This window comes from Bombina bombina, chromosome 3, assembly GCF_027579735.1.
Source record: "Bombina bombina isolate aBomBom1 chromosome 3, aBomBom1.pri, whole genome shotgun sequence".
NCBI lineage: Eukaryota > Metazoa > Chordata > Amphibia > Anura > Bombinatoridae > Bombina > Bombina bombina.
In genome coordinates this window covers 697136763-697280941 of record NC_069501.1, presented here as the reverse complement: position 1 = coordinate 697280941, position 144179 = coordinate 697136763, and the positions used below count along the sequence as shown (strand labels likewise).

Sequence of the window (144179 nt, the reverse complement as noted above, 5' to 3'; positions counted from 1 at the left end):
TGTAATTTAGTGTTTGTTTGTTTTTGTAATTTAGTTTAGTGTATTTAATTATATTTTAGTTTAGATAATTGTAGTTTATTTAATTTATTGATAGTGTAGGTGTATTTGTAACTTATCGTAGGGTTTATTTTACAGGTAAATTGGTAATTATTTTAACTAGGTAGCTATTAAATAGTTATTAACTATTTAATAGCTATTGTACCTAGTTAAAATAAATACCAAGTTACCTGTAAAATAAATATAAACCCTAAAATAGCTACAATGTAATTATAGGTGGCGGCGGTGTAGGTTATAGTACTGGGGGACTTTAATTTGCCAGATATAGACTGGAAGATTCCTTCTGCTAGATCGGCTAGAAGCAGGTATATTCTTGAATCTCTGCTAGGGGAATCACTTGAACAATTAGTCAAGGAACCAACTCGTAAGGAAGCTATATTAGATCTAATACTTACAAACAGTGATACAGTTTCAGATGTGTCTGTAGGTGAGAACTTAGGATCCAGTGATCATCAATCTGTTTGGTTTAATATTCATGTTCAGGAACTGTCCACCCAGACTAAAACAAAAGTTTTAGACTTTAGGACAGCAGATTTTTCATTAATGGGAGAATACCTAAAAAACTATTTAAAGGGGAAAACTCTTATTACAGGGGTTCAAGAACAGTGGGAATTTGTGAAAGGTGCCATTTTAGATGCAACTGCACACTGTATTAGACATGTCTGTAAAAGTAAAAGAAAGCGGAAACCAATTTGGTTTTCCAAAGAAGTAGCACATGCTGTAAAGACAAAAAAGATAGCTTATAAAAATTACAGACACACACAAGCAGAAGATGATATGAAAATATGGAGACTCCAACAAAAAAAGACTAAGCAGTTAATTAGGAAGGTTAAAGCTCATGCAGAAGAGAAGATAGCACAGTCAGTAAAACATGGGGACAAAACATTCTTTAGATATATCAGTGAAAGAAGAAAAAATTAGGTAGGAATAGTAAAATTGAAATCAGTTGATGGTAGAATAATAGAAGGAGATAAGCAGATTGCAGACTGTCTCAATGATTACTTCTGTTCTGTTTTCACTAAAGATTGTGAAGATACAATGTCTACATTAAGGGATGCTACGAAAAATAGAAACAAGCTTAACAGTAATCTTTTTACAGAGGATGAGGTTTTGTTAGCATTATCAAAAATAAATGTTACAATGGCAGTGGGTCCTGATAATATTCATCCAAGGGTTTTAAAAGAACTTCGATCAGTGCTAACTGTCCCATTAACTGATCTGTTTAATCAGTCACTATTAACAGGAGCTGTCCCAGATGATTGGAGAATAGCAAATGTAATACCTCTTCATAAAAAGGGCAGTAGAGAAGAATCTGGCAACTACAAGCCAGTTAGTTTAACTTCAGTAGTAGGGAAATTAATGGAAAGCCTCTTAAAAGAAAGAATTATGACTTACATAAAGACAAACAATTTAGAGGACCAAAATCAGCATGGTTTTACTTCAGGGAGATCATGTCAGACTAATCTAATTGACTTCTTTGATTATGTAACAAAAGTATTAGACAAGGGAGGAGCAGTTGATGTAGCATATCTAGATTTCAGCAAAGCATTTGACACCGTCCCACACAATAAACTTATTCACAAACTATATCTCCTTGGTCTAGATTCAAAAATTGTGAACTGGGCGGAATGCTGGCTTAAGGACAGAAAACAAAGTGTCTTAGTAAATGGAGTTCATTCAGCAGAGGGGGCTGTTACTAGTGTTGTTCCTCAGGGGTCAGTTCTGGGGCCTGTTTTGTTTAACATATTTATCTGCGATATCAGCAAAGGGCTACAGGGGAAAGTATGTCTCTTTGCAGATGATACAAAAATTTGTAACAGAGTGGATGTTCCAGGGGGGATAGACAAAATGAGAAGTGATATACAACAATTGGAGGATTGGACAAACGACTGGGATCTAAAGTTTAACACAGCAAAGTGTAAAATAATGCATTTAGGGAAGAAAAATCCAAATGTTAATTACAGACTCAATGACACTTTACTGACTGTTACAGACGAGGAACAGGACTTGGGAATTATTATTTCAGATGATTTAAAACTTAGTAAACAATGTAGTAATGCAGCGAGTAAGGCTAGCAGAATGCTTGGATGTATTGGTAGAGGTATTTGCAGCAGAAATAGTAAGGTTCTTATGCCACTTTATAGATCATTAGTTAGGCCTCATCTTGAGTATTGTGTGCAGTTCTGGAGGCCATATCTTCAGAAGGATATTAACAAACTTGAATCTGTGCAAAGGAGGGCTACCAAAATGGTACATGGTCTAAAAAATAAAACTTACCAGGATAGGCTCAATGACCTAAATATGTATAGCTTAGAGGAGAGAAGGGAAAGAGGTGATATGATAGCAACTTTCAAGTACATTAAATGGTTTAGTAAAACTGAGGCTGTGGGTATTTTACATAAAATGGAAAATTCAAGAACAAGGGGTCATGAGCTCAAGCTAAAGGGTAGTAGATTCAGGAGTAATTTGAGGAAGCACTTCTTTACAGAAAGAGTGATTGATTTATGGAATAAACTTCCTCAAGAGGTAGTAGCAACAAACACTGTGGGGGACTTTAAAAATGCATGGGACAAGCATAAGGCTATCATACGAACTAGATAAGTTTATACTGTTAGGTAAGGTCTGGCAGACTTGATGGGCCTATGGCTCTTATCTGCCGTCAATATCTATGTTTCTATGTAGAGGGATTAGATTATGGGTTAATCATTTTAATATAGGTGGCGGCGGTGTAGGGGGATTAGATTAGGGGGTAATGTAGTTAAAATAGGTGGCGGCGGTGTACGGGGATCATATTAGGGGGTAATATAGTTAATATAGGTGGCGGCGGGGTAGGGGGCTCACATTAGGGGGTAATAATTTTAATATAGATGGCGGCGGTGTAGGGGGATTACATTAGGGGTTAATAATTTTAATGTAGGTGACGGCAGTGTAGGGGGATCACATTAGGGGGTTAGACATTTAATGTAGGTGGCGGCGGGGTCTGGGAACGGCGGTTAAGGGGTTAAACACTTTATTAGGGATGCGGCGGGGGATCGCGGTTGATAGACATTGCGCATGCGTTAGGTGTTAGGTTTTATTTTGCAGACAGTTTAGGGAGTTACGGGGCTTCAATACTCAGCGTAAGGCTTACTACGCCTGCAATTTGTGGCGAGGTGAAAATGGAGTAAGATTTTCACAACGTAAGTCCGTACGCTGTATATTGGATACCAAACTGCGCTGGTTTGGTATACCTGTTTATGGGCCAAAAAACTACGGCCGAAGGCAGAAATATACGAGCGTAACTTCTATGTTACGCCGTATATGTGATACCAAACCAGTGAAAAATTTGGCGTCAACGGCTTTTGCGGGCGACGATTTTTATCAGATCGGGCCCCCGGTGTCTATTTTTACCGGCCTTATACATTACTGTAGAGCTAGCTTCCTGCACGATTCCTGCTCAATTATTGTGAACCCTGCTGCAAAAGAGAGAGCTGCTGGGCACTATACAGGAAAAGGAAATTTCCAAATGATGAAATAGGTAATACATTGAACATTACAACATATACTTTTTTTTCACAACAACACTGTTTGAGTTGTCTTTTAAAGGAAATATTTCAGATTCTGACTCATAAATAATTCCACAGGAGTGAGCACAATGTTATCTATATGGCACACATGAACTAGCACCTTCTAGCTATGAAAATCTGTCAAATTGCACTGAGATAAGAGATGCCCTTCAAGGGCTTAGAAATTAGCATATGAGCCTACCTATGTTTATCTTTCAACAAAGAATACAAAGAGAACAAAGCAAATTTGGTGATAAAAGTAAATTGGAAAGTTGTTTAAAATCGCATGCCATGGTATTCTGTAGGAGAGGCTGGTGGGAGGAGCACAGGTGCAAGGACGTGCACACACCTGTACTCAGTTTCCCTGTAAGAGCTGATAGCAGAACTCAGCGTGCTTCAAACCCTTGTCCTGGGTGGCTCTTTTAAGCAAGTGGAAAAGAAAAACTTATCCTACTCCCAGCACTCTGACAGTGCCTTACCAGCGCACTGGGCTGCAAATAGCAGCAATTTACTGGACTGATTGTTCATGGTAATATCGCTTAAAAATTCAAACCCCTTAAAATTGAGAACTTAGATAAATACCCAGGGCATATGAACTTTTATCTTCATTTAAAATCACCTAAAGTCTTGGAGCAAGAAAGGAAACTTTCGTATATAAAAGGCTAGCGACAGATACTAAGACTCTCCCTCCCACCGGTGCTGCGTGAGGGGGGGTCTAGTAGCGCTACAACTTCTAATCCTAGCCCGGCAACCTCCGTGTTAAGAGGGAAGAATTTCTGAGGATTGGGCTTACCTCCACCAGAGGATCATTATCTCCGCCTGCCTGGGTTAGCTCTGAGCTTGGTCGACAGCGGAGGATCTGGCCGCTTGCCCTTGTTGTGGATGGATCACTGACCGGCCGGAGATAGGGCAGCTCCATCTGCGAGGAAGGCAGGTTCCGTATGCGGAGCCGGTGACGTCGAGGATTGTCAGGAGGTAGGCGCGACCTGCGCTGTGCGTGTTTGGCGTTCTGCCGAAGTTGGAGGAGGCTCGACCCTGGTCTGTCCGCCGGATTGCTGAGACAGGTGGAGGCTCGGCTCTGGCTCCGCTCCCCCCCACCGGTGCTGCGTGGGGGAGCAGAGGTGTTGGCAGGTTGATTGCCTTTTTGACGGTGTCAGCCGTACAGTCCTTTTAAAAAACTCCAGGTGAAGAGACAGGTATTTCTTCTTTTTTACTTTAAAGAACACTCGTTGACTGTCTTTACTAGGAGGGCCCTGGGTCAATGATCACCTCTTACTAGTAGATGAACTTTTCCTTGTATCATCTAAACTTAAAAGAACTTGGACGATACAATAATCAGTGATAGTTTATATCACTGCAACAATTTCGTACCTTACAAAGTGCTATGGGTTATGTTAACTTTGGCTGTGTGATATATTTTTAAATGAAGGGGGTTTTGTTTTTCCTTCCCCACAAAATTTAACAGATACCAAGCAATTAGTACTAATAGGTCTAATAAGTTAAAGCCCTTATAATCTGACTAACCCCACTAATAGATTATTTTTCAGATCCAAATGTGCAGGGGCTATTTTTGAGGGTAACACTGTTACTTAACAAAAGGAACAAGTAAGCAACCCTTACTAACGATTCTACTTTAATCCCATGTTTAAAATTTCTCTAGAGTTTTAATACCCTGACAAATGCTAGCTACAAAGACAAAGTGGCCAAAGTTAAGCCTGTGTGGGGGAATATTAGAAGAGAATTATCTCTATAAACTAAAGGTATAGATAAGGCCATTTATTCAAAGGCTTGTGAAACTCAATTATAGATACAAATTGTTTAGAACCTATCTTAGTGGCTGGCATACAAGGTCAGCAGTAATATCTTTTTCAAAATAAGACAAAAATGGTTAAGCTCTAGGAAGTAGGGGTAAATCATGCTGATTAATTTTTTGTTATCCTGAGAGCTTGTTTTTTCCCTCCTTGAACTACATTTTTAAAATAGCAGTTTATGGCTTGAAAGTTTAAACAAATTAGTTACAAAACTAATTGGGGTTGTATTACTTATCTCCCTTGGAAAAACACTGAAGTGAATGGAGAATTATTTTTCTTTTTTTCTTTGAGGGACCTATTTCTAATCCTGGTATATTGTGCTCTACAATGTAAACACTATGTTACAGTGTGAATATATAGTGTCACGTAAGATTGTCATACAATGTTATTATGAGTGTTTATTGGTAAAATCAGGTGCAATTTATCAGACTACACAAAAGATTGAGTAAATGATATTAGTCAGGTATTGTGAGAGTAAGTCAGACTGCAGAGAGTTTCCCCAACACGTGGCTTACAAGTAGCTAATATAGAAGGGGGAAAAAGAAAAGGGAAGGAAATTATCCCTATTATATGATCAACATAAAGTGAACAGGGAGTTTAAAAAACTATTTACTATCTTAAAATCTAAAAAATAGAAATAAGAATCTCTAACCAAGCAACGTCTGTTTTCTGAAGATATATTGGTACGCATACTGTAATTGTTTGAAAAATACATAAATAACTGACAGGGAAAAAAAGGGAAAAGGAAATAAAAATTAAGGGTAGATTATTCATCTTAAGAGAATATTATTCTTTCAAATTGTCAAATTTCTCTGATTGTAGAAAAATTGCTTATCTCTATGACTGAGGTGTTCTGTAGTCACAGTTTTTTTCTTTTCTTCTGCACAGCTTGAGTAAGCTTCACATTATTTTACACTCTTTTCACTTTTGAGGGGTTTTTTTTTTTCTTTTTCTTTTTTTTTTTTTCTTCTCTCTCTTTCTCTCCCTCTTCCACTCTGTCTCTTTGTTCACATCACCTGAAGCTCTTAAACACTTAAATTCACCTTTTTTGTCCCACGGACCTTTCACACAGGAAAATATTCCTCATACTACACTCTCACAATTCTAGCACCAATCTATGGATACATTTCTCACAGCTCACATCAGAACTACTCCCTCAGTCATGGCAGGTAGGCAAAGAGAGAAGAGAAATAAGAATACACCAGAAACCCCAACAGAAACACAAGCTAGCAGTCCTCCAAATACATGTGAAAAAATAGATATTCAAATGCTAGTTACAAAAATTTCAGAAGCCCTTTCTCCCAAGTTTGAGCAATTAAGAGATGAGATCAAACGGGACATCAATACCCTAACTACAGAGATACACCAATTTTCTGATAGGATTACTGAGGCAGAACAAAGAATTTCTGACTTAGAGGACACCACTACAAACCACAATTCCAAATTTAATGATATATATATACTAAACTTGCAAAAACACAACTAAAACTAGAAGATCTAGAAAATCGAGCGAGAAGGAATAACATTAGAATTATAGGAGTCCCTGAAGAAAAACAGCACGAGGACTTAAATAAGTTAATTGCAGTAGAAATACCACATTTATTGCAATTGCCCCAAACATACCCCCGAATTATAATAGAAAGAGCTCACAGAGTAGGCTGGTATAACCCGGAAAGAGGGAAAGATCGGCCTAGGCCTATCATAGCTAAGATACTAAACTACCAAGATAAACTCTCCTTACTTCAATACTACAGAAAAAATCAACCCATCTTTCTGGGAAACGTTAAAATAATGCTCTTCCAAGATTTTTCTGCGGAAACTTCAGCCAAAAGAAGAGAGTTAACACCAATATGTACCCGTCTAATAAACCAAGGCTATCAAGCCACTGTAACATACCCAGCTAAACTTAAAATAACATTAGAGGACAAGGTCTATTTTTTTGAAACAGCCAAAGAGGCTGAAAGATTCATGACACAGCTCACACTCCCAACACAAAACAAGAGGTGAAAATGACCAACGAAACAAAAAATAACTCAATTGAGGGTTTCGTTTTTTGTTTTCATATTTCTCTTTTTTTTCTTCTTTGTTTACTCAAGTTTAACAATGTACACTCAGTCCATAAAATGGGAGGATGCATCGATCAGAGGAAATCTGATTATAGATGCACAAATTAGGGAACAAGGTTTCCGGGATTATCCACTAGTAATTGGGACCGAACTGGGAGGGGGGGGTCGGTTGGGGGGGGGGTGAGTATGAGAGGAGAGTTTTACCCCCTTTTTTTTTTTTTTTTTTTTTTTTTTTTTTCCTCTCTACTTTTTACTTTCCAGAAAATAATGTCTGACAATCCTTGTATAATGGCCTCCTGGAATATTGGAGGGCTAACATCCCCCATAAAAAGAAATACGATCATAACTCAGCTTAAAAAAATGCATGTGGATGTGGCCTTCCTCCAAGAAACCCACATTAAAATAGAAGAAGTATACAAACTGAAAAGGTCTTGGGTTCGCGAAGTTATAGCCTCCCCAGCGCTAGGAAGGAAAAGAGGGGTAGCAATCCTATTAGGGAAAAAAATAAATGCAACATCCACAGTTCTCGAAGTAGATCCAGAGGGAAGGTTCTTAATAGTAAAGATTAAAATTCTCAACACTACATATACACTATGTAATTTATACGCACCCAATATTATTGATCATGATTTTTGGGAAAATCTGCAAAATAAGATATTGGCAAAAGCAGAAGGAATGTTAATAATAGGAGGAGATTTTAACATGCCCCCGTACTATGCTCTAGATAGATTCAGACATAACACTACAATATTGAAAACCAAAAGAGATAACTTAGAAACTAAAATCTTCAATAAATTATTTAACAATTTAAGAGTCAAAGATATATGGAGGTCTCAAAACTCGGATGGTAAAAACTTTACTTGTTTATCAAAAGCCCACAAGTCCCTTTCGAGAATAGACTTATTCCTAATAGACGAAAAATTATTGAATTTTAAAATCGAAGCTAAAATTCTCCCGATTATAGTCTCGGATCATGCCCCTATAACTATTGAAATTAGTTCACATGATTTTAAAACCAAAAATAACCAATTTCATTTTCCCCAATATCTGGCTACTGACCCAGAATTCAAAACAATGTTAAATTTAAAATTTGAAGAATATGTCTATTTAAATAGAGAATGTATTAATCGCCCAATGATATTCTGGGAGGCTGCAAAAGCAGTTATGAGAGGAGAGATATTGGCATATAATATCAGGAGAACCAAAGATTATAAAAAAAAGGAAGAAAATATTATTAAAAAGTTGTCAAATGCTTATAACAGCTATATAGTAAATAAAACGACTGAAACCTGGAATAATTACATACAAGTCAAGAAAGAAAGAGATTCTTTTCTCTTGCATAAAACAACTCAACGTGAACTGAGACTCCAAGCGAAGCTGTATAAATACGGGAATAAGGCAGGCAAGTTACTCTCTAGATTAGTCAAGCAAGATAAAGGGAATACTATAATTGAGCATATTCAGAAGGATGATAAACTCTTCTCAGACTCAGAAGAGATTTTAAAAATAATGTTAGAATATTATCAAAGTCTGTACTCTTTAAATGCATCCAATAGCAGAAATAGCGAGGAGTTCTGGGAAAAGATTTCTTGTCCAACTATTTCAGAAGAAATGAGTGAAATGATGAATCTCCCTATTACAGAGATAGAGGTCGTGAAAGGTATAGAGGAACTGCCCATTAATAAAGCGGCAGGACCAGATGCCCTGCCTAGTGAATTTTATAAGTTGTTATCACCCTCCATAGCCTCACATTTAACAAAACTGTATAATGATATGTACAGGGAGGGTACTCCACCATCAAATACCTTCTCAGCCTCCTTTACTACCCTTATCTTAAAACCTGGGAAAGACCCAACGCAAAAAGAGTCGTATAGACCTATCGCTCTTCTCAATTCAGATTACAAACTGTTGACATCTATCTTGGCACGCAGGCTACAAACCCCCCTTGCACAGATAATACATAAAGATCAGGCAGGTTTCATGATAAACAGAAACTCCTCGGCTAAAATCTGTGAGCTATTCCTTACAATCGAGCCAAGTCCAAGAAATAGAACATAATATTAGCGATAAGGCTATTATCACAATTGATGCCGAGAAGGCGTTCGACTCGGTCCACCATGATCACCTTCTCCATACACTCTTCCAATTTGGTTTTAGAGGTCATTTCTCTAAATTTATTGAAAATCTTTATAAAACAGCTTATACCAGGCTCCTAGTTAATACCAGACAATCATCTACTATTCATCTAGCTAAAGGTACAAGACAAGGATGTCCTCTTTCACCCTTGCTTTTCAATATTGCAATTGAACCTCTCGCGATTCTAGTTAGACAAGATATAGAAGGAATTAAAATAAGGAAAAAGGAACTCAAAATTTCGCTTTATGCTGATGATATTCTAATATACATGAGAAATACTCAGTTAAATATCCCTAAACTCTTGTCTATTATATCACAGTTTAGCTCATTTTCGGGTTACAAGATAAACACTAACAAATCGGAACTTTACTGGGTAAGACCTCCAGATCAGCCCCTAGATAACATGCCCTTTAAAATTGCAGAAGAAGCATTTAAGTATCTGGGTATTATAATCTCCTCAAACCCAGAACAATGGTATTCTTTCAACATACCCCCAATTCTAAAAGTAATTAGAGAAACAATGAAGTACTGGCAAAACTTACCTATTTCACTTTCAGGCCGAATTGCTCTGTATAAAATGATATTATTTCCAAAAATCTTATATATCTGTCAAAATATACCAATTCTATTAAAGGAGAAAGATATCAAGATCTTAAATACGGCACTTAGAAAATTCCTATGGCAGGACAGGAAACCCCGAATATCTCTTGAAAAGCTTTTCTTGCCCAGAAAATATGGAGGCTGTGCTCTATCTGATCTACGGTTATATAATCTTGCATTTTTAGCTCGTATAGTAATAGATTGGATCTGCCTTAAAGATTATGCAACAAACAATGATCTAGAAAAGAACGTTAGCTTCCCCTATCTTCCAGTAGCCCTAATCCATGTAAGAAGAGGTGAAATTCCAAAGGAAATTAAGAAACTTCAGTCTATCTTTGTCCCAATTAAAGCTTGGTTAAAGATCTGTAATATATTAAATATAAATGAGAAAATTTCTACCTATCTACCCTTAAAAGGAAGTCCACACTTTGAACTAGGGTTACAAATATCACCCCTTATAAGATGGGAAGCAAACGGTCTTGAAAGAGTAGTGCAATTAATCGATATGTCAAGGAAATGTATTAAATCATTTTCTGATCTCAGAAGTGAATTTGACATTCCACAAAAAGAGTTTTTTTTGTTTACCTCCAGGCAAGACACTATACTTGGAAGTTAATAAATGAAGCAGGTTGGAACTGGTCCCTGGGTCCATTAGAAAAATGGATAGTATTAGCTAATGGGGGCCAAATGTCAATCTCTCTATGCTACCAAATGCTAAAGTTAAGTAAAGGCGTGAATAATATTAATAACATTGAACAAAAATGGGCCCCATTTATTGAACCAACTTCTGTAGAAACAGGATATATTCAAAGTTCTATCTTAAAGGTAAATCAAACAACATTCTCCTCTACTTGGAGGGAATCACACATGAAACTTTTGCATATGACTTATGTAACTCCTGAAAAGGGACATAGATGGGGCAATACACAATTTAACAAATGCCCAAAATGCTCAATGGGGGCGGCTAATCTAAAACACATGTTATGGATCTGCCCAAAAATAAGAGAGGTATGGAAGAAAGTGGAATATTGGTTAAATAGAAAGCTTGGTATACCTTATGCGATTCTCTCTTTTATAAATGTAATCTTTCTTAAAACAGATGAAAGACTCCCCCCAGATAAGGAAAAGATAGTAAATGTCACTATATTAGCAACAAGATACCTAATCTTTAAAAAATGGAAAGAAACATCAACTCCTAGCATCCCAGAGATAAAAAATTGTATAAAAAAGCAATGTATACTTGAACAATTAGGAATAACAGTGAAGATAATCGAAGGTTCAAGAGACCTACACATGTAGTAATCTTAGATAAAATATTAGGTTAGACCAAGTTAGATGGAATTAGTGGAATCAGTCAATATACAAGAATAAATTGGGACTGATTCTGTCAAGTTACTTGTATTGTTTTTCTCTTTCTATCTTGTTCGTGCAGATTATAAGTAATGTTATGTTTATTTTTCCTTTGATACATAGCCCTGCGAGGCGTAACAAGAACCTACATGTAGTAGGACCCAAACAGATATTGTATTGGAGATTGAATAAAAATAAAAGATTTTAAAAAAAAAATCGCATGCCATATCGGAATCATAAAAGTTTAATTTTGACTTGACTTTCCCTTTAAAATTTCACCAGCTGCCACTGATTTTCCAATCAACCATTTTCTATCTATTTTAAATTAGGGATTTTTTACCACTTTAGGTTATGAGGGGCCCACTTAATTATAAGCGTTTTAGTCTGTCCCTAAGACTTTCAAAGCCTTGGAACCTGGGGCGCGATCCGATATACGGCGTAGGTTTCGGCGCAAGCGTGGAAACCTGCGCCGCCCGTAGTTTCAGCTCGCAACTCGAGCTATCCCATATACGGCGCTGTCAGATGCTAAATTGCCGTAAATCGGACAAACTAGCGATGTCCAGAAATCTGACTTACGGCACTTTAGAAACTGCCGCCGCCTACAAAACTTTACTAAAGTATTAAATCTCCTGTACTGTCTAACACGCCTCCCAAAAATAACCCGACACGTATACCCCTCTATCTGCAATCCCCCCTCTCACTCCTAATAATAAATATATTAACCCCTAAACTGCTGCTCCCGGACCCCGCCGCCAGCTACATATGTTTTACCCCCTAATGTGACCCCCCCTACACCGCCACCAGCTACATTCAAATTATTACCCCCTAATGTGAGCCCCCTACCCCGCTGCCACCTATTTAAACTATATTAACCCCTAATGTGAGCCCCCTACTTAAACTATATTAACCCCTAATCTGACCCCCTTACACTGCCGCCCCCTATATTAAAAAGATTAACCCCCAATCTAATCCCCCTACCCCGCCGCCACCTATATTAAATGTATTAACCCCTAAAATACTAAAATTTCCCTACCCTAAACTAAATTACAAATAGCCCTGAAAAGGGCCTTTTGCAGGGCATTGTCCCAAAGTAACCAGCTCTATTACCAGCCCTTAAAAGGGCCTTTTGCGGGGCATTGCCCCAAAGTAACCAGCTCTATTACCAGCCCTTAAAAGGGCCTTTTGCGGGGCATTGCCCCAAAGTAACCAGCTCTATTACCAGCCCTTAAAAGGGCCTTTCGCGGGGCATTGTCCTAAAGTAATCAGCTCTTTTACCTGTAATCTAATACCCCTACACCGCCACCACCTATATTAAATGTATTAACCCCTAATCAAATCACTCTACACCGCCGCCACCTATATTAAATGTATTAACCCCTAATCAAATCACTCTACACCGCCGCAACCTATATTAAATATATTAACCCCTAATCTGACCCCCCCTACACCGCTGCCACCTATATTAACTATATTAACCCTAATTATATTAGGGTTAATATAGTTAATATGGTTATTATATTATATATATTAACTATATTAACCCTATCTAACTCTAACACCCCTAACTTAATTATTGTTAAAATAAATCTAAATAATATTAATAATATTAACTAAATAATTCCTATTTAAAACTAAATACTTACCTATAAAATAAACCCTAAGATAGCTACAATATAATTCATAATTACATTGTAGCTATTTTAGGGTTTAGATCAGGCCCCCGGTGTCTATTTTTACCGGCCTTATACATTACTGTAGAGCTAGCTTCCTGCACGATTCATGCTCAATTATTGTGAACCCTGCTGCAAAAGAGAGAGCTGCTGGGCACTATACAGGAAAAGGAAATTTCCAAATGATGAAATAGGTAATACATTGAACATTACAACATATACTTTTAAAGGAAATATTTCAGATATTGCAGGGCTTGAGAAATTTGTATTAAATTAAGCAGCCAGAAACACGTTATTTTAGGGGACATATAAAGAATAATTATAAAAATGATGCTAAATTTAAAAGAATAGAAAGTTAAAAAATAAAATGTGCATGGTGGATTTCAATTTGAAATATAAGTTTTATACTTTCATCAGCAAAAAAGGTTCTAGTAAAAGTTATTACTACTTTTCTGCAGCATACGCACATATGCTGTAATGGCAGGAGTACCAGTATTCAAACACCATGCCTGCTAAGAGAGCAGTGGTGTGTATTGCTTCTGCAGACATAATTTGTGTCATACAAGTCACTGCTGACTTTCTGAGATGGTGTGGCGTTTCAATACTGGTGCACGGGCAGGCACAAGATATGTGCGTATGCCACTTAAAAACAGTAATAACTTTTACTAGAAGCATTTTTGCTGTTTGAAGTATCTCGCAAAAATGATTCTATTTTAAATTGCAATGCACACATGCGCCTTTTTCTTTTTTGACCTTTCTATCCCTTTAAGTATAGCTATGTCAAGCATTGCAATAGAGTTCATGTTCATTATGACCTTAATTTTAGCCTGTGTCTTACTGTGTAAAGGTTTATTAGTAGTTTTTTTTTTTAAACCAATGGCAATAGATTAACTATTTATTCAAGTAAAAGAATGATTAAAGTGACATGAAAGTCAAAATTAAACTTTCATGATTCAGACAGAACATGTAATTTAAGAGACCTTTCTATTAACTGCCATTATCAAATTTACTTTGTCCTTTTTTTCCTTTGTTGAGAAGCATACCTAGGTAGACTCAGGAGCAGCAATGCCCTACTGGGAGCTAGCTAGTGACTATATGTATATATGCTTTTTGTAATTAACTTAGCAGATGTGCTCAGCTATCTCCCAGTAGTGCAATGCTGCTCTGGAGCTCACATTTAACTATAGGGCCGATTCCAATCTCTCCAATTTTTTTTCCTGATGTTGGAAAAACGGGGACACATTTTATTTATCTATTTATTTGAACTAAGTGATAATAATCTTTCCTACAAACACAGCCGAGTTGATAACTAACACAGCTATATTCAATCTCCATTTTTCTATTATTATTATCAGGTATTTGTAGAGCACCAACAGATTCCGCAGCGCTGAAACTTTCTACAACACGGGGCTGCCGATAAAGGATGCCGGTCACTGAAATCCAAAATTGATAAATGAAGTCCATGTGTGTTTTGCCATTGGATAGAGTTTTGTTAAATTGAATGTTATTTGTATATGGGCATGATGGGTATACTGAGCATGTTTGATCAATAATTTTTTTTATCTTTTAATATTTTAAAACTATTGTTTAAAGTTTATTGATTGAGAAAACAGCAGTTTTTGGTTTGGTAAGGTTTTCATCTGAAAAAAGAAGAAAGTGGTCATAAATTATCTAATCTTCTCATACTGTAAATGGTGAAACTGAAAATATCAGCAAAAGTTCCAAACCTCACTGTACAGAACAAGGTTTGCCTTTGCTGAATTTATATTACCATAAGATGATGGTGACACAAGGTTCTAGATACTGTAAATCCCAGTTTTTCAAAACATTATTTTTGAAACTTCTGTTTACTGTAAAAACATGTTAAAAAGATCTTGGTTGCCAATAAACAAGACAGAACGGAAAACTGCTAAATCCCAATCAGAAACATGTGAGTGTTGATAGAAATCCTATTTAAAGGGATACTAAACTCAAATTTTTTATTTTATGATTCAGATAGAGCATACAATTTTAAGCAACTTTCTAATTTACTCCTATTATCAATTTTTCTTCGTTCTCTTGCTATCTTTATTTGAAAAAGAAGGCATATACGCTAAGGAGCAAGCAAATTTTGGTTAAGAACCCTGGAAAGCACTTGTTTAATGGTGGATGCATTTAGCAATCAATCGGCAAGAACAACCCAGGTTGTGTACCAAAAATGGGCCGGCTTCTAAACTTACATTCTTGCTTTTCAAATAAAGATAGCAAGAGAATAAAAAAATGATAATAGGAGTAAATTATAAAGATGCTTAAAATTGCATTCTTTATCTGAATCATGAAAGAAAAAAATTGGGTTCAGTGTCCCTTTAAGGAGTTGAAATTAGTGTAACTTATATTAACAAAAATGTGAGTATGAAATAATAACAAACATTTTAAGAGCGCCATTGAAAAAAGCCATTTCTAGATGACGGTTTTGTGATTTCTGTTTTCTCACATTTCCTGCAGATCTTGTTAGGGTTACAGGGTACACAGGGTATACAGCAGGTTTAATAAATGAACACCATATATTGATTTATACATCTATAATAGTGAATGTGGCCAATACAGAGTGTTTTACAATATAATGGAATTAGAGTCTTTTACAATATAATGGAATTATTTCAAATCATCTTGGAATACTGGCAGACATATTGAAAAGGGCAGTTTTGCACATTAACACCATTTGTGCGTTGAATATGATGTGTCCATTTTGTTGCCGAAATAGAATGAAAGCCCATGGTTAGGGGTTTTATGATCACGAAAGCTGTTGCATCATCTGGTGATTTTAACTGCTATCTGCTATTGGCTCGGATGTTGTTATTGGACTGTGATAGATTGGAACTGGAAAAATACTCATCAGGAGCCAAACAAATATTTGATAAATAGGTTAGGGAGATTGGAATAGACACCCATGTATTTAATCTTTTTGAAAGCAACATTGCAATAATAAAATTCCCTAACATATAAGAGATTTATTCATTTTTTGCATTTTTATGTCCTTTTAATATCGGTTACAATCTGGTAAATGCAATAAAGTGATTTTATTGTAGAAAAATATTCAAGAATTTTTTTAAAACCACAATTGACCTTATAAAACATATCCAAAGCCTTAAGAAACAGGATGTACAGGTTTTGTAACTGTTATTAAATTACCCAATTCTTTAATGTTGACATAACCAAACAGCACTTGCACTTGAATGATTAAAGGGACAATAAAGGTGAAATTTGTAATACATTACATAGTAACATAGTAACATAGTAGATAAGGTTGAAAAAAGACTGAAGTCCATCGAGTTCAACCTATACAAATCTAAAATACTTTCAAAAAGCTCCAGTTAAGCTTAAATAACCCCATTAAAATGTGACCCATTTAATACTAGCAATCATATCCATGAATTTTGTTTATATACAGAAATTTATCCAGACTATTTTTAAATGTATCTATGGTATTGGCATTCACTACCTCCTTTGGTAATGAGTTCCACAATTTTATTGCTCTTACAGTGAAAAAACGTTTCCGTTGCAGGAGATTAAATCTCCTTTCCTCCAACCTTAAATTATGACCTCTTGTCAGAAACAATTTTCTTGGAATAAACAGAGCTTCTGCCATCTCTGTATATGGGCCTTGAATATATTTATATAAAGTAATCATGTCACCTCTCAAGCGCCTTTTTTCTAAAGAAAACAGACCCAGTTTGGCTAGCCTCTCCTCATAGGTTAATTTCTCCAATCCCCTTATTAGCTTTGCGGCCCTTCTCTGAACTTTTTCTAGTTCTGCAATATCTTTTTTAGCAATCGGTCCCCAGAACTGCACTCCAAACTCAAGGTGAGGTCTTACCAGGGCTTTATATAATGACAGAATTATGCTTTCCTCCCTTGAATCAATGCCTCTTTTAATACATGCTAGTATCTTTTTAGCCTTTGAAGCCGATGCCCTGCATTGTGCACGCATCTTTAGCTTGTTATCTATTACTACTCTATTAATTATAATTTATATAATGTGCCTTTACGTATGTACCGTATGCTAAAATTATATTCACAGTTGACTTTTTGTACAATTTCTTTTACATTTTAAAGTATAAAAAGTATAACAAGTATAATATGTATATAAAAAACACAAGCAGGCACTCTCAAATATTTAAAACTCCAATAATTTATTGACCATCAGCAGTGAAATAACAGCAATGTTTTGGGGCTCCCTCCCCTTCCTCAGGCTTAAAGGGACACTCAAATCAAAATTAAACTTTCCTGATTCATAGAGAGCATACAATGTGAAACAACTTTCCAATTTACTTCCATAAACAAAATGTGCACGCTCTTTTTATATTTACACTTTTTGAGTCACCAGCTCCTACTGAGCATGTGTAACAATTCACAGAATAAAATGTATATGCATTTGTGATTGGCTGATGGCTGTCACACGATACAATGCTAGTGGAAATAGACAGAACTTTTACATTTTTCAGAAACACCACACCCCCTATGATCTCATTAAGGTGACATCACCCTATATACACTAATACAAAAACCTATAATACCTCATGTAATTTAAACATACCTAACATTTGGAAAGAAAACAGAATGTAAAACAAAAAATATACAATATTTTTTGCCCAAAAATTATTTACAGAAATTAAGACAAATTATATTTGCAGTTTAGGCCCTTTGGTTGCAAGGTTTTCAACCTATGTATCCAAATGGCCTCCTTTTTCAATAACATTTTATCTATAAGCTTACACCCCCCATAGATGCAAAATCGAATACCATAAATTTAAGTTGGTTAACCTGGTGACCCTTTTCATAGAGATAAACTGGCACTGGTAAATGCAATTGTTTGTTATTATGCATAGTCGATTTATGGTGATCAATGTACTCTTTCACTCTTTGGGAAGTCTCCCCAATATGTAAAAGCAACATAGGCATTTGAGAGCATAGACTACATAAGAAGACAAACACGTAAAGTATCCCTTGATAAAAAATGTCTTGCCTATATAAGGGTGACAAATCACATCTCCTTTTGATAATGATACCACAATGTGAACAATTCAGACATGGAAATGTGCCATAACTCTGTGGCTTAAAGGGACAGTACTCTGTAAAATAGTTTTTCCATTAATGTATTCTCAATGACTTGTTATACCAGCTGCAGAGTATAAAATGTATAAGAAATTGTATTTTCAGGTTAATGTGTGTATATGAATTAGGTGGTTTTGTGCTTTGAAATCACAGCCTATTACAGTGGGTTGAGCTTGTAGATAATATCAGATCTCATTATCTTATCACTTTGTGTACATACACTTGCTTCCTTATCTTATATTTGTCTGTAAACCTAAGCTCAATACTTAGAGAGAACAATGGAAAATTAACATTTTATTACTTAACTATCCTGTGTACCATTGAGAGTGTAATTGCTGGCTGTGTTTACATAGGGCTAGACTCCAGTATAGAAACTTTCAGTATAGGTGGGGATACCACAGGCTAAATCAGCTATTTAAAATGCTGAAATAGGGGTAAAGGAGCTACTTGTAAACAATTTAATACACTTCAGCAGGTAAAATGGATCATTGGGAAAAATTTAAAGGGGGGTAAATTTTGGGGTAAACCAATGGTTTTACCATTACAAAAAAGCTGCATATGGAGGAATCTGAAATTCCTCTATATCGGCCATCAAACCTCTCAACATAAACCAATTTCTGTCATTACCCCTATGGTATTAGTCTGCGCTTCTGATTAAATACTGATACTGTTTGTTTTTCGCATTTGTCTTCACTATGACATATATCTATATATACATATCTTTTTATGCAATACAAGTTTTTGGTCTGAAACAGAATACACAAATGAGATGCCACAACAGATAAGCAATGAAACTTGGGCCTGTGCTTCTGGCGAGTCTTCAGACTCGCCAGAAACAGCAGTTATGAAGCAGCGGTCTTAAGACCGCTGCTCCATAACCCTGTCCGCCTGCTCTGATGAGGCGGACAGGAATCGCCACAATTCAACCCGATCGAGTACGATCAGGTTGATTGACACCTCCCTGCTGGCGGCCCATTGGCCGCGAGTCTGCAGGGGGTGGCGTTGCACCAGCAGCTCTTGTGAGCTGCTGGTGCAATGCTGAATACGGAGAGCGTATTTCTCTCGGCATTCAGCGATGTCTGTTGGACCTGATCCACACTGTCGGATCAGGTCCGACAGACATTTGATAAATAGGCCTCATTAGCCCAAATTGATTCCTCCAAATAAGGCAAATGGTAGGTGGAATGTGGCTACTGAAAAATAATTGCAGTAAACAGGATGTTATTTTGTTTTAAAAATGTTAAGATTTGGCTGATATGTTATTCGTTAGCAACACAACAGAAATGTCTTGTTGCATGTCTTCCTTTTAAACACTCAATACATTTTATAAGCATAGTATTGAAGTTATTTCCCACCTATCTCTAGTCATGGTTGCCACCATTTTAAAATCTATCTTTCATTGCATTCCAATGTAAATGGGGTTACACATGTGCAGCAACTCTCCTATGAATACCTGCAGTGAATGTTCCAAAATGGCAGCACCCATAATTAGAGTAATGTGCATGAAATGTATTTAGTGTTTAATGCCCCTTTATAGATTCCCAGCCTATGTTCAGAAAACAAATACACGTTGAAGCACTATTTTAGATGGGCCAATTGATGGAAAAAAACAAAAATGTGTGCAATGTACCATAAAGTAAAATGTAAGTGTACTTCCATTATTTATTTAAACATATGTAATTACCACTGTTCCATTTTATGTTTTTTTATTTTATTATTTTGTATATAATCTTTATTGAGGTTCATAGTCAAAACTACAAGACTTACCCCCCCCCCCAAATAAACATTATTCAAAATGCAAATTATAGAACAGTTTTCCACATATACTTCAGAATAATATACAATTACTTGGAAGAGAACCTATTTTATATAGAATAAATTTAGCATTTGAAAATATAGATATGCATAAGACATAGGTTAGGTAAACCTTCTATTCATTATAGAGGCCTGCACTGCTATGGGACAATGATTAAAAAAAGGCCTAATGAACATAAGATCCAACTTTTGGATCCCATTGTTATATAATATTTTCATTAGCTTAAAGGGACAGTATACACTCATTTTCATATAACTGCATGTAAAAGACACTACTATAAAGAATAAGATGCACAGATACTGATATAAAAATCCAGTATAAAACTGTTTAAAAACTTACTTAGAAGCTGTCAGTTTGGCTCTGTTGAAAAGGTAGCTGGAAAGCCCACTGCGTGACTGCAAGTGGCAAATAAGACACTCCCCCCCCCCCTTCTTTTGCATATGAAAAGACCCTTTACACAAACAGGAGCAAGCTGGAGAAGGTAGCTGACGGTATTCACATAAAACTTTGGGGCTTGGTTAGGACTCTGAAAATCAGAGCAATGTTATTTAAAAATAAGCAAAACTATACATTTATTTTAAAAAAAAACTTCATGGGCTATATAAATAGATCATCTACAAAACATTTATGCAAAGAAAAAATGAGTGTATAATGTCCCTTTAATGCTATTGTATTATGAAACTCCATTTCTAGAATGTGCCCGTCATGTAGCTTTGAGTTCTGCCAGCAAGGAAACCCATGTGACATGAAATGCAGAAACAAAACGTAGGTTTTGCTGTTCTTTGTTTTCTGATAATCTGTTTTTTTTGTTGCCTAGTTAGTGATGTCTTATGGTGTGAGCAGCAATAACCAATCACATATTTTTCTCTTATCAAGGAATATTTCTCTGTATATAAGCCTTCTCACCTATCAAGAGCTCACTTCTCTTGACTTTTGTCTGTCTATAAGAGGAATCCTGCTAGCAGATAACAGATAAGCATGTAATCAAGTTTCCTGTTGTCTGAAATGTTTTGGTCTACTTTGCATTATTTCTCCACCTTGTATTTTGGCCTAAATTTCAATGACACCATGTTATAAGCACATTAATACAGACCACTTCACTAGGACATTGCAATGTTGAATTACACTTCTCTCACTAACAACATTACTAGGGAAACAACAGATTTTATAGAGATTGGGATTCCCCTTTGCTTTATAAATCCCCAAAGACAATAGATCATACACATTAAAAGAGACACATGAAATCCCAGACATCTGTTCAGCCCTGGGACTGAAGAAACTAAAAAAATAGACCCTGATTTCTTCACAAGGCCTTTACTCTTTAAAGCAGAGTTTATACAGTTTTATTACTAAAATCCCCAGTTTAAGGGTTATTCTCTTATGTTCTATTTTACTCTCAGGTGAATAGTTTTGCTTATTTTTAAATAACTTTGCTCTGATTTTCAGACTCCTAACCAAGCCCCAAAGTTTTAGGAGAATACCGACATATACCTACTCCAGCTTGCTTTTAGGGATGGGCGAATGTTTCTAAAAATTCTAAATTTAAAATGAATTTTGATACATGTGACACTTGAATTTGGATGTAACATTCAAATTCAAAATAGTATTTCTAGTCTAATACTGTGTTTTTTTAAATGTAATATTCAAATTTAAATGTGGCATTCACATTCGAATGTAACATTCGAATTCAAAATAGTATTTCTAGTCCACAACTGTGTTTAATAAATGTAATATTCAAATTCGAATGCTACATTTGAATTTGAATGTAACATTTGAATTCGAAATAGTATTTCTAGTCATCAAAAAAGTCATCAAAAAAGAGAGCAAACAAGGTCCAGGAGTGATGATTAAAAAATGGTAAAAATTGCTCTTTCAAAAATGACAGTACCCTTTTAGAAAAATGGTTCTCCATTCTGGATAATTGTTCCTTCCAACTTATTGACCTTCTGATTAGTCACAGACAACAACTGGTAGATGACACTGCCAAAGAAATTGAAAAAGTTCAATTAGAGCTTGATAAATTAAAGGGACACTCTGAGGACCCCAGACTCAATAGTCTAACAATAAAATCATCAGATGACTATCAGAGGGAACTAATTGAAAGGAAAAATTTGAAACTAGCTAGGGACGAGGAGGACTACAATAAGGGGATTGTATATACATACTATAAGAAAAAACGATATGAATACAACTGAGATTAAAGATTTCAATTGGAAGGTAGTACAAAACAGGAAGAATAGGAATAAAAATAAATCAAATAGTGGCGAGAATTGGCCTCCTAACACTGAAGGAAATTTTTACCCCAATAGTCATTCTTCTAATAGACGAAATCCCAATTTAGTTAGAACACACAACAACTATGGGTACAATGGCGGTCCTGACTATAGAAACACTAGTTGGAGGACACAGGAACATTCTTTCAACAACACAAACCACAATAGACAGGAACCACAACAAAATTGGAAACCAAGAACCAATCAATATGGGGGGAACAGAATGCCACATAATCTGAACCATAACAATGGGGCTAACTATACTTCACAACCTAGACAACATGAAAATTACCAATCCAATAGACAATCTGAGAGGACCAATTATGGGCATAATGATAGAAACTATGGGCACAATGATAGAAACCATTGGGAACATAGTGTTGAGCATGCAAGTACCCCTCTTAATTACTATGAGACCCCAATACAGAACAGATTTCATGCATTGTCAAATACTAATGATAATTATCCTAATAGATCAATTGAACAACAAAATACACGACAAGAAAGAGCTTCTACCTCTGTTGGGAATCATTTTTTAGGGGAAAGACCATTGGCCCCACTGTGGGACAAAACGAAAACAGTAGTGAACCACAAGAAAAGATCATTCCCAAACAAGGGAGGAGAGGGAGAGGGCACACCCTAAAAAAAAACCAAAGCTACAGAGACTAAAGGAAGGTATCTTCAATCTTTCATCTTACACACTTTCAGATGATGAGATCAGAATTTTAGGTAGAGGCCTTTCATTTTGCCCTCCCAACCAGCCAAACATATTCAACTTGTTTGTAGACATTAACTCTTTTACTAGAAAACTCTCCTTACAGAGATATTTTGCAGCTAAACAATTAAGAAAACACAAACTAGATGGCACACCAATACTAACAGACGAAATGGACCCTAGGAACCTGACACAAATTATCTATACAGAACCTACTAATCTAACAAATTATTTATTTGAACAGATTGTGCATACTAATCTAGCACTACCCTCCACATTTAACCCCCCCAGAGAGGAGGGATCATATATTGATCTCTTCCAGCAGTTAGTGCTGGACGATTTGAAAAAACTAGCTCTTACACAAAATAAGAAAAAGACCAAGAATAACACACAATATAGGAGAATTTGGCCAAATGAACAAAGAACCCTTAATAAACTAATGGCCAATAAAAATCTGATAATATGCCAAGCAGATAAGGGTGGGGGGATAGTCCTACAGGACTATCCTGACTATATTTTGGAAGCTAGGCGCATAGTATGTGATATTGAGTACTACAAAAAATTAGATAGTGATCCCACAACACCATATAGTAGAATTCTCAAAAATTTTATATTGGATGGCTTCAACAAAGGAGTCTTAAACAAAAAAGAAAAACAATATCTCTTGCCAGATCACCCCAATACTCCATTTTACTACCACTTACCTAAAATCCATAAGAACCAGACCACACCTCCAGGTAGACCCATAATTTTGGGGATAAATAGTCTCACAGATAGACTGTCAGAGTACATTGACCTCTTATTGCAACAATATGTCATCCAACTACCATCCTATATCAGAGATACCACAGATTTATTAAACAAACTTCAGAATGTTAAAAAAGGAGAACATTCCCTCTGGTTAAGCTGTGACGTGGGGGCACTCTACTCCAACATTGACCATACATTGGGGATTGATGCGATAAGGGGTTATCTTGACAACGATATCTATCTCCCCTCAGTGCAACAAGAATTTATCATTTCCTGTATAGGATACATATTGTCACACAATTACTTTCAATTTCTGGACGACTATTATCTGCAAATTAAGGGGACGGCCATGGGTACCAGGTGTGCCCCCAGTTTTGCTAATCTCTTCATGGGTGTTTTTGAAGATAGATACATCTACAACTCTAACTGGGAGGCAAACCTGGTATTCTATGGCCGTTACATTGATGATCTAATCTTCATCTGGGATGGTACAATGGATGAGGCTACATCATTTAATGGTCATCTAAACTCTAACAATATGGCCCTATCTTTCAAACATAATTTACAGGTTGAACAGATTGAGTTTTTGGATGTTTGTCTTGGATGGGGTGATGTGGGGGATGTTGTGTCTTCCACCTATTTTAAAGAGGTGGATAGTAATAATTTTCTCCACTTCTCCAGCAACAATCTCAATAGCTGGAAGACCAACATCCCCTACAGTCAATTCAGGTGGATTAGAAGGAACTGTAGCACATTAACTCTTTATGACCAACAATCAGAAGTCTTGATCACTAGATTTAGAGAAAAAGGCTATCCCCCTGAACTAATTAAAGACAGCTTTATTAAAGCAAGAGAGGAAGATAGAAGTACTATTTTGGCTCCCCGTCCAGAAGGTCTCAATAGGCCAGAAAAGCATTTAGCTAAAGACCCACTTTTTATAACCCAGTACAATTCCGAACATACCTTTATCAGAAAAACTCTAAAGAGACATTGGCCAATATTACTTAAAGATCCCATTCTTAAGAATAGTATTAGTAATAATCCACGGATAGTATTTCGTAGAGCTCCAACTCTTAAGCAAAAGTTGGCCCCTAGCAAAATAGTATTATCAAAGAGGAATGGCATACACAATTCTAAATCTTCAGTAAATGGAAGAGGGAGATTGGGAGTTTTTAGTTGCAATAAACCAAGATGCCATATGTGCAGATACATCACACACGGGCATTCATCTGTGAAGTGTCATACCACAGGGGAAGTCTTTCCTATCAAAAATAGAATAGACTGTAGTATGAAATTTGTTATCTACGCCCTAACATGCAGGTGTGGCCTACAGTACTTAGGGCGCACCTGCAGAAAGGTACGTATAAGGTGGAGTGAACACTTAAGCACAGTATTTCACGACACAGCACGGTTCAACATCAAAGTCACCATCATACTTTCTGCATTACTCCACTTGAACATATTCCCAACAAAGTTGGTTTCAACAGATACACTCGTTTACGCCAGAGGGAAACTTATTGGATTTTTAAATTCCAGTCCTTGTTTCCCTCTGGCCTAAACGAAGTACTGGATCTTGTGGCTTTCTAATATTTAATCCTTTTTTTCATCACACATTTTCCCATATATATACATTTAATATCACATATTGTCCCTGGGATCTCATATTCCTTGTATGGAGCACTACTTGATATAATTATATGTTAAGGTATTTATGATTGGCTATTATAGTTAGTTTGTTCTCTTAATATTATTGTTTATCCCAAATGTTGTCACGTTAGGGTTTCTTTTAGATAGTTAGTTTGTTCTCTGAATATACACTTTTTATCTTAATATCTTGTCACGTTAGGGTTACTTCTAAATTGGAAACTACAGCCCAAGGGTTTAGGTTGTTCATTTATTTTTAGTTATTATATCAACACAGGCCATGTCATGTTAGGATTACCAGGTCACACTTTAATATATTTGTCAATTATTCTTTATTGTTTTAGAAACTTTCATATATGACATACCTCCTTATTATAGTCAGATGACTAATATCACTCACATTAGTGGTCACATTCGGTACAATTTTTCGAAACCACACATCACATTATACATAATTTTAATACACTTCAACACACATTTTCTTTTACATTTTACACCTACAATGGGTGTTTTTGTCCCTATACGCCTTATGATGTGTAGGAATTTAGAAATATTTCTATATACTGTATATCTTTGGGGAATCACTTATATATTCGTTGTATATTGATATCATTACAATCTATTATATAGTCCATTTTACATTGATATCATTACAATTTACTACACAGTCCATTTTATACACATTTTTTCATTATGATCTATTATGGGGAGGTCCTCTGACTTTTCATTCAGTATTTTATTATGAATACGTAGGTATGGTGAGTTAGTGCTTTAGATACAGCGCCCTTTTTTTCATTTCATTTTGGGTATCTTTCACAATATGGTCTTGTTCTGTTGCGGTGAATTTTAGATCTCATATAATTGTTTATATATTAGGCATCAGTATTTCTGTGACGGTAATGTATTATTGTCGTATGTATGGTAGTTGGTCTTTTGTAGGGATCTTTTGTAGGGATCACACATTTGAACTTTAATTGGGGTTAGTTTGTGTATGCATGCCCGTAGGTGTTCATTCATTGGCTGGTCCGACACACGCCCCGGGATAAACACGCCCACGATCCATACATCATCACACAATCATCATGCTGGTTTGACACACACTTGACACATACACCTGTCATCAAATACGCCTCCGTTTTACATTGAAACACTACGAGTTTAATGCAATGCATATGCCTTAGCAATAAATCTCATATAGAGACATCTTAGTATAAATGGCTTGTAGGCGTATTTGTCCACATATTCTCCTTTGAACATTTAGGATAGATCGGACACAATCGGGGAATTGTCTATTTAGAGGCATATATTTGATTGTTTCAAAATAGGGGGCCCAGATATATCCCTTTGAGAAAATGGGTTTAAGAAATCGGCTCATTTAGTGTTATTGTTAGTATAATCAACATCGGGTTTGTTCGTATTTATTGCAAAAACACCCCCCCGTATTACAAGACCACTATTGGTCAAGGGAGATTCACTTGTGGTATGACGCTAACCAATGGGTGGATACATAAGTTCATGACTACATATGAGAATCAATAGGAACTGAATGTTAGTAAAAAATACGGAAACAAATGGCTCTTCATACTGACAGTTTTTCTCTGACACATCCGTTCTACAATACAAATTTTGTGTAGAATCAGTAAAAGTGAGTAAATATGCACATCACGATTACGTTTATGAATGAGGAATGCTAATGTGCCTCTATTACCAACATTATGGGTCAGTATAAACCCCTTATTAGACACATAGATAAAATTGCTAAAATGTAGGAATACATAATCATTATTAAGTGTAGAAATTTGTAATTTTTTAAGATTTGTTGTTCTTTGTAAGAGACTCTAATTAGGGATACTGAGGGTATTAGACAGGTGTTAGGTATCAATTAGAAAACACACCCCTTTGTAAGGAGGTGAATGTTTGTCAGTTTGTTATTTTAGGCAGAGGTAGGAATGAGAATGATTTTATATTTTTTGCCTGATGAAACGGTTTGAAACCGAGAAACACGTTGCAATATTGGGGGAATATTGTTAACCCCACCATCCACCTACTACAACAACTGTTGTGTTGTGTAGTTTTATTTTTGTTTTTAATAAATATTTGTATTTTATTATAAATAAGTTTTGAGTGGATTTCTCTACCTACCAACTGCCTTTGCTGACCTTCAAGAAACTCTCCTGATTCCTGGTGCAGTTTTATTTGGACTGCTGCTCCAACAGCATCAAGAGAGATTACATCTGGGGTGAACTGCTACATCTGCCTAAAATTTGCAGCTTGTTCCTACCAGCACATAAGTGTGCTCCTTGAGTATGTGAGTACCCATCTGTATCACTGAAGAAATATTGCTGGTTATACTTTTAATGGTCTGCACATGTAGTGCTTCCTTTCTGTGTCTTTTACTTTATTTCCAGCACCACAGCACTGGTTGAAGGGTGAGCTGTTACACCTTTATAATTCTGCAGCTCGTCCCTACTAGCACATAGGTGTGCTTCTGGAGTATGTGAGTACTCATTTGGCTCTACTACTCTTTGTTTTACATCTTTTCAACTGATGATACCACACATGAGGCGCCCCTCTGTTCTTTTGTATTTTTTGTAGTTGTACCCGGACCAATCGGCGGCGAGGAGGAGGCAGCCATCACAGGAACATTTTTCAATATTTTAAGAAAACAACTTTTTTTCAGATTTTTCTATTTTTCCTTTTTTACATAGAAAAGGGAATTTAGTTATTAAGATTTAATTTATATGTTGTTTGAATTATTTTTTATCATGCACATATAGATTGTCATGATTGCATTGTCATACCTTTAGCGCCCCCTTCTGTTGGATATTTGGTGAATCCTTTATTTGGTATTAAAAGTCACGATATACACAAAGCACACATTGGTAGGCTGTGGCTGTGAGGTCTGCTGACGCGTTTCGGTAGTTATACCGTAGTCATAGCTAATGATCTCACAGTCACACGCTATTTACATAGCTCTGCCAGAGCTGCGATTGGGTAAAACATATGTTAAAACAAAGTTTTGGCCACGCCTACTAGGTTAGATTTTATGGTAGCTTCCCCAGTATGGGGATTCCTTAACATATAGCCTTTTTTTAGCGTGTCTAACAATAGTATATACACATATATATTGGGTCCCCCTCCTCAAATTCATGATTGGAGTTCATTTCATACTAATTCATTTTCTATAAGTGATCATTCCAATCTCACTAACCCATTGCTTTTTTTTCATACAGAACACATAATAGCGATAGTAATAACAGTAGCAATAACAATGGTCTATGTAAACCCGCTATGTTTATAAGTCAAATAGTTTAATAGCATAGCCTTTTTCTAAAAATGTATATTATATTATTTATTGCACATACAAAACATGTGTGCGGTATCGGGACTAAACCATCCCTCCCTTGCACTCTATCCCTTGTTGTGTATCAATACCTAATATGGGCAGCATAAATCAAAGTATTTGTGGGGGGGGGGGGAGAAGAGTTTGGGGATTCGCTCCCAGAGATTGATCAGATCAGATTCTGAGTCTGTGCAAGAAATTATATGCATGCAAACACAAATTCAGATGAACCTTAGAGAGGTCATTCCCAGAAGTTGATCATATCAAATTCTGAGTTTAGACCCTTTGGAATCCTTGTTTTCATCTTAAAGATCTAAAAGACCTCCTGTCTTGCAAGTGTCCTATCTCTATCCCCTCCTCTACTTCCAAATTGGACCTGTTCCACTATTGTCCATCTAAGTGTGTCTGGTCTTTTTTGATGAAAGTCCCTGAAATTTCTGACTAGTGGTGTGGACAGGGTGCCCGATTTAATGTTACCAATATGCTTCCTTAGCCTTGTTCTAGTGTCCATTGTAGTCATGCATACATATTGAAATTTGCAATCTATACATGTTAACAGGTATAAATACATATGACATTGTACAGTTGTAGCACTTGTTATGAGAAAACCTCTCTCCTGTCATTTCACACCTAAATCCGTCTCCTAATGACACATATTCACATGCTTTGCATGTGTGAGTGTGGCACCTATATACACCTTTCATACGGCTAGATTTAGAGTTTTGTCGGTAAGGACCCGCGTAGCTAACGCTGGCTTTTTTCTGGCCGCACCATAAAAATAACTCTGGTATTGAGAGTCCACATAAAGGCTGCGTTAGGCTCCAAAAAAGGAGCGTAGAGCATATTTAACGCAGCTTCAACTCTCGATACCAGAGTTGCTTACGGACGCGGCCAGCCTCAAAAACGTGCTCGTGCACGATTCCCCCATAGGAAACAATGGGGCTGTTTGAGCTGAAAAAAAACCTAACACCTGCAAAAATGCCGCGTTCAGCTCCTAACGCAGCCCCATTGTTTGCACCTAACACCCTAACATGTACCCCGAGTCTAAACACCCCTAGCCTTACACTTATTAACCCCTAATCTGCCGCCCCCGCTATCGCTGACCCCTGCATATTATTTTTAACCCCTAATCTGCCGCTCCGTAAACCGCCGCTACTTACATTATCCTTATGTACCCCTAATCTGCTGCCCCTAACACCGCCGACCCCTATATTATATTTATTAACCCCTAATCTGCCCCCCACAACGTCGCCTCCACCTGCCTACACTTATTAACCCCTAATCTGCCCAGCGGACCGCACCGCTATCATAATAAATTTATTAACCCCTAATCCGCCTCACTAACCCTATAATAAATAGTATTAACCCCTAATCTGCCCTCCCTAACATCGCCGACACCTAACTTCAATTATTAACCCCTAATCTGCCGACCGGAGCTCACCGCTATTCTAATAAATGTATTAACCCCTAAAGCTAAGTCTAACCCTAACACTAACACCCCCGATCAGCCAATAGAATGCGAGCTCAATCTGATTGGCTGATTGGATCAGCCAATCGGATTGATCTTGATTCTGATTGGCTGATTCCATCAGCCAATTAGAATATTCCTACCTTAATTCCGATTGGCTGATAGAATCCTATCAGCCAATCGGAATTCGAGGGACGCCATCTTGGATGACGTCCCTTAAAGGAACCGTCATTCTTCAGTTGGACGTCGCCGGATGAAGATGGGTCCGCGGTGGAAGTTTTCAGGATGGAGCCGGTCCTCATCGGATGAAGATAGAAGATACCGCTTGGAAGATGATGGTTGCCGGTCCGGATCTACTCTTCTTCCCGGATAGGATGAAGACTTTGGAGCCTCTTCTGGACCTCTTCAGCCACCGGATGATGGATCGCCAGCCCCCGCTTGGGTTGGATGAAGATTTTGGAGCCAGGGCCGATCGGTGATACCCGGTGAGGTGAAGACAAGGTAGGATGATCTTCAGGGGCTTAGTGTTAGGTTTATTTAAGGGGGGTTTGGGTTAGATTAGGGGTATGTGGGTGGTGGGTTGTAATGTTGGGGGGGGGGGGTATTGTATGGGTTTTTTTACAGGCAAAAGAGCTGAACTTCTTGGGGCATGCCCCGCAAAGGGCCCTGTTCAGGGCTGGTAAGGTAAAAGAGCTTTGAACTTTAGTAATTTAGAATAGGGTAGGGCATTTTTTATTTTGGGGGTCTTTGTTATTTTATTAGGGGGCTTAGAGTAGGTGTAATTAGTTTAAAATTGTTGTAATATTTTTCTTATGTTTGTAAATATTTTTTTATTTTTTGTAACTTAGTTCTTTTTTATTTTTTGTTCTTTAGTTAGTTTATTTCATTGTAGTTATTTGTAGGTATTTTATTTAATTAATGTATTGATAGTGTAGTGTTAGGTTTAATTGTAGGTAATTGTAGGTATTTTATTTAATTAATTTAATGATAGTATAGTGTTAGGTTTAATTGTAACTTAGGTTAGGATTTATTTTACAGGTAATTTTGTAATTATTTTAACTATTTTAGCTATTAAATAGTTCTTAACTATTTAATAGCTATTGTACCTGGTTAAAATAAATACAAAGTTACCTGTAAAATAAATATTAATCCTAAAATAGCTATAATATAATTATAATTTATATTGTAGCTATATTAGGATTTATTTTACAGGTAAGTATTTAGCTTTAAATAGGAATAATTTATTTAATAAGAGTTAATTAATTTTGTTAGATTTAAATTATATTTAAGTTAGGGGGGTGTTAGTGTTAGGGTTAGACTTAGCTTTAGGGGTTAATACATTTATTAGAATAGCGGTGAGCTCCGGTCGGCAGATTAGGGGTTAATAATTGAAGTTAGGTGTCGGCGATGTTAGGGAGGGCAGATTAGGGGTTAATACTATTTATTATAGGGTTAGTGAGGCGGATTAGGGGTTAATAACTTTATTATAGTAGCGGTGCGGTCCGCTCGGCAGATTAGGGGTTAATAAGTGTAGGCAGGTGGAGGCGACGTTGAGGGGGGCAGATTAGGGGTTAATAAATATAATATAGGGGTCGGCGGTGTTAGGGGCAGCAGATTAGGGGTACATAAGGATAACTTAAGTAGCGGCGCTTTGCGGTCGGCAGATTAGGGGTTAATTATTGTAGGTAGCTGGCTGCGACGTTGTGGGGGGCAGGTTAGGGGTTAATAAATATAATATAGGGGTCGGCGGTGTTAGGGGCAGCAGATTAGGGGTACATAAGGATAACGTAGGTGGCGGTCGGCAGATTAGGGGTTAAAAAAATTTAATAGAGTGGCGGCGATGTGGGGGGACCTCGGTTTAGGGGTACATAGGTAGTTTATGGGTGTTAGTGTACTTTAGAGCACAGTAGTTAAGAGCTTTATGAACCGGCGTTAGCCCAGAAAGCTCTTAACTACTGACTTTTTTCTGTGGCTGGAGTTTTGTCGTTAGAATTCTAACGCTCACTTCAGACACGACTCTAAATACCGGAGTTAGAAAAATCCCATTGAAAAGATAGGATACGCAATTGACGTAAGGGGATCTGCGGTATGGAAAAGTCGCGGCTGAAAAGTGAGCGTTAGACCCTTTTTTGACTGACTCCAAATACCGGAGGTAGCCTAAAACCAGCGTTAGGAGCCTCTAACGCTGGTTTTCACGGCTACCGCCAAACTCCAAATCTAGGCCATAGTTAGCCAAGAACTGGTTACGGGTGCTTTTGACTTTAGGGCAGTGGGTGAGACCATATTCCCTATTGTAGCGCCCCTTCTGTAGGAGAATTTGCATCCTTTTTCCACTAGATCTGACAGATCTTCATCGGCAGCTAGCATCTTGAAATGTTTGTTAACTATCCTACAGACCTCATCAAACTGAGCACTATTCTTCAAGCTGTTCCGATCAGCCAATAGAATGCGAGCTCAATCTGATTGGCTGATTGGATCAGCCAATCGGATTGATCTTGATTCTGATTGGCTGATTCCATCAGCCAATCAGAATATTCCTACCTTAATTCCGATTGGCTGATAGAATCCTATCAGCCAATCGGAATTCGAGGGACGCCATCTTGGATGACGTCCCTTAAAGGAACCGTCATTCTTCAGTTGGACGTCGCCGGATGAAGATGGGTCCGCGGTGGAGGTCTTCAGGATGGAGCCGGTCCTCATCGGATGAAGATAGAAGATGCCGCTTGGAAGATGATGGTTGCCGGTCCGGATCTACTCTTCTTCCCGGATAGGATGAAGACTTTGGAGCCTCTTCTGGACCTCTTCAGCCACCGGATGATGGATCGCCAGTCCCCGCTTGGGTTGGATGAAGATTTTGGAGCCAGGACCGATCGGTGATACCCGGTGAGGTGAAGACAAGGTAGGATGATCTTCAGGGGCTTAGTGTTAGGTTTATTTAAGGGGGGTTTGGGTTAGATTAGGGGTATGTGGGTGGTGGGTTGTAATGTTGGGGGGGGGGTATTGTATGGTTTTTTTTACAGGCAAAAGAGCTGAACTTCTTGGGGCATGCCCCGCAAAGGGCCCTGTTCAGGGCTGGTAAGGTAAAAGAGCTTTGAACTTTAGTAATTTAGAATAGGGTAGGGCATTTTTTATTTTGGGGGTCTTTGTTATTTTATTAGGGGGCTTAGAGTAGGTGTAATTAGTTTAAAATTGTTGTAATATTTTTCTTATGTTTGTAAATATTTTTTTATTTTTTGTAACTTAGTTCTTTTTTATTTTTTGTACTTTAGTTAGTTTATTTCATTGTAGTTATTTGTAGGTATTGTATTTAATTAATGTATTGATAGTGTAGTGTTAGGTTTAATTGTAGGTAATTGTAGGTATTTTATTTAATTAATTTAATGATAGTATAGTGTTAGGTTTAATTGTAACTTAGGTTAGGATTTATTTTACAGGTAATTTTGTAATTATTTTAACTATTTTAGCTATTAAATAGTTCTTAACTATTTAATAGCTATTGTACCTGGTTAAAATAAATACAAAGTTACCTGTAAAATAAATATTAATCCTAAAATAGCTATAATATAATTATAATTTATATTGTAGCTATATTAGGATTTATTTTACAGGTAAGTATTTAGCTTTAAATAGGAATAATTTATTTAATAAGAGTTAATTAATTTCGTTAGATTTAAATTATATTTAAGTTAGGGGGGTGTTAGTGTTAGGGTTAGACTTAGCTTTAGGGGTTAATACATTTATTAGAATAGCGGTGAGCTCCGGTCGGCAGATTAGGGGTTAATAATTGAAGTTAGGTGTCGGCGATGTTAGGGAGGGCAGATTAGGGGTTAATACTATTTATTATAGGGTTAGTGAGGCGGATTAGGGGTTAATAACTTTATTATAGTAGCGGTGCAGTCCGCTCGGCAGATTAGGGGTTAATAAGTGTAGGCAGGTGGAGGCGACGTTGAGGGGGGCAGATTAGGGGTTAATAAATATAATATAGGGGTCGGCGGTGTTAGGGGCAGCAGATTAGGGGTACATAAGGATAACTTAAGTAGCGGCGCTTTGCGGTCGGCAGATTAGGGGTTAATTATTGTAGGTAGCTGGCTGCGACGTTGTGGGGGGCAGGTTAGGGGTTAATAAATATAATATAGGGGTCGGCGGTGTTAGGGGCAGCAGATTAGGGGTACATAAGGATAACGTAGGTGGCGGTCGGCAGATTAGGGGTTAAAATTTTTTAATAGAGTGGCGGCGATGTGGGGGGACCTCGGTTTAGGGGTACATAGGTAGTTTATGGGTGTTAGTGTACTTTAGAGCACAGTAGTTAAGAGCTTTATGAACCGGCGTTAGCCCAGAAAGCTCTTAACTACTGACTTTTTTCTGCGGCTGGAGTTTTGTCGTTAGACTTCTAACGCTCACTTCAGACACGACTCTAAATACCGGAGTTAGAAAAATCCCATTGAAAAGATAGGATACGCAATTGACGTAAGGGGATCTGCGGTATGGAAAAGTCGCGGCTGAAAAGTGAGCGTTAGACCCTTTTTTGACTGACTCCAAATACCGGAGGTAGCCTAAAACCGGCGTTAGGAGCCTCTAACGCTGGTTTTCACGGCTACCGCCAAACTCCAAATCTAGGCCATAGTTAGCCAAGAACTGGTTACGGGTGCTGTTGACTTTAGGGCAGTGGCTGAGACCATATTCCCTATTGTAGCGCCCCTTCTGTAGGAGAATTTGCACCCTTTTTCCACTAGATCTGACAGATCTTCATCGGCAGCTAGCATCTTGAAATGTTTGTTAACTATCCTACAGACCTCATCAAACTGAGCACTATAAGTTGTCTGGAAAAAGGTTAGTTTCGGAGCTTGGGACTGTTTTTTTCTCCTTTGTTTGTTTCCCCTTTTCAGCAAAATCATTCCTGTCTAGGAGTTCCTTACACCCTGAACCATGGGTGTTGGATATTCTCTATCCTTTAATCTGTTCAATAGCATAGAATTTGAATATAAACACATTCGACCATCCCTAGTAAAGAGTCTTTTCATATGCAGAGGAAGGGGGAGTGTCTTCTATTTCCCAATTACAGTGGGTGTTTTCCAGTAATCTTTTAAACAGAGCTAAACTGGAAGTAATTTTTTTAACGGTTTTATACTGGATTTGTGCATATTATTTTTTATATTAGTGTCTATTACATACAGTTATATGAACATTGGTGTATACTGTCCTTTTAAATGCAATAAAATAAATAAAGTACATAAAAATAACTTGTGATATTAGTTTGTTGGGGGTAAACTCAAAATTAGCTGGGGCATGCAAACCTCTCCATGTTATTATCTTATTACTCCAAATGTGCTTATCTTCGTTATGAACTATAAAGAGAAAGCTATGGACTTTAGGTTTAACAACTCTCTAACAATACTAGAAATAGCGTGAAAATAATACTCATCGAGAATAATCTAATTTTTCTACAGGAGACACACTTTGTAAAACACATTATACCCCAATATTGGTCTAAACAATTTTCTATTCATTATCATGATATTACTAACACACACAAAAAGAGAAGTTTCTATACTCTTTGATTCTTCATTAAATGTTGCAACAGAAGAAGTAATAGCAGATACAGAGGGAAGATATCTTATTATAAGCGGAGACATCTATGGTACTAAGATGCATTTCTGTAATATATACGCTTCAAATGGAAAACAGGAACACTTTTTTCACCACCTATCACATGTACTCACAAAGTTAACACATATAAGGTTTTTTTTAGCAGGGGAGTTTAATGTTGAAACTACATAATTTCCTATCACAAGGTTATCTGGCCCAGTCCCAAATTAGACATTACAAGAAAGCCAAAGACTATTAGATATTTTCAGGGGACATAACATCTTAGACACTTGGAAAGTGTTACATGGGGACTCAAATGACCATCATTTTATTCAGCAGCTCATAAAAACTATTCTAAACTGGATTATACTTTTTAAAGCCAAATTCTTTCGACTGGACTGGTCTGGCCACTCTATTATATTAATAAGAGTGAGAGGACTCTCTCCGCAAAAAAAAAAAACAATCAAAAACTAGACTTATGACCCAACGATGTTTAAAGATGTTTAGGTGTTAATATTTTTATTATTGTGGTAGCGATGTCCGGAGCGGCAGATTAGGGGTTAATAATTTTATTTTAGTGTTTGCGATGCGGGAGGGCCTCAGTTTAGGGGTTAATAGGTAGTTTATGGGTTTTAGTGTACTTTGTAACACTTTAGTTATGAGTTTTATGGTACAGCTTTGTAACGTAAAACTCATAACTACTGACTTTCAGGTGGCGGTACAGATGTTGTAGTTATAGGCTGTACCGCTAACTTTTTGGCTGGACAGGCAAACTCTTGATACCGGCGCTGTGGAAAAAGGACTTTTTGAAAGGTGAGGTAGTTACGTTGCGCTACAGCCAAAAAGGTGTGCGGTACACCTATACCTACAACACCTGTAATACCAGCGGTAGTGAAAAAGAGCCATAACAATGCTTTTTCACCATAACGCACAACTCGTAATCTAGCTGAGAGTTTCTTGATTCCTCAGATAAGGATCACCTTTTTAGGTTTCCAGATAGATTCAGTGTTCATGACTCTTTCTCTGACAGACTAGAAACGAATGAAGTTAGTTTAAGCTTGTCTAAACCTTCAGTCTCTATCATTCCCTTCAGTGGCTATGTACATGGAGGTTTTAGGTCTCATGACTGCAGAATCGGACGTGATCCCCTTTGCTTGTTTTCATATGAGGACTCTACAGCTTTGCATGTTGCACCAATAGTGCAGGGATTATACTCAGATATCACAACTGATATACGTAAACACCCAACACTCAACTTTCTCTGACTTGGAGGTTAGACCATCACCTTATTGTTCAAGGGGCTTTATTTGTTGGTCCTACCTGGACTGTGATCACAACAGATGCAAGTCTTACAGGTTGGGGAGCTGTCTGGGGGTCTCTGACATCACAAGGCGTTTGGAAACCTCAAGAGGCAAGGTTACCAATCAATATTTTAGAACTCTGTGCTATTTTCAGAGCTCTTCATGTGTGGCCTCTATTGAAGAGAGAACTTTAAATTAGTTTTCAAACAGACAATGTCACAACAGTGGCAAATGTCAATCATCAAGGAGGGACTCGCAGTCCTTCAGCAATGAAGGAAATATTGTGGATACTTTCTAGGGCGGAATACAACTCTTGTAAACAATTGGGATTAGATTCCCTGAAAAGAAATGCTTATGTAGCACTCTTTGCCGGACTGATCGTAGAGGCAAAGAAAATATTTAAAATTTAACTTTTATTGAACATTTAAAAGATGGGTGAACACAAACAAGTTAAAAAATCTCTATCATGAGTGACTGTGATGTGTGAGTAACAGTGAGATCTGTTCGATGCTTGTCTGGCCTTTATTGCATGAATGTAATATCAGGACTCACTGATCATCAGTAAAAGATCTCCACTTTATGGGGTGACAAGTGAAAAGTGGGCTATGCGAATTGTTTCTATCTCATAATCCTCTAAAATGTTTGGAATTATATCATACATTCCATTATTCCATGTATGTATGGAGTGAAATCATCAATAATTAATTGATCCTCTTGTAATACATAAAATAATTATTAATTCACATGAACAGACCCTAGGGTCCTACCTCAGAACCTCCCGTTTGGGTTAACATACAAGTAGGGCATAGAATGACCTAACTATATAGATGGAAACAAAAGTTGTATTTGCACATAGTTAAACTAACATTACACCAATATAACGCATACCTAGGAACTGGTAAATTGGCATGAATGTGAATACTCAAAGAAAATTAGAATGGTTAATGGTATTTAAAGCACACACAAGCTAATTTGTAATGTCAGACAAGTGAACGGGGGAGTGCAATTATATACAACACAGTTAGTAGACGCAAGTTTTTAATAAGATAAGCTCAGCCAGATATCAGCTGCTCACACTGAGCGATATTTTGCTATATAGAATTTATAATTTGCTAACTTTTATACAAGATGGTAGAGCGTTACAACAGCGTAACCTAAGAATAAGAGAACTACACTAACAGTCAGTGCTAACACTGTTTATTATCTATAGCAGTCAGTGACAATTGTAACGTTAAACAGCTGACAAATTTGTTTAAATGTATCAACAGCTCAGATAGAGCGCCATCCCGCAGTACAAGGATTTACAACCTGCCAATTCATATACAATATGTTAATGAGTAAAGTGTAATAACAGTGCAACTTAATAACAAATGAAATATACGCAAAACTAGCTGCAGTACTGTCAAGTATCTATTACAGTTAGTAATAACTGCAACGACAAACAGTTGACCAACACATCTAAGTGCAATAATTAATTTATTCACACACTATTAACCTTATCCATCTTAAGAAGACACAGAATCTGAACATACCCTAGGTCTGTTCATGTGAATTAATAATTATTTTATGTATTACAAGAGGATCAATTAATTATTGATGATTTCACTCCATACATACATGGAATAATGGAATGTATGATATAATTCCAAACATTTTAGAGGATTATGGGATAGAAACAATTCGCATAGCCTACTTTTCACTTGTCACCCCATAAAGTGGAGATATTTTACTGATAATCAGTGAGTCCTGATATTACATTCATGCAATAAAGGCCAGACAAGTATCAAACAGGTCTCACTGTTACTCCCACATCCCAGTCACTCATGATAGAGATTTTTTAACTTGTTTGTGTTCACCCATCTTTTAAGTGTTCAATAAAAGTTAAATTTTAAATATTTTCTTTGCCTCTACGATCAGTCTGGACAAAGAGTGCTACATAAGCATTTCTTTTCAGGGAATCTAATACCAATTGTTTACATTGTTTTGAACAAAATGCTAGCACCACTCCTCACGAGGAAATATTAAACTGATACTGATATATAAAGTATCTTGTGAATAATATATATCAGAGGAGTCTGCCTTTATAGGGCCCTTGCCATTGCGTGTGGAGTATATATGGAATCCAACTCTTGTCTAATCTCTGTGATTCTTATCCCAGGTGTAGACAATTGGGAAGCGGATTATCTCAGCCGTCAGACTTGACATCCAGGGGAGTGGTCTCTCCATCTAGATGTGTTTTTTTATCTTGTACAGATGTGGGGTCTTCCAGAAATAGATCTGATGGCCTCTCATCTAAACTGGAAGCTTCCCAGATACCTTTTCAGGTCCAGGAATCCTCATGCGGAGATGGTGGATACCTTAGCAGTTCCTTGGTTTTACCAACCTGCTTATATTTTTCCGCCTCTGGTTCTTCTTCCAAAGGTGATCTCCAAGATCATAGTGGAACAATCTCATGTGTTTCTAATAGCACCAGCATGGCCTCACAGATTTTGGTATGCAGATCTTGTCCGGATGTCCAGTTGCCAGCCTTGGCCACTTCCTTTAAGGCCAGACCTTCTGTCTCAAGGGACAGGATCTCAAATCTCTACATTTGAAGGCATGGAAATTGAACACTTTTTCTTGGCATTCTTTCAGAATTCCTAGGATTTTACAATTTCTTCAGGATGGTTTGTATAGGGGTTTGACTGCAAATACTTTGAAAGGACAAATTTCTGCTCTCTGTCTTATTTCATAGAAAGATTGCTAAACTTCCTGATGTTCACTGTTTTGTTCAGGCTTTGATTCATATCAAACTTGTTATTAAATCTATTTCTACTCCTTGGAGTCTCAATTTGGTTTTGAAGATTTTGCAGGCTTCTCCTTTTGAGCCTATGCATTCTCTAGATATTAAATTACTTTCTTGGAAACTATTATTTATCTTGGCTATCTCTTCTGCTAGAAGAGTTTCTGAATTGTCTGCTCTCTCTTGTGAGTCTCCTTATCTGATTTTCCATTAAGATAAAGCTGTTTTGCGTTCTTCATTTAAATTTTTGCCGTAAGTTGTGAATTCTAACAACATCAATAGGAAAATTATTGTTCCTTCCTTGTGTCCTAATCCTAAGAATACTCTTGAAAGGTCTTTACATTCTTTGGATGTGGTAAGAGCTTTGAAATATTATGTTGAGGCTACTAAAGATTTTAGAAAGACTTCTAGTCTATTTGTTATTTTTTCTGGCTCCAGAAAAGGTCAGAAAGCCACTGCCATTTCTTTGAAACTTTTGATTCACAAAGCTTATTTGGAGGCAGGGCAGTCTCTGCCTCAGAGAATTACAGCTCATTCTACTAGATCTTGGGCTTTTAAGAATAAAGCTTCAGTCGACCAAATTTGCAAAGCAGCAACTTGGTCTTCTTTGCATACCTTTACTTAATTTTACCATTTTTATGTGTTTGCTTCTTCAGAAGCAGCCTTTGGTAGAAAGGTTCTTCAGGCATATGTCTCAGTTTGATTCTAGTGCCTTTGATTTGAGTTTTTTTTTTAAATTTTAAAGAAAACGTAATTATAATTTTTTTGGATTTAATTTCTCAGCGGTTTTAGCTGTTGTTATTTTATCCCTCCCTCTCTAGTGACTCGTGGATTTCCACATCTTGGGTATTATATCCCATACGTCACTGTCTCATGGACGCTTGCCACTTACATGAAAGAAAACATAATTTATGTAAGAACTTATCTAATAAATTAATTTCTTTCATACTGGCAAGAGTCCATGAGACCCACCCTATTTTTTGTGGTTATGATTTTTTGTATATAGCACTTTCACCTAGATTACGAGTCTTGCGTTAGTCTTAAAGGGCCATTATACACTCATTTTTTCTTTGCATAAATGTTTTGTAAAATTGTAGATGATCTATTTATAAAGCCCATAAAGTTGTTTTTTTCTTTTAAATGTATAATTTTGCTTATTTTTGAAGAACATTGCTCTGATTTTCAGACTCCTAACCAAGCCCCAAAGTTTTATTTGAATACCTTCTCCAGCTTGCTCCTGTTGTGTAAAGGGTCTTTTCATATGCAAAAGAAGGGGGAGGGGGGAGTGTCTTATTTCCCACTTGCAGTGGGCTTTCCAACTACCTTTTCAACAGAGCTAAACTGAAAGCTTCTAAGTACATTTTTAAACCATTTTATACTGGATTTTTATATCAGTATCTGTGCATCTTACTCTTTATAGTAGTGTCTATTACATGCAGTTATATGAAAATGAGTGTATACTGTCCCTTTAAAAAGCAGCGTTGAGAGGTCCCAACGCTGCTTTTTAACGCCCGCTGGTATTACGAGTCTTGAAATAAGAGGCTCACCGCTCACTTTTTTGGCCAGACTCGAAAATACCGCAAATCCACTTACGTCAATTGCGTATTCTATTTTTTCAATGGGATTTTCCTAACGCCGGTATTACAAGTCTTCCAAAAAGTGAGCGGTAGACCCTCTCCTGTCAAGCCTGGTACCACATTTAAAAGTCAGTAGTTAAGAGTTTTATGGGCTTACGCCGTAGTATAAATCTCTTAACTAAAGTACACTAACACCCATAAACTACCTATTAACCCCTAAACCAAGCCCCCCCCCCCACATCGCAAACACTAAAATAAAATTTTTAACCCCTAATCTGCCGAACCGGACAGCGCCGCCACTATAATAAATATATTAACCCCTAAACCGCCGCACTCCCGCATCGCAAACACTAGTTAAATTTTATTAACCCCTAATCTGCCGTCCCTAACATTGCCGACACCTACCTACATTTATTAACCCCTAATCTGCCGCCCCCAACATCGCCGCAACTATATTAAATGTATTAACCCCTAAATCTAAGTCTAACCCTAACACTCCCCCTAACTTAAATATAATTTAAATAAATCTAAATAAAATTACTACAATTAACTAAATTATTCCTATTTAAAACTAAATACTTACCTATAAAATAAACCCTAAGATAGCTACAATATAACTAATAGTTACATTGTAGCTATCTCAGTGTTTATTTTTATTTTACAGGTAACTTTGTATTTATTTTAACTAGGTACAATAGTTATTAAATAGTTATTAACTATTTAATAGCTACCTAGTTAAAATAAAGACAAATTTACCTGTAAAATAAAACCTAACCTAAGTTACAATTACACCTAACACTACACTGTAATTAAATTAATTCCCTAGATTAACTACAATTAAATACAATTATCTAAAGTATGAAAAAAAACACTAAATTACAGAAAATAATAAAATAATTATAAAAATTAAGTTTTTTTAAACTAATTACACCTAATCTAATCCCCCTAATAAAATAAAAAAGCCCCCCAAAATAATAAAAAGCCCTACCCTATACTAAATTACAAATAGCACTTAAAAGGGCCTTTTGCGGGGCATTGCCCCAAAGTAATCAGCTCTTTTACCTGTAAAAAAAGTACAATTCCCCACCCCAACATTAAAACCCACCACCCACACACCCAACCCTACTCTAAAACCCACCCAATCCCCCCTTAATAAAACCTAACACTAACCCCTTGAAGATCACCCTACCTTGAGAAGTCTTCACCCAACCGGGTCGAAGTCCTCAACGAAGCCAGGCGAAGTGGTCCTCCAGACGGGCAGCAGTCTTCATCCAAGCCGGGCAAAAGTCTTCATCCAGACGGCATCTTCTATCTTCATCCATCCGGCACAGAGCGGGTCCATCTTCAAGACATCCAACACGGAGCATCCTCTTCAAACAACGTCCAACTGAAGGATGAAGGTTCCTTTAAATGACGTCATCCAAGATGGCGTCCCTTCAATTCCGATTGTTGATAGAATCGGAAGTTCAATCCTATTGGTTGATCCAATAAGCCAATAGGATTGAGCTGGCATTCTATTGGCTGATTGGATCAGCCAATAGAATGCAAGCTCAATCCTATTGGCTGATTGCATCAGCCAATAGGATTTTTTTCTACCTTAATTCCGATTGGCTGATAGAATTCTATCAGCCAATCGGAATTGAAGGGACGCCATCTTGGATGACATCATTTAAAGGAACCTTCATTCTTCAGTTGGATGTCGTTTGAAGAGGATGCTCCGCGTCGGATGTCTTGAAGATGGAGCTGCTCCGCGCCGGATGGATGAAGATAGAAGATGCCGCCTGGATGAAGACTTCTGCCCGTCTGGAGGACCTCTTCTTCCCGGCTTGGATGAAGACTTCTGCCCGTCTGGAGGACCACTTCGCCCGGCTTCGTTGAGGACTTCGGCCTGGTTGGGTGAAGACTTCTCAAGGTAGGGTGATCTTCAAGGGGTTAGTGTTAGGTTTTATTAAGGGGGGATTGGGTGGGTTTTAGAGTAGGGTTGGGTGTGTGGGTGGTGGGTTTTAATGTTGGGGGGGTATTGTACTTTTTTTTACAGGTAAAAGAGCTGATTACTTTGGGGCAATGCCTCGCAAAAGGTGTAGTTAATTTAGGGAATTAATTTAATTATAGCGTAGTGTTAGGTGTAATTGTAACTTAGGTTAGGTTTTATTTTACAGGTAAATTTGTCTTTATTTTAACTAGGTAGCTATTAAATAGTTAATAACTATTTAATAACTATTCTACCTAGTTAAAATAAATACAAAGTTGCGTGTAAAATAAAAATAAACCCTAAGCTAGCTACAATGTAACTATTAGTTATATTGTAGCTAGCTTAGGGTTTATTTTATAGGTACGTATTTAGTTTTAAATAGGAATAATTTAGTTAATGATAGTAATTTTATTTATACTTATTTAAAGTATATTTAAGTTAGGGAGGTTAGGGTTAGAATTAGTTTTAGGGGTTAATAACTTTAATATAGTGGCGGCGACGTTGGGGGTGACAGATTAGGGGTTAATAAATGTAGTTAGGTTGCGGCGACATTGGGGGCGGCAGATTAGGGGTTAATAAATATAATGTAGGTGTCTGCGATGTTGGGGGCAGCAGATTAGGGGTTCATAAGTATAATGTTGGTGGCGGCGGTGTCCGGAGCAGCAGATTAGGGGTTAATAAATATAATGCAGGTGTCGGCGATGTCGGGGGCGGCAAATTAGGGGTTAATAAGTATAAGATTAGGGGTGTTTAGACTCGGGGTTCATGTTAGGGTGTTAGGTATAGACATAACTTTTATTTCCCCATAGGAATCAATGGGGCTGCGTTAGGAGCTTTACGCTGCTTTTTTGCAGGTGTTAGGTTTTTTTTCAGCCGGCTCAGCCCCATTGATTCCTATGGGGAAATCGTGCACGAGCACGTTTAGCCAGCTCACCGCTAACGTAAGCAGCGCTGGTATTGAGGTGAGATGTGGAGCTAAATTTTGCTCTCCGCTCACTTTTCTGCGGCTAACGCCGGGTTTCTAAAAACTGCAATACCAGCGCTGTCTGTAGGTGAGCAGTGCGGGAAAACTGCTCGTTAGTACAGCACAGCCTTACCAACAAAACTTGTAATCTAGCCGTTTATTTTTTTCAGTTCCTCTTTTTGTATGCTTTTTACTCCTTTTACACCTCACTTCTTAGCTACACGTTAAACTAAGGTATGAGTGAGGTGGGAGGTGTATTTATAGACATTGTGAGGTTTGGGAAACTTTGCCCCTCCTGGTAGGAATGTATATCCCATACGTCACTAGCTCATGGACTCTTGCCACTAGGAAATAAATTAATTTATCAGGTAAGTTCTTACATAAATTATGTTATTTTGGGGGCGTGTCCGGGCAGCGGCCATGATCGGTCGCAATACTAGCAGCTGAGCATTGGAATAATACAATCCGCTGTGTATTAAGAGGATTACCTGACGATCAGCACTTATATTACCTTGCCTAGATTTCAGTAAAACCACTGCATCGTTTGATACCTCTATTTCTGTATTGCCTGCAGTCTAGTCTAGACTGTTGAGGTTTTTAGCGGCCCAAATAGGGAAGGCCTCAACGCCCCCCCCCCCCCCGTTTACGCGGGTAAGGAGTGAGCGATTCTCACTCAAGCAATTCCTAAGAGCTAAAACATTCTCATCTAAGCATGGAGACGCAGATGTTGGATGATACCTTGCTGTGCATGCTGGAGGAACACTTTCAGAACCTCCACCTGTTAATCAATAGGGGCTTCGGTAGATCCACTAACCTGAACATGGTAACACACACTGATCTGCCTCAAGGGGAAGTGCAACTACCTTTAACAAAAAAGATCGCCCTTACTCTGGAGCTAGAAAGAGAGTATTTTCCTAAATGTCGCACCGGGACTTTACAGGATACAACAGGGGAGGCTACAATCCTCCCGGACCACACAGTTACCCAGCCATTACTAACCATAAAAGGCGTTGACCCTACCACTAACACAGTGACGCGCAGTGAGGTCAGAGGCTAGTGAGGCACTGGCTATGATAAGTCAATGGGGTTGTGTACTGAACATGTGCTTGAGTGACAGCTGTACGCACCAATCATTTTCTCTGTATTATCTGTATGCACCTAGAACAATGACAGGTACATGCAAAAAGTACAGGTTTTGAACACAAAGCATGTTGTAAAGAGTATTTTAATAAAGTGGACATATGATGACATAAAAAAGGTACAGTAAACTAATGACAGCTAGAGATAAAGTGTTACCCCTCAGCCAAAGGAATAAAGCCAATGTTTCACACACACACACACACACACACACATAAATACAGTAGCACACACAAACACACACATACACACACAAACACACAAAACATAAATACACACATAAGCACAAAAACAAATACACAAGCACAAACACACACACATAAATACACAAGCACAAACACACACACACATAAATACACATACAAACACATACACAAACGCACAAATACACATAAACAAGCACAAACACACACATACATACACAAACACACATACACAAGCACTAACACACATACACAAGCACAGCCACACATACACAAGCACAAACACACATACACAAGTACAAACACACATACATACACAAGTACAAACACACATACATACACAAGTACAAACACACATACATACACAAGCACAAACACATACACTCTGGTAACTGCAGTTTATGTCAGTCAGTGTGTAGTTGTGTACCATAAATATTAGAAACCCACCCACAGCAAGTAAGGAAATATGTTTAAAAATGCTTTTAAAACTCTCCTCAGTAAGACAGCTGCTAGTTTTACATTCCCTGCTGGAGTTAGGAGGGTTAATTAGCAGAAGTGGTTCCCTGCTCACAGTTCTGTTAGAGAGAGGCACAGATCAACAACAGGCTGCTCTGATTTATTTGCCATGCTGAGGTGACCGTGTACCATACTAAACAGAGGAGGGAATCCTGACATGCATATTACAGCCCTATGAGAAAGACACAATAAATCAGACTGTAAGCCCCATGATGAAGGCAAATGTCAGTCTTGTTACCTTAATAATCCTGCAGGGTAGCCCCCAGTCATAAAACTCTTTATCAGTAAAAAGAGAAGGTGGTTGCTAGTTTTACCATCCCTGCTGGAATGCAGGATTCATTGGCAGAAGTAGTTCCAGGGAATCCAGGCTAAAAGTTCAACCTGTAAGAGAGGTGCTGCACAGATCACACATTGCTTACACAGGCTGCTCTGCTCAGATAGATTTATTTGCCATGCCGAGGTGACTATCTGAGCAGAGCAGCCTGTGTAAGCAATGTGTGATCTGTGCAGCACCTCTCTTACAGGTTGAACTTTTAGCAGTGCACGTCCCTGTGCTGCAGAGTATTGCAGTGCGATCCCTTAGGTATTGGGGTTTATATAATTAAATTGGGTGGATTAGTGCGCGCTAAAGGAAGGTATTGCTAAACACTACTCTAAAGATACAATCTCTGTATGTATCAAATACAAGTTAATAACCAAATAGCGAAGCCAAAGCTTCAAGATAGAGAAAGTGCGCTAACAAGCTGAAAGTATACACACCATATAAGGAATTTAAGTAAAAATTTAATAAACATATAGAATAAGATACACAAATATATACACTAAAAATTGGGACGTCTCCCTGTAATGTAAATACAACTGGGAAAAAATCCTAATGAAGAAACAGGTTAAAACCTATAAATGATGGATAATACCGATATTCATTTGCATACGGCCACCTGCACTGTGTTGATGCATATGAACTTGGTGCTTGTCTTTTAAGTTTTATTTTATGATATCACTGTTATGCCATATCTATTAATTATCATTTTTATGCTATATCTTTTTTATGTCATAGATTATCAATTAGTATCTGCATTATCCATCATTTATAGGTTTTAACCTGTTTCTTCATTAGGATTTTTTCCCAGTTGTATTTACATTACAGGGAGACGTCCCTATTTTTAGTGTATATATTTGTGTATCTTATTCTATATGTTTATTAAATTTTTACTTCAATTCCTTATATGGTGTGTATACTTTCAGCTTGTTAGCGCACTTTCTCTATCTTGAAGCTTTGGCTTCGCTATTTGGTTTATATAATTAGAAAGGGCTGGATAGAGGAAACTGGTTGTGAATAGGTGTATTACAGTGATGCTGGAGCATAAAGATAATTTTGGTGGGATGCTGGGACCAGGTTGCTGTTAAGGATAACTCTGTGTGTGTGTGTGTGTGGGGGGGTTGCGCAGTTAGACTTTATTTGCATGTGGGAGGCTGAGGAGACAGATCCCTGTTTTTAAGGTTTTGCAGACCCCTTAACCCATTAAAGGACCAGTCAACACAGTAGATTTGCATGATCGACAAATGCAAGATAACAAGACAATGCAATAGCACTTAGTATGAACTTCAAATGAGTAATAGATTTTTTATCTGACAATTTTAAAAGTTATGTTTTTTTCCACTACCCCTGTACCATGTGACAGCCATCAGCCAATCACAAATGCATACACGTACCATGTGACAGCCATCAGCCATTCACAAATGCATACACACTTATTCTTGCACATGCTCAGTAGGAGCTGGTGACTCAAAAAGTTTAAATATAAAAAGACTGTGCACATTTTGTTAATGGAAGTAAATTGGAAAGTTGTTTAAAATGGCATGCTCTATTTGAATAATGAAAGTTTCATTTTGATTGAGTGTCCCTTTAAGTACCAGAGAAGCATTGCATAGAAAAGGTCTGATGTCCTCTTTGGCTGCTAAGGGGTTAAATGTCACATGAGATTGTTGATTCTTGTCAGAAAATTTGTTGCCAGTTCTGTAAAAACATCTCTGCCAGACTGGCAGAGATGTTTTCACAGAACTGGCAACAAATTACTAAGTATATTCTCTATCTCTAGGCAGATATTTAGATATGCAGAGCCTAACTGCTGATGCATAAATAATACATTACTTTCGTATCTGCTGTATATTTTGTGTAACATTAGAAGTTGTTTGCATATATTTTGTAATGCTGTGCTTTTATTTATTCTTCTGATTTTTTTTACTGTATTTGTGTCCCATTGACAGCATGCATATCCCTCCTTCAGTTCTTACACAGCATTGAGGGGCAGCCAGCCATTATGCTGGGGGGCTAATCAATAAATTGAGAAAAACTGTTGTTTATGAAAAATATGCTGTTCCTACACCAGTGAGGTAATCTTGAAGGAAATGGGCAATGTCATCTGTTCCTTTTTTTTATATTCATTTTGTATGCAGCAGTATGCCCCATTGCCCCCTTGGGAAGCCACCCGGCCTAGGATTGCTTTGCTGAGGTAAAGTTAGAACTCAAACTGTTAGATGCCTCTGTAAGATTGTGCTGAGTGTGCTCTTGTAATTTTATTAATAAGTACCATAACCATTACTCTCTAGTAGCGGGAAGTATCGGCCCTGTGACTGTGTGTACCTTACCTTAGCACCGGCTCCGCTACTCCGTCGTCCTCCGCTCCTAGTCCTGAGTCGGACTCCTCAGTCTCCTCCAGGCAGTGGGCAGGCACTGGCAGCACCTCCTCCGGCATCCACACAGTCCAGCTAGCTAGGGCAGCACGGTCCGGTCGGGCACACAATTGCACACAGAGACTCTCTCAGCAGCAGCTCCCTCCACTACTGAGTCTACTCTTCCTGCCAGTGACAGCGCGCGCAACGTCAAAATGGTCACATGGCCCACACCTGTCAATCAGCAGCCCAGCAGGCACGCCTCCCCGCAGTGCTGCTGAAGCTGTGATTGGCTGAGGTGACCTAGCTCATCATGGAGGTGGTTTTGAGAACCGCCTCCATTGGAGCTTGTATCAGGCCCAGGCAAGTCACCATTGGGTGGCGCAGCTCCAGATCCATGTTGCGCAATTAATGGAGGGCAGCGGACCGGCTCACTGCCTCCTAATTGCGCAACAATGGAATATGGATGCTGAATATTTGCACGGCGCATGCGCAAAGCGCTGTAACATAATGACTAATCCCATGGGGTGGGGGGGTACCCTTGGGGCGAGGGTGGGCGTGGCCAACAAAAGAATTAAGTAACAAACACTTTTTTTTTTAAATAAATAAGAATAAAAATCTTTTTTCCCCTCATTGGACAGGGGAGGCACTGCCTCCCCTGCCTCCTATTACTGCACGTCACTGCACTAACAACATGCAGATTCAAGATCGGATTACTCCGGAGGCGACAAGGGTCTTAACGACACCCGCCTCGACATACAAGGGAGACAGCTATCTTCCGACAACGCCGTCTAATAGATCTGCACAGCCGAGGCCTCTGAGCAGTGACACAGCGAACCCAGCAGGCAGCAGCAAGGGCTATCTGGTGGTGAAGGACTTAGTTAAGACTAGGGGGGTCGTTGACGATGGAGGATATTTCATATCTAATGCCACAACCGGGTCTCTGAAATACACGGCCAATCTAGTGTACTTCCCTACTCTGAATGAAGAGACGACCTGCTGCTTTAACCTAAAAGTACATGACCTACTAGGAGACGCTAAACGTACCAGACCTTTAAATAGTTTTTTTGCTCTGGCGCTCCCTTTGTTTACAGTTTACATCAGTTTTGCCTTCGGATCATGCTGTTGGGGCTCCATGTGATTTCTCCGGTCCGATATCGAGCTGGCAGGAGTGTACAGGTCTGGTTTTGGACTTATGGGGATTTTCTTACCTGACTGAGAGAATTGGAATCGGATGAGTTCTCCAGGGAATGGAGAGACCGGTAGCGTGTACGATGCCCACATTGCTCACTAAATGCTACCTGTTTTAAAACTCTTTGGCTCCCTGAGGGCAATGAGCCAATTCTTTAATATGCTTGAATGAAGGCATTTGAGCCTGCAGCATAAATAAACTCTTGAAAATACAGCTCCTTGATTCATTAAAAACAGCCCATAACAACCAGATGAAAAGTGACATTGTGTAAAATGTATGCAATAAAGGTTTTAAAGGTATCTGGGGCCCCGTAGGTACTATTTGCTTAGCATCTGCAATCTCTAAAATCTAAGTTCTGTGTAACCACATAGTAGGAGCCCTACTGATCTAATTCTCCTAGCACTGGATGGGGTTTTGTTTAGTGTGGCCATTTAATACTGTCTTCCCTTTGTCACGCTCCTTCTTATTATGCCGACTGATATACATGAAATTTAGTTACTCACGCCTAGTGGCTGCATAATTATATTTACTCCCTGTTACTTCTCATTTGCGATTATCCTTACAGGCATTCACAGGGACTTAATCGTCTGATCCCAGGTTGTATTTGGAATGGGGTGATTTTGTTTGTGATATTACTATTTGTGCTTCTATCTAAGTCCTGATAAGCCGTTAAGCGTGAGTGACAAGTAGCTGACAACATTATTTTAACTTGTAAGACATCCCCTGCACTAAAGTCCCATTCTACACTGCACCAGTAATATAAAGGGTTATTTATGTTACCCCAGTATCATCAAAGTTTATTAGCCCATACACTCCTACTTCAAATTATTTGCAGTGCTTCAATCACAATATGCCACAACCTCACATAAATTGTTACAGACTGCATTTTGGAGACAGTCTATATATGTTAAACCCCCCATACCTTATTACAGTGTTATATATTACATGTGTTATCATTTTGTCAAAAAAATAAAACAGAGGTTGTTCTTTGAGACTCAAAAGTAGTCTCATAGTGTGCATGATAACTCTCTGTAGCTCCTTATATTATTGAGAGGTCCAAAAGCGGCTTCATGTGCCATTTAGAGAGTTCTTGGTGCAATGGGCAAACTGTAAGTCATTTGTTTTGTATTCACAACTTGTCTGGAAACTATTTCACTGTACAATTTTTACCGACATGTTTGCATTGTATGTTTTGTTTAATACCTCAATAAAAAAAAAACATTATGTTATTTTTGTGCTACACTTGTTCTCTAGCTATATGTGCTGATTGTCATTTATAAGGGAGATTGCACCTTGCATCTGACCTGCACTCTTGTGAGTTTAGGCACTACATTTATATGACAGCAAGCAATAAGAATCCTACACCTTTCTGTAATTTTTGATAAGGAGGGCTATGACTAAAAAACTGGAAAAAATAACTTAAAGTGGTTTATTATAACTGAATAGTATATGCATTTTGCCTATTTCAAAGTGTGTCATGCTAATATCATTAGAAAGTTCCCAGTGAAGATTGTCATATACGTAATGTTATGCATTATAAAAATTAGAATTACATCAGTTGTATTTTTCTAATGTGTATTCAACAGACAAAAAGGTATACAAGCTATTTTTTATACTTTATTTTTATAAATCAAATTTAAACAATTTTAACAACATTAACATTAACAATTCCACATATATGCACCCAAAGTATCTTCATGGAATTTTGTTGTTTAACTCTAAAAGTGAATAATTAGGATTACAAAATATAAATAAGTCAATAAGTTGTCATGTTTGTAAAGACTAAATAGAAAAGATAAAACTTCAACAACTAAAAATCATGTGAAACATAGTTTTTCTTTAGATCCCTTTTGGCATTGCTGATCTTTATGGTAAGTTTGGTCCTTATCTTTTTTCGGTCAATGGTTGCCCTGTTGTTTGTCCTGTATAATGATTTTGGAGACTCTGAAAAAAGAAATAGATATATACACATTAAAAGAAAAATACTAACAACTGAAAATGAAAGGTAAGAGCAGAAAATACTGTATTCATAAATGCTGCTTTCTGTGATCTAAAAAATTAGCTTGAATAAAATAAATTAAATTAAATATTATGCCTTTGCTAAAATACAATTTATATGCAATCTCAACAGTTTTGGAGAATTAACACATTACTTTAAATATACTGCTATTTAAAGGGACAGAAAACTACAACATTTTCTTTCATGATTTGGAAAGAACATAAAATTTTAAATAACTTTCCAATTTACTTCTATTATCAAATGTTCTTCATTATCTTATCCTTTGCTGAAGGAACAGCGCTGCACTACTGGCAGCTAGCTGAACACAACTAGTTAGCCAATCACAAGAGACAAATGTGTGCAGGCACCAATCAGCAGCTAACTACCACTAGTGTAGGATATGTGCGTATTCTTTTTCAACAAGAGATAATAAGAGAAAAAAGAACAATTGAAAATAGAATTGAATTTAAAAGTGTCTAAAATTACATGCTCTATCCGAATCCTGCAAAGTTTATTTTTCACTTTCCTATCCCTTTAAGCAGAAAAACCTAGCTAAATGCATGTTTTAAAAGACCAAGAGTATGTTATAAAATGTCCTGCTGTACATACCTCAGGGATTAGTTAAAAGTGGTTCAACTTCCTGCAACAGGACTGCCTCTCATGTGTATCATAAGGAGAGGAAATATACAAACTCAGCTGTTATTTATTGTTGTAAGCTTAACAGGAGTGAAATGGGTTTATTGCAGATGTAACATTATACGTAGACATAAAAGTTTTTAAAACTGTCTTGTTTTTAATAAGGGAGTTAATGCCTCCCAATAATTTGATATCCAGATAAAAATATTAAGTGTATCTGATATCAGAGAGGTAAACTCATATGACATAAACCAACAAAGAGATATGATATAATCCAACAAACAGGATGGGCAATAAACTGACTTCCTGTTTCTCTGGCATTCACTAAATAGTAAATCAGCTCATGTGACAGGAAGTAATGGACAGTGCACAAATAAAGTTTAAAAGAAAGATACAATCTAACAAAATCATTTTAAAATTATTAATAATACAAATTTTAATTACTTTTATTAGGTAAAAGCCACTGCTTGGTGCGTTTTTTATTAGTTATTACAATAAAATAATAAATTTATAGGATAATCTATAGACAGACCACCCACAATCCCAATGAGCAGATACATATAGCACTTACCAACTCAAAGGGAGGCATAAGATGTCTGCAGTGCACAGTTATGATGTTTGGTGTCATACAAATTGCCGTAGAAGGATTCAGTTAGTTGTGTCCAACTCCATTTAAGAGATCGGTAATCTGTGAAAATAGAAAGCAACAAGCAAAACTACGAAAGCACAAACCATTCTTCTACAAAAAGAACATAATATTGTAACATTTCAGAGTTTGCTGGATATACATATCATTTAAATAATCATAATCAATAACAATTCAGCCCTAGAGATATATTTTCAGATCACTTTTTGAGGATATGGAATGACTGGAACTTAAGGGGGATTCAAATGCATCTATCAACTGTAAAAAGTCTATTGTGTCTCAGAACTGTGTGATCTGCTTTTTTCTTTTCCTGATCTTATGTCCTGATCTAAACACAGCCATACGCCATTTAGAAGTAGCATATATGCATAGCAACTAATCACTGGCATTAATACGTCTGCAGAATGGCAGCAAATTGCAGCTCTGAAGTGAAATTCATCTACATGCTTTTTTAATTTATAAACCCAAAAAGGTTGAGCATTTAAGTTTTGATCACAGTAAAAAATGATAAAATATATTAAATTTTAAACAATTTAAAAAAAAATCTGTACGTGGACAGTCCTGTTATTAATGAGCTTTTTCTACCTGCAATAGGTGCCATCTATTACCCCTCAACTGACAAAGTTAATTCAGCTAATCTGGCTGCTCAAGCAGTTGTCAGATTTCACATTTACAGTTATTTTTTTGTCACAATACTGTATACGTCTTCTATATGTAAAATGATCTCTTGAAAAAAAACATGGAATTCCAGTGCAGGATATGAAACAGACTGAGCTCCACTGCAAAAAAAATGAAAAAGTAAAATAAAAATGCTCAACGGGTCATGTAGGAGAAATGTAGGGCAGCCAATCTCCAAGTCTGAAGACACATCTAAGTTAGGAATTACATATTGTTTATGCTTTTCTTTTCAGATTTTTACTACATTTTGAATTTAATTTTAAATACTTATTCCATATAACCCATATCGTATATATATATACATACATATACACACACACACACACATTTTTACTATGATCAAAATTTTTCTGCTTCTGATAATAAATTGTAGATCTCTTTCCATCTCATATAATTGCCTAACCAGGAGTAATTTATTACTTTTTCAGGAGAATTTACTTGTTTTGTGAGTATTCACATCTTAGAGTTTTAAATCATATTTATCTGTAGATTCTACATTCATATCACTCTCATATTCTCCATCTAACATTATCAAGTACAAAACCCACAACTAAAAATCCAGCTTTACTTAGAAATGTTATATAATCAGATATCTACAGGTATGTGGTTTTAGTGAGGTAATGTCATGTTTGAAGCATTAATTCCTAAACATAGGGCTAGATTTATCATAGCTGAGGCATACAGGGGCACGTATACGCGCCCCTGTACGCCTCAGCTCGCCCGTGGCGGGGCGAAATTACCTGTAGGTAATTAACATTGCACACGAGCGCAATTTTGTGCTCGCGTGCAATCCCGCCCCCTACCCGCGCACAGCCAATCATGCGCGGGCAGGAGCTGTCAATCTCCTTGGTCGGACTCGACCGAGGAGTATGAATTTTGCCACCTTAGAGGTGGCGAAGAGCTTAGGGAAGCAGCGGTCTGGTGACCACTGCTTGATAAATCACGGCGAGCAAGTTCTTGTGAGAACTTGCTGCCGTAGGGGCTTGATAAATCTAGCCCATAATACAGCTATTCTGCTTACTTCTCTATGGTCTAACTTTCCTCCTATATAATAAAAGGCCAAGTGTGTTAGTCCGAAGCTGTCATGCGCAGTAGAGACTGCGCACGAGGACAAACACACCTGGGGGAGATAGAGAGCACAAAAGAGAGGGGAAATAGAGCAAAAGAGAGGGAGAGAGAGAGCAAAAGAGAGGGGAAAGAGAGCAAAAGAGAGGGGAGAGCGAGAGCAAAAGAGAGGGGAGAGAGAGAGAGAGCAAAAAAGAGGGGAGAGAGAGAGCAAAAAGTAAATTTATGCTTACCTGATAAATTAATTTCTTCTATGGTACGACAAGTCCACGGATTCATCCTTTACTTGTGGGATATTATCCTACTGCTAACAGGAAGTGGCAAAGAGCACCACAGCAGAGCTGTCTATATAGCTCCTCCCTTAGCTCCACCCCCCAGTCATTTAACCGAAGGTACAGGAAGAAAAAGGAGAAACTACAAGGTGTAGAGGTGACTGAAGTTTAAAATAAAAAAATATAATCTGTCTTAAAATGACAGGGCGGGCCGTGGACTCGTCGTACCATAGAAGAAATTAATTTATCAGGTAAGCATAAATTTACTTTTCTTCTATAAGGTACGACGAGTCCACAGATTCATCCTTTACTTGTGGGATACAATACCAAAGCTACAGGACACGGATGAACGGGAGGGACAAGACAGATGGTTAAACAGAAGGCACCACTGCTTGAAGAACTTTTCTCCCAAAAATAGCCTCTGAAAAAGCAAAAGTATAAAATTTGTAAAATTTGGAAAAGGTATGATATGAAGCGAAGACCAAGTCGCAGCCTTACAAATCTGTTCAACAGAAGCATAATTTTTAAAAGCCCATGTGGAAGCCACCGCTCTAGTAGAGTGAGCTGTAATCCTTTCAGGAGGCTGCTGTCCAGCAGTCTCGTATGCCAAACGGATGATGCTTTTCAGCCAAAAAGAAAGAGAGGTAGCAGTAACTCCAGAATAGACAACAAACAAAGAAGATGTTTGACAAAAATCTTTGGTCGCTTGCAAGTAAAACTTCAAAGCATGAACCACGTCCAAGTTGTGCAACAGACGCTCCTTCTTAGAGGAAGTATTAGGACACAGAGAAGGAACAACAATTTCCTGATTTATATTCCTATTAGTAACAACCTTAGGAAGGAATCCAGGTTTGGTATGCAAAACCACCTTATCAGCATGGAAAACAAGATAAGGCGAGTCGCATTGCAATGCAGATAGTTCAGAAACCGAACCCCTTGAAGAACATTTAGAACTAAATTCAAACTCCATGGCGGAGCAACAGGTTTAAACACAGGCTTGATTCTAACTAAAGCCTGACAGAACGACTGAACGTCTGGAACATCTGCCAGACGCTTGTGCAGAAGAATTGATAAAGCAGATATCTGTCCCTTTAAGGAACTAGCTGATAGCCCCTTCTCCAATCCTTATTGGAGAAAGGACAAAATCCTAGGAATCCTGATCTTACTCCATGAGTAGCCTTTGGATTTGCACCAATAAAGATATTTACGTCATATCTTATGATAAATTTTCCTTGTGACAGGCTGAATCAAGGTATCTATGACCGATTCAGAGAACTCCCGCTTGGATAAGATCAAGCGTTCAATCTCCAAGCAGTCAGTCGCAGAGAAACTAGATTTGGATGCTGGAACGGACCTTGAATCAGAAGGTCCTGTCTCAGTGGCAGAGTCCATGGTGGAAGAGATGACATGTCCACCAGGTCTGCATACCAAGTCCTGCGTGGCCACGCAGGTGCTATCAAAATCACTGAAGCTCTCTCCTGTTTGATTCTGGTAATCAAACGAGGAAGGAGAGGAAATGGTGGAAACACATAAGCCAGGTTGAACGACCAGGGTACTGCTAGAGCATCTATCAGTACCGCCTGAGGATCCCTTGACCTGGACCCGTAACGAGGAAATTTGGCGTTCTGACAAGACGCCATCAGATCCAATTCTGGTGTGCCCCATTGCTGAATCAATTGTGCAAACACCTCCGGATGGAGTTCCCACTCCCCCGGATGAAAAGTCTGACGACTTAGAAAATATGCTTCCCAGTTCTTCACTCCTGGGATATAGATTGCTAATAGATGGCAAGAGTGAGTCTCTGCCCATCAAATTATTTTGGTAACCTCTATCATCGCTAGAGAACTCTTTGTTCCCCCGATGATTGATATATGCTACAGTCGTGATATTGTCCGACTGGAAACTTATGAATCTGGCCGACGCCAGCTGAGGCCACGCCTGAAGCACGTTGAATATCGCCTCAGTTCTAGAATATTTATCGGGAGGAGAGCCTCCTCCTGAGTCCACAAACCCTGTGCTTTCAGGGAATTCCAGACTGCACCCCAGCCCAATAGGCTGGCGTCCGTTGTCACTATGACCCACGCTGGCCTGCGGAAACACATTCCCTTGGACAGATGATCCTGTGACAACCACCAAAGAAGAGAGTCTCTGGTCTCTTGGTCCAGATTTATCTGAGGAGATAAATCTGCATAATCCCCATCCCACTGTTTGAGCATGCAAAGTTGCAGTGGTCTGAGATGCAAGTGAGCAAACGGAACTATGTCCATTGCCGCTACCATTAAGTCGATTACCTCCATACACTGAGCCACTGACGTCCGAGGAATGGGATGAAGAGCTCAGCAGATGGATAAAATTTTTGATTTCCTGACCTCCGTCAGAAAATTTTTCATGTCCACCGAATCTATCAGAGTTCCCAGGAATGGAACTCTTGTGAGAGGGATAAGTGAACTCTTTTTTACATTCACCTTCCACCCGTGAGATCTTAGAAAAGCCAACACGATGTCCGTGTGAGACTTGGCTAGTTGGTAAGTCGACGCCTGGATTAAGATATCGTCCAGGTAAGGCGCCACAGCTATGAACCGCCAGAAGGGACTCTAGCACCTTTGTGAAAATTCTGGGAGCCGTGGCCAACCCAAAGGGAAGAGCCACAAACTGGTAATGCTTGTCCAGAAAGGCAAACCTGAGGAACTGGTGATGATCTTTGTGGATAGGAATGTGTAGATACGCATCCTTTAATTCCACAGTGGTCATATATTGACCCTCCTGGATCATCGGCAAAATAGTCCAAATGGTCTCCATCTTGAAGGATGTGACTCTGAGGAATTTGTTTAGGATCTTGAGATCCAAAATTGGTCTGAAGGTTCCCTCTTTTTTGGGAACCACAAACAGATTGGAGTAGAACCCTTGGCCCTGTTCTGTTTTCGGAACTGGGCAGATCACTCCCATGGTATATAGGTCTTCTACACAGCGTAAGAACGCCTCTCTTTTTGTCTGGGTTACAGACAATTGAGAAGATGGAATCTCCCCCTTGGGGGAGAATCTTTGAAATCTAGAAGATACCCCTGGGTTACTATTTCTAAAGCCCAGGAGTCCTGAACGTCTCTTGCCCAAGCCTGAGCAAAGAGAGAAAGTCTGCCCGCTACTAGATCCGGTCCCGGATCGGGGCTACCTCTTCATGCTGTCTTGGTGGCAGCAGTGGGCTTCTTGGCCTGTTTACCCTTGTTCCAAGTCTGGTTAGGTCTCCAGACTGACTTGGATTGAGCAAAATTCCCCTCTTGCTTTGCGGCAAGGGAAGAGGTAGAGGGACCACCTTTGAAGTTTCGAAAGGAACGAAAATTATTTTGTTTGGTCCTCATCTTATTCGTCTTATCCTGAGGAAGGGCATGGCCCTTCCCTCCAGTGATGTCTAAAAAGATCTCTTTCAGTTCAAGCCCAAATAGGGTCTTACCCTTGAAAGGGATGGCTAAAAGCTTAGCTTTTGATGACACATCAGCAGACCAGGACTTAAGCCATAACGCTCTACGTGCTAAAATGGCAAAACCTGAATTCTTCGCCGCTAATTTAGCCAGTTGAAAAGCGGCATCTGTAATGAAAGAATTAGCTAGCTTGAGAGCCCTAATTCTATCCAGAATATCATCTAATGGGGTCTCAACCTGAAAAGCCTCTTCCAGAGCCTCAAACCAAAATGATGCTGCAGTAGTTACAGGAACAATGCACGCTATAGGTTGGAGAAGAAAACCTTGATGAACAAATATTTTCTTCTGGTGACCCTCTAATTTTTTATCCATAGGATCTTTGAAAGCACAACTGTCCTCAATAGGTATAGTTGTACGCTTAGCCAGGGTAGAAATAGCTCCCTCCACCTTAGGGACCGTCTGCCACGAGTCCCGCATGGTGTCTGATATGGGAAACATTTTCTTAAAAGTAGGATGGGGAGCGAACGGAATACCTGGTTTATCCCACTCCTTAGTAACAATGTCCGAAATCCTCTTAGGGACCGGAAAAACATCAGTGTAGGCAGGAACCTCTAGGAATCTGTCCATTTTACACAATTTCTCTGGAACTACAATAGGGTCACAATCATCCAGAGTCGCTAAAACCTCCCTGAGCAATAAGCGGAGGTGTTCTAGTTTAAATTTAAAAGCCGTCATATCTGAGTCTGTCTGAGGGAACATATTTCCTGAATCAGAAAACTCTCCCTCAGCCAGCGAATCCCTCACCCCCAACTCAGAACATTGTGAGGGTACATCGGATATGGCTAATAAAGCATCAGAGGGCTCAGCGTTTGTTCTCACACCAGACCTATTGCGCTTCCCCTGCAACCCAGACAACTTAGATAAAACCTCTGTGAGGGTAGTATTCATAACTGCGGCCATATCTTGCAGGGTGAAAGAATTAGACGCACTAGAAGTATTTGGCGTCGCTTGTGCGGGCGTTAATGGTTGTGACACTTGGGGAGAATTAGATGGCATAACCTGATTCCCTACTGACTGAGAATCATCCTGCGACATACTTTTAGTAGCTAAAATATGTTCTTTGCAATTTATTGACCTTTCAGTGCATGAGGGACACATTCTAAGTGGAGGTTCCACAATGTCTTTTAAACATATTGAACATTGACTCTCCTCAATGTCAGACATGTTGAACAGGCTAGTAATGACTACAAACAAGCATGAAAACACTTTATTTAGTGAAAAAAATAACAATCTTAAAAAACGGTACTGCACCTTTAAGAGAAAAAAGCATACACGTTCTGCAAAACAGCCTTAAAATGCACCAAATTTTTCAAAATTTTGCAAGCAGACACAATATATGTAGTTAAGATTGCCCCACAAGGAATTATAACATTTAACTGTTTAATGTGTAAACCAGATTGAAAGTAGGCCTAAATCTGGAAAAAAAACACCCTCAGCACCTTGCCACAGCCCTGCTTTGGCCTTACCTGCCCTCAGGGATAGTAAATGTGGGGTTAAAGCTTCGATTTGGCCCAAAACATCCACCAGGGCCCTCAGGAGTTAGAGCTTGCTGCTTGCTGAGATGAAACGGCATGTTAGCCGAGAAACGCGTTGCTAAGTAATTTTTATATTTTTAATAAATACTTTTATTTTGTCTACCTTGCTGGTGAATTGTTCTATTTGCCTTATTGATCCCTTGCTTGGATTAACCTCTATCGGCATATCCACCTTTATTTTCCACCACTCCTCCAACAATCCAGGAGCAGCTGTACAGGCCTCAGGGAGTCAGCCGAACGGCTCTTTAAGATTCGGCACGCCTGATATTGCACTGCTTGTGCAACTCCGTTTGTGAGTATAACTTCTCGACATCTGTTGTATGTGTATTCTGTGCCTGGGATAATCTGCACCAAGGGCGGTATCTATATTTTATGTCATAGGTATCTTTTTTCCCCACATCGTTGGTGAAGTGATTACCCAGTGAACAGCTGATTTCACCCTCTAGCGAGTCAGCCGAGCGGCTCTGAAGCTTCGGCTCACCTGTTATTGCACTGCATGTGCAAACATCTTTGTGAGTATTACTCTGAACTGTTAGTTTAGAATCATTTGTAGCCAAGGATCATCTACACCAGAGCGCCTCTTCTTTTTTTGTTTCTATACAGAACGCAGTCATCTCTGAGAGAAACTAACTGCGCATCTGAGGCATGAAAATAGGCCCCGCCCATCTCACTCGATGTCTCTACAGCCTCAAAGAACAGCACCAGAGTGGTTTTAACTAGCCATGTGGGTTCTGAGACCCAAAAAAAGCCAAGTATACCCTCAATAAAGTTGCCCAAAACGTTATTGCCCACAAAACGTTATTGCCCACAAAACGTTAACAGCACTCCCAGATCATAAAAACGTTTGCCCAAAACATTTACAACTCAGTGTCAACCATTTTTGTAATTGGCCCCTTATGCAAGCTTAGTAATGCCCTTCTTATTAGCTCTAGGATTACTGCTTACCCTCCTGGGTATAATGTCAGCCTTTCTGAAATACACAGTCTCTCCAGAAAAATATGACTGAACATACCTCACTGCTGCATAGCATGAAAACGTTCCTCACACTGAAGTTTCCTGTACTCCTCAGCCTCTATGGGAGCAGCACTGGATCTTAGTTACAAATGCTAAGATCATCATCCTCCAGACAGCAGTCTTCCTCCATCTGCTGCCTGAGAGTAAATAGTACACACCGGTAGCATTTAAAATAACAAACTCTTGCTTGAAGAGATTAAAAACTAATATTTTATCACCTCTTTCACTTTACCCTTCCTAGTACTTAGAGTAGGCAAAGAGAATGACTGGGGGGTGGAGCTAAGGGAGGAGCTATATAGACAGCTCTGCTGTGGTGTTCTTTGCCACTTCCTGTTAGCAGGAGGATAATATCCCACAAGTAAAGGATGAATCCATGGATTCGTTGTACCTTATAGAAGAAAGGGAGTGGAGAGAGAGAGCGAAAAAGAGAGGGAGAGAGACAGCAAGAGAGGGGGAGAGAGACAGCAAGAGAGGGGGAGAGAGACAGCAAAAGAGAGGGAGAGAGAGAGCAAAAGAGAAGGAGAGAGAGAGCAAAAGAGAGGGGAGAGAGAGCAAAAGAGAGGGGAGAGAGCAAAAGAGAGGAGAGAGAGCAAAAGAGAGGAGAGAGAGAGAGAGCAAAAGAGAGGGGAGAGAGCAAAAGGGAATGGAGAAAGAGAGCAAAAGAGAGGGAGGGAGACAGCAAAAGAGGGGGAGAGAGACAGCAAAAGAGGGGGAGAGAGAGAGAGCAAAAGAGGGAGAGAGAGAGAGCAAAAGAGAGGGGAGAGAGGGCAAAAGAGAGGGGAGAGAGAGAGCAAAAGGGAGTGGAGAGAGAGAGAAAAGAGGGGGAGAGACAGCAAAAGAGAGGGGGGAAGAGAGAAAGCAAAAGAGAGGGAGAGAGACAGCAAAAGAGGGGGAGAGAGAGCAAAAGAAAGGGGAGAGAGAGAGAGCAAAAGAGAGGGAAAGAGACAGCAAAAGAGGGGGCGAGAGAGCAAAAGAGAGGGGGAGAGAGAGCAAAAGAGAGGGGGGAGAGAGAGCAAAAGAGAGAGGGGGAAGAGAGAAAGCAAAAGAGAGGGAGAGAGACAGCAAAAGAGAGGGGAAAGAGAGCAAAAGAGAGGGAGGGAGAGAGAGAGAGAGAGAGAGAGAGAGAGAGAGCAAAAGAGAGGGGAGAGAGAGAGCAAAAGAGAGTGGAGAAAGAGAGAGAAAAAGAGAGAGAGGAAGAGAAAAAGAGAGGTGGGAGAGAGAGAGAGCAAAAAAGAGAGGGAGAGAGAGAGAGAGCAAAAGAGAGGGAGAGAGACAGCAAAAGAGGGGGAGAGAGAGCAAAAGAGAGGAGAGAGAGAGCAAAAGAGAGGAGGAGAGAGAGAACAAAAGAGAGGGGGAGAGAGAGAGCAAAAGAAAGGGGGAGAGAGAGAGCAAAAGAGAGGGGTGAGAGAGAGAGCAAAAGAGAGGGGGAGAGAGAGAGCAAAAGAGGGGGGGAGAGAGAGAGCAAAAGAGAGGGGGAGAGAGAGAGAGCAAAAGAGAGGGGGGAGAGAGAGAGCAAAAGAGAGGGGGGAGAGAGAGAGCAAAAGAGAGGGGGGAGAGAGAGAGCAAAAGAGAGGGGGGAGAGAGAGCTAAAGAGAGGGGGAGAGAGAGCAAAAGAGAGGGAGAGAGATCAAACGAGAGTAGAGAGAGAGAAAAAGAGAGAGAGGGAGAGAAAAAGAGAGGTGGGAGAGAGAGAGCAAAAGAGAGGGAGAGAGAGAGCAAAAGAGAGGGAGAGAGAGAGCAAAAGAGGGAGAGAGACAGCAAAAGAGAGGGAGAGAGAGCAAAAGAGAGGAGGAGAGAGAGAGAGCAAAAGAGAGGGGGAGATAGAGAGCAAAAGAGAGGGAGAGAGAGAGAGAGCAAAAGAGAGGGGGAGAGAGAGAGCAAAAGAGAGGGGGAGAGAGAGAGCAAAAGAGAGGGGGAGAGAGAGAGCAAAAGAGAGGGGGAAAGAGAGAGAGCAAAAGAGAGGGGAGAGAGAGAGAGCAAAAGAGAAGGGGGAGAGAGAGCAAAAGAGAAGGGGGAGAGAGAGCGAGAGAGCAAAAGAGAGGGGGGAGAGAGAGCAAAAGAGAGGGGGAAGAGAGAGCAAAAGAGAGGGGGAAGAGAGAGAGCAAAAGAGAGGGGGAAGAGAGAGAGCAAAAAAGAGGGAGAAGAGAGAGAGCAAAAAAGAGGGGGGAGAGAGAGCAAAAGAGAGGAGGAGAGAGAGAGAGCAAAAGAGAGGGGGAGATAGAGAGCAAAAGAGAGGGAGAGAGAGAGAGAGCAAAAGAGAGGGGGAGAGAGAGAGCAAAAGAGAGGGGGAGAGAGAGAGCAAAAGAGAGGGGGAGAGAGAGAGCAAAAGAGAGGGGGAAAGAGAGAGAGCAAAAGAGAGGGGAGAGAGAGAGAGCAAAAGAGAAGGGGGAGAGAGAGCAAAAGAGAAGGGGGAGAGAGAGCAAAAGAGAGGGGGGAGAGAGAGCAAAAGAGAGGGGGAAGAGAGAGCAAAAGAGAGGGGGAAGAGAGAGAGCAAAAGAGAGGGGGAAGAGAGAGAGCAAAAAAGAGGGAGAAGAGAGAGAGCAAAAAAGAGGGGGGAGAGAGAGTAAAAGAGAGGGGGGGAGAGAGAGAGCAAAAGAGAGGGGAAAAAGAGAGAGCAAAAGAGAGGGGAAAAAGAGAGAGCAAAAGAGAGGGGGGATAGAGAGAGAGCAAGGGGTGGGACCGCTGTACTGCAAAAAATGGCCCGTGTACACAGGCTTTACGACTAGTTATATAATAATACTCATCCCTGTTTAACAGTGTGACTTTAAGGTTAGGATATACAAGTTACTGAACTTACTTTTAAAGCTCTCCAGAAAAAAAAGAAAACCAGAATATATCTTTGAAAGACAAACCTACTACTGCCAAATAACAAGTATATTGAACACACAAGCAAAAGAGAGGGGGAGAGAGAGAGCAAAAGAGAGGGGGGAGAGAGAGAGCAAAAGAGAGGGGGGAGAGAGAGAGCAAAAGAGAGGGGGGAGAGAGAGCAAAAGAGAGGGAGAGAGATCAAACGAGAGTGGAGAGAGAGAAAAAGAGAGAGAGGGAGAGAAAAAGAGAGGTGGGAGAGAGAGAGCAAAAGAGAGGGAGAGAGCAAAAGAAAGGGAGAGAGAGAGCAAAAGAGGGAGAGAGACAGCAAAAGAGAGGGAGAGAGAGCAAAAGAGAGGAGAAGAGAGAGAGAGCAAAAGAGAGGGGGAGATAGAGAGCAAAAGAGAGGGAGAGAGAGAGAGAGCAAAAGAGAGGGGGAGAGAGAGAGAGCAAAAGAGAGGGGGAAGAGAGAGAGCAAAAGAGAGGGGGAAGAGAGAGAGCAAAAGAGAGGGGAGAGAGAGAGAGAGCAAAAGAGAGTGGGGAGAGAGAGCAAAAGAGAAGGGGGAGAGAGAGCAAAAGAGAGGGGGAGAGAGAGCAAAAGAGAGGGGGAAGAGAGAGCAAAAGAGAGGGGGAAGAGAGAGAGCAAAAGAGAGGGGGAAGAGAGAGAGCAAAAGAGAGGGGGAAGAGAGAGAGCAAAAGAGAGGGGGAAGAGAGAGAGCAAAAGAGAGGGGGAAGAGAGAGAGCAAAAAAGAGGGAGAAGAGAGAGAGCAAAAAAGAGGGGGGAGAGAGAGTAAAAGAGAGGGGGGAGAGAGAGCAAAAGAGAGGGGAAAAAGAGAGAGCAAAAGAGAGGGGAAAAAGAGAGAGCAAAAGAGAGGGGGGATAGAGAGAGAGCAAGGGGTGGGACCGCTGTACTGCAAAAAATGGCCCGTGTACACAGGCTTTACGACTAGTTATATAATAATACTCATCCCTGTTTAACAGTGTGACTTTAAGGTTAGGATATACAAGTTACTGAACTTACTTTTAAAGCTCTCCAGAAAAAAAAGAAAACCAGAATATATCTTTGAAAGACAAACCTACTACTGCCAAATAACAAGTAGAATATATCTTTGAAAGACAAACCTACTACTGCCAAATAACAAGTATATTGAACACACAAGCAAAAGAGAGGGGGAGAGAGAGAGCAAAAGAGAGGGGGGAGAGAGAGAGAGCAAAAGAGAAGGGGGAGAGAGAGAGCAAAAGAGAGGGGGGAGAGAGAGCAAAAGAGAGGGGGAGAGAGAGCTAAAGAGAGGGGGAGAGAGAGCAAAAGAGAGGGAGAGAGATCAAACAAGGGTGGAGAGAGAGAAAAAGAGAGAGAGGGAGAGAAAAAGAGAGGTGGGAGAGAGAGAGCAAAAGAGAGGGAGAGAGAGAGCAAAAGAAAGGGAGAGAGAGAGAGAGCAAAAGAGGGAGAGAGACAGCAAAAGAGAGGGAGAGAGAGCAAAAGAGAGGAGAAGAGAGAGAGAGAGCAAAAGAGAGGGGGAGATAGAGAGCAAAAGAGAGGGAGAGAGAGAGAGAGCAAAAGAGAGGGGGAGAGAGAGAGAGCAAAAGAGAGGGGGAAGAGAGAGAGCAAAAGAGAGGGGGAAAGAGAGAGAGCAAAAGAGAGGGGAGAGAGCAAAAGAGAGTGGGGAGAGAGAGCAAAAGAGAAGGGGGAGAGAGAGCAAAAGAGAGGGGGGAGAGAGAGCAAAAGAGAGGGGGGAGAGAGAGCAAAAGAGAGGGGGAAGAGAGAGCAAAAGAGAGGGGGAAGAGAGAGAGCAAAAGAGAGGGGGAAGAGATAGAGCAAAAAAGAGGGGGAAGAGAGAGAGCAAAAAAGAGGGAGAAGAGAGAGAGCAAAAAAGAGGGGGGAGAGAGAGTAAAAGAGAGGGGGGAGAGAGAGAGTAAAAGAGAGGGGGGAGAGAGAGAGCAAAAGAGAGGGGAAAAAGAGAGAGCAAAAGAGAGGGGAAAAAGAGAGAGCAAAAGAGAGGGGGGATAGAGAGAGAGCAAGGGGTGGGACCGCTGTACTGCAAAAAATGGCCCGCGTACACAGGCTTTACGACTAGTTATATAATAATACTCATCCCTGTTTAACAGTGTGACTTTAAGGTTAGGATATACTGAACTTACTTTTAAAGCTCTCCAGAAAAAAAAGAAAACCAGAATATATCTTTGAAAGACAAACCTACTACTGCCAAATAACAAGTATATTGAACACACAAGTTTTGTACTATATGACACAATATGTTATACTTTCAATGGTTTATATACTACATATGATATGAAATAGCTAAATACATAGAAATATAAAACATTACTCCTGTATTCACTGAGAACTGAATGGTTAAAGGTGTTTATTGAAAGGAGAACTGGACAAAGTTTATATATATATATATATATATATATATATATATATATATATATCCAGTAATACCAGCACTCACTATTAAGTATCAGCGTCGGGGTGCTCCCAAAGTTTTAAACATATAATAGAGGTTCCAGTGAACAGAGGCACTCTCCGGTTTAGTGAGAAAATAGGTGCTTTTTATTCTTATCACATCAGAATAAACGTTTTCGGGCTGTGATGCCCGTCATCAGACTCCTGTGATTACACTGTTTGTAATCACAGGAGTCTGATGACGGGCATCACAGCCCGAAAACGTTTATTCTGATGTGATAAGAATAAAAAGCACCTATTTTCTCACTAAACCGGAGAGTGCCTCTGTTCACTGGAACCTCTATTATATATATATATATATATATATATATATATATATATATATATATATATATATATATATCTATCTATATATATATATATATATATATCTATCTATCTATATATATATATATATATATATATATATATATATATATATATTTATTTTTATTTTTTTCCAACAAGTACATATTTATAATAGCTGCATTGAATTTATATTATACAAATCGAAAAGATTAAATCATATTTCTTATAAATAAATGTTATTAAGTGTATTTAAAATATCTTTAGGAGGGCATTATTACATTTAGCTGCACAACTAACATAAAAGGTCTGCTTAAAGGGACCCAAATTTTTCTTTCATGATTCATGCAATTTTAAGCATCTTTTTAATTTAATCCTATTGTCACATTTTCTTTATTCTCTTGGTATCTTTATTTTAGATGCCGGCCCATTTTTGGTGAACAACCTGGGTTGTCCTTGCTGATTGGACAGAACCAATAAACAAGTGATGTCCATGGTCTGAACCACAAATTGGCTGGCTCCTTAGCGTAGATGTCTTCTTTTTCAAATAAAGAAAGCAAGAGAATGAAGAAAAATTGATAATAGGAGTAAATTAGAAAGTTGCTTAAAATTGCTTGCTCTATATGAATCACAAAAGAAAAAAATTGGGTTCAGTGTCCCTTTAAGCTCAGAAACCAAGCAAAGTGATTTCAATATTATTTCTAGCCAAATTAATTAGTTTCAAAGCTAGATTTATCAAATAACATAAGAAACTTTTAACATATTATTGTTACACGTAGATTAGAAATTCAAATAATTATTATTTTAAAATGTTTCTGCTACTGATAATTTGCAAATTTATAATTGCCTAATCATGACTACTTTATGTGAAACTAGTTTCTTGATGGTTTCTAGTCTCTCCAGTAGAATCTACTTGTTTTATGTTGAGCATTCACATCTTAGCGTTTATAATATAAGATCAATGCAGCTGTGATAAAATTGCAACTTTTAAATTATTCCAAACTGCTTTTTTAAATATTCCACAGAGAAATTCAATGAATCTAATAATAATAATTTAAGATGGCTACCAAAAAGTAACTTGACCAGCAAAAATAATCAATTGTTGCATATCAAAATACAAACATTTTGTTTTATTTCTATACTTGCGTAACTGAGTTGCTCCAATATATATATATATAAAAAAGAAATCCAAAATTGAAAGAGAAATATCATATTTAATTTTTAAATATAAAGAAATCAAATTACTCTATGGGGAAGATAAAAAATACTTCTTAAACATTACCATTTTTCATCTGTAGATTCTACATTCATATCACTTGCATGTTCTCTATCTAACAATATCAAGTACAAAACCCACAACAAAATAACAAGCTTAAAGGGACACTGAACCCAATTTTTTTCTTTCGTGATTCAGATAGAACATGAAATTTTAAGCAACTTTCTAATTTACTCCTATTATCAATTTGTTTTCATCCTCTTGGTATCTTTATTTGAAATGCAAGAATATAAGTTTAGATGCCGACCCAGATGCCGACCCATTTTTGGTGAACAACCTGGGTTGTCCTTGCTGATTGGTGGATAAATTCATCCACCAATAAAAAAAAAGTACTTTCTAGAGGTCTGAACAAAAAAAAAAAAGCTTAGATGCCTTGTTTATCAAATAAAGATAGCAAGAGAACAAAGAAAAAATGATAATTGGAGTAAATTAGAAAGTTGCTTAAAATTGCATGCTCTATCTGAATCACGAAAGAATAAAATTGGGTTCAGTGTCCCTTTAACCTAGAAACTTTATACTATCTTTCCAATGTCTATGTGATTTTTAATTGAGGTATGGTCAAGTTTCAAACATCCATCCGAAGGCATAATTTAGCTTTCTATTTACTTATCTAACTTTCATTACATCTGCTTAGTTTACAATATGTATTACTCACACAAATATAATACTCATCCCTGGGAAGTGTGACTTTTAGGTTAGGAAATAAAATAAATTAAATTTACTTTCTTGATTTTTTGGAAAAATACCCTAAAGATATCTTTGCAAGCCAAACCTAGAACTGCTAAATAACAAGTACACACACAAGTTTAGTACTGTATGACACAGAATGTTATACTCTGTAGAGTATGTACTACATATGACATGAGATAGATAATTCATATAGATATAAAACATTACTCCTGTATTCACTAAGAGCTGCATTGGTTAAAGGTGTATATTGAAAGGAGAACGGGACAAAATATAGAATATTTCCAACAGTACATGTTTAAAACAGTTGCATTGTATTGAATGTATATTAGAAAAAGCAAAAACATAAAAATCATAATTCTTATAAATAAATGTTATTAAGTGTATTTAAACTATATGGCAATAGGTTAGCATTATTACATTTGGAAGGAGTTGTAAACTAACATTAATTAACACTGAAATGCCTGATTAAGCTCAGCAATCGATGCAACGTGATTTTGGTATTATTGTTAGCCAAATAAAATGGTTTCAAATTTAGATTTATCAAATGACATTAGAAACTTTAAACATATTATTGTTACATGTAGATTAGAATTTCATATCATTCATTTTTTTCTGTTAAAATGGTATGCCACTAGTCACACCATAATCGCTAGGGTGATGAAAGGCTAAGAATTACATTTTTGATCACAACAAAAATGAATAAAATATATAAAATTTGAAACAAGTTAATGAACAATTTTGTATGTGGACAATAAGCTTATTTAATGAGACTTTTCCCCTTGTAATAGGTGCATCTATAAACCCTTAACTGTTAGAGTTGATTCAGCAAATATGGCTGCTTAAACAGTTATCAGCTTTCAAATTTACAGTTTGTTTTATCTCACAACACTGTACACTTCTTCTATATATAAAAAAAATCATCTCTAGAAAAAAAATTAACATGGAATTCCAGTGCAGGATATGAAACAGACTGAGCTCCACTGTAAAAAATTGAAAAAGTAAAAAAAAAATGCTCAACGGGTCATGTAGGAGAAACGTAGGGCAGTCAAGCTCCAAGTCTGCGGACACATCTAAGTTAGGAATGCCATATTGCATTATGCTTTTCTTTTCAGATTTTTTGCTACATTTTTTGTTTAATTTTGAATAATATTTACAATGATCAAAATGTTTCTGCTACTAATAATAATTTGCAAATCCCTTTCCATCTCATATTATTGCATAATTAAGACTACTTTATATGAGATTGGTTTTATGATGTTTTCTAATCTGGTGGAATCTACTTTTTTTATTGTGAGCATTCACATCTTATACAATTAGTGTAACTGTGATGAAAATGTGACTTTTAAATTTATCCAAATTGCTTTTTTTTTTTTTTTTTTTAAATCTCAGAAATATTTAAATATTTCACAGAGATGTTTAATGAATCTAATCATACAAATTTAAGATGGCTAACAAAAAGTAACTCAACCAGAAAAAAACAATCAATTGTTGCATATCAAAATACAGACATTCTGCTATGTTTCCATACTTGTTCCCTTACAAAAAATACAAGTTTTTAATCAAAAATTGAAAGAGAAATATCATATATAATTTATTAGAAAAAGAAGTAGTGCATCATGTCCGCTGCACATCGCTAAATGCCGACAGCATACGCTGTTTGCATTTATCATTGCACCAGCAGTTCTGGCCAATAGCAGGGGGTGTCAATCAACCCGATCGTATTTGATCAGGTTGGTTTCTGTCCGCCGCCTCAGAGCAGGCGGACAGGTTATGGAGTAGCAGTCTTTAGCCACTATCAGGGCGTGTCAATCAACCCAATCGAATTCGATGTCCGTCTCAGAGCAGGCGGGTAAGTTATGGAGCAGCGTTCTTTAGACTGCTGCTTCTTAACTTCTTAATAACTTCTGTTTCCTGCGAGCCTGCAGGCTCACCGGAAACAAGGGGCCTCAAGCTCCATACGGCGCTTGATAAATATGCCCCATTATTGTTACCTGTAGATTAGAATTTCATATATAATATTTTTTTTTCTGTTAAAAACAGAACGCCACTGGGCACACCATAATAGCTAGGATGATGTAAGGTTGAGGATTTTAAGTTTTGAACACAGTAAAAATTGATAAAATATATTAAATCTGTAACAGCTTAAATAACAATTATTTATTTGAACAATATGCTAATTTATTGAGCTTTGCCCTCATGTAAAAGGTGCCATCTATTACCCCTTAACTATTAGGATTTATTAAGCAAATCTGGATGCTTAAGCAGTTGTCAGCTTTCACATTTACAGTTGTTTTTTCTCACAACACTGCATACGTCTTCTATATGTAAAATGATCTCTAGAAAAAAACATGGAATTCCAGTACAGGATATGAAACAGACTGAGCTCCACTGCAAAAATTTGAAAAAGTAAAAAAAAAAAAGCTCAACGAGTCATGTAGGAGAAACGTAGGGTAGTCATGCTCCAAGTCTGCAGACACATCTAAGGTATGAATTACATATTGTATTATGCTTTTCTTTTCAGATTGTTACTACATTAAGTTTCATTTTGAATAGTTATTCTATATAATCCCATCATTCAAATGCTATATATATATATATATATATATAAATACATATTTACTATGATCAGATGTTTCTGCTACAAATAATAATTTGCAAACCTCTTTCCGTCTGATAAAATAGCCTAACCATGCCTACTCATTTACCAAACAATGATTGCTGCTTCAGAGTAGCAGCAGTCTTAAGACTGCTGCTACTTAACCTGTCTGCCACCTAAAAGGTGGTGAATTGAAATAATCCTGATCCAATCCGATAGGGATGTTTGACAGCCCCTGCTAGCAGCCGATTGGCTGCCAATGAGCATGGGGTGTCATTACACAAGCATTGCTGTTAAATAGGGACAGCATATGCTGTCTGCTCACAGAGATGTCTTGTGTACAGGATTTGCAGTAGTGAATTCTGTCTGCCCGAAGTTTAATAAATGGAACCCATGTGAGATTGGTTTCATGGTGCTTTTTGTCCCTCCAGTGGATCCTACTTTTTATTGTGAGCATTTTAGATTGTATAATATAAATATAAATAGTGCAACTGTGGTAACAGTACTACTTTTAAATTTTTCCAAATACCTGTATCGAACTATTTCACACATAATTTGAGTAAATCTAGTAATAGGAATATAAACACTAACATAAAGGCATAACAGTGAGATGTATGAACATACCTTTTATCTGTATTTGGAAATGAAGCCTTTCTTCTTACCTTACCTTTATAAAATACATGTAAAAATGCCTCGATCAGAATTCTTTGTTCCTCCTAGATTACCACTTTACATGTCCTGCTTGTCATGATAAGAATAGAAAACTTGATTAGATTAGCTATCACTATCGATCCACCTACCTACCTACCTTTCGATCTACCTACCATTCGACCTACCGATCGACCTACCTACCGATCGACCTACCTACCAATCGTACGCTCAACCAACCAAAGCATTTTGTCAAACAAACATGACTGAAGCAGTATGTGGTCTAAATTTGCTTGAGTTAAAGGGACATTGTACATTAGATTTTTCTTTGCATAAATGTTTTGTAGAGGATATATTTATAAAGCCCATCTGCTAGTGTTTTTGTAACAATGTATAGTTTTGCTTATTTTTTAATAACATTGTGCTGATTTTCAGACTCCTAACCAAGTCCCAAAGTATCAGATGTATACACGGGTTTACAGACCACTGTTGGCTCCCGTTTGTCTAATCTGTCTTTTCATATGCAGGTAAGGGGGGGAGGGGGGAGTGTCTGCTCTTGCTGGTTTCCCAGCTCCTTTCACTGGGTGTCCAAGCCTTACCTCATCAATAATGCTAAACTAGGAGCTTCTAAGTAAGTTTTTAAAAGGTTTTTTTTACTGGATTTTTAGATCGGTATCTGTGCATATTCTTCTTTATAGTAGTGTCTATTACATGCAGTTATATGAAAATTGGTGAATACTGTCCCTTTAATAAAAGTTGTGCCAACAATCTCTGCTTTAAACAAGAAATGCTTTAATGTATCTCAGAGTAAGAAAAACAACATTCCTAAGAGTGAAGATTGCTTTTTATTGATTAGATGGTGGGGATTTTTGCATAAGAAACATCTGACATAGTAGAAATAGGATGCAAGGCTTGTCAGAGAGTGTAAATGGCACTAGAGGGTGAATGGAATCATATGGCAACATGTTAAATAAGTAGAAAGTGATTTGCAGTTAAAAGGTAGAAATAATGATGGAAAGATATAGAAATAGAAGGAAAGGGATATCAGATGCCTAAAGAGACATATATCCCCCATATGGTGTTATTCTATCTTTTATATGTAAAATAGGTGTGAGTATCTGCATGTGCCTTGGTGTTGATTAATTAACATTTCACTAAGCAAACAAATCTCACATTTACATCCCTTTATATTAATGCTAAATGTTTGTTAAGAAATACTTTGTACTTCACCTGCTTTAGAGTTTTCCGTGTCCCACAAGCTGTAGCAGGAGTAAAGATATGACAATTACAGCATGATCTGCAATATATGACATCACACTGGTTGCCTAGAGACAAGTTTACTTATTTTGATGCAACAAGTTAGGTTTGAATAATCAAAAGAGAGGGAGAAATTGAAATATGAAAGGGAAAATATGAAGAAACTAAAAAAGCAAGTGTAAAGAAAGAAATGTACAATAAATCTATGGAAAACAAATATATAGAAAATTATGATTTGCCCCTCACAATATATAAGGCAATATGATAGTCTTTATTTAAATGTGTAGATGATTCTCTTACATGAGAGGTTGTTCTGCAGGTAATTAAGTAAACAATGGCATATACCTTTAAAACTAGGTATGTGCAAAATTCTTTATTTGGATATTCTTTTGTCAAACAAATCCCAAATATGGCAGAGAGTAGCAGCATTCAGCTATTTTCAGTGCTGGGTAAATTAGTTTTAGATCTGGCTTTGCACCTGTAGTGAACTCTGTATTCCACACTGAAAAAATCCTAGCCATGTGTAATGATGGCTGAGAAATTAGAATATGATATGGTTAAAACTGTATCCCTAATGGATAAGATGTACCTTTGTCATTTGTTTGAGTGATTCCTATATTTAATGACAAAAAGCAAAAAAGCCCTTCCAGCTCAGTTAATGGTTTATGTAGGGATATCAAATTGTACTTGTACAAGTCCTCTATCTGGGCTGCTAACTAATGCAATTACTTGATAAACAGCATTAAATATTGGATGACTTTCACATCAAGTCAGAAAAAAAGCAATATTATATTGATGCTTTGTTATTAATGCTGCACTGTCACTGTACAACAAAATTGAAAATATCAACATACCATTGTTATGATCCTAACTGACATACATATCATAAGCTATTTGTACAATTCTGCATTGGCAGTGGAGAAATGTGTTGATCTCATGAATAATGTACAAGCCTGAAAAGCTATTCAGTAGTGTGACAAGTTGAATGTACATGGTCAGGGCATTGGTTATGGTTTTGATTTGATTAAGATGTCAATTAGTTGAGTTCTTGTTAAAATAAATCATAGGTAATTTTTTTCCTCACCTATTTGCTGATAGAATCCTTGTGCTGCTTGCACCTGCACTGCTTTGGTTTGTCTGACTGAGAAGATTTGACAGCCACAGCATCATCAGCAATCTATGACATCACATTGGTAAAGCTTCCTGTTGCCTAGAAACAGGTGTACATACTATGCTGCAGCATGTTAGGCTGACATTACAATGGTGATAATAATAATGAAGCTTTATGTTTATATTTAGAGATAGGCCTCTTTGCTGTTGATCAATATAGGGATACATGTATTGTGAAAACTATGTGAAGGCATTAAAAGAAAACTGATTTATACAATAAATTGATGTACTATGAAGAAGTTCAAAATTAAAATCAGAGAAAACAACACAAGATTGGAAAAAAGATGTGAGGGCCTGAGGGGTAGAAAGTGTCACATAGGGTAAGGGTAGGAAAAGAGAGAAAATGTAGTAATAAGAAAAAAGAATAATTTCAGAAGGAGTAGTAGATTTTAGCTCTTGAATGGTAGCTGTGTAAGCTATTTGCTTGCTCTGACTGAATTCTTGCCATACTAGGGTTTGCTATTAGTTCTGGTGGTATAACTAATGGGCCTAAGCCTGAGACCAAAAGAGTATGAAGGGAGATTGTAATTTATAAGGAAGGGGATAAAAGTGATAGGGAGCAACTAACTGTCAGTGATACCTGTAAGGAACTCACCCTATTGTTATTGTTTATGTATTGCATTGCAGGGAAGGAGCACGTGAAATTTTAGTAGCATATCAGCAAATAAGTTGCAAAACATTTGTTCTTGGTTATTCTCATTATTGTGTTCCAGTGAGACAGTATGTGCTGCCTGAATTTAAAGGGAGAGTGTATGGTCTTCAAACATTTTCTAGGGACGGTCTGATTTACCAGTCCGGCTCTGCATTTCTAAATATTTCTGATTGACCATGAAAGGGCTTTTTTCTGTTATCTTGAATTTCACACGTTAAATATTAAGCGGATGCGGATACCAGTAAGATTGAAAGTATGTAAGGGACTGGTCTATATAAATGATCGAATATTAATATATGCTGGCCCCTTTTTAATATAATAAATGGAATTACACATAATTGTATCTGCTCACATAACGCATGTACCAACATGAATAAACAACATAGAAAGAATAAATTAGTTTAATAAAAACGAAAAATATTTAAACGACACGTTTTTAACGCAGCTTGTTTATAGCCATCTATTGGAGCTCCTGGATATCAGATTTATAATCGAATTCAAAATATTTTCTATCTAGACTACAGTGTACGCTACTACACTGCACCCTAGTGGCGAGTACTTCGTCTGACAGTTCACACACAGACTTCGGAAATCGGAATAATGTGCAACCAACCAGCTACTGCAAGTAACCTTACCCCGGAGTAAGCATCACAGAGATGACGTCTGTTTCACGCAGTGCATTTTGGGAATTGTTGTTTTGTAACCCGGTTGGTCAGGCTGTACTTGAGGAGATTGGATAATGGTAGCGCCCATTCTACAACATGCGTTGGCTTCCGACAGCTTAATGACAGGGAGGACAAACATGCTGTTTATATACTGACGGTGGATAAGAGAACTATCATTGTATACCAAGCCCTGTGATCCTTTGGCATGTATGTATCATACAAGGACTCGCATGTTAAAAAATGCTGTTCATTAATGCAGTATATACCCAGATGATGCAGTAGCTTGGTTACATGTACAATCACCAATTGGTACTGTTTGTGTTTTTTTATATATAAAAAGTATGTAGTTTACATGTAGCAATGATCATGATGGGGCAACTGAAGTGGACTTCTCCAGTAACTAGCAGCCAGTGATACTGGTGGATTATAAACAATTTACTTCTGTTTTCTGCTTAGTTCTCTTGGTATCCTTAGCTGAAAGGCATACCTACTTATGCCCAGGAACAGCAATGCATTACTGGGCGCTGGCTGGTTATTGGTGGCTGCACATAAATGCCTCTTGTCATTAGTTCCCCAGATGTATTCAGCTATCTCCCAGTACTGCAACTTCAACAAAGGAGACCAAGAGTATGAAGCAAATGTGATCATATAAGTAAATTGGAAAGTTGCTTAAAGGGCCAGTAAACCTATAAAATAATATTATATAATTCTGCACATCGCTCCTGCTCTATTTGACAGTGGGAGCGAGCTGCACTGAGTGTAATGGCGCGGTCGGGCTGTGACTAGACACCTGGCCAGATGCGCTCTGTGTAAAAAATAGACCCGCTCAGAAGAGCACAGAGAGCGGGTCTAAAAAACAGTCTTTATTAATAAAAATTCACAGGCAATATTAGATTGCATAAAGCAATATAATGTTATATAATTCTGCACTATGTGCAGAATTATATAACATTATTTTATAGGTTTACTGGCCCTTTAAGATTAAATGCTCTATCAAACTCCTGAAAGAAAAAAAATTGGAATTAATGTCCCAAATACATATTTCTTTTTTAATGCTGATACCTCTTGCTCTTTGTTTTCTTTATTAAATGTTATTTTCCACAAGAGCACATATAGATAGGTTCAGTAGCATACACATCTTTTAATAACTATATGTGCAGGCACAGGTTCCTATAATCCTTAATCTTTTGATAGTATAAGTAAACTGATTTTTTGACACTGATTCCTGGAAATTTAATGTTGATTTAAATGATCCTTTAACATTTCTTGACTATCTTGGGGAGAGGAAAAAACACAATTTGCATATGTAAAAGTAAAACCAGGCAAATGTGACTTTTTTTCCTATGCTCATTAAATTTTTGTTTTTTAAAATGTGTGCACATCTAACAGTGTAAAAACATTTATGTTCTTATGTTCCGATGCAGTGATCTAAAAGAATGTGGTCATATACATGCTTTGCAGTACGTTGCTGGAACCTTGTGAGGCCATGTCATCATTTGCAAAGACACGTGAGGCCAATCCGTCATCTGCAAAGATATTTGTCATCAACAGTGGGGAAAAGCAGAGAACAAGATGACATGCCTGTTTTTCAGTATGTGGGGGAGAGGTCCAAAAGAAAAGACCGTGTGTTTGTTTGGGGCTTTTCTTTCACAGGGGCTCTGGGGATCCCTAGCTTTGTCCTTCCAGACACAGGAAGAAAGAAACTAAAGAGATTCCAATCTACTCCATATAGGTTGGATGTGGATGAGAAGGTTAGTTGTTTCATAGTTGTAAAACTACTGTTTAACAGGTTGATATGTTACCTATAGGCATTATTCTGTCTAAGACATTTCATTATTACATTGAGGAACTCTTGAGGTCTTTTAAACAGCACTTGTGGTTTAGCATGGAAAGTGGTGACTTAAATATTAGATTTCAGATTAGCAAACAAAGACTTAACTGGCATTTTGTTTACATTGTTTTCCAAGACATTAAAGGGATATGAAACTTGATTTATTTTTTTTCATGATTTTGGTAGAGCTTATAATTTGAAACAAGTTTTCAATTTAATTCTATTGATCAAATTTGCTTTGCACAATTTTTTTTTATTAAGATTGCAGGTGGACACAGTAGAAAACATATCCGTCTGCAATTGCCACTTGAGATGTAGCACCTACTGTATTTAGCATATTGATGACTAATCCGACTTCTTCCAACCATTGCATGCCCCCTTTGGCATCCAGCTTGGGGGGCAAGCAATGATTGGAGGAAGCCAATATGCAAATACAGTAGGAGATGCGGGTGGAGGACCGGTGGTATGTTTACCATAACGTAATGGTAAATATTTTAAAAAAGAAGCATCCTAAAATTTATTGAATTTAAGCGCCCCTGTTTTTAAGATTATTTTTAGATACTGGGCAGTAATTCATTAAAGTTTACAATCACTTTAATGGTTCTTTAAAGGGATATGAAACCATGCTCCTTTAGTAAAACTAAAAACAAATATATTAAATAAAGGAAACATAAAAAATAAACTGATTTTGTTAAAAACAACACACCGCTTACTTGTATTCTTGCTAAACCAGCACTTAGAAATTCCCATTGTAGCCTCTGCCTTCAGCTAGATAAGGGAGCAGACAGTGCAGAACTTTCTATGGTCACATGGTTTTTACAGCAAAAGTCCTTTACTGAACATGGGTAATAAACTAATTGCATCTAGCAAATATGTGTCTCCTAGCAACATTTCAAAAGAAAAACTATTCCAAAGCCCCCTTGTGAGGTTGTGACAGGAAGTAATAAACCCTGCACAAATTAAGTTATAAAAATAATGAAAAGGTAAAATCCTTTAAAAATGATGAATAATGCACATTTCAATGATTTATATCAAGTATTAACCACTTAGTGCTTTTTTCATTACAACAATGAAACACTGTTTATATCCCTTTAACTGATAATCGTCTATGCTTGTACATGATGAAGGGCTAAGTTCGTCCTGCAATCCAGAAGTTTGAATAGGAACTGGAGGTACTGCAGTCTGCTGAGCTAGTTTCTGAGAAATACTGTTTACTAGTTGATGAGTTATGTTGTCATTTGTTATATTTATATATTGTTTTGATATTGTAGATATCTTCAGCAGCCTGTGGCTATGGATTTACACTTTTATCCTCCAGGACACAAAATATCACAAAGGTGTGGGGAATGGGACTAAACAAGGATTCCCAGATTGGGTTTCACAGGAGCAGAAGAGATCGGAGTAAGCACTATTTATTTATTTATTTATTTATTTATAAAATATTTTACCAGGAAAGATACATTGAGATTTCTCTCGTTTTCAAGTATGTCCTGGGTACACAAAACATTGCATTGATACAATGGGTACAATAAAATAAAAAACAATAATAATACATATGCACAAAAATTTTAAATAGAACAGATAGGAAATATATAATCAACAATGACAGGTGCATTCTGTTTTGAGATATGTAGAGAGGGATCTCTTAAAGGATATTAGGCATGGGGAAGGTTTGAAAGTGTGCGGGATGTCGTTCCATAATTGTGGTGCTCTGTAGGAAAAGGAGGATCGAGCTGCTTTCTTTTTGTATTGAGGCAAGCTAAATAATGTGCTGGTACTGGATCGGAGGTTATAGGAGGTGGGAATAACCGGTGAGAGCATATTGCTCAGGTAGGGTGGGAGCTTCCCAGAAAAGCTTTTAAACACAAGGCAGGAAAGATGGAGGGTGCGTCTGGATTCCAGGGACAGCCAGTTTGGTTCTTTTAGCATGTCACAATGGTGGGTTCTGTAGTTACATTGTAGCACAAAGCGGCAGAACGAGTTATACAATGTATTACGTTTATTAAGGTGAGTTTGCAGTGCAGGTGCATATACTACATCCCCATAATCCACGATTGGCATCAGCATTTGCTGTACAATCTTTTCCTTTACAGTAGGGCTGAGGCAGGATATGTTTCAGTACAGGGCACCTATTTTTGGATAAAGTTTAGATGCCAGTTTTTCTATATGAGGCCAAAAGATAGATTGGGGTCTAACAACATGCCCAAGTATTTAAAAGAGTGGACTGCGGTCAGTGTGCAATTTGATTTTGTTTTGATGCATAGATGGGAATTTTGTAGTTTGTGTAGTTTAGGTCCTGTGCCAAAGATCATTGTGACAGTTTTGTCAGTGTTTAGGAAGAGTTTGTTTTTTGAGATCCACTTTTCTACCCCTGTGAACTGGTCTTGGAGCACTGCTTCAAGCTGCGGTAGATCGGAATTGTTTGCATAGATTACCGTGTCATCTGCATACATGTGTACAGTTGAGGATTTGCAGACATTAGGCAGATCATTTATAAATAATGTGAATAGCTGGGGGCCGATAATGGAACCTTGGGGAACACCACACGTGACTGGGAGAGGGAGGGAGTCGCTGTCAGAAATGGAGACATATTGTGATCGATCCGATACATATGATCGAAACCAGGTTAGCGGACGATCCCCAATACCTGAGTTTTTTTAGTTTGAGCAGTAGTATGTCGTGGTCTACTGTGTCAAAGGCCTTTGCAAAATCAAGGAAAATAGCTCCAGTTAGGTCTCCTTGTTCCATTCCAGTTTGGATGTCGTTGCAAACTTTTAGGAGGGCAGTTGTAGTGGAGTGATTTGTACGAAAACCTGATTGATCAGGGGTCAGATAGTTAGATTGTTGTTAATATTCACATAATTGCGTATGGACGCATTTTTCTAAGATTTTTGACAATACTGGTAGCAATGATATTGGGCGATAGTTAGAAACCAAGGTTATCTCCCCACTTTTATGGATAGGCACTACTCTTGCAGTCTTCCAGAGTTTGGGTTTGTATCCACTAGAATTCTTACTGTGTCTACTTGTTTTTGATTCTGTAATTGGCAACTCTTCAATATATGAACACCACAGTCTTCTGTCTATGTGCTTAATTTCCTTTCCAGAAGACGGCTATTGTATATCCCACATATAACTTCAGCATACTTAAATAGTATAAAACCCCCCCCAAAAAAAAACGTTATTATGCATCCTATTTAGTTATTAGAGTATTCAGAATTTAAAATGGAATTTTATCCATACATTAATACATTATTTGGCCTTATAAATACACACATTGTCCCCAAAAGACTACTGCACGCTTCAAGTATATTATAGGTTTTACGTGGACTGAAAGGTTTGTGGGGGTGGGTCATGAGAAGCCTCGGCTTAGGGGCTATATAGAGGTAAATCAAACCCTGGTTGTGCATTTATTAAAAGTTCAATACATATTGTTCAGCAAAGGATAACACACCATCTACATGTATATTAATGTGTGCGTTATGGGCCACTATAAATGATATGCATTTGGTTAGTATAATATTTGTTGTCTCTTGTTTAAAGCTAAAGGATATGATTACATCCTGGAACCTTCACCTGTTCCTCTTCCCCTGGATAAACCACAAGAAACACGAGTGTTGCAGGTGTCGTGTGGTAGGGCACATTCTCTCATCCTGACTGACAATGAAGGAGGTGATTACATTATATTATCTCAGTATAAGCAATTCTGGTTTAGGTTTGAGACTTCTTGACCATTCTAGTGTAAATATGAAACGTTTTTACATTTTCATTAGAGCATTTTATTTCTAATCAAATGCCCTACTCTTGTTATGCTTTAAGGGACTTTCCAGACAAAATTAGAATCCACATGGAGTTATTTCAGGTTTGACTAGATGCATTTTTTTAAGGAACATGTATTAACAAAAACGCTTCTAATACAAGCTATAGCTGTTTCAAAAGTGTGCACCAGCATTTTATACTCAGCACTTGCTTAGAGATCATAAGGTGCTTGTACCATCTGGTAATGACTCAATTTGTTTATTGATGATCTGATACAGGCCCCACAGACACTCTGAGCAGCTGCAGTATTTAAAATGCTGGTGCACTGAGAATATCTAGCTATGCTTCACATGCACGTGCAGAGAAAAATATTAACGCTAAAACAGTGATAACTTTTACTAGAAGCCTTTTTTTTGCTAATACATGTGTATTGCAAATATGTTTCTATTCAAAATGTAATTCATCTATGTGCATTTCAATTATTGACTGTAGTGTCACTCTTAATGTGTAATTCAAGTTGCATTCCTGGACCAATCACAATCTGCTTCAGATTAGGACAGGTTTATGCTGCTGCTGATTTAGACTTTTTGGACAACAGACCCCCAGGAGTTTTGCATTCATCAACATGCTGTACCCATATTTGACCAGATGATGATACAGCCAGTGATTGGAGCATATACATGTATGCTTAATTCTTATAGGCTCACCATCTGTATCCTCATCTGTAACGGCAGAGGAGCATAATATTGACGAAGGGGCCTATTTATCAAGCTCTGTATGGAGCTTGAAGCCAAAGCCCCGTGTTTCTGGCGAGCCTTCAGATCACTGCTCCATAACCTGTCAGCCTGCTCTGAGGAGGTGGACAGCGATCGCCAGAAATCAACCCGATCGAATACAATCGGGTTAATTGATACCCCCTGCTAGCGGACGATTGGCCACGAATCTGCAGGGGGCGGTGTTGTACCAGCAGTTCACGAGAACTTCTGGTGCAATGCTGAATGCGGAGAGCGTATTGCTGTCCGCATTCAGCGATGTCTGGCGGACATGATCCGCTGATCGGATCATGTCGGACAGACATTTGATAAATAGGCCCCAATGTATTCTTATGACTTTTTCCCTTATTCTTTCAAAATCATTGGAAGTTACATCACACTAATGGATTACTTAGACGAATAGTAGTTTTTAGCATTTTTACTTTATTTTTGTGCAGTTTTAACTTCCACAGAAAAGGAAAATATTCAAGAAGGAAAAAGGCCATTTCATGCTGGTTGTATAAAATCATCATACGATTTCAATATAAGATTAATAAAAAGTAAATTACATAGGAACCACGGAAAACCATACACAGTTCAGATTGCTGTAAGGGTAAGAATAAATATATATATTCAATAAGACATTTTTAAATGCAAAGCTTTACATCACACTCACATGATATCAGTGCAGGCAGTGGCAGGTCAACTGGTTTTTTTTTATGCTGGACCCCCACCCTCTAGTTTCGTCCCTGCTAAGAGGGTCTCAGACACTGTGTGGGCACTTTAAGTACTACTGAATTTACTGTTGATTGCTATGCAATATTTTAGCGGTCTGTTTTCTGACTGTTAAAGGGACATAAAAGTGACTCTAAGCCTACCTCAGTATATTCTTGATGGAATGAAGTATTTTTAACAAAGAATACCAAGATATAGATGTACATTTGATAACAGACCACACAATTAGGAAAAAAAAACTTTCTAATTAACTTCTCTCTGAATCATTAAATTAATTTATGACTTCCATGTATCAATTTGTAATGACCTCCTTTCCCATTGGCTGTTTATTTTTCTCTTCTGTGCTGATGAGAAAAACTCTGTTTTAGTTACTCACATTTGTACCCCGGCTGCCATATATTCCATTATTTATTGCAGATGTATATCTGGTGGTCCTACATATTTAGACACAGTTGGTAGTTGGATTTTTCAAACCCTGCACTAATAAACTGTATAATTCTGAGAGAATAAACTTTATATTCATAGTATTATTGTATTAGTGACTGATTTTCTTATGAAGCAGATGTCCTAAACTGTTATTTCTGTACTATTGTTGATGCTTTTTCTTCTAGAAGCCATTATATAATTACATAAATACATTACAATTAAAATTTTAAATTGTGTCCTGTAATAAATTGTAGTTTTGATCCTCTCTTGAATGACAGCTTTAATGTTTTAAATTTATTTATCTTAATGGGACATAAGTGCAAAAAGAAAACGCCCTATTATATGATATTGCTTACATATGGTTGTGTGTCTAAAGGGACAGAAAAGTCAAAAGTAAGGCTTTCATATCCCTTTAAGTTTTATTTGACGTTACTGTCCCTTTTACGTACTGTAAAGGCCAGAGCAGCAGTGTACTATTGGGACCTAGTTGAATACATCAGATGAGCCAATGACGAGGCATATGTATATAGCCAATAATCATCAGTTAGCTCCCAGTAGTGCATTGCTTCCTCAAGGCATACCTAGGTATGCATTTCAACAAAAGAATGAGCTAAATGTGATAATAGAAGTAAATGAAGTCTCTTACAATTGCACGCTCTATCTGAATCAGGAAATTTTAATTTTGACTTTCATGCCCCTTTAACGTGTTTATTCTGATGGTCATTAGTCCTTGCTCAGATTGTCATTATGCCTTCTGTCTATTACTTTTTAAAGAGCTACCAAACCACTGAGTAGGAAACTAAACGTCATATTTACACACTTATAAATGACTACCCGTCTACATTTCTTTTAAATAAAGTTATTTGAGGATCACTGTGTGCTGTTGCTTCTGGTTAACTGTTTACATAGTTGTAAAGTAAATCCTAACTGTAAATGTATGAAAATCCATAGCTGATATTTTAAATGACCTTTCCAGTTTTTAGCCTGGGAAACAATTCATACGGACAGTGTGCCAGAACAGTAATTGAAGGAGAAATATACAGGTAAGGAAATGAGACCTTTATGATGCAGGTGTAGCCTAAACCCATGATTTCCTAAAACTAGACATTATATTTATAACTAGTCCTAAAGCCTGTGTACACGGGCCATATTTTGTATTACAGCGGTCCCACCCCTCTCGCTCTCACTCTCTCTCTCTCTCATGCGCTCTCTCTCTCTCTCTCATGCGCTCGCTCTCTCTCATGCGCTCGCTCTCATGCGCTCGCTCTCTCATGCGCTCGCGCTCTCTCATGCGCTCTCTCTCTCTCTCTCTCTCATGCGCTCGCTCTCTCTCATGCGCTCGCTCTCATGCGCTCTCTCTCTCTCTCTCTCATGCGCTCTCTCTCTCTCTCATGCGCTCTCTCTCTCTCTCATGTGCTCGCTCTCTCTCATGCGCTCGCTCTCATGCGGTCTCTCTCTCTCATGCGCTCGCTCTCTCTCATGCGCTCTCTCTCTCATGCGCTCTCTTGCTCTCTCATGCGCTCTCTCTTATGTGCTCTCTCTTATGTGCTCTCTCATGCGCTCTCTCTTATGTGCTCTTTCTCTCTTCCCCCTCTCTTATGCGCTCTCTCTCTCTTCCCCCTCTCTTATGCGCTCTCTCTCTCTTCCCCCTCTCTTATGCGCTCTCTCTCTCTTCCCCCTCTCTTATGCGCTCTCTCTCTCTTCCCCCTCTCAGGTATGTTTGTCCTCGTGCAGTCTCTACTGCGCATGACTGCATCGGACAAACATACTTGGCCTTTTATTATATAGGATTCGCTCCACCTGCTTGACTTTTAACACACAGTCATTAGTTGCACACTCTAGTAGCCCATTTATAGCTTTCCTGATTAGTGTTAGCAGAAAAGGAAACCTAGGTTACAATATGGCAGCGAATATTGCTTTATGGGAACTAAAAAATGAACACTTGTTTTTTTCCCCAATATTTAAATAACTAATTTTAATAATGTCATGAGCATAGTATTTTCAGGTGCAACTTTGCTTTGAATACATCATTCTGCCTAGCATTAAGTTAGTGTTTTAAAGAACCACTAAACACAGTAGAATAGCACAATCCATAAATGTGTAAAAAAATAGACAATTCAAAACCACTTAGTTTGAATTTCAAATGAGTAGTATATTTTTTTTCTGACAGATGTCAGTTACTTACAGTTTCCTTCCTAATGCATTATGTGACAGCCATCAGCCAATCATAAAGTGCATATACGTATATTCTGTGAATTTTGCACATGCTCAGTAGGATTGTACAGATTTAGATAATGGAAATGAATTGGAAAGTTGATTAAAATTGTGTGCTCTATCTGAATGAATGAAAAACCATGTTGTTTTGTGGCTTTACCATATTACATGTCATTTTTTAAGACTGGTTAAGTACATAAAGTGAGTGACTGAGAATATAATCCTGCAGCAGACTGGGATAAGGGGCTAATTCCTGTTAGTGGGTCGATAGAATTAGAGATAAGAAAACACTGTACAGGCATCTAAAAAAGGGAGTCAGCTCATGTTAGCACTGTCCTTCATAACCTCATGCTTTTCTGCCATATATGTTGTTATAACTAATATGACTGTATGTTTCTTATAAGTAACAGACCTAGAGAGAGAAATAAATATTTGTGGGCTATTGATAACCCTAACTGCTAACATAGGATGTTGTCATTTACTAACATAGGATATTGGCATTTGCTAACATAGGATATTGGCATTTACTAACATAGGATATTGGCATTTACTAAATATTGGCATTTACTAACATAGGATATTGGCATTTACTAAATATTGGCATTTACTAACATAGGATATTGGCATTTGCTAACATAGGATATTGTCATTTACTAACATAGGATATTGTCATTTACTAACATAGGATATTGGCATTTGCTAACATAGGATATTGGCATTTGCTAACATAGGATATTGGCATTTACTAACATAGGATATTGGCATTTACTAACATAGGATATTGGCATTTGCTAACATAGGATATTGGCATTTGCTAACATAGGATATTGGCATTTGCTAACATAGGATATTGGCATTTGCTAACATAGGATATTGGCATTTGCTAAAATAGGATATTGGCATTTGCTAACATAGGATATTGGCATTTGCTAACATAGGATATTGGCATTTGCTAACATAGGATATTGGCATTTGCTAACATATGATGTTCTTTCTCTGCTAGTGAAAGTCAGCTGATTCACAGGGTTATGCAGCTGGACAGTAACGTTGTTCAGGTAAGAGCTTCTTGATGTAGCAGCAAAACAATGAATTAAAGGAACATTAAACCCCATTTTTGTGCAACCTTCCAAATTACTTATATTATCTAATTAACTTTATTCTCATGGTATCCTTTATTAAAAGCACCCCTAGGTAGACTAAGGAGCAGCAATGCACTGCTGGGAGCTAGCTGCTGATTAATTGTCATTGGCTCACACAATGTGTTCAGCTTGCTTCCAGTAGTGCATAGTTGCACCTTAAACAGGGGACACTAAGAAAATGAAGCAAATTTGATAATAGAAGTAAATTGAAAAGTTTTTTAAAATGATATCTTCTTATATCTATCAAACACTAAAATTAACATTCCAAAACTAATGCAGATAATCGACCAGTTTGGTACCTTCTCAGGTTATAAAATAAACGCAGCCAAATCAGAAATTTTCTGGATTCGTAGGACAAGTGACTCATGTTTAGAAAATCCATTCAAAAGAGTAACAGACTCATTTAAATATTTAGGGATAACTATCCCGGTGAATTCGGATAATCTTTATGAATTTAATATTCCCCCAATTGTTAGACAATTTAAGGAAAAGCTTAGAATATGGCAAAGCTTACCACTCTCAATTTCCGGACGAGTAGCATTAGTTAAAATGATCCTCCTTCCGAAACTGCTGTACATACTTCAGAATATCCCAATAATTCTTCTTGAAAAGGATGTACGGCTGATTAATGGTTTAATTAGACAATTTCTTTGGCAGGGGAAAAGAGCACGAATATCTTTTAATAAACTCACTCTTCCATGTGAGTTTGGAGGCTTAGCACTCCCAGACATTAGAGCATACAACCTTAGCTTCCTGGCACGAATAGCGGCAGATTGGATCTTGTCAAAAGACTATATTCTAAATAATCATCTTGAGAACAACATATGTAGTCCTTACCTCCCCTCAGCACTTCTGCACTCCCCCCCCTAAGGAGCTACCTCCAGAAATTAAAAGACTCAAAGTAATTTATAATCCTATCAGGGCATGGTGGAAAATAGCAAAAACTCTTTCAATTAACTCCAAGGTTTCGCACTACCTTCCCTTGATAGGAAATCCAAAATTCCAACCTGGGCTACACTCTGAAGTTTTCAATAGATGGCATAAGAATGGGCTGAATAAATTGATATTGCTGATAGACAGTGATAGAAAAACTACTAAAATATTTGAAGTATTAAAAGAGGAATTTAGTTTACCTAACAAAGACTTCTTCGCTTATTTACAGATAAGGCATTTTCTGTTTGAATTAATTAGAGAAGAGGGCTGGGGCTGGAAACTAGGTAAACTTGAAAACTGGCTTATACTTATGAAGGCCGATCGTATGTCTATTTCTGTGGGCTATCACTTATTGGGTGCTAGCAGGGGTAATTTAAATCTGACAAGAATTGCTTCAGCATGGACCTCACTCGCAGCACAGAATAGGGTTGACCCAAAAATTTTGCAATACTCTATAGCTAAAGTGGCTAGGACTACTCTCTCTGCTACATGGCGGGAAGCACATTTTAAGTTACTTCACAGGGCATATTTCACTCCGGAAAGGGGTCTTAGGGTGCACAACTCGAGCTTTAATAAATGCCCTAAATGTTCTCTTTTAGCAGCAGACATAGAACATATGTTTTGGTTCTGCCCAAAAGTGAGAAATACTTGGCGTAAATTAGAATACTGGCTGATTAGGGTACTCAAAATTCCATCCATAACCCTCACCCTATCCCAGGTTATATTATGTATTGATGACTTAAACAAACGCCATCCTAATGATAAAATAGTCTCCATCTCCATTTTAGCCACTAGATACTTGTTATGCAAAAAATGGAAAATGCGGTCTGTACCAAGTGTGTCGGAAATTCAGAATTGTTTGAAAAAACAATGTTTATTGGAACAAAAAGATACAGATATCAACAATGAAGAGGATATAACGAACTTCTTCAGTAAATGGGCAGTATACATTAAGTCACTTCCTGAAAACGAAAGAGACTATATGATCTTTCCTTTCCAAAATTCTGAATTGGTCTTGTTGGGCATATGGTAAACGGAGTGCTGGGGATGATGAGAGAGAGCTGGGGTTTTTCTTTCTTTTTCCCCTTTTTTTTTTTTTTTTTTTTCCCCCTTTCCTTTAATTTTAAATAGAAAACCCCAACTTAAGGTGACTTAAGCTAATAATGCTTCTTTTTTTTTTTTTTTTTTTTGCGGACTTAAAGAAAAATATTCTTACTTTATTTTTTTTATTATTTCTTCCTTTGGGAAAATTGTCAGTTAGAGGCTACTTAATATAACCTGCTTTTGTCTTTATACTGAAATTGTTTGAACTTTAAGATGGTGATAATTGTTTTTCTTATCCCTTTTATCTTAAATATTGTTATGAATCAAGTCCGCATCATTGTATAATTCGCCTTTCTGTTGGTTAATAAAGAACAATTAAAAAAAAGATAAAAAAAAAATGATATCTTCTATCTGAATCATGAAAGATGCAGAAAAAAGGCAGTGCCGTGTTAGCCAGGATATTCAAAGAAAGTAAAAAGCCGTTTATAAGAAACAAAAGCCCTGTTTAATAGCTAACTAATAGTTTATAAAGTTGTAAGCTTTCAGGACACTGAGGTCCCTTCATCAGGCATTCTAATCATGAATATTTTAATCATTATACCTGGTACATATTAATACTCTATCCAATATACATAGCTATATAATATAATGATATTGTTGTGGCCTGGCAGCCATCTGCAGGCTAGAATTTAATACCTGTTTTGTACAAGTGAGTACTGAATAACACACTTTTCCCCAGGTAGGGATATACCTAACCTGCAGCCTGTAGGTTACTCTAGAGCAGTGAATGTGTGAAAATATAGCAACTTTATCTCACCCGCTCTTTCTACTGCAGTGTCTTCGCATTGCTTTATATGCAGAGCCGCTCTACTCTACAGACAACTGTGAAACTCTCTCTCCTTTAGTCTTTCTCTCACACTATCTGTGTCTTACTTTTACTATCTCTCTTTGTCTCTTACTGTAATGCTTGTGGGGATTAGGCACACTGTTATCTAGGGCTAGTAATGCAAGAAACAAACATCAGCATTACATTGTTTACATTAGTATGTCCCTTTTTGTGTGTTTTACTTTAGTACCAATGATTGCAAATATAAATATTTTTATCTTTTTTCTACTGATTTAATTTATTTTAGGTTTCATGTGGGCAGGATCATAGCCTGTTTAGGACAGAAAAAGGCAATGTATATTCATGTGGCTGGGGAGCAGATGGGCAAACAGGTGTGTTTTTTAGATGCTAGATTGCCTTTCCCGTTACACTTTTAGACTGACGACATAAAATATTATCACTGTAGAATGTCTCCACGAGGGATGTTGTAATATCTTACCAGTAGAATGTGCACAACACATTTTTTGCTCAAATTATAAGCCTAATAATATATGCCTTCAATTGGGTCATTTTAATTGTTTTTGTTTCCACACAGGTCTTGGCCATTACAACATCTGCAGTGTTCCTACAAAGCTGCGCGGGGATATGGATGGGGTTAATATTGTCCAAGTAGCCACTTATGGAGATTGTTGCTTAGCTGTTTCAATAGATGGAGAACTGTTTGGCTGGGGAAATTCTGAGTATCTGCAGCTCTCATCTATTACTGATGCTACCCAGGTGAGGTACCTGTGAACGAGAGGAAATGTACGTAAATTAACATTACACTTAAAGCACACAATTGCTAACACAACTTTTTCCCAGATAGAAACTAGATGCAGAAATGTTGTATTACAAATGGTTTAACCACTTTTCTTTTTGCTTACAGTAGTGCATTATTTCTTGTAATCTTCCTAGTGTGGTGCAGTTGTTTTGAATTCTTCTGTAAAAAACAGGCCGACTTACTGAGGTGCCGGAGTGTTTGAAAATTGCCTCCTGTTTACAGTTGAACCAGACTTTACATTTTAGAATCTGCTGTTTCTTTATTAAAAACAAGGACGATAAATTAAACCTCTATATATAAATCAAAACTCCTACAAATGTTATGTTTGTGGTTGAATCACATGCAACACATTCCCTGGGAAAAGTACAAGATTGTGTTGTGCAACTAATGGTAGTGTTGTGTTAATGAAGTATTTTCCTCTTACCGTTTACAACACAGACTGCACAACTACATTTCTCATCCATGCAGCTAACCTATGACTTTGTAGACAAATCTCCTTTCTTCTAACATGTGTGTGTTTAATATATGTGTGTATATAATGAATGTGTGTGTATATGTGTATATAATATTTATATAAATGCCCCAAGCAAAATATCAATGGCAAAGCGTACAGCTGCACATCATTTAAAAAAAGAAAAAAAAGTTGCTCCTAGATATAAATAATTGACGCGTAGGTCAGTGGTGAGATTCCGAAATTTTACCAACAGGTTCTGGTGGGATTCCAAAATTTTAGCAACAGGTTCTTTAACTTTTGTATAATACAGAACCTATACAGTTTCTACATTTTAGGAACAGGTTCTTAAGAACTGGTGAGAACAGGCTGAATCCCACCACTGCTAGAGGTGCTTCTGCTTGGATATAACAGCAAAATACAGGAGGGGGCATTTTCCCTCTCTCATCCCTCTATGGACATCTATTATCTAGGCCTTTATAAATCCCAGAGCCATAAATGTAGTTCCCTACATTTGTGTATTTTATTTTTTTACATACAGTTGTATGCAAAAGTTTAGGCCCCCCTGGCAATTTCCATGATTTTCATTTATAAATAATTGGTTGTTTGGATCAGCAATTTCATTTTGATCTATCAAATAACTGAAGGACACAGTAATATTTCAGTAGTGAAATGAGGTTTATTGGATTAACAGAAAATGTGCAATATGCATCAAAACTAAATTAGACAGGTGCATAAATTTGGACACCCCAACAGAAATATTGCATCAATATTTAGTAAAGCCTCCTTTAGCAGAAATAACAGCCTCTAGACTTTTCTATATAGCCTGTAATGAGTTTCAGGATGAAGGTATTTTGGACCATTTGCAATATGCATCAAAATGAAATTTGACAGGTGCATACATTTGGGCACCCTTGTCATTTTGTTGATTTGAATTGAATACCTGTAACTACCTAGCACTGATTATTTTGAACACACAATTGGTTTGGTGATCCCATTAAACCTTGAACTTCATAGACAGGTGCATCCAATCATGAGAAAAGGTATTTAAGGTGGCCAATTGCAAGTTGTTGTTCTCTTTGACTCTCTTCTGAAGAGGGGCAACATGGGGGCCTCAAAACAACTCTCAAATTACCTGAAAACGAATATTGTTCAACATTATGGTTTAGGGGAAGGCTACAAAAAGCTATTGCAGAGATTTAAGCTGTCAGTGTCCACTGTGAGGAAATGGAAGACCAGAGGCACAGTTCTTGTTCAGGCCAGAAGTGGCAGGCCAAGTAAAATATCGGAGAGGCAAAGGATGGTGAGAATGGTTAAAAACAGACCACCTCCAAAGACCTACAACATAATCTTGCTGCAGATTATGTCACTGTGCATCGTTCAACAAATTAGCGCACTTTGCACAAGGAGAAGCTGTATGGGAGAGTGATGCGGAAGAAGCCTGGGGCTGTGTGGCCAGTGCCGGTACTGGGAATCTTGTTAAAGTTGAGGGTTGCATGGATTCCACTCAATATCAGCATATACTTGAGAATAATGTTGAGGAATCAGTCACAAAGTACTGGGCTGGATATTTCAAAAAGACAACGACCCAAAACACTACTCCAAAATCTACTCTGGCATTTATGCAGAGGAACAAGTACAATGTTCTGGAATGGCCATCCCAGTACCCAGACCTGAATATCATTGAAAATCTGTGGGGTGATTTGAAGCGAGCTGTCTATGCTCGGCAACCATCAAACCTAACTGAACTGGAGATGTTTTGCAAGGAGGAATGGTCCAAAATACATTCATCCAGAAACTCATTACAGGCTATAGGAAGAGTCTAGAGCAGTGGTCTCAAAGTACATTCCCTGGAGCCATATGCGGCCCCCAAGATAATTTCATGTGGCTCTCCCTTGTTTAAAGTAAACCATTAATTTGGGCTGTCAATTTTTTTTAGGGTTCTAAAAGGTGTAACTAGTTAATGTTTTATATAGGCACTCACAAGATAAATATAAATACAAGAGTCCAGTGTAGACTCCCACCACGCACTGTTTGGATAAATGTTACTTTTGACATTGTTATACAGTTCCAGAAGGAGCGCTTCACTTGGCACTTAAAAGATAAATATATACTGTGTATGTCTGTTGTGGACTACAACTCCCACCATGCGCTACTACTTGGGTAAATGTAACTTCCAGTTCCTAGTATATCTATCTTACTCAGTTTAAATGGCCCTCATAAGCGCAGGACACTTGGCCAGTGGCCCCCAGATACATTGAGTTTGATACCCCTGGTCTAGAGGCTGTTATTTCTGCTAAAAGAGGCTCTACTAAATATTGATTCAATATTTCTTTTGAGGTGCCCAAATTTATGCACCTGTCTAATTTTGTTTTGGTGCATATTGCACATTTTCTGTTAATCCAATAAACCTCATTTCACTACTGAAATATTACTGTGTCCTTTAGTTATTTAATAGATCAAAATGAAATTGCTGATCCAAACACCCAATTATTTATAAATGAAAATCATGGAAATTGTCAGGGGTGCCTACACTTTTGCATACAACTGTATATCTATATTTAAAATATTTCCTGGTCCTATAAATATAGTTTCTAACTTTACATAAGATTGGCAGTTTCAACTCAGACTATTCTGTAAAGGGTACTATTTTTGTTGCATAAATTTACCTTGTTCTATTTTTTAATTTTTTTTAATGTAAATGATCAGAAGTAAATGTAAGCTTATAAAAGGATGTAGCACTGCATATACATATTTAGCAGACAATGTAATTATTTTTTTTTCAATATTATTTATTGTTTTTTTGTATTTTAGGTCAATTTTCCCCGGCACTTACCTTTCCGACATGTTGGGAAAGTGAAGCAAGTAGCGTGTGGAGGAACTGGCTGTGCTATCTTGAATGGTGAGTGCTGACCAGTTGTTTGCAGAACCAGTTACCGGTTTCTTATACAATTTACTGCTGCTTGTGAGTAGGGATAATTAAGGGGTTAATGGATGCCATTTTATTTTATTTTATTTTTTGGCAATGGTTTAATCTACTGCTGCCAAAGGAGCCACTATCCCTAAAGACAGCATACACCATATGCACACCAACCTCCCCATCCCTCAACTCTATAATTACCTAACTAGACACTAGTAATGCAATATAATATTTCAACTCAATATATATTATGGCTCAGATTACAAGTGGCGCACTATTTAGTGCTTTTCTCACTTGCAAACATAACTGGAAGTAAACTCTTAACACGGGCTGGTTAGCCCACGTGTTACAAGTTGAAGGTAAAATTTTCGCATGCAAGCGAAACCTGATCTGTGCTAACTTTAGGACTTTGTATATCACAACCACTCTAACTTCTTATCCCGATTAGACTTTAATAGAGGATGCTGTTAAAAAACAAAACAACTAACACTTATCACCACGTTGCTAAACATGAAGGTAGTTTTGAATATTTCAAATTCCAATGTACTTCACATAGAAGAAAAAGTTTTTTTGTTTTTTTAAAGCAGCAGTCAAGTCAAAATTAAAGGGACATTCCAGTCAAAATGTAAATGCACATAGATGAGTTACATCCTTAATGACCGCAGCACTTTTCCATTTTCTGTCCGTTTGGGACCAAGGCTATTTTTACATTTCTGCGGTGTTTGTGTTTAGCTGTAATTTTCCTCTTACTCATTTACTGTACCCACACATATTATATACCGTTTTTCTCGCCATTAAATTGACTTTCTAAAGATACCATTATTTTCATCATATCTTATAATTTACTATAACATTTTTTATAAAATATGAGGAAAAAAAAACACCTTTTCTAACTTTTAGCCCCAAAATCTGTTACACATCTGCAACCACCAAAAAACACCCATGCTAAATAGTTTCTAAATTTTGTCCTGAGTTTAGAAATACCCAATGTTTACATGTTCTTTGCTTTTTTTGCAAGTCATAGGGCCATAAATACAAGTAGCACTTTGCTATTTCCAAACCACTTTTTTTCAAAATTGGCGCTAGTTACATTGGGACACTGATATCTGTCAGGAATCTCTGAATATCCCTTGACATGTATATATTTTTTTTTTAGAAGACATCCCAAAGTATTGATCTAGGCCAATTTTGGTATATTTCATGCCACCATTTCACCACTAAATGCGATCAAATACAAAAAATTGTTCACTTTTTCACAATTTTTTTCACAAACTTTCGGTTTCTCACTGAAATTATTTACAAACAGCTTGTGCAATTATGGCATAAATGGTTGTAAATGCTTCTCTGGGATCCCCTTTGTTCAGAAATAGCAGACATATATGGCTTTGGCGTTGCTTTTTGGTAATTAGAAGGCTGCTAAATGCCGCTGCGCACACGTGTATTGTGCCCAGCAGTGCAGGGGTTAATTAGGGAACTTGTAGGGTTAATTTTAGCTTTAGTGTAGTAGACAACCCAAAGTATTGATCTAGGCCCATTCTGGTATATTTCATGCCACTATTTCACCGCCAAATGCGATCAAATAAAAAAAAAAGTTTCCTTTTTCACAAACTTTAGGTTTCTCACTAAAATTATTTACAAACAGCTTGTGCAATTATGGCACAAATGGTTGTAAATGCTTCTCTGGGATCCCCTTTGTTCAGAAATAGCAGACTTATATGGCTTTGGCGTTGCTTTTTGATAATTAGAAGGCCGCTAAATGCCGCTGCGCATCACACGTGTATTATGGCTAGCAGTAAAGGGATTAATTAGGTAGCTTGCAGGGTTAATTTTAGCTTTAGTGTAGAGATCAGCCTCCCACCTAAAACATCAGACCCCCTGATCCCTCCCAAACAGCTCTCTTCCCTCCCCCACCCCACAATTGTTCCCGCCATCTTAAGTACTGGCAGAAAGTCTGCCAGTACTAAAATAAAAGGTATATATATTTTTTAAGCATATTTTCATATGCTGCTGTGTAGAATCCCCCCTTAGACCCCAATCTCACGGATCCCCCATCAAACAGTTCCCGGGCACTCCCGCCTCCGATCCCGCCCTCCTCCACATGATCACAGGCCCATTGCAGGCCGCCCACCCGCCTCTCTGCTTTACTCCCACCCACCAACGACACTCCGGTGTAGAGAAGGCCACAGAGTGTCTCTCTCTGCATCGGAGGCTTGTAAAGGGGTATTGCAGGATGCCTACATATCGAGGCATCACTGCAATACCCTCAGAGCTGCTGGAAGCGATTGCGATCGCTTCCAGCACTCTGTTAGACAACTGACGTACCAGGTACGTCTATTGTCATTAACTGCTTGTTAATGCATGACATACCTGGTACGTCAGTTGTCATTAAGGGGTTAAATAGAAACATATTTGCAATATACATGTATTAGCAAAAATGCTTCTAGTAAAAGTTATCACTGTTTTAGTGTTAAAATTTTCCCTGCACATGCATGTGAAGCATAGCTAGATATTGTCACTGCACCTACATTTTAAATAATGCAGCTGCTCAGATAATCACTGGGGCTTGTATCATGTCAGCAATTAACAAATTGAGTAATTACCAGATGGTACAAGCACCTTAGGCTCTCTGAACAAGTGCTGTGTTTAAAATGCTGGTGCACGGTGCATACTTAAATACACTTTTCAAACCGCTATAGCTTTTATTAGAAGCATTTTTGCTAATGCATGTATATTACAAAAGTGCTTCTGTTCAATACCGAAATGCACCCATGTGGTTTCCAATTTTGGCTGGAAAATCCCTTTAAACTTTTAATGATTTAGATAGGGCATGCAGTTTTTAAAAACTTTCCAATTTACTTTTATCATCATGTGCTTTGTTCTCTTTGTATTCTTTGAAAGCTAAACCTAGGTACTCTCATAATTACTTTCTAAGCTGTTAAAGGCTGCCTCTTATCTCACTGCATAACAGGTAATTACATATAACATTGTTGGTTATGCAAAACTGGGGAATGGGTAATAAAGGGATTATCAAGTAGACTGTTGATTTTTTAAATATATATTTCTGTATATATCTGATTTAATTTTTAATATATTAATTTGTATGCAAAAGTTTAGGCACCCCTGATAATTTCTATGATTTTCATTTATAAATAATTGGGTGTTTGAATCAGCAATTTTATTTTGATCTAACAAATAACTGAAGGACACAGTAATATTTCAGTAGTGAAATTAGGTTTATTAGATTAACAGAAAATGTGCAATATGCATCAAAACTAAATTAGACAGGTGCATAAATTTGGACACCCCAACAGAAATATTGCATCAATATTTAGTAAAGCCTCCTTTAGCAGAAATAACAGCCTCTAGACTTTTCTATATAGCCTATAATGAGTTTCTGGATGAAGGTATTTTGGACCATTCCTCCTTGCAAAACATATCCAGTTCAGTTAGGTTTGATGGTTGCCGAGCATGGACAGCCCGCTTCAAATCACCCCACAGATTTTCAATGATATTCAGGTCTGGGGACTGCTTTTGTGCAGTGTTTTGGGTCGTTGTGTTGTTGAAATATCCAGCCCGGCGTAACTTCAACTTTGTGACTGATTCCTCAACATTATTCTCAAGTATCTGCTGATATTGAGTGGAATCCATGCGACCCTCAAATTTAACAAGATTCCCAGTACCGGCACTGGCCACACAGCCCCACAGCATGATAGAACATCCACCAAATTTTACTGTGAGTAGCAAGTGTTTGTCTTGGAACGCTGTGTTCTTTTGCCGCCATGGATAACGCCCCTTGTTATGACCAAATAACTCAATCATTGTTTTATCAGTCCACAGCACCTTCTTCCAAAATGAAGCTGGCTTGTCCAAATGTGCGTTTGCATACCTCAAGCGACTCTGTTTGTGGCGCGTGTGCAGAAAAGGCTTCTTCCGCATCACTCTCCCATACAGCTTCTCCTTGTGCAAAGTGCGCAGAATTGTTGAACGATGCACAGTAACACCATCTGCCGCAAGATGATGTTGTAGGTCTTTGGAGGTTGTCTGTGGGCTGTTTTTGACCGTTCTCACCATCCTTTGCCTCTCCGATATTTTACTTGGCCTACCACTTCTGGCCTTAACAAGAACTGTGCCTGTGGTCTTCCATTTCCTCACAGTGGACACTGACAGCTTAAATCTCTGCGATAGCTTTTTGTAGCCTTCCCCTAAACCATAATGTTGAACATTTTTTGTTTTCAGGTCATTTGAGAGTTGTTTTGAGGCCCCCATGTTGCCACTCTTCAGAGGAGAGTCAAAGAGAACAACAACTTGCAATTGGCCACCTTAAATACCTTTTCTCATGATTGGATGCACCTGTCTATGAAGTTCAAGGCTTAATGGGCTCACCAAACCAATTGTGTGTTCCAAATAATCAGTGCTAGATAGTTACAGGTATTCAAATCAACACAATGACAAGTGTGCCCAAATTTATGCACCTGTCTAATTTTGTTTTGATGCATATTGCACATTTTCTGTTAATCCAATAAACCTCATGTTACTACTTAAATATTACTGTGCCCTTCAGTTATTTGATATTTCAAAATGAAAACCATGGAAATTGTCAGGGCTGCCTAAACTTTTGCATACAACTGTATGTGTATATATATATATATATATATATATGTGTGTGTGTGTGTATATATGTGTGTGTGTATATTCATATCTTATAAAATGCCCATGTTCATACATAAGTATATGTATGTCATTTTATTTTATTTTTTTATTTAAAAATAAATATATATATATATAAAAGAATCTACAAGAAAAGCACATGAGCGTATCAACAAGCATAAATCTAATATAATTTATATAAGATGCAAAGATGATCAAGCCCCTGTTTCTTTCCATTTCATAAAGTTGGTATGTGTTTTAAGGGTAGGACTACAGAGAAGAAAATATTAAAACGAAGGGAAACCTGTTAGATTCACAATCTAGACAGAATGCACCCTAGAGGATTACAGAGAGATTTCTCTGTATTTTTGTTAATTTATTTGAAAATTTAATATTTTTTTTTCTACTAAGTTTTTGTGGTGACAATAGGTTTTGTTGGGTAAAATGGATATAAATTGTATAGTGATCTTTTGATGTGATGATCACTTCCATTTCTTCCATTGTTCTGTATTAGTTTAATATAAAATACGAAGTTAGTTAAAAGACCAGTGGATGGCGATAAAGGACTGTATACAGTATATTATTTAACTTGATTAGTTTACCTATAAAGTGGAGGTGTTAAAGTAATGTACTATATTATTAAGGCTTTGGGGCCGAAACATTATATTATGTTTTACTGAACAGCTTTAATAAAATGTGTTTTTTTTTTGTTTTTTTTTAATGAAAGCAGTGTGTGTGTAGTTTTGTGGATTCTGATTTTCTAAGCTACATAAAAACATGTAATTATTCAACATCAAATATATACCTTTCAAAAGGGAATTTTGCTTAATGTTATGCATCTGCAGTATGTGTACACTGCTGAGATATAAATGCAGTGGGTCAAATATACTTTATTTACTATCACTTTTAGCTTCAGTGGAATACCTGAATCTGTACCTGATACCGTTAAGGTGGGGTGATTGTCAAACTGTCTTTGAGACAACGTTGACTGCTGCGTTTAACCTCTCTGCTGCCGATATCCCTTACCATGATTTCCTCACAGATTTTGATGTTGCATAACATACTTGTAGTGGTGCTTTAGAGCCTCAGCAGATTCTACTTACCATCCCAGGCTGCACACAGGAGCCAAGGGTAGCTATCTGACCTAGAAGCAGCTGTAGGATGACATAAATTCCAATAGAACTGGTAAACACCAAGACTGTAAAGAAATTCAAAAATGCCTGCGACATGCATAAGGCTATCCTAAGAACAAAGTAACATGTAATATGGGTAGACTTGATGGGCCATTTTGGTTCTTGTATACCGTCAAATGCTATAAAGATTACCGGCCCTCACGGAGAGAGAGAGCATTTGTGATGGTTCCAGATTTGAAGGGCACTGTAGCGAGACTTTCAACATCTGGGTGAGAAAACATGAAATAAAATCTTAACTTTTCCCTTGACTACTCACTCCTGTTATGATAGCCTCACACATGAGTATTTTTGAAATACAGACTTCAGGGGTTTAAAAATACGGGGTATTTGAGGAGATGGACTTGACAATGATGGTAATTTCTCTGGCCCTAGCAAACCTATGCTCTAAGGGGATATCTAAGCCCAGCAACAAAGAAAATGCAGATGTACACTCCTTGGCTATGCAGAGAATTCCTGAGGATTTTGACTCAAAGTTTAAGATACAGTGGGAAGTATATTATGAGGAGTTAGTTATATGCAAGTCACCTTCACTCAGCTGGAAAAGGTGGTGCAGGGTAGCTGAGTATAGCACACACAGTGGGGACCCTTGTTGTGAGAGGGGAAGTATCAGATATATTGCGCATATATATATATATATATATATATATATAAATGAACTATGTCTAACAGCGCTTTGAAGATAAAATAAGGACTCTAAGTGTTTTATTACTAAGTCCTATTAAGACCTGTAGTGCTGCCTTAATAACCTGACCAAGTATTATTGGCGGCCCCCGCCGCCAAAACTACAGAGTCTTAAAAATAAAATAAATTAAAAGATTGGTTATGGGCACAAAAACAAGGCTTAAAACTGAAAGTTATTCAGTTAGTATCAGCAATACAATACAATAAAAGTGATACAATGCAATAAAATATTATATAAAAAAAACACTTAAAATATGTGTATATAAGCATAAAAGTTGATACAAGTCCAGTGATAATAGTCCCAGAAACAATCTAAAAAAGTTCCCACATGAAAGAAATTCTTCTAAAAGACAAGCTCCGGGTAAGTTGGTGTGCCCAAAATGACCAATAAGGATAAATTAACTTCCTACGTACAAAAAACTACCTCAATCAAAATGAGGTAAGTGCCGCACAGATTGTCAAGTAGTTGGCTCTCTAGTCATTGGCTCCTCCCCATAGGTAAATCTGCTTCCTTCAATGTCCCTTGTAGAAAAATGTAGTTGCAATTCCTTTGTGTTCATCTGGATTTGTGGCAATTTATGATGGGACGCCCCAAAACTCTCCTTTACTTGGGAAATTTTGTGGAATCAACTTTTATGCTTATATACACATATTTTAAGTGTTTTTTTATATAATATTTTATTGCATTGTATCACTTTTATTGTATTGGATTGCTGATACTAACTGAATAAGCCCACTTGCTTCAGTCTGAGACTTTGATAACGTTAAGCTGGACTCATCTCTTCATCTGCAAAAAAAGAAACCTATTTAAGAGAATAGGGAAAGAAATGCTCTTTCTACACATCGAATATTTGGATACAACTTTAAAATTGAACTTTTACTAGTTATTGTTTAAAAAGGCAGCTGAGATTTTAATGAATTGTTTTAGTATCCAGCGTACCAGAAAACAATTAAAAATACAACTCTGTTGTTATGACTTGTATTGTTCGCTACAATGTTGCTGAAACCGTGTTTCTATCAAGTAAGGGGATATTGTGGAAAACAGAAACCAACAGTGCTTTGTAAGAGAGAGAGAGAGACTCTATTTAGGATCTATGTCCTGTATTGCCTTATATTAGGGTAGAGTAGCCACTTAAATATACTAGATATACTATAGTTCTCTTCCCCCCCCATATTATACAACATATATTAGAGCAACACTTATAGAATAAATTATAAGATGGTCAATAATCAACAGAGTGCTGGTTAAAAACTTGAACAGGATCCCCCTGACGCGGTCGCGTTTCACTTATACGCTTCCTCAGATGGGTCATCTCTTCACCTGGGCTGTAGGGTCTTTATAATATAATGTATCTGAAACTTGTCCCTAGTAGGGGGAGCAGTAATCTGCACCTGAATTCTTTTGTTAAAAATTACAATATTTAAGTATTTATGCAGTGTACTCTTGCTATTGAAATTGAATGTTGGAGACAAAAGTTGTTCTTCATAATGTTTGTGTTGATAATTTTTAAGTATATTCGTAGCTAATACGATATTTGCTCGCACAGATTAATAACTTGCTTTAACTACCTGAAGCAATTCTGATTTAAAGCTTTCTATTCTTATTATATGTCGTTGCTAACTATGCTGTGTATATGCTCAATGCTACGTGGGGGGCAGCAGATACATATACAGGGCGCTAGACCCTATAAAATGTCTGCAATTTGGTTTTCATATCTCGTCCCTGCTTATATATAAGGCTACTACCAAACTATCAGCGTCCGAGACAGTGCAAGGTAAGGTTAGTCTACATGAATGGTTATTATTACTATATGTGTGAAAGGTGCTTAAAACCCAGGGGTCATTTAAATTTACTTTTAGAGCAGATATTTGTAACTACAGCACTTAAGACCCTTGGTTATAACTTTGATCTGTTTCAATAATGAGGGTTAAGCTAATTTAATTATCGCCTGACATCTATACACACAGCTAGTCCTAAAACCATGCTGCGCCAGTGTTTATTATTTGGTCTGCTCCTTTCTCAGTGTGCATTTTATGGCTCCAGTAGATTATCCTGATGGGATGTTCCTGCTTAGTTACTGACTTCATATAGTTTGTCATTTGTTACCCTTGCATGCTTTATAATTAAGATTATTTCTTCTGTTATGTGTGATCAGTCCACGGGTCATCATTACTTCTGGGATATAACTCCTCCCCAACAGGAAATGCAAGAGGATTCACCCAGCAGAGCTGCATATAGCTCCTCCCCTCTACGTCAGTCCCAGTCATTCTCTTGCACCCAACGACTAGATAGGATGTGTGAGAGGACTATGGTGATTATACTTAGTTTTTATGACTTCAATCAAAAGTTTGTTATTTTACAATAGCACCGGAGCGTGTTATTACTTCTCTGGCAGAGTTTGAGGAAGAATCTGCCAGAGTTTTTTACTATGATTTTAACCGGAGTTGTTAAGATCATATTGCTGTTCTCGGCCATCTGAGGGAGGTAAAGGCTTCAGATCAGGGGACAGCGGGCAGATGAATCTGCATTGAGGTATGTAGCAGTTTTTATTTTCTGAATGGAATTGATGAGAAAATCCTGCCATACCGTTAAAATGACATGTATGTATACACTTCAGTATTCTGGGGATGGTATTTCACCGGAGCTACTCTGTTAAAGGTCACTAATCCTTTTAATAACTATTTATCATGTAAACGTTTTTGCTGGAATGTAGAATCGTTTACATTGCTGAGGTACTGTGTGAATAAATCTTTGGGCATTATTTTCCACTTGGCAGCCTTTTTTGCCTTTATTTGTGACAGTTTCGTTTCTCTTCACTGCTGTGTGGGAGAGGGAGGGGCCGTTTTTGGCGCTCTTTGCTACGCATCAAAAAATTCCAGTCAGTTACTTTTATATTTCCTGCATGATCCGGTTCATCTCTGACAGATCTCAGGGGTCTTCAAACTTCTTTGAAGGGAGGTAAATTCTCTCAGCAGAGCTGTGAGAATTCTTATAGTGACTGTGAATAAAAACGTTGCTTTGTATTTTTTATCAAAAAAGAAATCCAGCAAACCTCCCAGGCGTATAATCAATCAAAGATTTATTTGGAAAACCGTGCACAAAAACATATAAAAAAAGGTAAAACATACAGAATGTCCCAACAACCTGGAACAGATAAAGGAATCGTCCTACGCGTTTCAGCAGATATTCGCCTTATTCATGGACATAATTTACTCCACACCAACTTGTCTATTTAAACACACCCTTGTCATCAGGTGTGAGAGCTCCAGGTACTAATTATTAAAGGGACAGACCTAGAATATCACCATACTGAAATAAAGACAGACTAAAAATAATGAGCATTACATTAGGGGGAGATTGCAACGTTAATACTTTAAATGTTAATACTTTAAATGTTAATATAGCATATAAAGAAATATACAAATCTCAACAATTTATAAACATGGGCTAAACATATATATATAATTTGAGTAGCATATTCTACCATAAGCATCTAGTTAAAGACTTATATAAATGGGATCTGCCTCTGTTTATTGTAGAGCCTCCATGCGAGAAAATATTTATGAACTGATATACTAATGCCTTAACAATAACCATAAGTTTTGAAAATAAATGGTAGTGAGTGCATCATATTATTAATTACCCCAATAAAAGTATGACATATATTGTATACCTGAGAGGACTTATTAATGAAGAACAACAGAGAGAGCGTTGCAAAAGACAATGAGGAGATGCACAAAACAATGTGTATAAATTTTTATATATGGTTCAGAGCGAGCTGTGCTAATTCTAATAATAATGTATCTAGAATAAATTAATAAAGATGGAATTTTACTCTATTAATACATAGAGATAAAGAATATATACAAGCCAATCTAAACTATACTACTGTGTACCCATCTTAAATACATGATGTAAATCCTCTTTAGTATAGATTATCACATTTTGCTACTTAATGTACTTCCTGGGATCATAATATAAATCCTATCTATTAATGCCTCCAAAAATTAATGACATCGCCCACTATGTTGAAACCATCTGGAATCCTGGTTTTCATTTTGAAAATCCAGAAAGCCTCTTTGTATGAAAGTTTAGTTACTCTATCTCCACCACGTATGGCAGGTTTGATATGGTCAATAATTTGCCATTTTAGACTATTAACCACTTTATTGTGGACATGTATAAAGTGTCTGGCAAGGTCAGAGCATTCGATACCATGCTCAATATTCTTGAGATGCTCCCTGATCCTATTTCTACACTCTCTAGAGGTGCACCCAATGTATTGTTTTTTACATTCCACGCAATCTATGAGATAGATTACGAAGACAGAGCGACAGTTGGTATATGTATCCAACTCATAGACCTTCTGTGTGGTGTATGATTGAAAATTCTTAGTAACCTTTGTGAATCCACAAGCAATGCAATTGCTGTAGTGGCACCTATAGTGCCCTTTTACATTTAACCAGCTATTGCTTCTTGTCTGTGTACTTCTAAGTAGACTAGGAGAAACTGCATTACCTATCGTATAGCCTCTACGCGAGACAAAGTTGCATCCCTTCTGCACAAGATCTTTGAGGCTGTCCTCAGCAGTCAAAATTGGGAGATGCTTTTTCACTATATCACATATTGCATTAAATTGTGCACTATATGTGGTTATGAATGTAGGTCTGGAGTTATCAAAACGTTGTTTATTCACTAGGGCTTTGTTATCAAGGAGGAGGGTTTCTCTATCTAATCTGGTTACTTCTAGGAGGGCTCGATCTATTGTTTTTATATGATAGCCTCTCTCTAGGAGATCTTTTCTCATTTTCAAGCTCTCTGTGATAAAGACTTCATTGTCAGTACAATTACGTTTTAACCTTATGAATTGCCCTTTGGCTATTCCAAAACCCATATGTTTTGGATGATTGCTTTGGCCATGTAATATCGCATTCGCCGCAATTGGTTTGCGATATAAAGTTGTCTTTATCTGCTGAGTGTCTGTTTTTCCAATCAATAGGAGGTCTAAGTAGGGTATAGATTCTTTATTACTCTCATGTGTAAACTGTAAATTAGCATCATTGGAGTTGAGAAATTGAACAAACTCCTTTAATCTAGATGGACCCCCTGTCCAAACGAACAGGAGGTCATCAATGTATCTTTTATACATAGTAATGTAACCCCTGAAGGGATTTGCATCTCCAAAGACGTGGCATGCCTCCCACCAACCCATATATAGGTTGGCGTAGGCTGGGGCAAATTTAGCCCCCATGGCAGTGCCACGTCTTTGGAGATAAAAAGTCCCCTCGAATTGGAAAAAATTATGGGTTAGTAAAAAATCCAAGGTTTGAATTAGAAAGGTCTTAAGATTGCCGTCATAGTTACTGAATCTGTCCAGCATGTATGAGATGGCTTCTAAACCCTTTTTATGAGGGATAGCAGAATACAGACTAACTACATCTATAGTAAGCCATTCCGCTGCGTCTGTCCAAGCTACCTCTTTAAGACAACCCAAAAGGTGCTTCGTATCTTTGAGATATGATGGAAGACCATAGACTACTGGTTGTAGTAGAGATTCAATCCATGTTGAAATATTTTCAAATAGAGATCCTATACCCGCCACAATAGGCCTTCCTTTCACCCCCTCCAAGGATTTATGAACCTTGGGGAGGTGATGGAATATGGGGGTAACTGGATCTTGAACATAGAGATAGTCTACAGTGCCCTGGTCTAAAACCCCCATCTCCAAGCCATCATCTAACAGTGATACGAGCTGCTGCCTATATTTCTCAGTTGGGTTATATCTGAGAACTTCATAGACGTCAGCATCATTTAGTTGCCTAAGAGCTTCCTCCAGATATGACTGCCTATCCTGCACCACCAGGATTTTATGTCAAATTTAATTATTATTATTTTACTAATGGGAACAAACCTTTGCTAAAAGTTGTGTTGTTTTAAAGTTTGATGCTATAACTGTTTTTCAGTTCATTATTTCAACTGTCATTTAATCGTTTAGTACCTCTTTGAGGCACAGTACGTTTTTGCTAAAAAAGATTATAACCAAGTTGTAAGTTTTTTGCTAGTGTGTTAAACATGTCTGACTCAGAGGAAGATATCTGTGTCATTTGTTCCAATGCCAAGGTGGAGCCCAATAGAAATTTATGTACTAACTGTATTGATGCTACTTTAAATAAAAGTCAATCTGTACAATGTGAACAAATTTCACCAAACAGCGAGGGGAGAGTTATGCCGACTAACTCGCCTCACGCGGCAGTACCTGCATCTCCCGCCCGGGAGGTGCGTGATATTATGGCGCCTAGTACATCTGGGCGGCCATTACAGATAACATTACAAGATATGGCTACTGTTATGACTGAAGTTTTGTCTAAATTACCAGAACTAAGAGGCAAGCGTGATCACTCTGGGGTGAGAACAGAGTGCGCTGACAATGCTAGGGCCATGTCTGATACTGCGTCACAGCTTGCAGAGCATGAGGACGGAGAGCTTCATTCTGTGGGTGACGGTTCTGATCCAAACAGATTGGACTCAGATATTTCAAAATTTAAATTGGAGAACCTCCGTGTATTACTAGGGGAGGTCTTAGCAGCTCTCAACGATTGTAACACCGTTGCAATACCAGAGAAACTGTGCAGGTTGGATAAATACTTTGCGGTACCGGCGAGTACTGAAGTTTTTCCTATACCTAAGAGACTAACTGAAATTGTTACTAAGGAGTGGGATAGACCCGGTGTGCCGTTCTCACCCCCTCCAATATTTAGAAAGATGTTTCCAATAGACGCCACCACTCGGGACTTATGGCAAACGGTCCCCAAGGTGGAGGGAGCAGTTTCTACTTTAGCTAAGCGTACCACTATCCCGGTGGAGGATAGCTGTGCTTTCTCAGATCCAATGGATAAAAAATTAGAGGGTTACCTTAAGAAAATGTTTGTTCAACAAGGTTTTATATTGCAACCCCTTGCATGTATCGCGCCGATTACGGCTGCGGCAGCATTTTGGATTGAGTCGCTGGAAGAGAACCTTAGTTCATCTACGCTAGACGACATTACGGACAGGCTTAGAGTCCTTAAACTAGCTAATTCTTTCATTTCGGAGGCCGTAGTACATTTAACCAAACTTACGGCTAAGAACTCAGGATTCGCCATACAGGCACGTAGGGCGCTGTGGCTAAAATCCTGGTCAGCAGATGTTACTTCTAAGTCCAAATTACTTAATATACCTTTCAAGGGGCAGTCTTTATTTGGGCCCGGTTTGAAAGAAATTATCGCTGACATTACAGGAGGTAAGGGCCACGCCCTACCCCAAGACAAAGCCAAAGCTAAGGCTAGACAGTCTAATTTTCGTCCCTTTCGGAATTTCAAAACAGGAGCAGCATCAACCTCCACTGCACCAAAACAGGAAGGAGCTGTTGCTCGTTACAGGCAAGGCTGGAAGCCTAACCAGGCCTGGAACAAGAGCAAGCAGGCCAGGAAACCTGCTGCTGCTCCAAAGACAGCATGAACCGAGATCCCCCGATCCGGGACCGGATCTAGTGGGGGGCAGACTCTCTCTCTTCGCCCAGGCCTGGGCAAGAGATGTTCAGGATCCCTGGGCACTAGAGATCATATCTCAGGGATACCTTCTAGACTTCAAATTATCTCCCCCAAGAGGGAGATTTCATCTGTCAAGGTTGTCAACAAACCAGATAAAGAAAGAAGCGTTTCTACGCTGCGTACAAGATCTGTTATTAATGGGAGTGATCCATCCGGTTCCGCGGTCGGAACAAGGACAAGGGTTCTACTCAAACCTGTTTGTGGTTCCCAAAAAAGAGGGAACTTTCAGGCCAATCTTAGATTTAAAGATTCTAAACAAATTCCTAAGAGTTCCATCGTTCAAAATGGAAACTATTCGGACAATTTTACCCATGATCCAAGAGGGTCAGTACATGACCACTGTGGATTTAAAGGATGCTTACCTTCACATTCCGATCCACAAAGATCATCACCGGTATCTAAGGTTTGCCTTCTTAGACAGGCACTACCAGTTTGTAGCTCTTCCATTCGGATTGGCTACGGCTCCAAGAATCTTCACAAAGGTTCTGGGTGCCCTTCTGGCGGTACTAAGACCGCGAGGGATTTCGGTAGCTCCGTACCTAGACGACATTCTAATACAAGCTTCAAGCTTTCAAACTGCCAAGTCTCATACAGAGTTAGTTCTGGCATTTCTAAGGTCGCATGGATGGAAAGTGAACGAAAAGAAGAGTTCTCTCTTTCCTCTCACAAGAGTTCCATTCTTGGGGACTCTTATAGATTCTGTAGAAATGAAGATTTACCTGACAGAAGACAGGTTAACAAAGCTTCAAAATGCATGCCGTGTCCTTCATTCCATTCAACACCCGTCAGTAGCTCAATGCATGGAGGTGATCGGCTTAATGGTAGCGGCAATGGACATAGTACCTTTTGCACGCCTACACCTCAGACCGCTGCAATTATGCATGCTAAGTCAGTGGAATGGGGATTACTCAGATTTGTCCCCTACTCTGAATCTAAATCAAGAGACCAGAAATTCTCTTCTATGGTGGCTTTATCGGCCACACCTGTCCAGGGGGATGCCATTCAGCAGGCCAGACTGGACAATTGTAACAACAGACGCCAGCCTACTAGGTTGGGGCGCTGTCTGGAATTCTCTGAAGGCTCAGGGACTATGGAATCAGGAGGAGAGTCTCCTGCCAATAAACATTCTGGAATTGAGAACAGTTCTCAATGCCCTTCTGGCTTGGCCCCAGTTAACAACTCGGGGGTTCATCAGGTTTCAGTCGGACAACATCACGACTGTAGCTTACATCAACCATCAGGGAGGGACAAGAAGCTCCCTAGCAATGATGGAAGTATCAAAGATAATTCGCTGGGCAGAGTCTCACTCTTGCCACCTGTCAGCAATCCACATCCCGGGAGTGGAGAACTGGGAGGCGGATTTCTTGAGTCGCCAGACTTTTCATCCGGGGGAGTGGGAACTTCATCCGGAGGTCTTTGCCCAAATACTTCGACGTTGGGGCAAACCAGAGATAGATCTCATGGCGTCTCGCCAGAACGCCAAACTTCCTCGCTACGGGTCCAGATCCAGGGATCCGGAAGCAGTTCTGATAGATGCTTTGACAGCACCTTGGAACTTCGGGATGGCTTATGTGTTTCCACCCTTCCCGCTGCTTCCTCGATTGATTGCCAAAATCAAACAGGAGAGAGCATCAGTAATTCTAATAGCACCTGCATGGCCACGCAGGACTTGGTATGCAGATCTAGTGGACATGTCATCCTGTCCGCCTTGGTCTCTACCTCTAAGACAGGACCTTCTGATACAGGGTCCATTCAAACATCAAAATCTAACTTCTCTGAAGCTGACTGCTTGGAAATTGAACGCTTGATTTTATCAAAACGTGGTTTTTCTGAGTCGGTTATTGATACCCTGATTCAGGCTAGGAAGCCTGTTACCAGAAGGATTTACCATAAAATATGGCGGAAATACCTATACTGGTGCGAATCCAAAGGTTACTCCTGGAGTAAGGTTAGGATCGCTAGGATATTGTCTTTTCTACAAGAAGGTTTAGAAAAGGGTTTATCAGCTAGCTCATTAAAGGGACAGATTTCAGCTCTGTCCATCTTGTTACACAGGCGTCTGTCAGAAAATCCAGACGTCCAGGCCTTTTGTCAGGCTTTAGCTAGGATCAAGCCTGTGTTTAAAGCTGTTGCTCCGCCATGGAGTTTAAACTTAGTTCTTAACGTTTTACAGGGTGTTCCGTTTGAACCCCTTCATTCCATTGATATAAAATTGTTATCTTGGAAAGTTCTGTTTTTAATGGCTATTTCCTCGGCTCGAAGAGTCTCTGAGTTATCAGCCTTACATTGTGATTCCCCTTATCTGATTTTTCACTCAGACAAGGTAGTTCTGCATACTAAACCTGGGTTCTTACCTAAGGTAGTCACTAACAGGAACATCAATCAAGAGATTGTTGTTCCATCCCTGTGTCCAAATCCTTCTTCAAAGAAGGAACGTCTTCTACACAATCTGGATGTAGTTCGTGCCCTCAAGTTCTACTTGCAGGCAACTAAAGATTTTCGCCAAACTTCTTCCCTGTTTGTCGTTTATTCTGGACAGAGGAGAGGTCAAAAAGCTTCTGCTACCTCTCTCTCTTTTTGGCTTCGTAGCATAATACGTTTAGCCTATGAGACTGCTGGACAGCAGCCTCCTGAAAGAATTACAGCTCACTCCACTAGAGCTGTGGCTTCCACTTGGGCCTTTAAGAATGAGGCTTCTGTTGAACAGATTTGCAAGGCTGCAACTTGGTCTTCGCTTCATACTTTTTCCAAATTTTACAAATTTGACACTTTTGCTTCTTCGGAGGCTATTTTTGGGAGAAAGGTTCTTCAGGCAGTGGTTCCTTCTGTATAATGAGCCTGCCTATCCCTCCCGTCATCCGTGTACTTTTGCTTTGGTATTGGTATCCCAGAAGTAATGATGACCCGTGGACTGATCACACATAACAGAAGAAAACATAATTTATGCTTACCTGATAAATTCCTTTCTTCTGTTGTGTGATCAGTCCACGGCCCGCCCTGTTTTAAGGCAGGTAAATATTTTTTAAATTATACTCCAGTCACCACTTCACCCTTGGTTACTCCTTTCTCGTTGTTTCTTGGTCGAATGACTGGGACTGACGTAGAGGGGAGGAGCTATATGCAGCTCTGCTGGGTGAATCCTCTTGCATTTCCTGTTGGGGAGGAGTTATATCCCAGAAGTAATGATGACCCGTGGACTGATCACACAACAGAAGAAAGGAATTTATCAGGTAAGCATAAATTATGTTTTCTTTCAGCCCTTTAATAAGAGATGCAAGTTAGTAGCGCATGACGAACAGAATATTGAGAACCTGAGAAAGTGTTTGTCTTTGATTTTCTCTATGTACGAGACTGGTTTCTACACATAATTATAAGAAACCTATTAAATCTGAGGTTTACATAGACCAAATAATACTTTTGTTATACTATTGTGCAGCCGCTCACAGATTTGTATTTAGGTGTGATGATATACAATGTAAGAATTGTTGTTCTTTGCCTTTTGTTTGTGCTCTGTATCCTTTATGGATAAACCTCAATAAAAAAAAGTTTCTCAAAATCAATGACTTGCAAATCTTAAATACCTTAAGATTTTAACCCCTTAAGCCAAACTGACGTACCATTACATAATAAAAAAGAAGCTGTGTGTAAATAATATAGTGATAGCAAAAATGCTAAAAATTATCCGGTATTCTGGGCAGGTTTTTCTCTGAAATTCCCGGTACTGAAGGGGATAATAAAAAATGTTTAGTTATGTGTAGTAATACAACTTTGCAAGATATATTTATTTATTTTGCCCCTTTTCATGTAATTTATCTCTGAAGATTGTGGCTTTTCTAAATCTCAGAACTGAGAAAGCACACTGCAAACTTCTTAAAGGCCAACCCTGCTACATACAGTATATCTCCCTAATTGGTTTTAACAGATAAGAACTACAAAATAATATAACGTGGCTAGCCTTGTCAGCTGCAGACTCAAGCCCAGATTACCTCATCCAAAGTGGTGACTGTAGTTTGGCTATTGGAAAACAATTGCAACAAACAATGATTTAAAAAAAAATGTGTAAGCTTGACTGATATGTTATTCTATAGCAAGATAACAGAAATCTCTTGTAATTATACAGTGTTTTACTGTCCCTTTAAGTTTTTAACTGCGGTCTCAAAATCACAAACAGTAGAAATGTATATACAATAGGGGTGCTTAAAATAATCGATTCTGTGATGCATCGCGATGCAGCCCGTTAACGATGCTGCATCGATGCAGTGCAGATCAGAATCAATTCAGGGGTATTTTATACACTAAAAAACCTATTGTATTTTGATTAAACTTGGGCATAGCATACTTTTAAATCTCCATATTTCCTTCTTTTCCCTTCATATGAAGTCGCAGAGCTTTGTAAGTTAAATGACACTCTAGGGCTCCCGTACACGAAGCAGTCCATGTGACTAATAGTTGAGTTTCACTTTTCCCTTTCCTGGAGTATCTCTTTACCCGCGAGTAGCTGAATACGTGAGTTAGTCAAAGACTTTGTTGCTGCGCAGTGATATGACGGAGACTCTTCCGTAGCTACGACATAGGAAGCCCTTTCCCACCCCTTCCCGGAGAGAAGAGATTGGTAAATCCCGCTTCAGAGGTAATGGAAGCTGAGTGAGCGGCGGCGGTGACAGCTGATGATTTCCCCCAGAGGGATCCCCAGTGACGCGTGTGACAGGTACCAGCAGGTGCTCTCTGCCCACCCAACCCAGTCCCTGCTCTGGGGGCAACTTCTCCCAGCTTCTGCTTTTCTTGCACCCAGGCCAGGGACCTAGTACCTCCTCACCTCCCTGAGCTCTGCACCTCTGTCCCTGACACGTGTAGGCCGCCGGCTGAACTACCCTATAAGCATTAGATCTATGTAAGTGGGACAGTATCGCATGCCAGGATATCTGTCCCTACACACCCAGTGGTCAGAGATCCCCTCACGTCACTTATAATGCAGTGGTCACCATTATCTAGTGCAGGTCACAATGTGTATCCCAGGAGGTTAGATACAGTGGTTGCTTGACACTTCTTGCTCCCTCTCCTGCAGTCCTGGGTTAGTCTTGTTGTTGAGAATCCACATCCAATGATTTTATGTTGTTATTCAATAAATATACTTAGTTAGTATAGTCATTTTAGCTTAGTGTTTTTAAAACTAATTGTTGGTCTTCAAAAGGATTGACGGTGCAGCAGTATAGGAAACAACATTCAGGACAGCTATAACCCCCCCCCCCCCCCCCAGAACTGTAAAAGCAGTATATTATCTCCTTACATGGCACAAATGCAGAGAGTATGTTGTTTTTGTGTTAGAATTTCCCTTTAGTACAGATGTATAGTACTAATGTTTCCTCTCTGTCAGACCCCTAGCCCAAACGAGCATTTGAGGGTTGCTGTAAAACTTTTGTAAAAATATATATAAAAATATATATAGTGTGTGTGTGTGTGTATATATATATATATATATATATATATATATATATACATATATACATACACACATATACACACACACACTATATGTATATATATATGGAATAGAACAAGTTCAGGAAAATCATGGACAGTAAGATGCGCACCCCTAATATACAACAACAATGGAAGAAACTGTGATTTATAGAGGCCCAGATGACAATGAAATGTGTGGTGCTCTGGCAAAACTAGACCAAGATGGAGAAGCATAAGCAGAAGACTCTAAATACTAATTTATCTATTTCATTTGTTGAGAAGGTGACCGTAGTAATGGAATTATTCATGGTAGTTTTGTGTGATGTCTAATAAAACAAAATTTTGCTAACTTGACAATGGTTTTGGAGATGTTTTCATATTTCTTTAATTTAAAAATATAAGTATTGAGCTATTGATATAGATATTGATATAGATTGAGCTATCTATCTATCTATCTATCTATCTCTCTATATATATATATATATATATATATATATATATCTCAATCCTGATAAAAAAAAAATATTACTTTCCAACTTATGTATCAAGATAAGGAAAGGTACATTTTATAGGGCCGATTTACCATCTGTCTGTCATGATATGCTGTAGCGATCATTCCGCCCGAAATCGATGAATGCCGACAGCATACTCTGTCAGCATTTAACATTGCACAAGCAGTTCTGGTAAACTGCTTGTGCAGTGTAGCCCCCTGCAGATTCGCGGCCAATCAGCCGCTAGCAGGGGGTGTCAATCAATATGAGCAAAGAAGGCTGTGAACATTTGTCTTTATTGTTTAACTTTTTGATCTTTTGTTAAAAAAATACTCTGGGGGTAACACACATCACAATGGGTAAGACCAGGGAATATAGCTGTAATGTGCAGCAAAAGGTTGTTGAGCTTCACAAAATGGGAAGTGGCTGCAAGAAAATAGCAAAAGCATTGAAAATGCCCATTTCCACCATCAGGGCAATAATTAAGACGTTACAGTCAACTAGAAAAGTTATGAATTAACCTGGAAGAAGATGTGTGTCCATATTGTCAACACACTGTGAGGAGGATGGTTTTAGTGGCCAAAATATCTCCAAGGATCACAGCTGGAGAATTGCAGAAGTTAGTTGCGTCTTGACACAAGTCCTCTTCCAGGATATGACTTAAATTGGGTAACCTCTCGACAGACCTTTTGCTAGTTGAGACCACAACCCATTTCAATGGGCTTTTTCTTTTAGGGGGAGCAGACACCCTTATCTTTATCTCTATGCACACCGGTTTCCTTATCTTATCCCTGTCTGTTTACACAAAGCCAGTACTTGGAGAGAACAATTAAAAATGAGCATTTTAATACCTATCTCTCTAACCCCCTTTGGGTGTGTAGTTTCTTCTTGTTTATGGAGTTTTGTTTTTATCCAGTACTTAAGTACTGAAATTTACAGTTTACTTTGGGATACAAAAGGCAAAAGAAGGTATTTAAAATGACAAAAGTAAATGATCTATTAGTAAATAATTTAATACACTCCAGCAGCTAAAATGAATCACTGTGAATGCATTAAAGGGGAGGAAATATTATAGTACACTATCCCCTTAAATATTTTTCTGTCGGTGGGATGGAGATTCTGTAATCTTGGCCTGATTTAAACCCTTACTGGCTAGAACTGGACATCTTGTGTGACATATCTTAAAGGGATATGAAACCTCAAATTTTTCCTTCATGATTCAGATGGAGCAAACAGTTTTAAACAACTTTCCAGTTTACTTCTATTATCTAATTGGTTTATTTATGTTGGTATCCTTTGTTGAGAAGCATACCTAGGTAGGCTCATTAGTGCATTCCTGCTCCTTCAACAAAGGATGCTAAAAAAAAAGAGGTTGGAAATTGGAAAGTTGTTTAAAAATCTATTCTTTATGTGAAATAAACATTTTAGGTTCCATATGCCTTTTAAGTATGGCGCCACACACATTCATCTTAAGATAAAGCACATAAAACAAGGACATGACTAAGAGCCAGCAATATCATGCTGTGATGTTTGGTAACAATTGACCTTCTTTATTTTCCTTCTGCTCAGATGAAGGGAACGTCTTTGTTTGGGGTTTTGGTATTCTTGGGAAAGGACCAAACCTTCTGGAAACACAAACACCTGACATGATTCCTCCAACTCTTTTTGGCTTTTCGGACTTCAGTCCAGACATCAAAGTGGCCAAAATATGCTCAGGACTTGGATATTTTGCTGCGGTTAACAGTAAGTTTCAAAAACTTTATATCAATATGTAATACTTAATTTCTCTGTTGGACTGGGTTTATCTTGTTACACAAACCTAAATCAGTGCTGTTTGTAGGCGCTTTTACACTCTACTCATTTACTGAGAGATCCACTGGTGGCTTTATGAGTTAGTATTCCATCTGGTGGTGTCATAGACCGTTACAGTTATGCATTTGTTACAGAAATCTATATAATGATAGACTGTGTTGGGATAATGCAGTATATGCAGCTCAGTCCTAGTTTCTATAATGTAATTTTGGTGCTACAGGTAGAAAACCATCTATCCAAACTGCTTGGGACTGGAAAAGGTTTAGATTTTGGAAAAGTTTGGATTGTTTGTATATTGCATCTGTAAAATGGTACAGTTTGGAGAGGGGATGGAACCAAGTGTAAACAACAATATCTTATGTCATTTAGGCAATATTTACATGTCATAATACAACGTATATAGCAACATCAGAAAGATAGTAAAGTCCTATAATCAGAAAGGTAATATTTGTTGTTTTAAATAAATATAGATTATTAACTGCATTTTAGAAAACAAACCAAAGACACAGACAGAGAAACAGTAATTTTTTATATATTTTTTTTTTTAAATCATTAAGTTTGGATTTTGGAATTCCGGATTTGGGGATTTGTACCTGTATAATAATGGTCCTTCCATAGCTTAATTACCCAGTTTGCAGCTGAGAAACCGTTTTCAATGTTATTAAACTTTAGTTTTCTGCCAAAAGCCAATGAGTTTGTGGTTATTTTGATTTAGAAGTTTAAAAATGTTTTTTGTTTTTTTTTGCCTGGGAAAGTAAACATTTTGAGATTTTAATAGAAACTGCTTAAAGGTATAGTCTAGTCCAAATTAAACTTTCATGATTCAGATAGAGCATGCAATTTTAAGCAACTTTCTAATTTACTCTTATTATCAATTTTCCTTCATTCTCTTGGTATCTTTATTTGAAAATGTAGAATGTAAACTTAGGAGCCGGCCCCATTTTGGTTCAGCATCCAGGGTAGCGCTTGGTGATTGGTGGCTACATTTACATCAATAACAGTGCAGTAATACATTGTTCTAACACATTTTGGGCAGTTTTATGTAATAGTATCTGGCTCACCAGACGTGTTCAGCTAGCTCCCAGTAGTGTATTGCTACTCTGAAGCTGACATTAATTATGTGTTTAACCAATATGCCGTGTACAATAATAATATTGTAATACGTATAATAATAAAAAAATTATCTTAACAATACTTTTTTTTTTTTAAACAAATTCATGTCCCTTGAAAATGGTAAAATTGTTATTTTCACGCTCACAACGATACATGGTCTCAGGCAATAATAAGTTGCTCATTTAAAGATTAAAGTGTGCCAGGAAAAACATTGGATGCATAAGGTTTTTATGTTTTAAAAAACTATTTTATGTTTGGGATCTTTATAGACATCTAATGAAGCATTTAAATCATGTTAGTACAGCTCTTATAGCATATTAATCCAATTGCATTAAGATTAAATGCATTTATGTAAAATATTATTTCTTTCCTATGACATGGAGTGTCCACAACGTCATTCCAATTACTAGTGGGATATTCAATTCCTGGCCAGCAGGAGGAGGCAAAGAGCACCCCAGCAAAGCTGTTAAATGTAACTGCCTTACCCATAACCTCCAGTCATTCTCTTTACCTCTGTCAATGGAGGTTGTGCGAAGTTAGTGTCTGAAGAACTTAATCCTTTTTATGGGTACTTTTCCCTGCAAGCAAGGATGGGGTCTAGCTCTGTCCATGTCAATCTCTTAAGTAAGAGTAGTGGTGGCTTTTAGCAGTTAAAAGGGGATGAGGAAGTCTTTGCTTTACTTTTAACATTTTGCTACCCCTTTGTGGAAAGCCAGGGTTGGTTACTCTGTTCTTTCTTTTTCCTACAGGTCCATGGCAGAGAGCTTAGTGCCTGCAACATCTTGAGGATCAGCATCGTGAATGCAATAGGATCTAAGGTAAGTGCCTTTGCCCTTCTAGGTACAGGAAGGCTGCAGCACTTAAGAGGTTAAGCCTCTTTTTTTACAGATCCATTCTGGGACATAATACTTATATTGAAGTATTCATATTGGGGACACAATTTCTTTTTATTTTTACAGTATGGCACATATCAGTATGACAAGGAGACTATAATTAGGGCTTATTTATAACCTTATTTATTTTTATTATATGAGGGGAGTGTATTTCTCAGCCTGTCAGGCTCTGGATCATTACACAATATTTCTCTGTTAGACATGAAACCGGGAAGCCGTTATTTAAACTGTTACATTTTGCGCTCTTTTTTTTTTACCTGTAGTATTGCACAGTTTTTATTGGGCCCGCTCACGTGACCCGTACTTCCAGGTTTTGCGGAGCTGTGGAGATCGATAGCGATCTTCTTCTGTCAGAGTTACAGTGCTGGGAGCTAAGATGTGAAATCTCTTCTAGGAGTTTCTCAATATAGCCAAGTAATCGTTCAGGATCGTCTAAAAGGAAAAGAAATATCTTCTAGGAGATCCATTTTTTCCCTTTACTAGTGGGGTGTTCCACTTAGCTGGTAGGAGCCTCAGGAAATCTGAGGTGTTCCTTTTTTATTCTCTAACAAATTTATTGTTTAAATTCTCTACCTTGCATTTTAATTAATTTGATAAATAAAAGTTTTTTATTTTTCCCTTACTTGCTGATTTTATTTCTAATAAGTGGGAATTTTTCACCATAGTATGGACTCTGAACAGAATCAGTCCATCTCTATGGATAAATGTTTATTATGCTTAGAGGCTCATGTTGTTCTTCCAATGGAATTTTGTTCCTCTTGTTTAGCTAAAACTTTAAAAATGTAAAGATAAATGACTTCCTTCTGAGCCAACTGTCTCTCAGGATATTGCTGTGCGTGACATGCCTCAGCTTTCTCCTCAAATGTCCCAAGCTTTAGTTGTTGCTCATACTGTGCCTTCTGTGTCCTCTCAAACTCCTGGGGGCATTTATTTACCTGGGGATTTTGCCGCTCAGGTTTCCTCTGCAGTAACAGCGGCTTTATCAGCTTTCCCTTCCTTGGGTAAGCGCAAGAGAAAATCTAAACGTTTGCTTGATACTAAGTCTCCTGACTCTAGAACTGCTTTAGCAATTATTGATCAGTTGTCTGATGAGGAAAATACTTCAGTAGCTTCTGAAGGTGAGATCTCGGACTGACACTTTAGCAGAAAAATCTTCAGAATCTGAAGAAGTACATTTTAGATTTGAGCTGGAACACCTACGGTTACTATTGAAGGAGGTCCTAGCTACTTTAGATGACTCTGAACCTTTGGTTGTTGCCAACCCTACCAAGTCTTCTAAACTGGATAGAGTTTATAAATCTCCATCTTCTGAGGAAGTTTTTCCTGTTCCAAAGAAGATGTCTGAGATCATATATGAGCCATTCCCCTGTTTTAAAAGATATTTCCTGTTGCTTACTCTATTCGTGACTCATGGCGCACTGTACGTAAGGTAGAAGGAGCTATTTCAACTCTTGCTAAGAGAACTACCATTCCTATAGAGGATAGTTGCTATTTTAAGGACCCAATGGACAAGAAGCTAGAGGCTTACTTAAAAAAGATGTATGTTCATCAAGGACTACAGTGGCAAACAGCAGCAAGTATTGCTACGGTTGCGGGAGCTGCATCTTATTGGTGTGATGCATTATCTGATCTCATTACACAGAAAACTACAGTAGAGGAGATTCAGGATATGATCAAAGCTCTCAAATTGGCTAATATTATCTGTGATGACAATATGCAGATAATTCGTCTGGGAGCTAAGATGTCTAGCTTCACGGTGCTCTTGGTCTGCCGATGTTTCTTCTGAGGCCAAGCTTTTGGCATTACCCTACAAGGGAAATACTTTGTTTGGACCTGGTCTAGCAGTGATCATTTCAGAGATTACAGGTGGAAAGGGATCTTTCCTAACTCAGGACAAGAAAAATAGACCTAGAGGTCGTCGGACCTCTAATTTTCGTTCCTTTCGTAACTTTAAGAGACCAAAGTCGTCCTCTTCCAAACCAGATCAACCCAGATTGTCTTGGAAATCCAACCAGCCCTGGAACAAGGGAAAACCAAAACAAGAAGCCCTTTACTGACTCTAAATCAGCATTAGGATTCCGCCCCCGATTCCAGTGTGAATCTGGTGGGGGGCAGGCTTTCTCTTTTTCGTCAAGCCTGGATACGAGATGTCCCAGACCCCTGGACGGTGGACATAATATCCCAGGGTTACATGATGAGATTCAAGTCTTGCCCTCCAAGGGGCAGATTTCTCCTGTCAAGACTTTCCTTAAACCAAATAAAGGAGGAGGCCGTCTTAAACTGTGTAAAAGACCTATTTTCTCTGGGACTTATTGTTCCTGTCCCTCTAGCAGAACAGGATCTAGGATTCTATTCAAATCTATTTGTGGTTCCCAAAAAGGAGGGAACTTTTTGGCCCATTCTAGACCTCAAGTGTCTCAACAAATTCCTCAGGGCTCCGTCCTTCAAGATAAAAACTATTCGTTCCATTCTTCCTTTGGTACAGGAAGGTCAGTTTATGACGACCATAGACCTAAATGACTCTAACCTTCATGTTCCCATTCACAGGTAACACCATCAGTATCTGAGGTTTGCATTTCTGGACAAGCATTTCCAATTTGTTGCTCTTCCATTTGGTCTAGCCACTGCTCCCAGAATATTCACAAAGATTCTGGAGGCGCTATTAGCTGTGATCAGATCCCAGGGAATTGCTGAGGCACCTTATCTAGACGACATTTGGTTCAGGCGTCATCTTTTCAACTAGCCCAATCTCATACAGAGATGCTGTTGTCTTTTCTTCATTCTCATGGGTGGAAGGTGAATTTGGAAAAAAGTTCTCTTGTTCCATCTACCAAGGTGTGTTTTCTGGGAGCTGCAATAGATTCCCTGTCCATGAAGGTTTTTCTGACGGAGGTCAGAAAAGATAAGATTCTTGCTTCCTGCCTTTCTCTCCAGTCTGCCTTCCGTCCTTCTGTGGCCCAATGCATGGAGGTGATTGGTCTGATGGTAGCATCCATGGACATCATTCCTTTTATTTGGTTCCATCTTTGACCGCTGCAGCTTTGTATACTGCGTCAATGGAATGGAGATCATTCGGATTTATCTCAGAGGATAAATCTGGACCCTCTAACAAGAGACACTCTCTTGTGGTGGCTGTCACTGGAACATCTGTCTTGGGGCACTTGCTTTCTGAGACCTTCTTGGGAAATTGTGACTACGGACGCCAGCCTGGGGAGCTGTTTGGGGCCCTCTAAAGGCTCAGGGTCTGTGGTCTCGGGAAGAGTCCTTTCTCCCCATAAACATCTTGGAGTTGAGAGCTATCTTCAATGCTCTATCAGCATAGCCTCAACTGTCGTTGGTCCGGTTTATAAGATTCCAATCAGACTCAGAGTTCTTTAGCCATGAAGGAGGTGACTTGCATTCTTTAGTGGGCGGAAGCCCACAATTGTCCATCCACATCCCAGGTGTGGACAACTGGGAAGCAGATTTTCTGAGCAGACAGACCTTTCATCCCGGGGAGTGGGCTCTCCTTCCGGAAGTGTTCTCTCAGATAAGTCTCAAGTGGAGGGTTCCAGAGTTGGATTTGATGGCGTCCCGACAAAACCCCAAGGTTCAAAGGTACGGTTCAAGAGATCCTCAGGCCGTTCTGATAGATGCTCTAGCGGTTCCTTGGAGGTTTTCTCTGGCTTATCTGTTTCCTCAGTTTGCTCTCCTTCCATGAGTTATCGCCCGTATCAAACAGGAGAGAGCATCTGTGATTCTAATAGCTCTTGCATGGCCACCTTTTTCACCCTTGTGTTTCTTCCTTTTCCATTTCCTTCGGCTGAATAACTGGGGGTTATGGGTAAGGCAGTTACACTTAACAGCTTTGCTGGGGTGCTCTTTGCCTCCTCCTGCTGGCCAGGAGTTGAATATCCCACTAGTAACTGGAATGACATTGTGGACTCTCCATGTCCGGATAGAAAGAAATTGATCAGGTAAGCATAAATTTTGTTTTTTTGTTCCCCCACCTACAAATCTTCTTGAAGATCGTGGTGAGCTTTTTGTTTGGGGCAAGAATTTAAGAGGCTGCCTGGGTACTGGAAGGAATGAAGATCAGTATTTTCCTTGGCGGGTAAGATCTCATAATATTATTTTAAAGCTAGAGGAATCATTTAGATATTCTATGTTTTCTGGTTCTAATTAGCCATTTTATTTTTGTTTTTACAAGCTTTGCAAAACATCATTTTATATGACTGAAATGGTTGTGGAAAAATCTGCTCTGTTTTGCCAACAGTGGACTAGATTACAAGTGGCACGCTAACTTGAGCGCAACCAATAAGATGTTTATTGCGGCTCTTTGTGCGTCAGAAGTAGCACATGTATTACAAGTCGGGATAGGAGCGACTTCAGAGCTCTGGTTAACTCTTATGCTCGACTAAAAAGTTGCACAAAACAAAGTACATTTAAAAGTACAATTGCACTCATAACACTATGTAAAACAATTGCAATAAAAAGTTATAAGGGCTCAAAGATATGAGGTGTTAGAATATATGTGTGTACATATGTATTTTTATGTGTATATATGTGCTTTGGCGCCCTTTGCAGTCAAGTAGCTGAAAACATAAAAAAAATAGTTATGCTGCAATATTCATATTTAATACAGTGTTTAACTGTGTATTTACCGTAAATAATTCACATTTCAATGTTCTTCACACAATAGAATATGTTCTATGTATTTATAAATAAATATATATTTATGAATAAATATAACATGTTCTGCTATGTGAAGAACAGTGGAATGGGAAGTATTAATATTTCATGTTGGGTTAGCGCACTTGAGAAAATGTGATCGGGTTTGCGCGACTTGTAGGGTGTTAATGTGGTCGCAATATTCTAATTTCGGCTTCTTGCGCACTTTGGGGTTAGTGCGCAAGCAAAAACTTTTTACTTTCAACTTGTAATACGCGTGCTACCCGATGTGCGCAAAAATCCGAAGTCAAACCGAGTAAACGCGGGAGCGCAAGCTTCCTCTCCACTCGTAATCTAGCCCAGTATCTTTTGGAACAGAAATAAGATCAGAAATATTATTAGGGTCATGTAATGGTCATTTTTTTGCCATCATCTAATGATAAAATGTTTTACTTCAATTTTGTGTTTTTTGCAGGTGACTGTCCCTGGAGAAGTGATAGATGTTGCTTGTGGAGTGGATCATACAGTTGCTCTGGTGAAATCATTCACATGAGTAAAGGTTTAAATCTAGTGAAATGGATTGTTTAATCCATTTTAACCTGAACTTTTTGCTGCTCCCTCCAGTAATTTAGTTACTGGGCATTTGTTGTGTGCAAATAGCCTGTCAATCAATTCACAGACAATTACTTCATCTTGGGAAACTGATGTCTGAACTGTACAAGCTGATATTTATAGTTCTATTTCTGGAAGATCAGCTTTAACTGCTTGGAAAACCCATGCATAAAACCAGTCACATATCAAGCTGTTACTATTAATTTTTTTTTATTCTCACCAAGGAGACAAAATCTTTTTAAAAGTGAGAGAGAGGTTTTTGAAGTAGTGGATGAGCTATAACACAAATATAATCTAGCTCATTCTGTATTGGAGGTGTATGAATTTTAGTATGTGGAGGCTGTCCTATAGGTATAGTAAATACACATAAGAAATGAGTAACAACTTGATTGTGGCAAGAAGATGCACTAAATTTCTAAGACAATCTAGGACTGGAAATGCCACGCCAACGAAGGATTGTTCTGTGCCACAGAGATGGCATGTGACCAACAAGCTGTAAACAATCCGCCAGATTTAGTGCCAGCTTTTGACTCGGTGAGTACATCTACTGAAGTAATCCAGGCTAGTGTACCTCTGCTTGCCACTGACACACCTCTATAGATTTAGGTTTCATGAGATCAATGCTTAAGATTCCTTTAGTCACCATTATGCAGCAAATGTAAGCAAAACAAAAAAATCCCAATAAATGGCACAGTAGAAATGATAAAACCAGCAATTTAATGCAGTTCTATGATTTGTGTATAAATTGTGTTTTGACCCATGCTCCTTGGAAAGCGCAAAAAGCAAAATCTATAACCGAGGTTTTCGGAATACTGCAAATTGCCCAAACAAGCTTCTTAAAGGGACTTTAAAGTGCTGAGTACAAGTACAGTAGCATGGCTACTACTTATCATGCATTGCAAGGCAGACAAGTTATGGAGCAGCGGTCTTTAAACAAGGGGCACCAAGCTCCATACGGAGCTTGATAAATCGGCCCCTATATGTGAAGAAGTAGCACGCTAATAATTTTTCAGTGAGAAACTGGCACTTTTTTTTTTTTCTTTTTTTACAGGAGACCCAGTGGATTCAAAACTATACTATTATTTTATGTATGTATCATGACATGTGAGATACAACAAAAAGTGTGAAAAAGGCATTTTTTTAAATTTAAAAAATTAATAAACATGTTGTTTGAAAATATAGTGTGTGTTTTTCTAAACTCATGCCAGGTTATCACTATTAACACTGTGATCACCTGGCTATTTAAACATATATAGATGTTTTATTTTAAAAAGGGGCTTCTGGGCTTAAAAACACGGGGTCTTTGGGTTCCTTGGGTCTTTTTGATGGCCTGTTATTAGTGCATATAAGTGTAATGTGTTTTTAAAAGTATTTCTTTCTTTCATACAGGTGATGAGAGACCACGATACATTACTCTTCTCTACCACTAGGAGGAGGCAAAGATTCCCAAACCCCAAGAGCCCTATAAAACCCCTCCACCTCACACATACCTCACTCTTTACTTTGCTCTGCTGGAGGTGGTTGAGGAGTGAAGATGTGCATTTTCTTTTTAAGTGAGATGGGTTTTCAGTCTATATTGAGGCCTGGTTTCCTAGTGCTTGTCAGAGGGATGTATATGGGGTATGGTTTGTGATTCTTCTTTCACCTCATGGGAATTTTTCCTAAACTGTTAACTGGTCGCAGGGACTTGACTTTTGCCTCCCTTTATGAATCTACAATATACTCCTGTTCCATAACCACAGCTGATATGTTTCAGTACTGCTTTGGCTGTCTGCTGCTTATTTGCTGGTGGACGAGGGTCTATTGGGAAGTATAATTTACACTATAGATATAGATTTATTACACTATAGATATGTTATGGGCACTTTTTTAGTTTGTATGTATGTATGTATATATATATATATATATATATATATATATATATATATATATATATATATATATATATATATATATATATATATATACAGGGAGTGCAGAATTATTAGGCAAGTTGTATTTTTGAGGATTATTTTTATTATTATAACAACCATGTTCTCAATGAACCCAAAAAACTCATTAATATCAAAGCTGAATAGTTTTGGAAGTAGTTTTTAGTTAGTTTTTAGTTATAGCTATTTTAGGGGGATATCTGTGTGTGCAGGTGACTATTACTGTGCATAATTATTAGGCAACTTAACAAAAAACAAATATATACCCATTTCAATTATTTATTTTTACCAGTGAAACCAATATAACATCTCAACATTCACAAATATACATTTCTGACATTCAAAAACAAAACAAAAACAAATCAGTGACCAATATAGCCACCTTTCTTTGCAAGGACACTCAAAAGCCTGCCATCCATGGATTCTGTCAGTGTTTTGATCTGTTCACCATCAACATTGCGTGCAGCAGCAACCACAGCCTCCCAGACACTGTTCAGAGAGGTGTACTGTTTTCCCTCCTTGTAAATCTCACATTTGATGATGGACCACAGGTTCTCAATGGGGTTCAGATCAGGTGAACAAGGAGGCCATGTCATTAGATTTTCTTCTTTTATACCCTTTCTTGCTAGCCACGCTGTGGAGTACTTGGACGCGTGTGATGGAGCATTGTCCTGCATGAAAATCATGTTTTTCTCTAAGGATGCAGACTTCTTCCTGTACCACTGCTTGAAGAAGGTGTCTTCCAGAAACTGGCAGTAGGACTGGGAGTTGAGCTTGACTCCATCCTCAACCCGAAAAGGCCCCACAAGCTCATCTTTGATGTTACCAGCCCAAACCAGTACTCCACCTCCACCTTGCTGGCGTCTGAATCGGACTGGAGCTCTCTGCCCTTTACCAATCCAGCCACGGGCCCATCCATCTGGCCCATCAAGACTCACTCTCATTTCATCAGTCCATAAAACCTTAGAAAAATCAGTCTTGAAATATTTCTTGGCCCAGTCTTGATGTTTCAGCTTGTGTGTCTTGTTCAGTGGTGGTCGTCTTTCAGCCTTTCTTACCTTGGCCATGTCTCTGAGTATTGCACACCTTGTGCTTTTGGGCACTCCAGTGATGTTGCAGCTCTGAAATATGGCTAAACTGGTGGCAAGTGGCATCTTGGCAGCTGCACGCTTGACTTTTCTCAGTTCATGGGCAGTTATTTTGCGCCTTGGTTTTTCCACACGCTTCTTGCGACCCTGTTGACTATTTTGAATGAAACGCTTGATTGTTCGATGATCACGCTTCAGAAGCTTTGCAATTTTAAGAGTGCTGCATCCCTCTGCAAGATATCTCACTATTTTTTACTTTTCTGAGCCTGTCAAGTCCTTCTTTTGACCCATTTTGCCAAAGGAAAGGAAGTTGCCTAATAATTATGCACACCTGATATAGGGTGTTGATGTCATTAGACCACACCCCTTCTCATTACAGAGATGCACATCACCTAATATGCTTAATTGGTAGTAGGCTTTCGAGCCTATACAGCTTGGAGTAAGACAACATGCATAAAGAGGATGATGTGGTCAAAATACTAATTTGCCTAATAATTCTGCACTCCCTGTATATATGTAGCTAATATATATTGCCCTGGGACAGAATCCTTTTCAATATGCCCTTGTTGTTTTTTGCACGTCGTCTTTTTTGACGCGCTTGTTGGTCTACGCTCGCCACAGTTGTGCACGTCAGGTTAACGCTTGTCGAGTTAATGCAGTCCCTTAAGTGTTTCTATAGTTCTTTCGGCCGGCTTACACATGTCGGGTTAGCGCACATTCATCTTCGGCTATGCGCACATCAGGTTTTCTGCAACTTTAGAACTGTTAGTTTTTTTTTTGCGTGCGTTAATTCTCTCTGATGAGCGTTATCTGCCCTTCGGGCGTTTATGTTAATGTCTTTCGCTTTGTTTAGCAGTTCAGCTTAGCACGTATTGTACCTATGAGTTTATTTAAAAAGCTACTTTGGGGGTAAGTGATTTCCATTCCTCAAGATCTTTTTAAGGGGGTTATAGTGTTTATTGCATTGCTTTGTAATATGCTATAATGGAGCAGTCTGATTTTGTCCCTAAATCTACCCAAGAAATTGAGTCCCCTGAACATCTTTCTACCATTATTAGGTGTGCGTATTGTAAAAAAGCTGAGGTGCCTTCTGCAGCTCATAGATATGATTCATGTTTAGAATTATTAATGCAATCATACCAACCTAATGCTGTTTCTTTGGGTATTAACACACCTTCCGTTTGTTCATTACAGGAGGATACTGAAATTGTTTCACCTACTGTGAATTATTTTTATCAAGGCTGCAAAGGTTAGTTCAGATTTTACCTTATACATGTTCTATGAACCCTGAATCCAGGAATATTTTTAAATCTTCAGATGGTGAAGTTTCCTCTTGTGATAAGGAATCCTCAACTGATGTTGTTGAACCTGATATTTTTTATTTTTTTTGTTTAAATTTAAACATATTTGTTCTCTTTTAAAGTAGGTCTTAATTACTTTAGGGGTTAAAGATCCTAACGTTTCTCATGCTAAGCCTTGTAGCATGTTTCTCATGCTAAGCTAATTGTTTAAATTTAATTTTAAAGACTGTTGTTAATCTCCCTGAGGTATTAACCATTCCTGATGCTGTCTCTGACATGATTTAGGGAATGGTCAGAGCCAGGTAATGCCTTTACTACTTCTGCAAGGTTTAAAAATTTAGATCATTTACCTGCTGCTAATATTGATCTGTGAAAAACAGTTCCCAAGGTTGATCGGGTCATTTTCACTCTGGCTAAACATACTACTATTCCTTTGGAAGACAGTACTTCTTTTAAACACCCTTTAGATAGAAAATTAGAATCTTTTAATAGAAGGGCCTTTGTACAAGCAGGGTATTTGCTCAGGCCAGCTAATTATATTGCTGATGTAGCCACTGCTTCTACTGGATGTCTAGTCTTTCAGAACAGTATTCTGATGAGCCTGCTAGTGTAAATTATTTGGCTTTACTTAGAAGTGCCAATTCTTTTATTTGTGATGCTGTATTTGATATTATGAAAATTAATGTCAACAGCATGTCTTTGGCAGTTCTTGCCAGAGAAGCCATATGGCTTAAATCTTGGTCTGCTGATATGGTGTCAAAATTCTAAATAATTTTCTTTTTCCTTTCAGGGAAAGAAGTTGTTTGATTCTGATTTAGATTCTATATCTACTGTTACTGAAGTTAAAGGGGCTTTTCTTCTTCAGGACAAAGTTACTAATTGTTTTCATTACTTTCATCAGAATAAGGAACAAAAGGTTGACGATTATGCTCGGAGGCAAGGCTCTTCTGGTTAAGTCTGAAGACCTAGTGCTAACTGAAACAAGTCAAAGCAGGGTAAGAAATCTATCCCTACTACCAAGACTGCATAACGGTGCGGCCCCCATTCCAGAGTTTCTGGTAGGGAGCAGATTAAGCCTCTTATAGGAGGCTTGGTTTCAATCTATTTCAGATCCCTTGGTTCTGAATATAGTTTATCATGGATATTAAAGGGACAGTAAACACCATTAACATCACTATCTAATGTAAAAATCCATAACCATTCAATCATTATTCCGATACCCCCAATAGTGAACAACAGCAGCAGCAATAAATATCCCTAATGTAATCATTGATTTCTATGTCTTCAAAATGGCCACCCAAACTCCTCCCCCCTCCTCAATATTTTTTCAATGCCTCGGCTCATTCCAGAGGCTTTCAACTATGTCAGCACACAGTACAGATGACATAGTAATGCTACTCGCATGGCGATGCACATCCCAATGTGTTTCCCTGTCTTCATTGCTGGATAGACGTTGTGTTTCCCTGTCTTCATTTCCCCTAGACGTTGCGATCCGATCACGCAAGCGCAACAGTTTGTTAAAGGACATAATAACTTATTAGCGAGTTGCTTACTAGAGGGGAATATCGATCAATGTAAAAACGTATATCCTTAGGGGCTGAGTTTGAGGGCCATTTTTAACGGTCTGGATGTACTTTTTAAAGATAGAATGCAACACAATGCAATGTGCAGTAGAATATTTGACAGGTTGCAGATGTATCAGGCTTAAATCTTTTGATTGAGGTAAGTATATAATGAGTGTTTACTGTCCCTTTAAATAGATTTCAGAACAAGGCCTCACAGAGGAAGTCTTTTTTTTTTTTTCTGTCCAATGTTCCAAGGAATCCTGTAAAACCTCAATCTTTTTTTCAAGTCTTTCTCAGATCTGGTAGTTATGGGAGTGATTGTTCCAGCTCCTTTGCAGGAACGGGGAATTGGATTTTATTCAAATCAAACCAGTTCTGTATTTGAAAGCTCTGAACAAGTTTGTAAGGGTTCCATCTTTCAAAGTGGAAACTTTTTGGACTATTCTGCCTTTTGTTCAGCTTATGTACACAATAGATTTAAAAGATGCTTACCCCCATGTTCCAATTCACGGAGAATATTTACAGTTTCTGAGGTTTGCCTTTCTGGACAGGCATTTGCAGTTTGTTGCTCTAACATTTGGTCTGGCTACAGCTCCAAGAATATTCACAAAGGTTCTGGGCCTCTTCAGCTTTGTATGCTGCATCAGTGGTTCAGAGATTATACTCAGTTGTCTCAAAGGATATTTTTGGATCCCAGTAGATGTCAGTCTCTAACTTGCTGGCTGGCTTAGTTTATTATCCAGAGGGCTTCTTTTGCTCATCCTACCTGGACTGTGATCACTACAGATGCAATTCTCTCAGGTAGGGGAGCTGTTTGGCAGACTCTGAGAGCACAGGTATTTTGGGATCCTCAGAAGGCAAGGTTACCAATAAATGTTCTAGAACTGTGTGCAATTTTCAAGTTTGGCCTCAGTTGAAAAGAGTCTCATCTCTGTTTCCAGACAGAGAATGTCACAGCAGTACCTTATGTAGACCATCAGGGGGAACTCACAGTTCCCTAGCAATGATGGAGGTGTCTTGAATTATCTCATGCAAAGAGACCAATTCTTGTCTAGTCTCTGCAATTCATATTCCAGGGGTAAACAACTAGGAGGCAGACTTTCTCAGTCATCAATCTCTACATCCAGGATGTGTTCAATCAAATTGTGGATCTTTTGGGTCTCCCAGAGATAGATGTGATTGGCTTTTCATTTGAACAACAAACTTCCCAGGTAATTTGTGAGGTCCAGAGATCCTCAGGCAGAATTAGTGGTTGCTCTAGAAGTTCCTTGGTCATTTTAGCTTGCTTATCTGTTTCCTCCTCTGGTACTTCTTCCCAGAGTGATTTTTGAAGATAATCCTAGAGAAGTCTTCAGTAATCCTGATTGCCCCAACGTGCAGGGCCGCCATCAGGGGTGAAAGTGGCGGGGGCCCCATGAGGCAAGCACAACTATTTATTAAAGTGATGGTAAACTCCTCTTGGTAAATGACAGTTTTCAATTATTTAATATAATATCTATTAAACCACATTAAAAATTTTAACCTTTTATATGCACTTTTATTATAATTTACACATATTTAGAAACTGTTGTAGCGCCGCATTGCTCCGCCCCTTATATTTCCTTCACTGAATACACTAGACGCTTATCTTGTTTCCACCCTCTCTGCACGTCATAGAATTTGCGCGCTCCCTATCCTGGTATTTTCAACGCATGCGCATTGTTGAAAATGATGTATACCAAGTAAACATTGAATCACGAGATTCAATGTTTACTTGGTTACGTCTGAATGTAAATATTGGTGTGATCGAGTAAGTGAGAGATCAGTCCCTTAGAAAACAAGCAAAAAAAAGTGACTTATAACGCATGCGTTCTCAAAAACATGCACGCGCAAATTCGTCACAGATTTTGAACGCTACTCAAAAAGTAGGTTACTAGATTTAGATAGTACTTTAGTGAGCTAAGGAACTAGGTGGATATTAAATTTTCAATGGGAAATAGTAACTGTTTTTGAATATCGTTTTCATATAGCTCAATAAACCCTGTCCATTTCATATAAAATCTCTTGATATCTTTTTCTGTAGAGGTATAGGCATCAAATTGTTCTATCATTGCCTGTGTCTGAAGAAGATATATTAGATTATTAATAGTTGGTTCTCATTTACTTTTTCAATTTTTAAGTATAAGGTATCTACCTCCCAAAATAGTTATATTGATTAAACAAATATTAACCCGTGGATTTAGCCTATCATATAGGAGAAATTTCTTTTTTTTATCAATTTTAATATTTATTTTTAAAATCTTACGCAACCAAAATTTAACTAGGGATCAAAACTTCTGAATTTTAGGGCAGCTCCAGAACATCTTCCGAAGAATGGCATCTAAGGCAGTTGTGTCCAATTGAAGTTGAAATTCTTAGTGGACTCATAGAACCAATGTCAGATTTGCAAATAGGCATAGAAATCTGTATTTGGGAGATCATATCTATTTTTTAAATCTTCAAAGGTGCCCAATTCATTAAGCTGGAATAGACGTGTGAGTCCCAAACTACTCCATCTATTAAATAATTTACTGTTGACGCCAGGTAAGAATTGTGGGTTACCCGTTATGGGTAAAAGATTTTACATATAAGGATCCGTATTTAATAACAATCTTAAATGTTGCCATGCTATAATAATGTGATATATAGTATGCATCCTTTAAATTGTAATCGGTATAAATTTAGTAGGACAGTGTAATAGAGCAGTTAAAGAAAATGGAAAGACTAGCTTTTTTTCCACCTCTGAAAAGGCGATATAATTACCATCAGTAAGCCAATCCATTGCAATTTTAGCTAAACATACACTATTATATATCGATAAAGAGGGGAAGGATAGACCACCAAACTGTCTTAAATGAGTTTCCAAGGCCATTTGGCTTTTGCCCGTGCCCCAAAGGAAACTTCTACAAATTTTGTTCAGATAATTAATATCTTTTTTTATTTAATGGAATATGTAAATTTTTAATTAGATATAAACATTTTTGTAATATAATCATTTTAATTAGATTGATTTTAGCTGTGAGTGAAAGTGGAATATGAGACCAATTAGTTAGGTTTTGTTTAATCTTTTCAAATAAGATGCCGAAATTTCTCGAATACCAATATTTCGGACAGTTAACTTTATCAATCCCTAAATATGTAAGATGATCAGTTACAATTTTAAAGGGTACAAAAGATTTGTCTAGTGGAGGATTATTAAACCATAGAATTTCTGATTTGGTAGCATTCACTTGGTATCATGAGAATTAACCAAACTCCTGAATAAGTTTTAGAATATGTGGGATTTCTAATTGTGTATTATTAAGAAATAATAGCAGATCATTGGCATAGAGTAAAAGTTTTGTTTCTTACCCCCAAAAAGGATTCCTTGAAGTTCCATCCTAAATAATATTGCAAGGGGTTCAATAGCTAAATTGAAAAGTAAAGGAGAAATTGGACACCCCTGGCATGTACCTTTCACCATACAAAAACTATTAGAGACCCATTTCCCAATATTGAAGAAGAAGCTTTTGAATATATTGATTTGATACATTTTAGAAATTGACCTTTAAATCTGAATTGACTCATCGTATAAAAAAGATGGTTCCAAGTAATTAAGTCAAACGCCTTTTGGGCATCCATTGATAGAATAGCTTGGTCGTGTAAGATTTTGGATTTTTTTGCTTTTCAAGATTCCAATAGCCATCTAAGAGTAAGAATTTTTTTCGAATGTTAGCAGATACATTTCTATGTGACATAAAGCCGACCTGATCCGTATGCACTAGGGAGTCTAAGGGCCCTTTAAGTCTATGTGCCATAATACCCATAAGAAATTTGTAGTTGGGTCCTTACCTGTAGTCTACCTCATTACTTGTAAGGTCAATGTAAACAAGTGCTGAGTGTGTTTGTGTGTTTCTTTGCGTGTCGGCTAGAGTGTCTATATGTAAATCCTTATGTGTGTGTGTGTGTGTGTGTTTTGGGTATGAGTGTGTTTGTGTGTCAAAGGCGGGGGCTGATCAATGGTTAAGTAAGGGGCCCCAACATTTCTATTGGCGGCTATATATATATATATATATATATATATATATATATATATATATATATATATATATATACATATATATATACATATATACACACAGAGAACCAAAATACTATCAGATATACTATATGTATTTATTAATAAATAGAACATATTCTGCTATGTGAAGAACATTGGAATGTGAAATTTTCATATTTTCTTGTTGGGTTACTTGAGAATATGCAATCGGTTTGTGTGCAGGTGTTAGTTTCCTCCCATTTTTCCTGCTCCATTAACTTCTACGGGGAATACATTAACAGTTACAATATTCTAACTTTGGCTTTTTTCATGCATCGGGTTAGCACACAAGGGAAAACTTTTTACTTTTCAACTTGTAATATGAGCGCTACCCGAGGTGCATAAAAAGCTTACTTCTACTCATACCCAGACTCTGGAAATTACAGCAACCTCCTATATTCCAGCAATGGTAAACTGAATTAAGCCACGTTCTGTCCTTAGAAAAAAGAAATTTCTGTTTCGCTGGTAAGAAAGACTTTATACTCAATGTTATCTTTATTTGGGAACAAAGAGCAGGTTAATGATGAGACATGTTTTATTGTGATTATTGTTGATGTTCTTTTGTAACTAGTGATAACGATTGTACTGACATATAGCCTTAGTATGTCAGTTGCCCACGGAAGTAAGCGAGCTACATGCATAGAGGTTATTTCTCCTCTCCTCCCCCTCATTTTCCCCTCCTTCATCTTCCTTTCCTTTCTTTACTCATACATTGTGGTATTACAGGTCAATATTTCCCTTACTTTTTTGATTTTGACTTACTCCTTTATGCCTATATCTTGATACCCAATATAAGTATACAATGTACTGAAATCTTTGAGAACTTGTGTTTTATTTTGTACCGTGAGTCAATTGTGAGTTTTCTCACACTGTTATTGTACAAATTGTTAAAAGGACAGTAAACACCAGAATTTTTGTTGTTTAAAAAGATAGATAATCCCTTTATTACCCATTCCCCAATTTTGCATAACCAACACAGTTATAATAATATACTTTTTACCTCTGTGATTACCTTGTATCTATGCCTCTGCAAACTGCCCCCTTATTTCAGTTCTTTTGACAGACATGCATTTTTAGCCAATCAGTGCTTGCTCTTTGGAGCTTCACGTGCCGGAGCTCAATGTTATCTATATGAAACACATGAACTAACGCCCTCTAGTGGTGAAAAACTGTCAAAATCCTTTCCGATTAGAGGCAGTCTTCAAGGTCTAAGAAATTAGCACATGAACCTCCTAGATTTAGCTTTCAACTAAGAATACCAACAGAACAAAGCAAAATTGTTAATAAAAGTAAATTGAAAAGTGGTTTAAAATTACATGCCCTATTTAAATCATGAAAGATATTTTGTGACTTTACTGACCCTTTAATAAAAATATTTGCATCTAAAAAGCTTACTTCTAGTGGAGTTAGTGAGGGAGCGATAAATACCGCTAATCTGGCCCAATATTTGGGAAACTAAAGTCTCATATTTTGCTGGATAGAGTTTATTCAAATTTCATAATCAGAAGATATTTCACTCACAGATATAATTGGAACTTTACTATAGTTCTATGGGTGTATAGATTTCTTCTGTTATGTGTGATCAGTCCACGGGTCATCATTACTTCTGGGATATAACTCCTCCCCAACAGGAAATGCAAGAGGATTCACCCAGCAGAGCTGCATATAGCTCCTCCCCTCTACGTCAGTCCCAGTCATTCTCTTGCACCCAACGACTAGATAGGATGTGTGAGAGGACTATGGTGATTATACTTAGTTTTTATGACTTCAATCAAAAGTTTGTTATTTTAAAATAGCACCGGAGCGTGTTATTACTTCTCTGGCAGAGTTTGAGGAAGAATCTGACAGAGATTTTTTACTATGATTTTAACCGGAGTCGTTAAGATCATATTGCTGTTCTCGACCATCTGAGGGAGGTAAAGGCTTCAGATCAGGGGACAGCGGGCAGATGAATCTGCATTGAGGTATGTGGCAGTTTTTATTTTCTGAATGGAATTGATGAGAAAAGCCTGCCATACCGTTAAAATGACATGTATGTATACACTTCAGTATTCTGGGGATGGTATTTCACCGGAACTACTGTGTTAAGGTCACTAATCCTTTTAATAACTATTCTCATGTTAAACGTTTTTGCTGGAATGTAGAATCGTTTACATTGCTGAGGTACTGTGTGAATAAATGTTTGGGCATTATTTTCCACTTGGCAGTTTTTTGCTTTAATTGTGACAGTTTCGTTTCTCTTCACTGCTGTGTGGGAGAGGGAGGGGCCGTTTTTGGCGCTCTTTGCTACGCATCAAAAAATTCCAGTCAGCTACTTTTATATGTCCTGCATGATCCGGTTCATTTCTGACAGATCTCAGGGGTCTTCAAACTTCTTTGAAGGGAGGTAAATTCTCTCAGCAGAGCTGTGAGAATTCTTATAGTGACTGTGTATAAAAAACGTTGTTTTGTTTTCTTATGTACAAATTTAATTAGTGTTGTTTTTTACTAATGGGAACAAACCTTTGCTAAAAGTTGTGTTGTTTTAAAATTTGATGCAATAACTGTTTTTTCAGTTCATTATTTCAACTGTCATTTAATCGTTAGTACCTCTTTGAGGCACAGTACGTTTTTTGCTAAAAAAGATTATAACCAAGTTGTAAGTTTTTTGCTAGTGTGTTAAACATGTCTGACTCAGAGGAAGATATCTGTGTCATTTGTTCCAATGCCAAGGTGGAGCCCAATAGAAATTTATGTACTAACTGTATTGATGCTACTTTAAATAAAAGTCAATCTGTACAATGTGAACAAATTTCACCAAACAGCGAGGGGAGAGTTATGCCGACTAACTCGCCTCACGCGACAGTACCTGCATCTCCCGCCCGGGAGGTGCGTGATATTTTGGCGCCTAGTACATCTGGGCGGCCATTACAGATAACATTACAAGATATGGCTACTGTTATGACTGAAGTTTTGTCTAAATTACCTGAACTAAGAGGCAAGCGTGATCACTCTGGGGTGAGAACAGAGTGCGCTGACAATGCTAGGGCCATGTCTGATACTGCGTCACAGCTCGCAGAGCATGAGGACGGAGAGCTTCATTCTGTGGGTGACGGTTCTGATCCAAACAGATTGGACTCAGATATTTCAAATTTTAAATTTAAATTGGAGAACCTCCGTGTACTACTAGGGGAGGTCTTAGCAGCTCTCAACGATTGTAACACTGTTGCAATACCAGAGAAACTGTGTAGGTTGGATAAATACTTTGCGGTACCGGCGAGTACTGACGTTTTTCCTATACCTAAGAGACTAACTGAAATTGTTACTAAGGAGTGGGATAGACCCGGTGTGCCGTTCTCACCCCCTCCAATATTTAGAAAGATGTTTCCAATAGACGCCACCACTCGGGACTTATGGCAAACGGTCCCCAAGGTGGAGGGAGCAGTTTCTACTTTAGCTAAGCGTACCACTATCCCGGTGGAGGATAGCTGTGCTTTCTCAGATCCAATGGATAAAAAATTAGAGGGTTACCTTAAGAAAATGTTTGTTCAACAAGGTTTTATATTACAACCCCTTGCATGTATCGCGCCGATTACGGCTGCGGCAGCATTTTGGATTGAGTCGCTGGAAGAGAACCTTAGTTCCTCTACGCTAGACGACATTACGGACAGGCTTAGAGTCCTTAAACTAGCTAATTCTTTCATTTCGGAGGCCGTAGTACATTTAACCAAACTTACGGCTAAGAACTCAGGATTCGCCATACAGGCACGCAGGGCACTGTGGCTAAAATCCTGGTCAGCTGATGTTACTTCTAAGTCCAAATTACTTAATATACCTTTCAAGGGGCAGTCCTTATTCGGGCCCGGTTTGAAAGAAATTATCGCTGACATTACGGGAGGTAAGGGCCACGCCCTACCTCAAGACAAGGCCAAAGCTAAGGCTAGACAGTCTAATTTTCGTCCCTTTCGGAATTTCAAAACAGGAGCAGCATCAACCTCCACTGCACCAAAACAGGAAGGAGCTGTTGCTCGTTACAGGCAAGGCTGGAAGCCTAACCAGTCCTGGAACAAAAGCAAGCAGGCCAGGAAACCTGCTGCTGCCCCAAAGACAGCATGAACCGAGAGCCCCCGATCCGGGACCGGATCTAGTAGGGGGCAGACTCTCTCTCTTCGCCCAGGCCTGGGCAAGAGATGTTCAGGATCCCTGGGCACTAGAGATCATATCTCAGGGATACCTTCTAGACTTCAAATTATCTCCCCCAAGAGGGAGATTTCATCTGTCAAGGTTGTCAACAAACCAGATAAAGAAAGAAGCGTTTCTACGCTGCGTACAAGATCTGTTAACAATGGGAGTGATCCATCCGGTTCCGTGGTCGGAACAAGGACAAGGGTTCTACTCAAACCTGTTTGTGGTTCCCAAAAAAGAGGGAACTTTCAGGCCAATCTTAGATTTAAAGACTCTAAACAAATTCCTAAGAGTTCCATCGTTCAAAATGGAAACTATTCGGACTATTTTACCCATGATCCAAGAGGGTCAGTTCATGACCACAGTGGATTTAAAGGATGCTTACCTTCACATACCGATCCACAAAGATCATCACCGGTATCTAAGGTTTGCCTTCTTAGACAGGCACTACCAGTTTGTAGCTCTTCCATTCGGATTGGCTACGGCTCCAAGAATCTTCACAAAGGTTCTGGGTGCCCTTCTAGCGGTACTAAGACCGCGAGGGATTTCGGTAGCTCCGTACCTAGACGACATTCTAATACAAGCTTCAAGCTTTCAAACTGCCAAGTCTCATACAGAGTTAGTTCTGGCATTTCTAAGGTCGCATGGATGGAAAGTGAACGAAAAGAAGAGTTCTCTCTTTCCTCTCACAAGAGTTCCATTCTTGGGGACTCTTATAGATTCTGTAGAAATGAAGATTTACCTGACAGAAGACAGGTTAACAAAACTTCAAAATGCATGCCGCGTCCTTCATTCCATTCAACACCCGTCAGTAGCTCAATGCATGGAGGTGATCGGCTTAATGGTAGCGGCAATGGACATAGTACCTTTTGCACGCCTACACCTCAGACCGCTGCAACTATGCATGCTAAGTCAGTGGAATGGGGATTACTCAGATTTGTCCCCTACTCTGAATCTGAATCAAGAGACCAGAAATTCTCTTCTATGGTGGCTTCATCGGCCACACCTGTCCAGGGGAATGCCATTCAGCAGGCCAGACTGGACAATTGTAACAACAGACGCCAGCCTACTAGGTTGGGGCGCTGTCTGGAATTCTCTGAAGGCTCAGGGACTATGGAATCAGGAGGAGAGTCTCCTTCCAATAAACATTCTGGAATTGAGAGCAGTTCTCAATGCCCTTCTGGCTTGGCCCCAGTTAATAACTCGGGGGTTCATCAGGTTTCAGTCGGACAACATCACGACTGTAGCTTACATCAACCATCAGGGAGGGACAAGAAGCTCCCTAGCAATGATGGAAGTATCAAAGATAATTCGCTGGGCAGAGTCTCACTCTTGCCACCTGTCAGCAATCCACATCCCGGGAGTGGAGAACTGGGAGGCGGATTTCTTGAGTCGCCAGACTCTTCATCCGGGGGAGTGGGAACTTCATCCGGAGGTCTTTGCCCAAATACTTCGACGTTGGGGCAAACCAGAGATAGATCTCATGGCGTCTCGCCAGAACGCCAAACTTCCTCGCTACGGGTCCAGATCCAGGGATCCGGGAGCAGTTCTGATAGATGCTTTGACAGCACCTTGGAACTTCAGGATGGCTTATGTGTTTCCACCCTTCCCGCTGCTTCCTCGATTGATTGCCAAAATCAAACAGGAGAGAGCATCAGTAATTCTAATAGCACCTGCTTGGCCACGCAGGACTTGGTATGCAGATCTAGTGGACATGTCATCCTGTCCGCCTTGGTCTCTACCTCTGAGACAGGACCTTCTGATACAGGGTCCATTCAAACATCAAAATCTAACTTCTCTGAAGCTGACTGCTTGGAAATTGAACGCTTGATTTTATCAAAACGTGGTTTTTCTGAGTCGGTTATTGATACCCTGATTCAGGCTAGGAAGCCTGTTACCAGAAGGATTTACCATAAAATATGGCGGAAATACCTATACTGGTGCGAATCCAAAGGTTACTCCTGGAGTAAGGTTAGGATCGCTAGGATATTGTCTTTTCTACAAGAAGGTTTAGAAAAGGGTTTATCAGCTAGTTCATTAAAGGGACAGATTTCAGCTCTGTCCATCTTGTTACACAGACGTCTGTCAGAAAATCCAGACGTCCAGTCCTTTTGTCAGGCTTTAGCTAGGATCAAGCCTGTGTTTAAAGCTGTTGCTCCACCATGGAGTTTAAACTTAGTTCTTAACGTTTTACAGGGTGTTCCGTTTGAACCCCTTCATTCCATTGATATAAAAATGTTATCTTGGAAAGTTCTGTTTTTAATGGCTATTTCCTCGGCTCGAAGAGTCTCTGAGTTATCAGCCTTACATTGTGATTCCCCTTATCTGATTTTTCACTCAGACAAGGTAGTTCTGCGTACTAAACCTGGGTTCTTACCTAAGGTAGTCACTAACAGGAACATCAATCAAGAGATTGTTGTCCCATCCTTGTGTCCAAATCCTTCTTCAAAGAAGGAACGTCTTTTACACAATCTGGATGTAGTTCGTGCCCTCAAGTTCTACTTGCAGGCAACTAAAGATTTTCGCCAAACTTCTTCCTTGTTTGTCGTTTACTCTGGACAGAGGAGAGGTCAAAAAGCTTCTGCTACCTCTCTCTCTTTTTGGCTTCGTAGCATAATACGTTTAGCCTATGAGACTGCTGGACAGCAGCCTCCTGAAAGAATTACAGCTCACTCCACTAGAGCTGTGGCTTCCACTTGGGCCTTTAAGAATGAGGCCTCTGTTGAACAGATTTGCAAGGCTGCAACTTGGTCTTCGCTTCATACTTTTTCCAAATTTTACAAATTTGACACTTTTGCTTCTTCGGAGGCTATTTTTGGGAGAAAGGTTCTTCAGGCAGTGGTTCCTTCTGTATAATGAGCCTGCCTATCCCTCCCGTCATCCGTGTACTTTTGCTTTGGTATTGGTATCCCAGAAGTAATGATGACCCGTGGACTGATCACACATAACAGAAGAAAACATAATTTATGCTTACCTGATAAATTCCTTTCTTCTGTTGTGTGATCAGTCCACGGCCCGCCCTGTTTTAAGGCAGGTAAATATCTTTTAAATTATACTCCAGTCACCACTTCACCCTTGGTTACTCCTTTCTCGTTGTTTCTTGGTCGAATGACTGGGACTGACGTAGAGGGGAGGAGCTATATGCAGCTCTGCTGGGTGAATCCTCTTGCATTTCCTGTTGGGGAGGAGTTATATCCCAGAAGTAATGATGACCCGTGGACTGATCACACAACAGAAGAAAGGAATTTATCAGGTAAGCATAAATTATGTTTTTATGAAAAATGTGTTTGGTGAATTTCAGGATAGATTAGATAAGTCTATTAGCATATATCGCATTTTTTTACAAGTAGCAGGTTGCATTTTATTGATCCATTGTGCTCATTTTACTTTCAATTCACGATCTTTTATGAGTTTTGAGATTGTGCTCTTGACAAGGTTTAAAAGTAGTCAGTACGGCTATTTCTTTCATATAGGTGGAGAGAGTGCACAAGCTTGTTACTGATGGGATATACATTCCTACCAGGAGGAGGCAAAGTTTCCCAAACCTCAAATGCCTATAAATACACCTCCCACCTCACTCATAACTCAGTTTAAAAATGTTGCCATGCTTAGGAGGTGGTGAAGCATGATGTGCTTGAGTCTTCAGTGAAAGGTGCTTCTAAGCATTTTGAAGCCCAGTTCCTCTCTAAGTACAGTGTTTGAGGGATTTGAAGGGAGTATTGCCTGATGACACAATGGGCATATTTATCAATGTGTGAGCGGACATGATACGAAGTAGCGTATCATGTCCGCTGCACATCGATAAATACCGACAGCATATGCTGTCGGCATTTATCATTGCACCAGCAGTTCTTGTGAGCTGCTGGTGCAATGCCGCCCCCTGCAATCAGATCGTATTCGATTGGGTTGACTTCTGTCTGCGGCCTCAGAGCAGGCGGACAAGTTATGGAGCAGTGGTCTTTAGAGGGGCATCAAACTCCATACGGAGCTTGATAAATATGCCCCAATGTATGTTTTCACCTATAGTAAATCTATTCATAAGGCTCTCTGTAAATTTGGTCGCAGGGATTCATCTGTGCTTCCCTTTACAGATCAACATTTATACTCCTCTACCATTACCTCTGCTCATATGTTTCAGTACAGGTTTGGCTGTCTGTTTATATGGATGGGTGTCTTATGGTAAGTATAATCCGTTTTTTTCTTTTTTCCCGTGATGTCTCAAACTGAACCTGCCTCAGACGCTACCATAGAAACTGAGCTGCCTGTACATATTTCTACCAAAGCTAAGTATGTTTGTTGTAAAAAAGCTCATCTGAATTCTTCTGCTTAATCTTGTGGTTCTTGTTTTAATAATTTATACATTCTGATAATATTTCTATGAGTACAAATGCATCCACTGTTTTTCCATCTCAGTTTAATGCAAAATATGTCACGTCAAAGCTTTTATATTATATTTCATGGAAAAAGCTTTACAAAAAAGTATGTAGTCTGTGTGTGTGTGTAGTGTAAATGCTTGTGTATGTAGTCTGTACAGTATGTATGCAGTGTGTCTGTGTAAGTGTGTGAAGTGTGTATCTATTATATATACATAGTTTCTCATTCAAGGGGTCTGGTCTAGTGCCCCACCATCTTCAAAGTTCACCAATCGCCACTGTGCAAAAGGCATTCCTGCAGAAATTAAAGATTTTATTGCTACAGCCATAGAGAAGGCCATGACTGCTATACCGCCTTCAAATAAATGTAAAAGGACTTTACAATATTTTTCTAAATTTAGTGTATTTTGTACTTTCCAACAGCATACTGATGTATCTTCTACTGATCGGGGTTCCTCTGATTCAGAGGATCCTACATCAGAGACAGAAATTGACAAATCTTTTTTTATTTAAAGTTGAATATATTCGCGCTCTTTTAAAGGAAGTGTATTTTACTTTGGGGATTGAGGAGTCTAAACTACCTGATGATAAATTGTGTAATCGTTTAAATTCTGTATTTACTGTTATTACACCTATTCCAGACGCTATCTCATATGTGATTGCTAAAGAATGGTCTAAACCTTGTACTTCTTTTAACCCTTCTAGGTTTCTAAAAAAATTGCATCCTTTACCTATTGCTAATTTGGAACTTGGGAAACAGTCCCTAAGTTTGATGGGGTTATTTCCACTCTTGCTAAACGTACTACCATTCCTATGGAAGACAGCATTTCTTTTAAAGACCCTTTAGATAGGAATCTTGAATCTTATCTTAAAAGGGCATATTTACATACTGACTATATTCTTAGACCAGTTATATCTATGACTGATGTTTCTGCTTCTACTTGCATGCACAATTGCGCAAGAGAGCTATATGCAACTGTTGATTTTTACATTTTCAGCGATGTTTTATTAAAAAATCTAAGGGAAAATTTTAAAGCTACCAATCGTTTTCGTTCCTTTCATCAGAATAGAGAACAAAAACCTGCTCCTTCCCCTAAAGCCTCTGTATTGAAATAAATGTAAGCTATATATAAAATCAAATCCGGCTCCTAAGCCTGCATAAAGGTGCAGCCCCCAATCCAGTTCATCGGGGGGGGGGGGGGCAGACTAAAACAGTTTCAAGAATTTTGGGCAGAGACTGTCCAAAATCAGTGGATTCAGAAGATTTTTTTTTCCACCCATATTCCAAAACACTAAGTAAAGGCCCAAGCATTTCAGAAATGTATTTCAGATCTATAACTCTTGGGGTAATTGACCCAGTTCCTCTGAAGGAACTGGGGTTGGGGTTTTATTCAAATCTTTTCATTGTCCCCAAGAAGGAAAGAGTCCACACTTTCAAAATGGTGACTATAAGGAATATTCTGTCCTTTGTTCAGCAAGGTCACTTTATGTCCACAATAAACTTACAGGACCCTTACCTTCACATCCCATTCCACCCAGATCATTATTGATTTTTGACTAACATTACCATTTTATCGCTGTTCCATTTGGTCTAGCAACATCTCCAAGAATATTCTTAAAGGTTCTCTGTGTCCTTCTATCTGTAATCAGAGAATTGAGGTGTTTCCTTTTTTGGACAATATCTTTGTACTAGCTCAATCTTTTCATTTAGCAGAATCTCACATGAAACAGCTATTGTTGTTTCTTCAAAAACATGGTTGGTGGCTCAATTTACCAAAGAGTTTCTTGATTCCTCAGACTAAGGTAACCTTTTTTTAGGTTTCCAGATAGATTCAATGTCCATGACTCTATCCCTAACAGAAAAGAGACAATTGAAATTTTTATCAGCCTGTCTAAATCTTCAGTCCCTATCATTCCTTTCAGTGGTTATGTGTATGGAAGTTTTAGGTCTCATGATTGCTGCATCGGACGCAATCCGCTTTGCTCTTTTTCATGTGAGACTTCTACAACTTTGCATGTTGCACTAACGGTGCAAGCATTACACTCTGATTTAACAATTGATATTCGTAAATTTCAACACACAACTCTCTCTGACTTGGTGGTTAAACCACCACTTTATTCTTCAAGGGGCATCCTTTTGTCGTCCTACCTGGTCTGTGATCTACACAGATGCAAGTCTTACAGGTTGGGGAGCTGTCTGGGAGTCTCTGACAGCACAAGGAGTTTGGAATCCTTGAGAAGCGAGGTTACCAATCAATATACTGCAACTCCATTCTCTCTTCAGAGCCTTTCAGGCTTGGCCTCTATTGAAGAGAGAACAATATCACTACAGTGGCATATAAAAGAAGTATAAAAAAAAAAAGAGAGAAGCGCTCAACCTGGGAGCGAACAATAGCATAATAGCTTGTTCTATGGCTAGTTACCACCCAAGAAGCAGCCTCTTTTTGCTCAACATGTGCCTTTCACAGAGAAGAACTTTCCTGTAGCATATCAGTCTGATCCTGACTTCACAGTACAGTCCAGCCCCAAAAATACCAGGCAAAATACCTCTCTGAACGGGAAAGAAGTATCTCAAATACTTTCTTTGGCGTAATCC

General features: G+C 38.3%; 1 protein-coding gene across 3 annotated transcripts; it reads left to right on the top strand.

Moving 5' to 3' along the window:
• The first annotated feature begins 76126 nt into the window (after window positions 1-76126).
• RCC1L (RCC1 like) lies at window positions 76127-124242 on the top strand. 3 transcript variants are annotated; one of them, XM_053707474.1, is made up of 12 exons: window positions 76127-76280; window positions 77535-77824; window positions 79176-79305; window positions 81448-81576; window positions 84553-84619; window positions 86794-86845; window positions 90040-90124; window positions 90328-90509; window positions 93818-93905; window positions 115555-115728; window positions 121811-121896; window positions 122929-124242. In XM_053707474.1, the coding sequence occupies exons 2-12, from the start codon at window positions 77651-77653 to the stop codon at window positions 123004-123006; spliced, it is 1245 nt and encodes a 414-aa protein (XP_053563449.1). In that variant the 5' UTR covers window positions 76127-76280; window positions 77535-77650; the 3' UTR covers window positions 123007-124242. The 3 variants fall into 3 exon arrangements, with proteins under 3 accessions (XP_053563449.1, XP_053563448.1, XP_053563450.1); XM_053707473.1 differs by having other exon boundaries at window positions 77498-77824; XM_053707475.1 differs by lacking the exon at window positions 121811-121896 and adding an exon at window positions 117660-117728 and having other exon boundaries at window positions 77498-77824; window positions 122929-122965.
• Window positions 124243-144179: the final 19937 nt, after the last annotated feature.

Bases quoted from the DNA above. Each gene is read 5' to 3' on its own strand.
- RCC1L (XM_053707473.1), top strand. From the start codon at position 77,510: ATGTGGTCATATACATGCTTTGCAGTACGTTGCTGGAACCTTGTGAGG. The intron at 115,729-121,810 runs GTAAGTTTCAAA...ATCTTCTTGAAG, and splicing joins ATATTTTGCTGCGGTTAACA to ATCGTGGTGAGCTTTTTGTT. The intron at 121,897-122,928 runs GTAAGATCTCAT...TGTTTTTTGCAG, and splicing joins ATCAGTATTTTCCTTGGCGG to GTGACTGTCCCTGGAGAAGT.